General features: G+C 38.8%; 2 protein-coding genes across 3 annotated transcripts; both read right to left on the bottom strand.

The window, feature by feature from the left end:
• Positions 1–28,920: 28,920 nt before the first annotated feature.
• Positions 28,921–80,048, bottom strand: ampd1.L (adenosine monophosphate deaminase 1 L homeolog). Its single transcript, XM_018246352.2, has 15 exons — positions 79,941–80,048; positions 71,517–71,691; positions 69,093–69,249; positions 61,082–61,247; positions 57,624–57,843; positions 54,378–54,507; positions 52,053–52,247; positions 51,745–51,876; positions 50,521–50,684; positions 42,975–43,101; positions 36,202–36,365; positions 34,162–34,282; positions 32,748–32,921; positions 31,556–31,666; positions 28,921–29,292 (listed from the first exon to the last, which is right to left on the bottom strand). Exons 1-15 carry the CDS (start codon positions 79,954–79,956, stop codon positions 29,134–29,136), a joined length of 2,211 nt encoding a protein of 736 aa, XP_018101841.1. The 5' UTR covers positions 79,957–80,048; the 3' UTR covers positions 28,921–29,133.
• A 19,799-nt stretch (positions 80,049–99,847) lies between these two features.
• On the bottom strand, positions 99,848–123,046 carry nras.L (neuroblastoma RAS viral (v-ras) oncogene homolog L homeolog). Of its 2 annotated transcripts, XM_018244944.2 has the most exons (6): positions 122,892–123,046; positions 110,628–110,755; positions 106,551–106,729; positions 104,157–104,316; positions 102,828–102,951; positions 99,848–101,384 (listed from the first exon to the last, which is right to left on the bottom strand). In XM_018244944.2, exons 2-5 carry the CDS (start codon positions 110,736–110,738, stop codon positions 102,832–102,834), a joined length of 570 nt encoding a protein of 189 aa, XP_018100433.1. In that variant the 5' UTR covers positions 110,739–110,755; positions 122,892–123,046; the 3' UTR covers positions 99,848–101,384; positions 102,828–102,831.
• Between the last annotated feature and the right edge of the window lie 614 nt (positions 123,047–123,660).

Genomic DNA, 123,660 nt, shown 5'->3' with positions numbered 1-123,660 from the left:
GATGATTTATATCAGTTTTTATGTTAAATAATTGCTAAAAGCTGTGTATTGATATGACGTAGAATTAAGGGGTTGAAACCATGGACAGCAGATGGCTCTGTTTTTGAAAACAGGAAATATAAAGCAAGGCGTTATCTTATTTAGCTACATGCAAAGTAAGCAAAATAACTCTCCCCAAAAAATACCACTTAAAAAGTAGAACAAACAAAACCAATGATAGTTGTTGACAAAAAATTTCCTGTTGTATAATTTTTAAATAGTGAGCATTTTGGACTGACTTTTGACTCAGGATGCTTCATTGTCACTGAATAAGGTCCCTATCCCGAATAAGACCTAAAGTGATCATGGGACTAAATAATAATCTCAGATTATGAAGTACAATTTAAGTGCAGGCTGCTTTTATATGAATTAATTATTTTTATGCCTGCCTGATTAGTATATACTGGTGCCAAATGCAGCCCCTAACTTGATTGGCAGCTCTTCTTCCTAACACATGGCCAGCCAATGCACGGTAACAATAGCTACAGAAACTCTGGATAAAATGCTGATTCATCCCGCTGTTCCTGAAATATAAAGAAACATATTAAGGCATTTGCACCAGTTCCTTTCTAGGAAACCTAATGTGAGGCAAGGCCACACCTGCACTGGCAATCTGTGGGTTCTGGCAAATGCCAGAAGACAGTAGCGTCACTTGAGGGGGGGGGGGCCTGGTGCGTGACGCGCCGCCGGGCCCCGCCCCCTCTGTTCGGCCGCATTTGCCCGTATTTGTCAGTGGAGCGTGAGCTGCCGGGGGGCCCTGAGGGGGTGCGGGCCCTGGCCCGCTCGCACCCCCTGCTCCCCCGGTAGTTCCGCCACTGCCAGAAGCACTGCTGTAAAATGTCATAGACAGTCATTATTTATTGGGCTAGTGGGGGCTGTTTGGGCTTCTGTGTTTTTGAAATGCCATAAATCTCAGTCTGGACCTGGGCAAGACCAACCATTTTACAAATACAGTATTATCTCTCTCGCTCTCTCTCTATACGTATATATAATGTGAATTATCATAACCAAGAAAATCATTTACCAAATATTTCAGTTACCTGATGGACAAATGTCACTGAATTCTGTAAAGCCTCTTTTTACTGTTTGCTCATTCATTTCTGTAAGGCCTTCTGAACTAAACAGGCAGCTGTTTGCATGTTGTCAGATCTGTCTAAAAACCTAAAACAGGAAAACGCACATGGCAAACCAACATAAATATTTCAGTGGTCATTGTTTCCTGGCAGTCCTGTGCGTTATTATTGTCTCACCAACTATGCTAGAGTCATTCACTACAGATCTCTATGCTTTGTGAACTAAATCAGCTAATGAAAGTGTATTTTTATAATGTTGCACTATATTAAATATTTATTGCAATTCAAAAGTAGTTTTGAGTCGCTAAAGCGTAACTCCAAAGCTGTAAGCTGCAATGGGGTAAAGACTGATGTGAATGATGCAGTAAATGTCAGCACTATATAAAAAAAAAAGGATGGGAGGTGGCAGTTTTCTCATTTCCCCCATATCCTGGGGAAAAAATTGAAAAAAAGTCCACATATAGCAATAAAAATTCACATTCTGCAATGTAATATTCTTCATTAGTCATTGCATTGAGAATTTTAATTTCACACTAATTTCTAATTCAGAATCTTTCTTCCACTACCCTGCTTTGGGAATTTACTTTGGCTGTTGGCTACTGCACATGTGCAGTTCTGCTCAGCTCAGATTACTAAACACGCCCTCCAGTCTAGCACCCAATGAAAAGACAGCATTGCTGGTTCCCATAGAAACTCTGCTCTAGCTGTATGCTGCTATGTTTTCTTCTAACCTCCTCTCCTCAGCCCAGCTTAACCATCACAGTGCTCAATCCAAGCAGAATTTAGAAATAATTTATATATGCATTACAAATGATGCCGTTTTGGTGGGGGGGATTTACCCAATTTATATACATGGTAGGAGGATATAAGGTTTACGTGTCCTTTATGGAAGACAATGAGATTAGTCACCTGCGGTAAATCTTCTCTATCACGGGTAAATAATCTCCTGAAAATGCTTTCCCAACCAGCATAAATGTAAATTGCTGTAGGAAAAACCTTTGCGCCGCCTGTTTTTCAGGAAGTGACGCAAATTTTCATTGTGGGGTCTGCTTGCTCTATAGTTATGCACCAAGGTCTTTCTCCATCAAGGATTGGCTTAACTAAGGTATATAGTTGCCTTTATAATTTTAAAATGCAAATCAACACTTAATTCCGTCTGCCACTTAGCCGCCCAGATTTCCAGATTGTCCAGGTCCCACTTCAAGGATGCCCCTGGATGGAATTAATTGGGCTGCATAGTGTTTTTGTCATCTGCAAACACTGATACATTACTTACAATGCCCATGGCCAAGTCATTGATGAACAAATTGAACAAAAGAAGACCCAATACTGAATTCTGAGGCATCCCACCAAGAACCCTACTCCAAGTAGAAGGTACCATTGACATCCACCCTTTGTACACAATCCTATAGGTAGTTTAGCTAGATCAAATTTCCTTCATTTAAAAAACAGTGGAACTGTAGCAAAAGCTTTAGCAATATCCAAGTCAATCACATCTACTGTAAACCCTCCTTCCAAGCTTCCAAGCACATTTGTTTTAGACAATCTGTCTGAAGTCATGCTGTGTGAGTGTGCATGTTGCAGTAAAATAGTTTCAAAAGGCAAAGAGAATTGTACATTTAGTTTTATCCCAGTCCTATATGAGATATCTTGTGCCCACAATAAAAAAAATGGAATAAAACTCATCACTACAGTATGGAAACCACAACTGCATGAATTTCCCACTGAACTTTTGTTTACATGAGTAGCAGGTCCAGATTATGATTACATAGCTTACATACTTCATTCAGAGAAATTCCCTTTTGATCTCATATGAAGTTCCTGCATACATGCACATTGCAGTACAGTGGGTAAACACAGTAAAGTATACCTTTGAAAATATTTCTTAGTGTTTATATGTCAACATTCATTTCCTCAATGTCACGTTGTGGTGAACGAGGCCAGGTACACTGTTAACTGTGGGAATTCCATAATTTACTAATTATCCACCTTATCCACTAAAGTGGATAATTAGTAAATTATGGAATGCCCACATTTAATAGTGTACCTGGCCTCGTATTCACCACTTGTGTTCCTCACCACTTAGTTAACCTACTTTTTGGGGGGTGTTCTAATTACAATCGCAAGACACATTTTTCTTGAGTCCCTCTGAAATCAGTGAATAATCTACTGAAGCAGTAATACTGCTTCAGTAGATTAATTTGTTAAACCTCAATTTTTTTCTGTCAAGTTTTTATAGGGGAAAACTCAAATTTTTAAAGGAAAAAAACTTAGAGATTTATTATACCCCAAAGCTGCTCAAAATCAGAATCTGAAAATACTCCAGCTAAAACCTGTCAAGGTCATGTAGAAGTCAATGGCAGATGTCCCTAAACATGTTTCTTGACATCGTGATCTGCGCTGGTCACTGCGACAATTCGATAATTTGGAGTTTTCGGAGCGTCAATTTCAAAAAGATACTCTTTTTTTGTTGCAACATTTTTTCGCAATTACTTTTTCAGATCAGAAATGCCACAATCCCCAATTTGGCAATTTTGATCTAAACTTGTACCTACATTTGCATCCAGCAGTGTAACAATTGGGTGCTGAGCCCCACAAAAAAAATAATTGGAGGGGCCCAGGCAGATTTAAAGTGCTAGCAAACCTCCTGCATGTCCCCAGTGCTTCCAAACTCCTTGCAATGCAGCTTGGCGTTGCCCCTAAAATTCTGCTGTCCTAGGCTCGGTCCTTTATGGCCTTTCCATAAATCCGGGCCTGCCAATGATGCTGGCGATATGAGGAAAAAACAATGAATTGTTACTACGTTGCATTATTTACTGCCTTACTTTTGTAACTGACCATTTAAGTTGGCACAATTTTAATGATTGCCACATATTCACAGAGGTGTATAAGTAATTGAAGTTTTCTGCACAAAACTCCATGTGGAATAGAATACATACTGTTTTCCCTGGTGCTGGAACCCATAGAAACCAATAATTAAACAGGCTGATTTGTTGCAATGGGTTACTGCACCTGGGCAAACTTAATTTATTGCATAACCCGCCATTATGTGTTTCTGTTTTATGCTCTTCCTTATAGATTTTTGATTAAGCATTTGGAATGCCTGATGAGGGTGAATATGAAATCTGCAAACAATATTGTTTGATATCCATACATTGTGAAAGTCACAAGGAGCTCTTCATAAACACAATAGTCCCCTTTACCCTACACTAGCATATTGTAATAATTTCATGGCTCAGTCCATATAATCTTCCTTTCAGGTACTAATGTACTCAATTGAGGAGTTCTTAGTAATGACACATTCAACCTAAAACATAGATGGCCAACCTTTAGGCCAGTATTTGTTTCTATACATCCCCAAAGCCATAATCTACTAACATCCTTGGACTGGCAGCCTGGCATGTTATGTTGAAAGTGATAAAGCAAAAACAGCTGGCAGACGGGAGGCTAGATGAGATTGGTATTAAACCTGGAATCTTTGTTTTGGAAGGTGCTTTATAAAGAGGGAGAATGACCCTTTCCTTCTGTAACTCTATACCCAGATTTATGTCCAGATCCCCCTGCAAGAATGCCACCTCCTGAATGAATTTAATTGGCTCTTTATCTTCTAATAAAGATGTATCTTATTCATGCTACCGCTGTAACTGCTTTGCCCATCTACCTAACATGTATAATGCAGCTGGAGTGACATATTCTCCATGGGTAGATATGTGTCTTCAAGCTATACAGCTTTCTATGCACTTGTGATAATATGTATAACTATATATTTCCCCTGTGTTTTTTATACAGATATTGCCAATATCCATCAACACTTGAAAATAATCCACTAATTTACACAGCACTTTTATCCTCAGAAATAAATTGCGCAGGTGTGTTGGACCTTCTTGTGACCAAGAGACTTGTGTTGATCCTTCTATTCTGTGTGGAGTAGTCAGAATGGGGTAGAAAAGGTTTACTAAGGAGGGTTAACGTTGACCCCACATTCCACTATTTGGTGCCCAGTGGATTAAGGGTAATTAAAATAAAAACAAATGAGTAACTTTTTAGCTCAAGTGAGATCAAAACCTTAGTCCCCAATCCCCATCACACTGTCCCAAGATGGTAAAACTGACCTATAATAGGTTGTAAGTCATAAATTGCACCACAAGGAAAACTGCAACAGTTATTTTTGTGATTTACACACACATGCTTACAAAGTTCTCTAATTGGAAGTCTAAAGCCAACTAGATCTCATGATATTGGCAATACAGTAAAGCAACCGAAAATGTTTTTTAGCGTATACATATACCATTAATGACATCAAGCCTTAAGTATCCTATCACTGGTTCATTCAAAATGATCTTTCATGTGTCCTGTGAACAGCTGGCAGTACCAGACCTCTACTTCTGTTTTTTGTATTTATAAATCTGCTTGTCAGTTGGTATCTAGTCTGGCAGCAAAAATGGGCCCAGTACTGTACTCTAAACCTCTTTCTTGGCCAAAAGGGAAAAAAGTGTGGTTTCTATTTCGTTACTATAGTTTGTGACAGAAAGTGTGGTTAATGTAGAGTTTCTTAACCTTTTTTTTTTAAAGGGGAACTATCGTGAAAACATCTGCTAAGAAAGGAAAAGGAAATCTGCAATAAGATATACTGGATCATTCATCTGACACCCAACTGCTGCATGAAGACAGAATGAAGAGAAACAGATGCTGAGAAAGGAATAGTGAGGATAAACTTGATTATTTCAGAAACGGTACCGAATTTTTAATTGATTGTATTTCGAACGTGTCTTATTTCAGTGTGCTGAAGCTTTTATTGAATTTTTATTTTGCAATAGTTCCCCTTTAATAAGGCCCAGATTAAATCTGTGATTCCACATTGGGACCCAAGATTCAGTTTATCTGTTATGACCTATTTTCTTTGAATTATTTGTCTAATGCAGAAGTAAAATTAAGGGGGATTATGGGGTCCAATTTTAAACAGCATGGGGACCACAAATTTGAGTCCCAACCCATAGGTTACGAATCACTGGTTAAAACATACTTTAATGGCACTCGATAAAGGGCAGCCTGTGCTCAAAAAAGGTTGGGCATGTAATAAACACAGAAGAGCTTTGCATATTCCTGTGCCTGATTCCTACCTATTTATATTTCTTTATAAGTTGAACACTGTGAATGACGGTGTGGGAGCAGAAATATTCATGAGTGTGGGATGTTTGTTATTTCTACAGGCTATTCATATCTCATGGCTACAACCAAATATTATTCATGTATTCTCTTTGGGACAAAAAAAATCACTGGGGTATCAATAAAGACATTAGGGGCCTCATATTTTTCTTTCCCTTAAATGATTATTTACAGTACAGGTATAGGATCTGTTATCAAGATAACAGATGCGGGCGCTTTCAATAATGCAGTGCACCATTCCTTAAGGACAATAACACACAGGGAGATTTGTTGACCAACTTATAAATTCACTACCGTGTGCAACAAATCTCCCTAAAAATGCCTTGCCATTCACTTGTAATTTGTAATCACAGTAAATAGCTGTTATTGAACAGCAAGGCATTTATGGGGAGTTTTGTGACCTGTGATAGTGACTTTTATATATATATATGAGCCCCAGTATATATACAGAATGGGACCGTATAATGAATTACAGCTCAGCTTTACTATAACTCTAGCAAGAAAGTACATTATGTACCAGTAGTGTTTTATTTTTGTTTAAACCTCTGGCAACGTTGTTTTAAATTGGTCTGTATTTGACCATTTAATCATATGTTGGTTATGTTTTGCCAGAATAAGATGAGCCCTGCCCTTCTGAGGTATTCTAAACTCCTACAGCTTAGCTATTCTAAGTCGTATCCAGTGCTAGCTTATATGACTGTTTCCCTTGATAAACGATGGTATAGGGCCCACGTTATATCCTGCATCCCCTTGCAGTTTTGTATTTAAAAAGGCAAAGCCTCTGGGCTATTTATAATCAACCAACAGCAGAAAATTGGAAAGCTGTTCAGTTTTTTAAACCTTATACAGTAGTTAGAGGGGGATTGTGTTCTTTTTTACAGTCATAGCCAGTCCAGCAGCAAAGGCAATTTAACTGGGAGGAGGGGGGGGGTGTACCTGTCACAGAAAATGATATCCTCTATTGATTCCACATTAGGTTAAAAAAAAGGTTGTATTTCGCTGTGTATTAATTCTAGCATGTGATTTTACATTCCATTAGGTTAAAAAAAAAGGTTTCATTTTGCTGTGCATTAATTCTACTATGTGATTTCACATTATCTCTTGCCAATCAGAATCTATTACAAAGTCTAAAACAGCTACTACCAAAATGCCAAAGTGTATGCTATACTTCCTCAAACTTACTGTACCCCTTACAATGTAATGCAATCAATGTCAGGCAGGTAAAAATTATAGGGGCAAATTTATTAAAGGGTGAAGTGACTAACGCTGGCGAAAATTTGCCAGCGTGACGTACTTTCGGTACTTCGCTCCCTAACGCCAGGCGAATTTGTGCTCTGGTGAATGGACATAACTACATAAATTCACTAAGATGCGGATTTTATTGAACATTACCTCTTTCTCCAGACTTGCCTTCACCAGCTCAGACCAGGCGAAGTGCAATAGATTAGATAGGAGTTCCTAAAAAAATAGTTGAAGTCCCAAAAAACGCTGGCGTCTTTTCCTTTTTTTTGGGGTAACCGGCTTCCTCCCTACATTTCCTAACATATGGAACATAAATTATACACTGGGCTCATGTGTAGGCAAATATAACAACTTTTACTAAGGTTTCCTGGGCTTGTGTAATGTAATGTATTTGCTGCAACATATATGTCCATTGAACTTTAAAGGGATCCTGTCATTGGAAAACATGTTTTTTTTCAAAATGCTTCAGTTAATAGTGCTACTCCAGCAGAATTCTGCACTGCAATCCATTTCTCAAAAGAGCAAACATATTTTTTTATATTCAATTTTGAAATCTGACATGGGGCTAAACATTTTGTCAATTTCCCAACTGCCCCTGGTCATGTGACTTGTGCCTGCACAAGTGCCTGCTTTCTGGCAGGCTGCTGTTTTTCCTTCTCAATGTAACTGAATGTGTCTCAGTGAGACATGGGTTTTTACTATTGAGTGTTGTTCTTAGATCTACCAGGCAGCTGTTATCTTGTGTTAGGCAGCTGCTATCTGGTTACCTTCCCATTGTTCTTTTGTTTGGCTGCTGGGGGGGAAAAGGGAGGGAGATGATATCACTCCAACTTGCAGTACAGCAGTAAAGAGTGATTGAAGTTTATCAGAGCACAAGTCACATGACTTGGGGCAGCTGGGAAATTCACAATATGTCTAGCCCCATGTCAGATTTCAAAATTGAATATAAAAAAATCTATTTGCTCTTTGGAGAAATGTATTTCAGTGCAGAATTCTGCTGGAGCAGCACTATTAACGGATTCATTTTGAATTTTTTTTTTTACCCATGACAGTATCCCTTTAACTTCCTGCCGTATGCAAATGAGGCAACGCTAGCGCAACTTTGCTTCACTTGGCGCAGTAACGTTAGCGCAACTTCGCCAGCGTTTGGCACCCTGGACACAACTTTGGATGTTAGTGAATTAGCGTTGTCCTGGTGAATGTACGTCTGGCGAAGTGTTGCACTGTGATCGAAGCTGTAGCTGGCGAATTTTTGGAGGTTAGTGAATTTGCCCCATAGTGTAAAAAGTGGGGACACTGTGGGGACATGTGCCAAATTCCTTACCCAGCTTTATGATTATGCTGAATTTTAGGTGGCCATACATGGTGATTATGTAGAGATATGTGGAATATGTAAAAAAATAGGCTTCATGCTGATTAAATGGAAATTGTACCATGAAGGCAGGGGCTCCTTAATGGCAAACAAGCTGGGGGCTAGTTAATGGATATCCAAATGCAGCCCTCGTGATTAGAGCACTCCTGAATGCAGGCAGCACTGTATTTATTCCTGGGGAAAACTTAGATCTGGATCTAAGGAATCCAGGACAAGCCCAATCTCACAGCTACAGCATTTCCCATTAAAAGCACATTTTCTTTTGAAATGAATATGAAGCAGATGTTGGTGGGCATGGTGGTTTTGATGTCTGTAGTTCTCATTGAGAAGACCTTGTGATCTAAACATGGTGCATACCAAGAGCCTAAAACTGGACGGTAAGCAAGCAACATATTTATTAAAGCTTGGGAAGATCCCCCAGTAATTATACCTTTAATGTTGGATGAACCAACCTAGTACTAAACTCATGACACATAATGAGTTGGGCCTGTGAGGTGGATCATTGGACTGAACTGGAAATAACAATTAGTCATAGTTATAACAGTCATAACATACACTCTTCTTCCTGTCAGTCTGTTATGGCATAAATAAAGGTGTCCACCAATGTGAAATTATATTTTGTTGATTCCACAATAAAAGTCTTCCATTTCCGTTTCTCAATATATTTAATTTTGAAATGTTTTGTGACAATAATCACATTAACAAATACAGCAGTAAAAGAGGCTTGTAGAACAGATGATTATGTAACTGCATGTTTATATCTTATAGAATATTAAGTCTGTGTCACAAATGCTGTAAAATTTAATATAATTGGTATAATGGGTATATTAATGGGCCAGTAACACTAGAAGTAAATTGATTTTCACATATAATAATCTAACACCCATATGTAATAAAAGGCACTACGTTTGCCCAGGAGCAGTAACCCATAGCAACCAATAAGGTTTTTGCTTTTAAACAGGTGACCAGTAAGTGATGCCTGCTGATTGGTTGCTATGGGTTACTGCTCCTGGGCAAACTTAGTGACTTTTATTACATATGGGTGTTAGATTATTATATGTGAAAATCCATTTATTTCTAGTGTTACTGGTCCATTAAGGAAAGGTTAGAAGTGGCATCATATACCTATTAACTAAATCTTTAAATCTTTCTTTTCATTACATTGCCCATAAGAGGCCAATTTATCATGGGTAGAGGCATTCTCCTTAGCATGATAATGACCATTAAAGGATTTTTTTGCAGCAGACTGTGATTTTTTGGTGATTTATCAATTTTCTCACTGGCACTATCTTGCACCCTCTTATGCCGATGGGGTACACTAGCATTTCTTTTATGATATGAAGATTTATCATCAGAATTATTTGAGAATCAGTTGCATTACTAAATTAATTCAGTAGAAGCCCAAGGTAACCTTTTACAACTCTAAACATTTCCTGGTATTCAAAATTTCTCACTTGTCAGGTCAATGAGGACAACTGAGAAGACTTCTTAGATTTGGAAAAGTCTTCACATTAGTGTATACTTTAAGGAACCATTTAATTTTGCAGGACTTTTGAGGCTGCTCTCCCTTTCTTGTGGTAATTTATGTAACTCCAGTGACAAATATTTCCCTTCTGCAACTTTATGAGCTTGGCTTCTGTGCTTCAGAAGCTACAGTAAATGTATAAGTTTAAGCTAGAGTTCCACAAGTTTTGGATTTGGCCAAATACTGACTTTACTGCATAAAATTCAGCTACATGCTAAAACTAATCCAAAATCCAATTTGCATATTCAACTCTTAGTTAAATCATCACCAAAGCAGGTGATTATTTTTGAATTCCTGACTTGGAGGCAAGTTTTAATTGCATAAAAACCAGTTGTACTGTCAAACAGAGTCTCAATCTAGGTTGACAATCTGCATAGGGGCTATCAAATGGCCAATCATAGCATTTATTTGGCACCCCAAGAACATTTTACATGCTAGTGTTGCTCCCCAACTCCTTTTACTTCTGAATGTTGCTCGTGGGTTCAAAAGGTTGGGGATCCCTGATCTAGTTAAAGCCTGCCATAGTTCTGGAAAAAGTTGCCAGGAAGAAATACAGAGAATAGTAGAGTGTCTGTGGCATAGGAAAGATGTCCAAAAATAAGAAATTGATTGTATTAGTAGGAATGTTTTCAATATAAGCCAAAATCCCCTTTCCAAAGGTTGCAACACAGTTGTGCATGTGAATTCTTTGTTAGCAAGATGAGAAATATATCTTAATGAACACGGTATCTAAAACACTAAAAGTGGCCATCCATGCAGAGGTAAAATCCTACAATTATCTCTGTGTGTATGGGGCCCACTGATCCCAACCATTAATCCTTAGCAGAGCTTCCCTAATTACAGATGGGGGGCTGCCTTGGGGGCCAAGATGGCTGCTGGTACAGATGGGGGGCTGCCTTGGGGCCTACATAAAATATCAAGTTATATATAAAGTTTTATAATAGGTTTACCATTCAGGTGTTTTATTGTGATGCATTAACTGGTGATCTTGGGATGGATATTATTTCATTCAATAATGAGTTTTCTTATATTAAAAAACCGTAATGGTAAGGTGGGAAATGCTAATATTGGAGGGGGGGGGCTGATTGGAACCCTTGCCTAGGGTGCCAAACTACCTTGGCCTGGCACTGGGTTTACTAGAAAAGAGAGGGAACACATGGCAACATCCCTTTTTTTTTAACCTCTGTGGAACTACTCCCCTCCCCTATGGGAAAAAGGACCCAGCCTTGCTGGCTAATACATTCCCGGGGGTATAGGAAAACCTTACACTTCTACACTCAGCTTGATAAGCAGCTGTCTCTGTCTGGAGGGACAAAGTTGGCAGTTTTTATTGGCTTGTCTATGGCAATTTTAAAGAGGAAAGCCTTCATTTTATTTGTGCTAATGCAGAGTGCTGTCATGTATCTTGCAGTGAACAGTAGTCTCATGCAACACAAGTTCAGCTCTTTATTCACAAAGTTATAGTCATGTGAAACAAAAACTGTCCAGCAATGTTGTTCAGCATCTGAATTTACTGAAGAAGCTGAAAAATATTAAGATCCTTGCAAATAAGGATATGAATTTACATGCATGCATTCAGTATATACTTTTATATGCATTCTTATTAAATGCAAGTAAGTGTGTTTTTACGAGTTCAGCATGCAGTTCTTTTTTTATTGTCTGAATATATGAAATGCATAGGGGCCCTTTAAAGGGGTTGCTCACGTTTAGATTAACTTTTAGTAAAATGAAGAGATTGATATTATGAGACAGTTTGCATTTGGTTTTCATTTTTTATTATTTGCTGTTTTTGAGATATTTAGTTTTTTATTCAGCAGCTGTCCAGCAATATCAGCAGTCTGGTTGCTTGGCTCCAAATTACCATAGCAACCATGCATTGATTTGAATAATGGAATATGAATAGGAGAGGGCCTAAACAGAAAGATGAGTTATAAAAAGTAGCAAAAACAATACATTTGTAATCTTACAGAGCATTTGTTTTTTAGATGGATTCAGTGACCCCCATTTCTAAGCTTGATAGAGTCAGAAGAAGGCAAATAATTCAATAAATATTAAAAAAAGAATGAAGACCAATTGAAAAGTTTCTTAGAATTAGCCACTCTATAACATACTAAAAGTTAATTAAAAGGTGGACCACTCCTTTAACATGGGTATATCTTTCCTGTGTTTGATCTGCATCTGAGACTCATGTTTGGGTGCACCTAATTGCTTGCAATAATTGCTTGCATTTTATTCTGTTTTACCAAGTTGCTTCCAAGTTGCTTCCTTACAGTTATGTTTCATTATGCTTTTCAAAATGCAACATGCTGCATTTTATGCAATCAATGTAGAATTTATTAAATTAGAGAAAAGCATGTCAAACCTTAGACGTGCACATTTTATTGGTTAAAAAAACACATATATATGCATTTGGATGCATTCAAATTGCATTTCAATGATGCACATGAAATGTCCATAAAAATGCAGTCTGTTTCATTTGAGAAAACACTGTGGAAGGTGCTGAAATTCAGATCTGAGCTTGATGGCAGAATAAAATTGAATCAATAAGCACATGCACTAAGATGTTCTCAAATCTGCACATCAAACTGATGAATGCAGAACAACATTTCTTTTTTGATTATCCTGGAGTTTGAACCAGTTTTTACCACTGGTTTATAAGCATGATTACTACATTTGCATATTGTATAGAAGGCAGGCTTCCATTAGTGTTGGGATTTTCAGCTTCTTATGTTGATGATATCAAATTTCAGATCTTATTCCCATGGATGAAGAATCATAATTAAGAAAGTAGAGATTCTGGTTGCAATTTTTTTTACACTTTAATTGTAGGTTAGTAGAGTGGCGTGGCAAAAGGTGTGGGATCTTTGTGTTTGGGCGTTCTTAAAAAGGCATACTTATCTCTCCTTAAACCCCACGCCATAGCAATGACACATTAATTGTACCATTCCAACAAGACTTCTTTAAGAGCCAGAGAAACCTGTAGGTAAAGGTTTAGAGGTATGGAGCTTTGAGCACAGAAGCAAATTTGAATTAATAACTAATATTTTGACATCTTGGCAATGTTTAACTGATGTAAAATAATGTTCTGTATCAATAACAAATTGATAACAAGCTATTACTTATTACTTAACAAATTACTACTTTTTGTCCAGTTTTATCCTACATATATCATGGTGGCACAAATTCCACTATCTGCAAGGAGTTTGTATGTTCTCCCAGTGCTTGTATCAGATTCTCCGGGTAGTTTGGTTTACTTCTACTCTCCAAAAAAAATAAAAAAATAAGCTCAATAGATTGTTAGCTTTTTTGAGCTGGGCCTCCCCTCTGTGGTATTGTAACTGGGCATCAATCGTGATGAAATTGATATTCTTAAACTATTGTGGTTTGTAAATTATGGTTTGCTTCACCTTACTCTATATAAGTATAAAAATAATATAGAAATGGTTTCTGTTATCTGGAAACCCGTTTTCCAGAAAACTCAGAGTTACGAGATGGCCATCTCCCACAGAGCAAATAATTCTACTTGATTCCCCTTTTCTCTGTAATAATAAAACAGTACCTTGTACTTGATGCTTACTAAGCTGCATAAATCCATATTGGTGGTAGAATAATCCTATTGGGTTGATTTAATGTTGAAATTATTTTTAATAGACAAGGTGTGGTGATCCAAATTGCAGAAAAACCTCTTCTGGATAACAGATCCGAAGTACGTGTACATGTGAAAGAGGTTGTAAACTGCACTGGGGCACTGACTCATGTATAATCTATGTAAAGCACTGCATTTGGCCCTATATAAAAAAAACAATAGTAAAATCATATATGCTTAGTTAATAAGGGTATTTAGGCATAAGAAGTCTCATTTTACTGTACAGAGAGAAGAAGAGATTCACAATGCTCCACATGACATTTTTTTCATCAACAAAAAATATATGAATGTGCTGAGTTATAGTGTGGAATTTGAAGATTCATATTTTATTTACATTAAAGTACAATAATGAAAAAGTGAAAAGTATTTGGACTTTCTTCTACCATTGGTGCAGCCCCATTTTGCAGTGAGACGTTAACAATAAACATGTAACCTATTATGTTTTTGTTTCTGTGTTTACACTTAATTGATATGCCAAGACAAAGCTCTGTGGCTGCTACTTGTTGATTATAACTTTAGGACAAGGAAACACAGGGAAACACGTACTCGTGACTCATTTGGCTTCACACAGGTATGAGATTTTAGCAAAGTTCAATTAAAGGGAATACAAACCAAAAAAAATTAATTTGTCCAATTAAAGAAAACTTTATTTAAAGATATTTCCTAATTTTTTTAAAGGTTACATTATTTTAACCAAAGCAAAACAAATAAACATATCGGTTAAAACAGCTCTAGTGTCACTGGTTTTAAAATTTCTTATTTCATGGATTAAACATTTTCTATTGTATTTCAATAGTATTTCTCTCTCTCTTTCTGCACTACTGGTTCTCACTCTTGAAACAGTGTAGTTGAAGCTTTCCTGACTATTTTCCACAATGCCTTGCATACCAATATACAGACATTGCACAAAATAAGTTTAAAACCATCGAAAAGTTGTAACAAATGTGTTTTGAAAAGCTGCTTTTTCCTTCATTTGGTAAAATTTAATTTTAAAGGGATACTGTCATGGGAAAAAATGTTTTCAAAATGAATCAGTTAATAGTGCTGCTCCAGCAGAATTCTGCACTGAAATCCATTTCTCAAAAGAGCAAACAGATTTTTTTTATATTCAATTTTGAAATCTGACATGGGGCTAGACATATTGTCAATTTTCCAGCTGCCCCAATCATGTGACTTGTGCACTGATAAACTTCAATCACTCTTTACTGCTATACTGCAAGTTGGAGTGATATTACCCCCTCCGTTTTTCCCCCTCAGCAGCCAAACAAAAGAACAATGGGAAGGTAACCAGATAGCAGCTCCCTAACACAAGATAACAGCTGCCTAGTAGATCTAAGAACAACACTCAATAGTAAAAACCCATGTCCCACTGAGACACATTCAGTTACATTGAGAAGGAAAAACAGCAGCCTGCCAGAAAGCATTTCTCTCCTAAAGTGCAGGCACAAGTCACATGACCAGGGGCAGCTGGGAAATTGACAAAATGTCTAGCCCCATGTCAGATTTCAAAATTGAATATAAAAAAATCTGTTTGTGCTTTTGAGAAATGGATTTCAGTGCAGAATTCTGCTGGAGTAGCACTATTAACTGATGCGTTTTGAAAAAAACATGTTTTCCGATGACAGGATCCCTTTAAAGTTTATAGCCTCTATCTTAGTTGGTTCTGGGAAACATACAGATTGCATATCACCAGTGATCCCCAATAGTGAACACCAAAGGGTGGGGCTTACCCAGTATACTCAAGGGCTGCTGTAAGATATCATAGACAATCATTATTTAGTGGGCTGGTGGGGCTATTTGGGCATCTGTGCAGGGCCACGCCCCCTAATGCGTGCAGTCCTAGCGTCCGCACTGCCCCCCTACCTGGTAGCGTGCAAGTGCCGGAGCACTGGACATCTGCTGGGCGCCATACCGCCCCTCAGTTTTTGCCGCCCTAGGCCCGGGCCTGCATCTGTGTACTTGAAATGCCAGGGTCTATTTTAAATCCCAGTCAGGACCTGGAAAGTTCGGAATACAACGTTCGGGGGAAGGTATGTCTAATAGATTTGACTATGCCTTTTTGCGGCAGTGTATATGTGAACAGTGCCTAAAATAATCCAGTTTTTAATGTTTATAGGCATGAGATTAAAAGGTAGTTACCTACAGAAATTATTTTGAAGCAGCTGTGCCATTTATAAGTGTGCACATTGTTTTTTACACCAGACTAATCTGAAAAATTACAACATTGTTACTCCACCTCAGACCTGTTTTAATCAGCTGAAGTCAATGGAACATGTTCAGGTCACAAAGAACAGGGCTGGTGGATACAGGATCCACAGTACTCGCATAGAAGATTAAAATTATCAATTTTTTTGCTTTACAGTGTGCTGACACAACAATTGAAAAAACATAGGATGAAAAAGATGAGAGGCTGATGGAACAAAACATGGAAAGACTGAATAAATGGGGGGCAGAGATGAGGGGGCAGAATAAGGAATGAAAGGGGAGAAACGTGGAATAGAAGAAAAGCTAAATGGTGATGAGTGGAAAGAAGAAGAATGGCAGGAGTAAGAACTTCAAAAAAAAGGAAAGCAGAATGGACTTTTTTTCTGTAATTCTTGTGGCAGTGAACTGTCACTGTGTCATGAAATGTTTGGGGCCACAATGTGCCATAAAATGCTTGGAGGCCAGATTGCGCCTTGAAGTGCTGGGGGCCAATGGAACAAGGCAGAGAGATTAAAAGGCATGGTTACAGCAGCAGGTAGAGGCAGGCACTGAAGCCTCTGTGGCATGTCAACCAGCAATGCAGTCTAGAGGGCCCCATAGAAATTATCCAAATTTGATAATACCAGCCCTGTTACTGTACTGTTTTCTAGAATTACAATCAGCAGATTCCTTGCAATGAGCTGCAATAGTAATACCGGGTTGTATGGTACAAGACATCAAGCACAGAAGGAACGTTGCCTAGGGTAGTCTGTTTAGCAACCAATCTATACCATTATCCTTATGTCATTAACTGTGAAGGCCGGTAGGATAACTCAAAATTCCTCCTCTCTTAATCTCGTTCAAGGCAGCATCTGCAACACATGTTCCGAAACCCTGTGTGGGGCCTGTTAACCTGCGCAGCCGAACTGGACCTCTCAACCGAGCAGAGAAAACTCCTAAGGCGACAGAGAAAACAAATTTTGTTTACTTTGAATCACGTATTTAAAAAATTGGATTATAGACATGGGTTTGTATGTATGGATAATGAGTATGACAGCTATGAGCAACAATTATTCAATAGACACAAATGTAACAAGATAAGTATCCGTAGACTGGCAACCTCAAGTTGTCAAATATGGACAGTCTGTTGTGTAGAAAATCTTCTTAGGAAAAACAGAAAAACAAAGCAAGAAAAAAGGAAAAAAGAAACAGAGAAAAACAGGAAACCAGTAAAAATAAATATTAAAAAAATTAAAAAAACAATACATATAAAAAAAATGAAAAAGAAAAAATACTAATTAAAAAAGAAAAAAGAAAAAAACATAAACAATAAAAATAAAAAATAAAATATGAAATAGTGTCTTTGATGGTCTTCATGTGTAATGTGTCAAAGAAATGTCCAGAAATTGTTTGTCCTCCAGCGTGTACATACTGTATTTGTACTGAACATAGATAAACATCAAGAGTGCCAAAGTCATATTTGTCTAATTTTTCTTAGCCTTTTAAGAGAATCTCCGACCTATATTCAATGAAAAAAATGTTTAGAAAAAATATTTTTAGAAAAAAGGAGACATAGTGTAATAGTGTCCACTCACCCTGGCGGTCTAGTGGGGGGACGGCAGGGACTCACCGCCGCAGGCTCCGGTCTCTTAGGGCACGCGCGCGCATCTCTTCCTGGTTTGTAGCACATGCGCACTGACGTGATGACGTCAGCATGCAGTGGCGCGAAATTCAAATAGTATTTAAAGGGACTTCAGTGTGTAATTCAGTGCCCGTGATAGGAGTTTGTTCCTGGTGCTTCTGAGCGTTTGCTATTCTGTTTTTGAACCTGTTTTGATTCCTGTTGTGACCCCTGCCTGGCTTTTGACTATTCTGATTTCTGGATCCTCACCCCTGCCTGATTACCGACTACCTCTTTTGCTTAACCCTTCTGATTAACTTCCTGGTTTGACCCTTGCCTGCCTGACTACGTTTATTCTCTGCCTGCCCCGACCCGGCCTGATCTGACTACTCTGTCGCCTAACGTCTTGTACTACGACCTTCTGCCCAAAGACTCTAGCTAACAGTTGTGCCCCTCTGCCTATCCAGAACATCTAGCCTTGTACCTCTCGTTTAAGTCCTGGTGGCATCCAAGTAGCTGAGGGCTCCTCCCGAGGCCAACGGCGGTCACACTACAGGTGAAGCACGAGCTGAGACCAGGGTGCTTGCCATTTGTTCTGGTGTTAGGTGCTGACCGTGACACATAGGTAGGGTTTCATTCAGTCCTTTTGGAGACAGGGTTTGCAATTTGAATATCCACATAGACTCCCTTTGTAGTAACAATATGTCTCTATTACCCCTCCTCTGAGGTACTGGTATGTCGTCTATTAGCATATGGCGAAACTGCGGCAAAGTATGTTTGTGCTGTAACCAATGTTCAGGCACTGGTTGATCTGCTTTTCCACTGGACAGTGCCAACCTGATTGCACTTCTGTGATTGTTCATGCTTTCTCGGTAAGTTGTTGTGGTCTTCCCTATGTAGTGTAGTCCGCAGGGACACCATGCCATGTAAATGACATGGTCTGATGTACATGTTAATCTAAAATTAATGGAAATTTCTTACCAGTCCTGGGGTGTGAAAAATGCGTTCCCTGTAGCATCCCACTACAGTTCAAACATTTAAAGCAACCCTTTTTTAACATTGTTTCCAGCCACATCCGTCCTCTTAGGGTCCGCCAATACATCTTTAACTACTACCAATTCACTTAGATTGCACCCTCTCCGATAGGCTAAAAGTGGTCTGTTTTTCTCCAAAACAGGAAGCTGGGTGTCTGTATTCACAATTTCCCACCTGTCTGTTATAGCATTCTTGAGCTGTGTGCTAGTGGTAGTCCATTCTGACATGAAGATCAGGTCTGGTTGTGGTCCCTCCATCCTCCATGCTTGTAAAAGTTCAGTCTGTGTGTGTGCTTCTTAGCTCATGCTAGCTGTTCATCAGATTGGTGGAGTATCCCCTGCAACGGAAATGGTCAGCTAGATCACAGAGTTGGAGTTCAGCAGTATCAGGATTTGTGTTATTATTAATGGTCAATATAAGACCCCTTGGGACAGATGTGGAGGGTGGTTTGAGTTGGCATAAATCAAGCTGTTCCTATCCGTAGGTTTTTTATACAAAATAGTTCCCAAACCCCCGTTATCCTTATAAATAGTTAGATCCAGGTAAGAAATTTGCTGCTGATCAAAGGTCATTGTCAGTCTACTGTTTACTGTTTACAATGTTACTACCCCCTAGCCGTAGCAACAGTTCGTTCTTATATTTCTCCATTAAAAGATTGGCAAAAGAGCGGGCTACAATGGAGCCCATTGTTGTCCCTGATATTTGTAAATAGAAGGTATCTTGGAACATGAAGTACTTGTGCGTCAGAACCATGTCAAGTAAGGAAATCAGAAACTCAACAGGAGGGGGGCCCTGATGTAATTTAAAAAGTGCTGATTTACAAGCAGCTATGCCTTCTGTATGAGGGATAACTGTGTATAGACTAGAGACGTCCATACTGACCAAAATACAATTCATGGGAATTCTAACCTCTTTAAGCACAGTGAGTAAATGCTTGGTATCTTTAATGTATGACCCCAAAGGCTGTAAATAGTGGTCCAAGTATTTAGCCACTGGTTGAAACAGGGACCCTGTGGCTGAGATTATGGGACGACCAAGTGGGGCTGTCAGTGACTTATGTATTTTTGGTATGGTATACATAAAGGGAATTTTGGGAAATTCAGTCATAAGAAATTGTCCTGTATTGGCATCAGCGCAGCCATCCTGCGCTGATGCCAATATTGATTAAACCATGCAGTTCAAGTTTGTACCTATCGGTAGGATCCTGGGGCAATTTCATATAGGTACTGGCGTCTGCCAACTGAGTCAGTATCTCTGTTGTATAAAAATTTTTATCCAACAGAACTATGGCTCCCCCTTTGTCTGCGTGTCTGATTATAATGTCCTTATTAGCCTTCAAAGTTGCAATTGCTTCTTTTTCCAATCTCGTTAAATTGGAGTAGCCCTTTTTAGTGTTCTGATGTATTTTAAAGGAGTCTTTGGCTAGTAGTCGAGTGAAAGTAGAAATAGTCTGGGCCGTGTTGGGGGGGGGGTCAAACGTACTCTTTTTAGAAAAGGTCGGTTTATCCATTGTGTCTTTCCCTTTAAAATGATCTTTGAGTTTTAGTCTCTTGAATCTCTGTATATCTTTAAAAACTTCAAATGGTTCTGACACATTAGTAGGGACAAACTTAAGCCCATGTTTCAGTAACCTGGATTCCCCCATAGTAAGTGTGTGTTTAGATAAATTCACCACTATGTTTTCCTTCTGTCCCTTCATGGGGGTTTCCCTGTTTTGCTTTTTGCCTTCCCTGCGGGTTCTGCCTCCCCTTCTTTATTTGTATGTTGTTGAGTCCTGGGGGTAGTGACTAAAAAAACATGTGTCGAAGTGGACGATACGCCTGGGTCAGAGTCAGTGGAGTCTCCTGAGCTTTCAATTGTCAACAAAGAAGCTGGTTTATGCCTGCGAATAGCCCTCCTTCTTTTGTCCTCTGTAATCCCCAACAACTAAACTTTTTTTTGCCTATAGTCTTTTCTGACAAAACCAAGTTTCTTCTCTTTAAAGGAAATCAGATCTTGTTTATATTTGCTAATATTAGTCTCAATGTTTTTTAGCCAATCAACCGTCTTGTCTTGTGTCAGTTGTAGCAAATGATTTCTGATTCGGTGAGTTGTAAATCCTTGCAAACGTACTCAATCACCAGCAAAATCAAGTCAGAAGAGCATTTGTTTAAGATCTTACACCATTTGCTACAAAATTCAGCATTAGACCTGCCTAAAGTGGGAACATTTCTAACCCTGAAACCCCTGGGGATAAGTTCTTGTCTGTGGTAGCTAGATAGATAGGTATCGTGCAATAGTAAATCTACTTCTCTTTTCTTTAGATTCAAAAGCTGATGTTATGAGTCCCGAGGGGTCTTACCCTGCAGAGAGGCTGCTGGAAGGTCAGCAAAAAGCATCCTTTCCGCGTCCTCAGGGGTGAAAGTATGTTCCCCAGTAGTTTCAACTTCAGTATGTAGCAAGGAGTCTTCCATTATCCATAAACTAAAGCAAGTTACGCAACTTTATATGGTTCTTGAATGTTTAAAATAATGCTGTCCTTCTCAACAATAGAAACAAAAAAATGCAAAATCAAGAAATAGGTCTGGTGTAACCAGAAAAGGGCTGGTCCTACCTAAGACAAGCAAAGGACAGGGCGACTTGTTATACATACAAACTATAGGCCTGGTGCACTCAGAACACCTGTTTAATGCCTAGGTGCTGGTACAAACAATATCTTAATCAAATAACAAAAAAATAGTCCGCACTCATAGGTCTTTTAAGGTGAAAAAAAGATTTGGTGCCCTTTCCCTCACTATGTGTATAAATAGTTTGTTTAAAATGTTGTTTGCACTTCCTGAGGACGGCTCGCGTAGAGGAGCCGAAACGTTAAATAAACACAACCTTTTTTTCACCTTACAAGACCTATGAGTGCGGACTATTTTTTGTTATTTGATTAAAATATTGTTTGTACCAGCACCTAGGTATTAAACAGGTGTTCTGAGTGCACCAGGCCTATAGTTTGTATATATATATATATATATATATATATATATATATATATATATATATATATATATATATGTGTATATATATATATATATATATATATATATGTATATATATATATATACCTATGTAAATATACCAGTTATGGTGGAGCAATTCTTGTTCCACACACTTACAGTATATGCTACTATATGCAGAGATCTGGCTGATGCATATATCTTTATAGAAGGAAATGTTAAATAAGCATGTCCACCAATTTGGTACGTAAAACTGCAAATTTTCTGTAGTCATGGGCTCTCCTGCAACTGAACCTACCAATACAGAAATATAAGAAACCTGATTAATAGAGGTAATTAATGATGTCTCACTGGTTAGACAGGAAGAGAACTGTACCTAGGAAGGTATACTCCACCCTGTGACAGCCTGACTATCTGGCAGGAGAAGCAGTAACTGTAGGTACTGTACCAACAACAACAATCAAAATCAACTTGTCACAATCTGAGGATCACTAACGTGCGCAAATAGGGCAAAGACCAAGCTGCTAAGACTTTTGCCAAAAAGTCTGGATATATGGGGCAAAACATATATTAACCAACATTTTACTGTATATCACATACCAACTAGCCTTTTTCTACCTGTAGAAAATCCTCACCATTTAATGTGATTCCTTAAAGGGATTCTGTTGGGATTTTTATGATGTCGTTTTTATTTCTAAATTACACTGTTTATACTACAAATAATTCACTCTAGAATATAAAATGTCATTCCTGAACCAGCAAGTGTATTTTTTAGTTGTAATATTGGTGTGTAGGCAGCCATCTCAGGTCATTTTGCCTGGTCATATGCTTTCAGAAAGAAGCAGCACTTTAGGATGGAACTGCTTGCTGGCAGGTTATTGTTTCTCCTACTCAATGTGACTGAAGGTGTTGCAGTGGGACCTGGATTTTACTACTGAGTGCTGATCTACCAGGCAGCTGTTATCTTGAGTTAGCTGCTAACTGGTTACCTTCCCATTGTTCTGTTGTTAGGCTGCTGGGGGGGGGAGGGGGGTCCAACTTGCAGTACAGCAGTAAAGAGTGAGTGAAGTTTATCAGAGCACAAGTCACATAACTGGGGGCAGCTGGGAAACGGACCTCATGTCAGATTAAATCAAAATTAAATATAAAAAAATCTGTTTGCTCTTTTGAGAAACAGACTTCAGTGCAGAATTCTGCTGTAGCAGCACCAGTATCCCTTTAACTAGTAGTACCTCAATACCATCTTTGATGCAGCAAATAATGTGGGATAAATGCCAGGAATGGGGGGCCCAGTTCTCCTGATGTTCAAAAGCAAAAATCTTCTTTCCAGGTATTCTTAGCAGGTCAGTCCACCCGACAAGGCCTTTACCCTTCTTCTGGTAAATTTTAAGTCCACTAAGTAAAATTGTTTTGGACACGGGTGACTTATGAGGGAAGCATCTATGCTTTGATTTATTTATTTCCATTTCTTCATCAGTAGTGATGGGCGAATTTGTCCCGTTTCGCTTTGCCATGAATTTAGAGAATTTCTTGCGAAATTTGCGAAACTGGCAAAAAATTCACGGAACAGCGATTTCGATGCCGGCAACAATTCTCTTGCGTCAAAATGGGCACCGGCGTCAAAGTTGACGCCGGTGCCCATTTAAGTTAATGGGCGTCCGTTTATAATTTTTACTGCAAATTCGCCCCAAATTTGCACCTGGCGAATAAATTCGCCTATCACTATTCATCAGACTAATGAGTTAATGTCCCATATTAAAGAGCACCTTATGTTACTTATGCCATTTTTCTAAATCACAACATAGTTACAGTTAGAGCAGGACTGATTGTAAATTCTGGCACACATGATTCCATTCTTTCCCATGAAATTAAGTTTATGTTGTGTGTGCCAGATGCATCAGTAACATCTCCTTCATCTATGTCATTATCCTTTTGCTTACTTAGTCTCAATAGATAACTAATGAATGTGGTTTATACTGTGGCACAATCTGCAGTCCATGTGCAGATGCCTTGATGTAATGTAAATCTTTATTAAATATTCCTGTGCACCCTCCCATATGTTCAACAAATGCTTGAAATCTTTATAGCATTGGCAAAGTGTCAATTATTCATGGAGGCCTATAGGCATTTCCATATTTGTGCTAGTGGGAATTGTTTCTGTCACACGAGGCACCATTTTGTTTTGTTGCACTCCCACAGAATATAAGATGATCATGTAAATGCCAAACTGAAATGATTTTTAAGAATGTCTGTCACGCTGTCCCATATAAAACAGACATACAGGGTGTGGATGTGGGAAACATCATTGTTAGAATCGTGTTGGAACAGGTCTTTCATTCCCAGAATGAATAGAAAAAAATGGTGACCTCAAAAAAAATATAGAGAAATGATATATATGTGTAATAAATGGGGTGTGGCCATGAGAAAAGATGCACACACCTAACCTAAAATCCTGTGATAAATCCTTCCATCATTCTTAGGAATTATGAGCAAGTGCAGGCAAGTTGCTCATACAGTGTATATTTTTTTACCCACAGAAGTGAAACCAGACACTATTTATAACACTGCTGTACATAGATTGTTTCCACATAACATACACAAAAAAAGCAAAACAAGTCAGCGCAGCCCATTTTTCAAGTGTATTTAAAAACTCTGTCAAACGAGGATTTGGTGAATTGCCATAAGAATAACATTTGCATTTCATTCATTCATTTCAATACTGCTGCTGTGACATGTAGAGTGTGACTCCTGAACCTGAACACGTATAACCATATTAACATCACATGATGGTTATTCTAATTTCTCAAGCACAGGGTCCCTCAAAAAGAGAGAGTTTTTTTTGTTGCATAAAGGATTGCGCAAAAATGAAAATTTAATATAAGCTTCCTCATACTGAAATAAGAAACTTTCTAAATACAATCAATTTAAAAAGTATGTACTGTTTCTGAAATAATCAAGTTTATCTTCACTATCCCTCTCTCAGCATCTGTTTCTCTTCAGAATGCGTGGGACCTGGGGTTTTCTGGATAAGGGATCTTTCCATAATTTGGATCACCATACCATTCTGTCATGATTTTCTGGTGTAGTTTTTATTTCTAAATTACACTGTTTACACTGCAAATAATTCACTCTACCCTGTAAAATTAAATTCCTGAACCAGCAAGTGTATTTTTTAAATTTATAATATTGGTGTGTAGGCAGCCATCTCAGGTCATTTTGCCTGGTCATGTGCTTTCAGAAAGAGCCAGCACTATAGGGCGGCACTGCTTTCTGGCAGGCTGTTGTTTCTCCAACTCAATGTAACTGAATGTGTCTCTGTGGGACTTGGCTTTTTACTATTGAGTATTTTTCTTATATCTACCAGGAAGCTGTTATCTTGTGTTAGTGAGCTGCTATCTGGTTACCTTCCCATTGTTCTGTTGTTAGGCTGCTGGGGGGGAAAGGGAGGGGGTGATATCACTCCGACTTGCAATACAGCAGTAAAGAGTGACTGAAGTTTATCAGAGCGCAAGTCACATGACTGGGGAAACTAGGAAACTAACAATATGTCTATCCCTATGCCAGATTTCAAAATTAAATTAAATTTTAATTTTAAAAAATGTTTCCTCTTGTGAGAAACGGATTTCAGTGCAGAATTCTGCTGGAGCAGCACTATTAACTGATGCGTTTTGAAAAAAAACATGACAGGATTAATTATATCTTAGTTGGAATTAAGTTCAAAGTACCGTTTTATTTACACAGAAAAAAAGGAATCATTTTTAAAAATCTAAGTTATGAAATTAAAATGGAGTCTATAGTTAAGGGAGATGGCCTTCCTGTAGTTTGGAGCTTTTTGAATAATGGGTTTCCAGCTATGTGATTGGGGTATAATTTGGTTATTGGTTGCTAGTTGATATTATCAGTGTAAGATTAAGGGATAATAACCCTCATTATGTTTAATGAAACATCATGAGAACTGGAAAAGGAGTGGCTCAGCAGCAATGGGCAAGGATACAAGGAAGCTTCAATTGCCTGTATGACCTCCTCCTGACCTTGGATTTTGTGTATTATACATAGCATTACTACAAAATAATAATAAATAATAATAATATATATAGCTGGAAAATTGTACCTTAGGTTGTAGGTTCTACTTGGTCAGTGCTATATAAATTAACTATAATGAAAATAATTTATCCATAAGGCCGTTATACAGGAAGTACTGAATAATGAGACATCATTTTAATAAAATAATTCAAAATTTTAAAATATATTCCCTTTTTCTCTGTAATAATAAAACAGTACCTTGTACTTGATCCCAACGTAGTTTTCATTAATCCTTATTGGAGTAAAATCCAAAAAATCAAATAGAATTTTGATTTATTTAATAGTTAATTTTTTTTTAGAAAGCTGATCCAAATTACATAAAGACCCCTTATCCAGAAAACCCCAGGTCCTGAGCATTCTGGATAACAAATCTGATGGCAATAATGTTAAAGTAAGTAACCAAATGTTTGCTCTATTAATGGTACATAACAGGGATCAGCTGGAAATGATGGTAACTACAACAAGGAGCTTGCTCTACTCCTGGATGAACGAAATGCAAAAAATCTCACCTCTGCTCTCAAGAGGTGTTTGAGAGCATTGGAACAACCCTAGGTTTTAGAGAAACTATGTCCTTGTGTTGTGCTGTAAAGTCTGTTTTCTGTGTCTGAACTGTTTCTTAACCTGACAACTGAATTTGTATTTTTATCACCAAACCCCTTAATAATTTAATTTCTTATTGTAAGACCTTTCCTACATATTTGGCATTAGAGGACCCCAGGGTGGGAAAAGTTCTCTCTTGAATGAAGTTCTCAGGCAGCTGGGATCTCCATTGTTTTTTTTTAGAACAGAACACATTGTGCATGAAGTGTAAGTTGGTGTTGTTGCTTTTCTCTTTAACTAAATGTAGACAATGCAACTACAGGCTTGCCTACTCAAACAGAATGGTTATGTCAACATATTCAGTCAAGCTCTAAATTAAATATCATATGCTTCCAGCTCTTGGCTATGTACAAGATTGACTGGAAATTACATTAGTATAATGTATTAATATACACGGAAACATATGCATTTTAAAATATAAAGCTATTATGAATCACCACTGAGTTAAAAATCCCTTGACATGCAATCTTGTCCCATTTTATGGTTAAGGAAATGTGAGATCCTTATATCTTACAAGAGAGAATGCATTCATCTCTAGATATAGGGGGGGTTATTTACTAAACTCCGAATGCAAAAATCCCCAAAAAAATCTTGATTTTCTTTTAAAAATCTGACTTTTAAAATATCACAAATCTTTTGGAATTTATTAAAACCAGAAGATGGAAAAGTCCTAATCTGAAAATCCCGCATCTCAGACCTGTCGAGGTTGCATATAAGTCAATGGGAGAAATCCCAATGATTTTTTGATGTGCGCTGGGTTTTGTGCAATACCTCGAAATTTTCTGGCAAAAAGCATAAGAAATCTAAGTTTTCAGGTTAAAAATCAGAAAAAAACGTGTATATTGGATGAAAAATCTGAATAAAAACGCAAAAATCTTTTTTTCCGGCAAATTTTCGGGAAAATGTAATAATAAATAAGTGTAAAAAACCGAGCGGATTTGATCAGAATTTGTAGCAGAAAATACTGAGATAAATTCGGACTTTGATAAATAACTCCCATAATGTAATGTTCTTTCCTCCATGTTTAATAGATCAGTGCACTAAAAACTGAACCAGCTTATACATTTTTAAATGATAGCAAAACAATTATATTCAATTTGTGCAAATTCTTATCTCTTGCAGGTAACATCTCAAAGCCCAAGAGGAGCTAATACACAGACCTATTTTACTGTTTAAATAAAATAGGTAGTTTGGGTTGCTTCTTATTATAGTCTCTGCCACTCACTCTGTTTGGAGCGATATTAAGGTAGTCATTTACTACCTTCCAAAGGGTTAAAGTGGTTACAATGCAGACCATTAGTCAAATCTTTTTTCTCTTCAGTTACCAAAAACTGTGACCTCTATATATCCTTGATTTGTGCGTAAATCCACGCTCTGGTTGCTGTCTGTTGCTTGACCCTACATCCTACTGTAGTGCAACAGGTTCTATATATAGATATCAGCAGCAGTAAAAAGGAAAGAAAGAACAAAAAAATGTATTTAGCAATAACAGAAAACACAGGAAGCATCAGAAATGATCTTGTGAATTTATTGCTGGATGGTAAAAGGGGTGCAATGTTTCATACATTTTTTCTACATGTAATTCTTTCCATTTTTATATATTATACCCTTCAAACTAATTTTTCTTGTTAGGCCCTGGGTATTGGAGAACAAAGCAAACACTTCTGGTAGGCTATAATTTCATACATAATGCATTTGCTAGCCTGTGCTTTTAGGGCATTTGGGCATCCCATATATGAACAATATTAAAGGGATACTGTCATGGGAAAAAAACATTTTTCAAAATGAATCAGTTAATAGTGCTGCTCCAGCAGAATTCTGCACTGAAATCCATTTCTCAAAAGAGCAAACAGATTTATTTATATTCAATTTTGAAATCTGATATGAGGCTAGACATTTTGTCAATTTGCCAGCTGCCCCTGGTCATGTGACTTGTGCCTGCACTGTAGGAGAGAAATTCTTTCTGGCAGGCTGCTGTTTTTCCTTCTCAATGTAACTGAATGTATCTCAGTGGGACATGGGTTTTTACTATTAAGTGCTGTTCTTAGATCTACCAGGCAGCGGTTATCTTGTGTTAGGGAGCTGCTATCTGGTTAACTTCCAATTGATCTTTTGTTTGGCTGCTAGGGGGGGGGGGGAGGAGGGGATGATATCACTCCAACTTGCAATACAGCAGTAAAGAGTGATTGAAGTTTATTAGAGCACAAGTCACATGACTTTGGGCAGCTGGGAAATTGACAATATGTCTAGCCCCATGTCAAATTTCAAAATTGAATATAAAAAAATCTGTTTGCTCTTTTGAGAAATGGATTTCAGTGCAGAATTCTGCTGGAGCAGCACTATTAACTGATTCATTTTGAAAAAAATTTTTTTTCCCATGACAGTATCCCTTTAATATATTTTTTGCCATTTGTTTTAACCTACATGTTTGTTTTGTATTCTGCCTTAGTTCTGTATTGTGTGTTCATGACTACTACTACTATTTACATGATGCCTTTCAAAACTTTTGGCTGGAGAATTACACTGTTTATGGTTATCATCAGCAGTGTCTCTAAAGAGCCTTTCATTCTTCAGCTTTCATGGCTTGGACAATAAGGTTTAGCTCATAGCACCAGGTCTCGTATCTATACGCCATCCTTATCTGGGCCACGTTTGTCTTGCGGATGTCATTGCCTAGGGGTCCATCCTTGCGGTAGTCTTCACCCAGATAACGCACTTTTTCCTAGGGATTAAATTAGAAGAAATTGAAAATACAAATATATATTGGCATTGCAATAAATTTGAATTATTTATGAGCTTGTCTAACATCCCGGTTGCTTGGGCAAAGTTTATTTTGTTTATATTTTGTGTTCTTTATCATTAGCTGAGGGAAGCGGTTATCCCATGTTGCCACAGCATTTGAGCATTTAATAATAAGAGGGGGTTGCTAAGCAGTTTGATAGAGAGATAAGTGCATGGGAAAGGTAATTCAAAACACCTACTATGAACATTTCAGATATATCTACTGCGTTTCCAACACAGACCTTATTAAAATTCAGCATCATGTTTCCTTGATCATTTCCCTAAGTGATTTCTGTTTGTCTCTTCTATTCTATAGGTGCTGCAAGCCAGCCTCATGCTATCGTTACACACACATATGCAACACGTTTCTTGGTTTTATCCTGTATATGTGCTGGTAACACTGATGTTTCACACAGAATGCAAAGCATGCAGCAGCCACAATCACTATAGCACTTTCCTACCAGCCAAATAAAAATGTAGGACTAGGCTTTGAGAGGCTAATCCAGGAGGGATTAGTCCAGATGAATAGGTACAAAAGGGAGAGAAAATTAGAAGGAGCAAATTTAAAGGGATACTGACGACAGAAATATAAATGTGTACATCTGCTTATTAACCATGTACATTATTAAAGGAGAACGAAAGGCGAACTAAAAGTATTGCTGAATAGAAAGGCATCCTTGTATATAACTTACTGTGCTTAGTTATTTGTGTGTAATTGCTTGCACTCTGTAGCAAGTGCGTAGCCTAAGATAGGGAGTCTCTCAGGGGCAAATTTACTTACTTCCGAAGTTGCGCCAGAGTTGGCTTCGCCGCACTTCACCAGGCGTAGATTCGCCAGGGCTGCGCAAATTCACGAAGATCCGAAGTTGTGCACAAGTTACCGATCGTTTGCGAAGTTGCGCTATCGATGTTGCGATCAGCGGTTCGAAGTTACACTAGCGATGTTACAATCAGCGGTTCGAAGTTACGCTAGCGATGCCTAATTTGCTTACGGCGCCAAGTTAAAGTACAATGGACGGATATGTAGCAGCAAATACATTGAACTACACAAGCCTGGGAAACCTTCATAAAATAAAATAGAGTTGTTATTTTGCCCTATACATGTGCCCGCTGTAAAGTTTAGGTGCCATATGTTAGGAAATGTAGGGGGGGAAGGAGGGTACCCTCCAAAAAAATTCCGATCTTTTATCACCCTCTTAAAAAGTAAAAGACGCCAGCGTTTTTTGGGACAGAAAAAAATTAAACTTTTTTTGAAGCAAGTCCTCTACTCTATTGCACTTCACCTGGCGCAAGAGGTAACGTTCATGAAAATCTACAACTTGTGAATTAGCTTAGTTACGTCCCTTCACCAGAGCGCAATTTTGCCTGGCATAAGGGGGCGAAGTAGCGCTAGAGTAGGTCCACTTCGCTAGCGAATTTACGCCAGCCATAAATCGGCGAAGTGGCAAAATGACGTCACGAAAATTTTTGCTTGCGTAAGCCATTTCGAAACTTTAGTAAATTTGCCCCTCAGTCGAATGATGTCACCAAAATAAGTCTCTGTTACCTCATCACTGCCTTGGGCAGCCTTGAGTCTCAGTGCACATGAGTAAATAACGAATCAATCCTCCTCGCTACAATGAAGTGCTTATAGCTAGCTCAGGGCAAGGGGAGGGATCATTCGCACATGCGCACAGGTAAAATGTAGGCACGGGAAGTAGCGTTTACCTAACAAAAATGGCGGCGGCATTCAGAGACAAAGGTTGTAGTTTTGATCAACCGAAAAGGAATTATTTACTTAGATTGTGGGCTAAAAACCATAACAATGCTAGAACAATGTGTGAACTGTTTCAGTGGGAAGTGATTAGTTGTTACCTTTCGTTCTTCTTTAAGTAACATTAGAAATGTTGTGTTACTTTTTACCTTTGTGTTGGTGAAACCATATCCTGTTACTTATGTGATTATTTCCATTTAATTTCTGGCTAAACAAAAGCAGTCCTGCCTTTTTCATGACAACAAAGGTATCTCCAGTACTAGCATATACAGCCTCTAGTATGTTCCCACCACTCTGTACTACATTTACTCACTTTCTGCTGTACAGTGCTTTGCGCTCAAGGAGAGTAGCTACTTAAGATATTCCCTTTAAAGCACTGTGGAATATGTAGGTGCTATATAGAGCGTTCTAATTATAATAATAAAAGTGATAAGGTTTTTAAAAATAGTACCTGATGGGATAAACCACACTGTAAAACACTGTTTTTTGAAATTTCGCACATATCACAAGTGCTGAGCTTAAAGACCTGTGCCGCAATAGCATATTCTTCCATTAAAGGTTCCTGTAAAGATGAGATAAGAAAGACTTTAATTACTACTGTAGTGTTGTATATGATACACTTTTTAACAGTCATCCAGTTTTAACCCCCAGACTTGATTGTACCTTCCATGTTGGGTTTATGTTCTTTTTCAGGCTTATATACTGAATCTAACTCAGCCTGTGGATTCATTGAACTGCTGAGCCAATCGGACACATTATGCCAGTAATATTTACTTACATACAAGGGTGACCTACAGATTAAAAAGCAATGGTGAACCTTATGTATTCGGTTGCAATTGGGAGGAACAATGGAGAGCTTCTACTGTTATTACTTTATTTCGCCATGATGCTAGGGTTCATATTTAGACTAAAATGAGAGCCATAGAAACCTACACCAAAAAGATCAACTGCATTTTTGCATAAGTTATACTGCTTTTTATATATCTATCTATATGGTGAGATGGATCCTTCATAAGTAGGTGTGATGGCTGTTGTCAGAGTTTCTTTTATTATTTTTCTTGAAATATCCAATGCATGCTTGTTCTGTTCAGTATAGTGTATGGTATAGCTTTGCCCTCCATTTCTGTCTTCATGCAGTAGATTATAGAGGTATCTACAACCCCCATTTAGGCTCTTTTATGGCATCCCAACCCACAAGCCATCAACAAATTCCTTATAGTTCACCGTAATTTATAAGTAAATAAAAGCAGACTAAACACTCTTGTAAAGACTCATTTTTAATGCACAAAAACAAACATGGGAGGAAAATTGATTAAAAATCTAATTTATTTTCAATGTAAAAAAATACTGGAAACCATAACTTTCTAAAAAAAAAAAAGTGAAAAAATTGATCACACTAAAATCACATTACAATTTATTTTCAATGAGCCTGCTAAATCTTGAATTTTAAAATAGCTTAAGCATTTAAAATACACCTGCCACTGAAGTTTACTAGCTTTTAGCTGCTGAATTAATTTTTCATTTTTTGCTGCAAAAAAACTGTTCTCGAATTTTGATGAATAAACTATATGTCAAACATATGTACTTCCCAAAAGGTTTGATCTCAAATTGAATGATTATTAAACACATGCACTTATGTGTACCTTTGTATAATGAAACTGCATGGGATCATCGGTAGATAGTGACACCACCAGGCCTTTAGAATGGAAATCTAGCAATGGGTTCTTAGCATATTCCAAGAACAAGCTGTTGTTGCTCAGAGGTGACATAGCAATGGGGATTTTTGCCAAATAGTATAGATACTGCAACACTGGGCTCTAAAAAATAAGAAATAAAACAATTTATACAGTTTTAATGTGTAAGATACTGTATATGGATATTGTTACATTTTATTGGGCTGTATCACTGTACCAAACATATCATACATATCTATAGAGAGAGAGAGAGAGAGAGAGAGAGAGAGAGAGAGAGAGAGAGAGACTATTATAACAAGTTGAGAATACTAGCCCTGGTCCCTGGTTGCTTTTCACACACCTCTTGAGCTGAATTGTTTCACAAAACTCCACAAAATTGTGACAACAGAAGTGAGCATTTTAAAGGAACAGTTCAGTGTTAAAACTGGGTAAATAGATTGTATGTGCAAAATAAAAAATGTTTGTAATATAGTTTGTTAGCCAAAAATGTAATGCATAAAGACTGGAGTGACTGGGTGTCTAACAATAACCAGAGCACTACTTCCTGATTTTTAGTCAGCAATTTGAAGGGGAGCCACATGGGACATAACTGTTCAGTGAATTTGCAATTGATCCTTAGCATTCAACTCAAATTTTAAAGCAACAGTTATGATCCATGTTGCCCCCCTCAAGTCAGGTTACTGCCTGTTAACCAATCAGTGGAAACCAAGAGACATATATATATATATATATATATATATATATATATATATATATATATATATATATATATATATATATATATATATATATATATATATATATATATACACATATAATACACAAAAGCCATGAATATTTTGTAAATGATATCCTTATAAAGGGTGACTAGTGATGTCATCAGTTATAAACACTGAGTAGTGATGTGATTTTTGTCACATGACTCACTAAAACTTGTTCATTATAATAAATGAAGTACCCCTTATTGGAAAATATGAGGATGTTCCGTAATGTATAAAAGCTTTTATATGGTCATGGAACTACTCTGTGACTTATAATATCCTTGTATTTTTCAATAGGGGTACTTTATTCACTATATATATATATATATATATATATATATATATATATATATATATATATATATATATATATATATATATATATATATATATATATAAACTCTTGTTTTTTGGCAATTTTAACATATTGACCAGAAAATTCTCAAATTATACCTTTCGAGAGACAGACATATGATTTGATTCCAAAATTCTTCCTAAACATCAATACGCTAGGAGCCATTAGTAAGGCTGCATAAAGCTATCATTTTCTATCTTCTCAGCTAATTCATGATATTTTAAAGGATAGTTAAAGGAAGACTTACCTTTTTCAAGTTCAGCCCATGTGAAATGTTGTCTGCAGTCATAAAAGCTGCTAACAGGTGGGTTATGGCACCTGCCTCTCCACAGTGTGGACGGAAAAGAAATGTGTTCATTCCCCTTTCCCTATATTTATAACAATAAACCAGAACTATTATTTGCATTCATTTGTTGTATTCCAATTACTGTCATAATATAAACCTTTTTTGATTTGGCTATATATATTGTTGAATTTTTTTCACTCGGTACAGTTCTGTGGCAAAAATGTTCCAACTCCACCCTTTTCAGCAGGATTCAGTTTCAGTTGAAAAAGTTACACAAAGTCACCATGTCATATTTTCAACATATTTCTATATATATTCTTTTTTTAACCATGCCTTATTTTTCTTTTATGTACATTCAGTAAAAATCTAAATTGTGGTTTAGTTTTCATTCCTAGGATTCAGATTCAGCTGAATCCTTGCGCTTGGCCGAACCAAATCCAAAACCTTAAAATTTTGTGACTTTTCATCACAAAGGTAAGTAAAAAAAATTTAGCTGCACACTACGGGGCAGATTTATCAAGCGTCGAATTTCGAGGGTTAAAAAACCCTCGAATTCGACCCTCGAATTAAAATCCTTCAAATTTGAATATCGAATCCGAAGGATTTTAAGCGATCGATCGAATGATTTTTATTCGATCAAAAAGAGTGCCCAAAACTACAATGTCCCCATAGGCTAACATTCAATTTGGTATCTTTTATTTGGCGAAGTATTGAGTCGAAGGATTTTTTGAAGAGACAGTACTTTGATTATCGTATGGTCGAACGATTTTTACTTCGAATCGTTCAAATCATTTGATTCGATCGAATTCGATCGAATTTTACCAATTCAATGGTCGAAGTACCCAAAAAATTACTTCGAAATTCGAATATTTTTGGATTCAAACTATTTACTCGAGCTTAGTAAATCTGCCCCTACGTGTGCGGTTCATTTTTCCACTTTCCGTCCCTTATTTCCACATGTGAATTAGGATTTGGTTTGGTATTTGGCCAAATCTTTCATTAAGGATTCTGGGGTTTGGCCGGATCTAAAATAGTGGATTCAATGCAGTCCTATTAATTGATAGGTAAGATGAGAAAGCTGAACACAAGGAATGAAAACAAAACCACAATTTAGATTTTTACTGAATTCGATCGAATCAAATGATTTGAACGATTCGAAGTAAAAATCGTTCGACCATACGATAATCAAAGTACTGTCTCTTCAAAAAATCCTTCGACTCAATACTTCGCCAAATAAAAGATACCAAATTGAATGTTAGCCTATGGGGACATTGTAGTTTTGGGCACTCTTTTTGATCGAATAAAAATCATTCGATCGATCGCTTAAAATCCTTCGGATTCGATATTCAAATTTGAAGGATTTTAATTCGAGGGTCGAATTCGAGGGTTTTTTAACCCTCGAAATTCGACGCTTGATAAATCTGCCCCGTAGTGTGCAGCTAAATTTTTTTTACTTACCTTTGTGATGAAAAGTCACAAAATTTTAAGGTTTTGGATTTGGTTCGGCCAAGCGCAAGGATTCAGCTGAATCTGAATCCTAGGAATGAAAACTAAACCACAATTTAGATTTTTACTGAATGTACATAAAAGAAAAATAAGGCATGTTTAAAAAAAGAAAATATATAGAAATAAGTAGAAAATATGACATGGGGACTTTGTGTAACTTTTTTTGTAATAAAAATTGTGGGGTATTTTCCAGTTTTTTGATTGATATAACCTTTTCAGTTTTAACTGAATATTCTAAATATTTGAGATAGTGTGTTTGAAAGCTGAGAAAAACCTGATTTCTTGTTGCCTTGATAACATTACAGACAATGTTTCTGAGACTCAGATTTTTAGATAGACAAAAACTTTTTATCAATTATTAAAAGCAGACATTTTGAAATGAACTTACAAAGCCATGTGGCTTTGAATGGGGTTGTGGTTGTCTGTTATGCTGGTTGAGGAAGAAAAAAACTTCCAGCAAAAACATAGCTATTTCCTTATGCAAAGATAGCTCACCTTCTCAATTTGTTCAGCACCCTTATGTTTGCATACATGTAATAGATATAATATGTGTATGATGGGTTCTTCTCAATAGTCCATTCCTGAGGTGCTGGACTCTTAGAGGAAAACATGTGGCCACTGTGTTTGGATTCATCATCCACACTGTCAAATGCAGTGATCTGTAAATAATGCACAATGAAAATTAATTATACATGAAAAATGAAGCATGTACTGCTACGCCCATTATTATTTCATTTATAAATAAATCATTCCAAGTTCTGTTTAGCAATAAATTGCTGAACTCTGAGATCAATAGCACTTGATCTTTGGGCTAGAATCTAGAATGTTAAATAGATATCAAGCAATATTAAGTTAAGGCAAAATGCTCACCATAAGTTTCCCTAAAAGAAGGCAGCACCCTATGTGATGCCATTCATTAGGCACTGCCCTGGGCTCTGGTATGCACAGTATATAAAAGGAAGTATGTGAAAAGGATTTTAAGTGTAAGGAAAGCACACCATATGAAAACAATGACACTTGGGGACCTATTTATCAACATCATTCTCATTTTCGTAGTTTTTGAAACCACAACTAAACTCACAAACTGTAAAACTAGGAATGTCATTAGATTTATTATAAAATCCATATTAAGAATGGAAAATTTGAGTTTTTCGGACAATTCCTAGCGCAACAAAAATATGAAAACCTCTAAAAGTCTCAATTGATTTTGAGTGGCCCAAAAATATTAGCACAGCTCCCATTGACGTCTATAGGATCTCGACAACTTTTACCTGGCAAAGTCTTTTGTATTAGTGGTTCTCGTGTTTTTTACACTTCATAAATCTCAAATTTTTATAGTTTTTTAAAATTTTTAGAGATTTGTGGAAAAGATTGCTAGTAAATGACTGTAACGGGCCCGAAGGCGCAGTAATAGTGTAGACCAAAGAGGAGACCAAACCAAGTTCGAGGTACAAGAGGGTTTATCAAAAGAATCGTCAAGGTACAGGCAAATAGATCAGACCAGGCAGCAGACAACAGGAATCGTAATAACAGGCAAGAGTCGGTACACAAGAATCAAAAGCAGTATATCACACCCAGGAACAGACGAACAGGAACCTATAGTTGGGCAAGGACTGGAAGGGGAGAGAGGTTTAAGTAGTCTCTGAGTTTGGCGCCAAAGTTGACGCACTGGCGTCAGACGCTGACGCGCTTGCGTCAGACGCAGACGCCAGCGTCCCCACGCTGACGTCCTGACGCCGGCGCCCATTCTGACGCCGGCGTCCATTCCGTCGCCGGCGGCCAATCCGGGAGCAGGAAGACGATGACACCATGGAGCTGCGCCCATCAGGAACCATGCGGTGAGGCAGGGGGTCGCCATCTTGGACGCCATCTTTGGAAGGTGAGTTAGAATCCATTACAGTACCCCCCTCCTTAGGGGGGGCCTCAGGACCACCGAGACTAGGAGAAGAAGGGAAAAGTCTATGGAACTTACGGACCAAGGCAGGCGCATGGACGTCCGAGTTCCTCACCCAGGAGCACTCCTCCGGACCAAACCCTTTCCACTCAATGAGATACTGAAGAGTACCCCTGGAAAAACGGGAGTCCAAAATCCTCTTGACTTCAAATTCCTGGTGACCATCAACCAGGACAGGAGCTGGGGAAGAAGAAGAAGGACAAGACACAGCAGGCTTAAGTAACGAGACATGAAAGACATTTGGAATCCGCATCTCCGGAGGAAGTTGAAGGCGGACCGCCACAGGGTTGATGACTTCGACGACAGGATAAGGGCCGATGAACTTAGGACCAAGTTTGGGAGTGGGAATTTTCAGACGAATATTACGAGTAGAAAGAAAAACTTTGTCACCAGGAGAATATGGAGGGGCAGGAACTCTTCTCTTATCGGCAAACCTCTTCTGAGCCAGGGAACTCTTCTCCAAATTAGTGGCAGTGGCCTCCCAGATAGCCAACATGTGAGCAGCTTGGTCGTTGGCCGCAGGAACGTTGGTAAGAAGAAGATCTTGAGGAAAGGCCAACGGATTCCGACCATAAACACAGAAGAAGGGAGACTTTAGGGAAGAGGAATGCAGCGCATTATTGTGAGCGAACTCAGCCCAAGGAAGAAGATCCGACCAATTGTCCTGGCACAGAGACACATGACAGCGCAGAAACTGCTCCAAAGCCTGGTTGACCCGTTCAGCAGCACCATTGGATTGTGGGTGGTAAGCAGAGGAAAATTGGAGAGAAATATTAAGGGCCTTGCATAGCGACCTCCAGAACTTGGATATAAATTGAGAACCCCGATCAGAAACAATCTCAGCAGGAAAACCATGGAGGCGAAAAATATGTTTAATAAAAAGTTCAGAAAGTTCAGAGGCAGAAGGCAATTTCCGAAGTGGAGTAAAATGGGCCATCTTACTAAATCTGTCGATCACCACCCAGATCACAGTGTGGCCGGAGGATAAGGGCAGATCGACAATGAAATCCATTGCCACATGAGTCCAAGGGCGAGAAGGGATGGGCAACGGCAGGAGAAGACCCTTGGGAGAAGAATGACTAGCTTTAGAGACAGCACAGGTAGCACAGGAAGAAATAAAATCTTTCACGTCCTTTCTCATCGATGGCCACCACACCAAGCGTGATAGGAGTTCAGTGGTCTTCTCAATCCCCGGGTGACCAGCTTGTTTGGAATTGTGAGTTTGAGATAGGATGGCCTGGCGACACTCAGGTGGAACAAAAGCAACCCCCAAGGGAATGTTATCAGGAGCAGAGGCCTGGGCAGAAAGAAGTTCAGAAGCCAAGGAGGGAAACAAGGCAGCAACAATCTTGGAAGGAGGCACTATAGGTTCGGGATCTTCAGAATAAGAAATCTCGGGAACAAAACTCCTGGACAGCGCATCAGCCTTTCTATTTCTTGAGCCAGGACGAAAAGGTGATGATAAAATTAAAACGGGAGAAAAATAAAGACCATCTGGCTTGACGAGGATTTAAACGTTTCAGGGACTGGATAAATTCAAGGTTCTTGTGGTCTGTAAAGATGGTCACAGGAATAGAAGATCCCTCAAGTAGATGCCTCCACTCCTCCAGGGCCAATTTGACCGCGAGCAGTTCACGATTCCCAACGTCATAATTCTGCTCGGGAGAAGAGAATTTTTTGGAGAAGAATGCACACGGATGTAACTTCCCATCCGAAGAAGACCTTTGAGATAAAACGGCTCCAGCTCCCACATCAGAGGCGTCCACTTCAAGGAAAAAGGGCAGAAGAGGTTCGGGGTGTCTCAGAATTGGTGCAGAAGAAAAGGCCTCTTTCAATGTTTCAAAGGCTTCCACGGCTAGAGGGGGCCAGTGCTGAGGTTTGCCCCCTTTGCGGATAAGAGCAAGAATAGGAGAAATCTTGGAGGAAAAGCCTTTAATGAACTGCCTATAATAATTGGCAAAGCCAATAAACCTTTGAATAGCCTTGACGCTGGTGGGTAGAGGCCAATCAAGAATTGCAGTAACCTTGGCTGGATCCATCTTGAACCCCTGTTGTGAGATTATATACCCAAGGAAAGCGATGGAAGGCACCTCGAAAGAACACTTCTCCAACTTGGCGAAGAGATTATTCTTTCTAAGACGAAGAAGAACTTCCTTCACCTGACAACGGTGTTCCTGAAGATCTTTGGAGAAAATGAGGATATCATCCAGGTAAACTACTACACATTGCCCCAACAAATCTCTGAAAACGTCATTTACAAACTCCTGGAAGACCGCAGGGGCATTACATAGACCAAATGGCATTACAAGGTACTCATAATGCCCGTCACGAGTATTGAAAGCGGTCTTCCATTCATCGCCCTCTCGGATCCGAATGAGGTTGTAGGCGCCCCGAAGATCAAGTTTGGTGAAGAGATTAGCGCCTCTCAACTGATCGAAAAGTTCAGAGATTAAGGGGAGAGGGTAACGGTTTTTGATAGTGATTTTATTCAGCCCTCTATAGTCGATGCAGGGCCGCAGACTGCCATCCTTTTTTTCGACAAAGAAAAAACCTGCTCCAGCAGGAGACGAAGAGGGACGAATGAACCCTCTCTGAAGATTCTCCTGAATGTAGGTTTTCATGGCTGCTGTTTCAGAAGGAGACAGAGGATAGGTGCGGCCACGAGGAGGCATAGATCCAGGCAGGAGTTCAACTGGGCAGTCGTAGGGTCGATGGGGAGGAAGAGTCTCAGCGGAGCCCTTATTGAAGACATCCGAAAAGGATTGATATACAACTGGAAGAGAGGGCTTAGAAGACACAGAGGAAACTTTGACAATGGGCACAGCAGGTAAACAGTTCTGTTGGCAATGTGGACTCCAACGGGCAACTTGTGAAGAAGACCAATCAATGACTGGGTTATGGGTGCATAACCATGGAAGACCCAGAACAATAGGAGTAGAAGGGCAATCAATAAGAAGAAAGGACAGTCTCTCCAAATGTAGGGTGCCCACTTTGAGTGAAAGTTCCGAGGTGTTCTGTGAAATGATGGCAGAAGACAGAGGACGATCATCAATTGCCAGAGCTCGCAGAGGAATAGCCAGAGGAAGAAGAGGAACAGCATGTCGGCTGGCAAAAGTCTTGTCCATGAAATTCCCGGCAGCACCAGAATCTACGAAGGCTTGAACCGGGATCCTCCGGGAGCCAAACTGGATCTGTGCCGGAAGTAGGAAACGATGACCAGACGGTCGGGGAGAAGGACAAACTCCACCCAGGTAAGTCTCCCCAAACTTACCGAGGTATTGGCGTTTTCCAGGCTTTACAGGACACTCGAGGATGGAGTGAGCTTTGCCCCCGCAGTAGAGACATAATCCCGCCGCCTTTCTCCGGTACTTCTCCTGTTCGGAAAGACGGGCCCGTCCAATCTGCATCGATTCCTCAGCAGATGTAGGAGAGGAAGAAGCAGAAGCCGCAGGAGGTGGAGAGGGCGAGAAGTAAGCAGGATTGTTGAGCAGGGGTCTCTGGAAGCGGGGGGCCAGGATAGGCTGGAAACGAGGGTTCCTCTTAGAATGCTCACGGTCTAGCTCGACCTGGAACTCCCTCTGGCGAGTATTGACCTTCACGGCCAAGGCGACCAACTCTTCCCAACGGGGAGGAATTTTCCGGGATACGAGGTCGTTCTTTATTCTTATAGCCAGGCCGTTGTAGAAGGCAGCATGATAACCATCATTGTTCCACGACGTCTCCGCTACCAGGGTGCGAAACTCAATGGCATACTCCGGAACCGAGCGGGAGCCTTGCTGGAGCTGGAACAACCGAGCTGAAGAAGCTATGGCTCGTCCAGGAGCATCAAACACTGTCCGGAACTCATGGAGAAAGGTACAGGCATTATCGATCAGAGGATCCTTCTTTTCCCAAAAGGGTGATGCCCATTCTAGGGCCTTTCCCTGCAGACGAGAGATAACATAACCCACTTTGGCTCGCTCCGAGACAAACTGACCTGGCAGCAGGGCAAACTGGATCTCACATTGGATAATGAACCCTCTGCAAGCGTCAGGATCACCACTGTAGAGAGGAGGTGCGGGGATGCGAGGCTCGGAGACTTGGAGCGGGGTTGCAGGTACAGCGACTGGTGCCACGGGAGTCAAGGTAGACACTTTCTCCAGGACTGCGCCAATGGCCTGACCAAAGTGAGACTGGAGTACTTCATAAGAGTCAATTCGGGAGGCCAAAGCTCGAATGGTTTCACCAACATCATGCGAAGCATGAGTCTCCTCCAAAGGGTCCATGGCCCAACTATACTGTAACGGGCCCGAAGGCGCAGTAATAGTGTAGACCAAAGAGGAGACCAAACCAAGTTCGAGGTACAAGAGGGTTTATCAAAAGAATCGTCAAGGTACAGGCAAATAGATCAGACCAGGCAGCAGACAACAGGAATCGTAATAACAGGCAAGAGTCGGTACACAAGAATCAAAAGCAGTATATCACACCCAGGAACAGACGAACAGGAACCTATAGTTGGGCAAGGACTGGAAGGGGAGAGAGGTTTAAGTAGTCTCTGAGTTTGGCGCCAAAGTTGACGCACTGGCGTCAGACGCTGACGCGCTTGCGTCAGACGCAGACGCCAGCGTCCCCACGCTGACGTCCTGACGCCGGCGCCCATTCTGACGCCGGCGTCCATTCCGTCGCCGGCGGCCAATCCGGGAGCAGGAAGACGATGACACCATGGAGCTGCGCCCATCAGGAACCATGCGGTGAGGCAGGGGGTCGCCATCTTGGACGCCATCTTTGGAAGGTGAGTTAGAATCCATTACAATGACCCCCTTGATGTAGAGAACAGCGTGAGCAGGCACAGTAGCCCTGTCCTTAGTGCCTGGATAGAGCCCCAGTGTGGGGAACCCCTCCTGTTCCCTAACTTGTATATGTAAATGACACGCAAATTAGGGTGGAGGGATTCCGCCCTTCTGGATCCAGCGATGTCAATGTAGACAGAACTCAATTCATGGGGCAAACAGCACTCCAAAAGGGAGCACAGAGACCTGCAGCATTTTATAAAATGCCAGACGTAGCCTCCAAAAGTACAAAAAAGACCAATTGCAGCCCCTATTTATTTGCACAGTGCATCTTGCATTCTAAATGAAGTCTAAAGGTTATACTAAACAATTTTAATTCTGAATCAGCTTCTTATCAGCATTAAATTATTTTCTTAATTATCCTGTGATTTCTGCTGGATTATTGTAAGTTTATATCATCATATTCTCCAATAACAAATATTATTGTATGTGGTTAAGCCATTTCAGACGTGTTTTCTAACAGAGCTAAAAATACTGTTACTTACATGTCTCAGGAAGACACTCAGTTCTTTGTTAGCATTTGGGTTGACTGTGGCCTCGAACACAGGCATGAATATGTTTTCCAACATTTTTCCAAAATTGGGCACAAAATTTTTAGCTCTGAAAATATCACTGGAAGGAATAAAACAGTAGATTATACAGAGTAAATGCTTTCAATGGAATAGTTATAACATGAACAACCAAAATGTTAATCAGACATCCTCTTTTGGCAACACAACATATAACTGTAAAAGTTCATTTCCAAAGGTTTCCTCAGGACTTTATGTAACTTTATGTCACTGCCAAGGAAACACAGGTAGAAAAATACTGTTGTAACCAAAGCTGTATACATGTTGTCTACGAAGTGCTTAGTTTTCCAAATGAACAGATTTAGTATATGCCAAAGCAGTAACAAATCCAGGGCATAACTAGGCAGCAGATTGGCAAAAGAGGTTCAATATTGATATATCCAAGGTTAGGCACTTCACGAAAAATACTAGTTACTAGCTATACACTAAATAATAGTATAGTTGGGGCCTCCTCGTTTGAGAAAGATCTGTGGATTTTTGTGGATAACAAACTATGTATCTCTATGCATTGTCACTCCCTAACCACTAAAGCAAATAGAGTGTTGTCTTGAATTTAAAAATTAAAAAAAGGCATTGACTCAAGGGATGAAAAGATAATTTTGCCTTTTAATAGCTACATGGTAATGCCTCATCTGAAGTATACAGTGCAGTTTTGGCCTTCAGCCCAAATGAATGAATGATATGAATGAGCTGGAGAGGGTGCAGAGATGGGCAACTTAACTGGTTAAAGGGATGAAGTATTTAAACTATGAGGGTAGACTATCAAGGTTGGGGTTTGGTTACTCTTTACAAGTACACAAGAGGACACATATAGACAGATAGTGGGGAATCTTTTTTAGACTTGAAAAACTGAACTCCCACTTTAAGCAGTGGAAAGGGTTCTTTATGGTGGAGGTTGTGGAATGCTTTGCTGGCTGATTCTAGTAATGCCTTTAAGAGCAGTTTGAATGCCTTGGACAAACACATTATTCCAAGACTATCCTCTTAATCTTAAAAACTACATTTTAGTAAAGGAAAGTGTCAGGGGTTTAACTACAGAGGAAGCAGACCCTGAGGCTGCAGGAGGCCCGGGGTATAGGGGGACCTAATTAATGCGCAATTTCAACATATATTCAACAGCACCCATGATTGGGAAATCCGGGTCAGAGTGCGACTGCCTGTAAAAAGACTATATATATATATATATATATATATATATATATATATATATATATATATATATATATATATATATATATATATATATATATATATATAAGCACTGTGGGTCATTTGAAGGCATCGAACTTGACATTTTTTCACTCAAATTAACTAAAACTTTAAAGGAATTGTTCAGTGTAAAAATAAAAACTAAGCAAATAGATAGGCTGTGCAAGATAAAAAAAATGTTTCTAATCTAGTTACATTTAGTAGCAAAAATGTAATGTATAAAGGCTGGAGTGACTGGATGTGTAACATAATAACCAGAACACTACTTCCTGCTTTTCAGCTCTCTTGGTTTCCACTGATTGGTTACCAGGCAGTAACTAATCAGTAATTTGAGGGGGGGCACATGAGCCATAACTGTCGCTTTTGAATCTCAGCTACATGCTAAGGATCAATTGCAAACTCACTGAGCAGTTATTGTCCATGTGCCCCCCCCTTTAAGTCGCTGACTAACTCAGTGTTAGAGAGTTGAAACAGGAAGTTGTGTTCAGTTATGTTAGACATACAGTCACTCCAGCCTTTACTTTTTTTGGCTTACTAATTATATTAGAAACATTTTTTTACCCAGTTTTTATTTTTACACTGAACTGTTCCTTTAACAGTTAGGGACAACTTTAGGAAAAGCATATATGTGTACAGTGTCCAATATATGTATTGGACACTGTACACAGATCCCAGGCCCTATTTAATAGAGGTGGAGGATTATAGAATTTACAGCTCTACTCCTCTCGCACAATGATATTAAGCAGGCAGAAGCAAGGGCTATGCCCTGTGGGTATAGACATATTAATAGCTTACCCTATACAAGAGACAGTGGTTTTACAGTTACTGCACCCAAAATATATTGCTCAGACATCTATAGGTCTACATCAGCTAAATAATGTGTCAATGTTGTTTTTCTTAATAGGGCAGTTGCTCCTATGTTCATACTTGGGTGCTGGAAGAAAATGATGCCATAGTTAGGCAGATGCCATATGGCCTTTGATACACTCTACTCATGTTTCTAGCTTCATTGTTTATTTCAGTGCATATAACATAAGCACAATCTAATAAAAGACAGTGATATAATATCACTTTATTTAATGTTATGCTCAAAATAAAGATATGGAATATTTAGTAAACGAGGAGATCTTTCAGCATAGATGTCCTAATTATCCGAGCTGAGCTATTTTAGTTCAGTGTGATTCACATGAATACTGGTGCATTATATTAGCATAATATATTCATCTGACTTGACTGGATCGTCGTTAAATTAGATACTTCACCAAACTGGATGTGATTTGGCAACTCTTAATCGGGAGGAAGGGGCATTGTACACACCTACTCTAGGTATTTGTGCGACACCTCCTGCAGCCTCACCTGAAATAATAACCCTTCCCTAAACACACCCTGATTTCTTTTGTTCTTCATTCAGGTGCTGTATTTATCAATTCCGAGAGGGGATGAGACAGAATGAAAGTACCCTGCCATACAGCTTGTACTGCTCCTATACTTAAAGAACCAGTAATTCCAAAGAATAAAAAAGATTTGTATGCAATTAAATATGATGGGAAGTTGCTCTTCACTGTGTTTGCATCAGGGGTTCAAATATAGTTCAGAACTAGGAGTAGGCAGCAGAGACGTGTGTTCGAATTGCAGAAAATATGTAGCTCTTAAACGCGCAGTTTTATTGTTCAAATCAAATAAATTTTAGTAATGCCACGCAACTTCATTCTTCTGCTACTGTAGTCATGCTCTTGAAAACTGCTCTTTTTGTGTTGCACATGTATCTAAGCAACCTACTTAATAACAATGGTGTGCAGCTAGACAATCATTATTAGACCAATTCCTTGTCTTTACTCACTTCACCTCTGTCTGCCAATCGTATTATTCTTTTATGTATCACCAACATATTCTGCAGAGTTTACATCATTATACATTGTATATCATTCATATCAGTTCCTGCACAAGTGGAGCTTATAATATAAGATCCCTATCATATTCAGACACACAAGGGCTAGTTTTATGAGGAGCCAATTAACCTGCTTTTGTGTTTTTGAAGTATAAGAAGAAAGAGTACCCAGAGGAAACCCACAGGAAGGACATACAAACTCCTTGCAGATGGTGGTTTGGCTGGAATTGAACCAAGGAAACCTGATATGGGTGGGAGTGCAGATTGCCAGTGTCAAAGCGGTTTGGCAATTCAATTGAACTGGGCTCTAGGGCAATGGCACAAATAGCAGTTTCAGGTCGTCATAAAAAACAAAATGGCCGGATAAGCTCTGTGGAATAAATTGTTTTTAGCACTAAAGCAGTGAGATAAACAGGGATCAAATGCCATTTGTGGTTTTGGACTATTTGTCCTCCAGAAATATTAAATTACTAGGTTGCTGGATGAACTTAAAAATAAAAAAGAATGGTTCTCTGCAAATGCATCCACTGCTTTTGACCCACAAAGTCCTAGCGAGGTTCAATAAAGCTCTTGGTCAATTTATTTGGGGAGGTAAACCCTTGGATCCGTAGGAAGAAACTCCAACTGCTAAGGTGTCAAGGAGGGATACATTTCCCAGATCTACAGATATATAATTTGGCCTGCAACCTTATGTATGCAGCAGACTAAGTTAATAATTGTGAACGTTACACAGTGCCATTACTGTAATGACTCGCCCTGGTGGTCTAGTGGACGGCGGGGTCACCCACTGCGTCTCCAGCGGGGACGCCGGCCACATGCTGTCTTTCTCCTCTTGTGCCAGTATCTGTATGGTGTGGGCCGCACACTTCCGGGTTTTCCCGACGGCGTGATGACTGTCACGTTCGGCACCATAAATTCAGAACAAGTGCTAGGCTCCCTGGTCTCGGCTCTTGCTTCTACCTTAACAGCTGCCTTTCACCTCGGGAGGAGCCCTCAGCTAATTGGATGCCACCAGGTCTTACTAAGAGAGGAGCAAAGCTAAAGGATCTGGATGAGCAAAGGGGCACGATTGTTTCACCAAGGATATTGGATAAAAGACAACACAGCTTGGAAGACAGGCCAGACAATATAACGTGGATGGGCAGGCCGGGCCAGCACAAGCAGAGTAGAGAATAGACAGACAGGCTGGGTCAGTGCAGACAGAGTTCAAGGAATGGTCAGACAGGCTAGGATCAGGATTGGAGAGCGTAGAATAGTCAGCAGACAGGCAAGGTCAGGTTGGAGAGTTCAGAATAATCAGGCAGGCAAGGGTCCGGATACAGAGTTCAGAATAGTCAAATAACAGGAGATCAAGCAAGATTCAAGTAGAAATAAGCACCTAGGAAATACCAAATAGAACCTAACAATGGGCAATGCATTTTCATTCAAAGCCCCTTTAAATACTTTGAATTTCGCGCCATTGCGCGATGATGCCGGCGCATAAACCAGGAAACGAGCGGCCACGCGCGCCATAGAGATACCGGTACAGGAGGAGAAAGACAGCATGCGGCGGGCGTCCCAACTGGAGACATGGCAGGCGACCCCGCCGGCCACTAGACCACCAGGGTGAGTCATTACAATTACTAGACCAGACTCTGTCACCGAATATTTCCTTGGCTTGAAACAACTCCCATCTGGGGTAAAAAGGATAACCTGTTACTGTATAGAACAATAAGAGACTGGAGTGCAGCACACCACAGACTTCACCTTGCCTTTGTTTCATAAGCAAGTCACAATTTCTGAATGCTTACATTGGTAACCCATTACTTGTAGTGGCAGAACAGGGATTTACACAAATGAGACATTTTTCCACCAATTTTAATTCTCTTTCAGAGCTCAAAGTATGAAAACCCTCAATAGTCTGGGATTTTTTCTCATATCTACAAGTTAGGCATTATGCCTGCACAGTGATTCACGTTATTACATCACAGGAAACAGACCATCCAATTGATTGCTTATTTCAACCAGCTACTACACGCTCTTCCACTTAAAAATCCTAAATGCTCCACTGCTGGATAAGGCTTTTGAGAGAGGCATGGGGAAATGGCTACATAATATTCCATTTGAAGAAAACTCAAGAAAAACTATCTCTATCACTACTTAACTCTAGCCATTTCCATGTTATGTTTCTGAACATATTACACAGGGGTTACTTCTCCCCTGGACTGCCCAAAAAAGTAGGCTGGTCTGACCCCTGCTCAAAGTGCAGGGTCTTAAAAGCAGATATCTAATCCTATTTATGATCTTTGATTAAACAGTTCTGGGACACAGTCACATCCTATTGAAACCCACACCTCTCCGGGCAATTTTTGGAGATACAACAAAAGTTCCAAGGGGAGATAAGAAGTTAGCCAATTTCTGCGGTTAGTAGAAAAGCTATACTCTATTGTTGGATATCTGCCCCCATCACTTGAAATGATGCTTACTAAACTTGATTTTGCTTATCATACGGATAGATTGGTAGCTACTCTTAATAGAGAACATCTCACAACTTTTTTTGCCACAATTGCAAATGTATTCCGGTTCACTACTGAGTATATGTTGAAGGAGTTGGGAGAAACCCTTTAACAATATGAACTTTAATATGGGAGAATACCTATAAAAGGCTCTAATCATTTTTCTATTTGATACTAGCCTGGGTGGCAATGGGAGTGGCTCCGGGTAGGGGGGAAAGTGCAACGATGAATGTGTGCAGACCTACTCCAATTTAAATATGTAATGACTGCATGGCATGTTTCATTCTGTTTTGTGTGTATCTTTTTGGTGCTAATAAAAATGTTTACTTTAAAAAAAAATGGCTCTGACTAAACTAGTGTTGCAAGCCAGCTGACTAAAACTGATGAAAAGACCTAGAGGAGAATTGACTCTGAAAGAGACAGACAGATACAGCTTGCAACAACAATTACAATTACAAATAACCTTAAACCAACTGAAATTGTTTAATGAATGCATAATTGGAAAGTTGCATTTTTCTTTTAGCAAAAAAGGGAGTGGAGGAACCATTTAAAAGAAATAATTTTCTTTTATCTTAACACTTTCTCCACTAAGTCCCACAAACTTTGATGGGCCCTAGTGTGTAATAGGGCAATGAAGTCAAGTCAAGGGGGAAACTGTATAAGTCAATGGCTTAGCAGCTTTGGGCACAGCAGTGGAGTAACTATAGAGGAAGCAGAGCTCCTGGGCCCAGGGAACAAGGGGTAACCACAGCTTACGTTATAGCATTAAAATCCCCCCTACCTGATGCTTTTCTTTAAATTGTCATGCTTGCACCCACATGCGGCGGGTGAGGTGGCTTGAGGGTGGGAGCACCTATGCTTGCACTCTGAAGAATTGGGGAGTGAAGCCTGGCGCACTCTTGTTATGCCACTGGGCTGAAGTGCGCCACAACAGAAACATAAGTGATATAAAAGGTAAACCCTCAGTTGCAACTCCCATGCTATGAAGTTTTATTTCAATGTGGAGGAATTGCCATTTTCTTGTGCCCTAAACCTAAAGTATCCACACAAGACATAAAATCAAACAATGCCGCTAGGGAACCTTGGCATGATTGCCAGCCTAGACATGGTGGTAGAGGGTTCCGTCGATAGACACTACTGATTGCTCCAAATGCATCACTATTACGCCATTATAAATTCTGCATGCATTGAAATGCCATAAGGGACACCATTCCCACTCTGCAAATGCTAGCTACAACTTGTGGCTGATTCACAGAAATGTGCAAGGTAATAAGCAGATGTTTTTGTCAATCACATGCAACTGCTCTAACTCAGCACATGGCTGCAATGGCACTGAAATTCTGGAATAAAAATCTACGTTGTGGGGATCAAAATGTGGTGGTTTGCATCCAAAAATGTCACTTTTGTACTTGCTCTATTGACCAAACTATTTACTGACTTGTTGCTGTGGGTAGTTGCCGGTAAATCTGTAATTAAGGTAGCCACCTAGGGTTCCCTGTCCAGATTTCACCCAAACAGCCTGGCTTTTGGAAGGGCTGCTCGGGTAATCGATGATTGCCACACCATCAGTCCTGCCCCCATGTCATCCATCCTGCCCCCCACGTCATCTGTCCCGCCCTCCATGTCACCGCCCCACCCCAACTTCATCCATCCCACCCCGATGTCACCCGGCCTGTCTCCTGCCCAATTTCCACAAAGAAAAATACCCCCCGCATTTCCTTTTTTTTTGAGATACCTGTATTTAACCCCAAATCTGACAGTTTGGTTAACACTAGTTTGAATGTTGATTTGTTTCCATGTGTCAGACAAAAAGAGTTAAACAGTAACATTATTATTAACATAAGAAATCACATGGTGGTATAATACTTACTAAATTCGTGGGACTTGTATCATCCACTTCATGTTTGGACAGTAAACTTTATGTTTGTTAAACCAGTGGGCCAGATTAGTCCATTCCTCAGGGGACCTTCCATAGATGGAGAGACGTGGCTCGGCATACTGGTACTTAGCATCTTCCAAATCCGAACCTACTTCCTATAGTCGATAGAAAAAGCATTGCTTAAAGAAAACATTTGAGTCCTGCATAAAATATAGCACAGCTCCTTTATTTGCCCAATGCCCATAGCAACCAATCATCAGTTTGTTTATTCAGTCTACTACAAGTTACAAAATAAAAGCAAAGAGATGGTTGGTTGCAATGGGCAACTGCACTTGTGTTGTTTGGCGCCTATCTTTTTAAATCAGCCCTAATTTATATTTCTCCAGCTCAGTAATTTAGATACATGATAAGAACAGGCAGTCCACGTATTTGAGCAGTAGCTAATTCACCATAACGTGAACATAAGAACTTGTCTGTGTGGGTTTCTTTTCCTGCCACATTCCAAATTAATATACAGGAAGTTTAACTGGCTCCTGATAAAACTGGCTATAGTGTGTGTGAATGTGATAGGGACCTTAGATTGCAAGCTCCACTGCTGCTTGAGAATGATGTATAACCACTGTAAAGGGATGGCAAATTTTTGGCAGTATATAAATAAAGAATAATCATGATAATATGTGTATGTATTTGTGTCTTTTGATTAAAGTCACGGCGGATTTGCCATCTGAAGTCAAGATATATAAGATGAAGAAACTTCGGGTGACTTCTGAAATCGAAGCGCCGCAAGCGCATTGGCGCTGGTGTTTTGTCATTATAGCAGGCGGCAGGCAGGAGGAAAGCAGTTTGGGGAGATTGTCGCCCCGCAGAAGAGGCGATTCGTTGCCAGGCAAAATGAAAGTGAAAAAAGGCAAAATGAAAGTGAAAAAAATCCCTAAGATTGACTCAAAGGAAGCTGTTGTATCGTATACAGTATCTGAGTTAAAATGATATTAGGGGCCAAGTGAAAAAAAGTAATAATTCAAAACTGATTAGAATGTCCACCAACAGAGCGACCTATCAGCATATGCTTTACCAGTTTTCTTTTAAAACATGTAATAATGTATTTGTTTGAAATCCCCATTAATAACCATATATTTTCAGGTGGTATATACAATGATGTACCTTTAAATTTATATTTCAATACTAAAGGCAGAAAATCCAGAAAATGGCACATACCTTGATGATGGTAGCAAAGTATTCCCCTTCAATGAAATTCTCTGTTTTCATGTACAAGTCTCGCAGTTCACTGGCACCGACAGGGTTATATTTGTCATTGAACTTGTCAAAGCGCTGGAAGGTTTGTCTTCCCTACAGGAAAGGGTGAAACAAGAGTCAAAGCCTGGAACTGCTCCGCTGGTTCCTGTTATTGTTGCTTCATGGTAAAACTCAAACTATTCATAGCAAAGTAAAAGTGCCAGTAGAATATCTCTATGATCATATAAACAGTTTTAATTGATGATTAAATTACAATATTATGTACTTACAGCATGGACATCTAGAGAATCCACTGTCAGGTCATATGGGTGAAGGTTCAGGGAGGCGAACAGTTCTTTCAATGTCATCTTCTTGCCCTTAGAATCAAATACCACACGATCAGCGTCGATCCGATAGGACTTCTTTATAAAGCGTAGAAGATGCTTCTGGTTCATGCAGGCTGCAGCATGGATGTGCGTATCCACCTTATCACATACCAAAAATGGCATTATGTTTCACACTCAAAAGGAAATATTGAGCTATCCTAGTGATAATATTTGCTCCTTTAGTGGCTAAGGTTGAGGGTCCCCCTAAGGGTCCCCATTAATAACTAAAGTCACCTATGTAGGCCCCTGTCCAATCATCAGTAGTTCTCTTCCATTTCATATATGCCTAATGACAAAGCAGCATAGTGTGGGTTAAAGGAAAACTATACCCCCCAAACAATATAGGTCTCTATAAAAAGATATTGCATAAAACAGCTCATATGTAAAACCCTGATTCATGTAAATAAACCATTTTCATAATAATATACTTTTCTATTAGTATGTGCCATTGGGTAATCTTAAATAGAAAATTGCCATTTTAAAAAATAAGGGCCGCCCCCTGGAATCGTAGGATTCACTGTACTCACAAACAAACCAACAAACCATACATGTTAGGTCACATGAGCCAATTAACAGACAGAGTTGTGTCTTTTGCTTCAACACTTCTTCCTGTTACAGTTAAAGTTGAAGTATTTCTGGTCAGGTGATTTCTGAGGCAGCACACAGACCATCACAAAATGGTGGCTCAAGGCAAGAGATGTAAAAGGGCAAGATTTACTTAAATATATATTCCAGTTTGGTAAGATTCTTTATTATGCCACTTAATATGGTATGAACTATCTGTTGCTTAAGTGTTCATTTTGGGGGTATAGTTTTCCTTTAATATGATAACATTTAGCCAAGGAGGTCATAAGTAAGGCCATTATAAATGTATTGAAGAATCAGGTGAGAATGCTGTATAAAATAAACTATTATACAGGAAAGAGGAATCGAACATTCAGAAATGCTAGGCGGAAAACTGTAATATTTATTAAAAAAAAAAAAACATACAAAACTCGAATATTTAACAGTGTTCTTAGAGCCCCCTCTAGTGGCATGAGAATTGCAACTATTGTAAGAAATAGAAGACAGATCATGTCATTATACTGAATATTTCTGCTTTTTTAATAAATTGGCCATTTTTGTGCATATATAATCATATAGAGTTTAGAACCGCAATGGTTTAAGGGGGTTATTTACTTATTTTTGGGGCAAAAACTCAAATTGTTTGTAAAAAAAAAACTTGCACAGGTAAAACAGATGATTAGGAGCAATATGATGGCCAAATAGTTTTGGCTGCTGCGGGCACAAGTACATATTTGGGGGCAATATTGTGGATTTTTTGGCTGCTGCTGGCACAGGTACAGATTGAGGGCAATATGAGGGATTGGCTGCTGCTGACTCAGGTACATGGAGCAATATGGTGGCTGCTGGCACTGGTACACAGATGTATGGGGCAATATGATGGATTTTATTGGCTGCCGCTGGCATAGGTACAGATTGGGGGTAACAATATGATGGATGTTTTGGTTTATGCTGGCACAGATTGAGGGCAATCTGAGGGATTGACTGCCATTGGCACAGATACAAATGGGGGCATATGATAGGTGCTGGCACAGGTACAGGGGTCAATATGAATGGTAAGGAGGGAAATGGTAATGCAGGACCGGGTGGGGGCAATGACTGATGCCCTTGCCTAGGGTGCCAAAATACCTTGGCTCAGCGCTGTTTGCTGCCTGTGAGAACTACAGAAGAATAAATTACTATTTTTTCATATTTACCATATTTATTTAATTATAATAACATAAATGTTGGGTGCATGGTTAAATAAGTGATGCCTACGTTATAGAAAAGGATCAGCACTCCAATCCAACATGTAGTTGTGTTCATTGTGACACATAATAAATCACAAGTACACATTGAATTTGAGTGTTGGAGTTGTAGCAGGCCTTATTAAATGCGGGACCTAAGGAGGCCCTGAACCCAAAAAGTCTCAAGCCTGCGCTTCACAAGCCTTTCTCTTCTGCTGCCATTAAATTTCTTCTAGGACACAAAGTAAATCGATATTTACCATCGTTATATACAACAGGTGTAAGGTCTTAAGGGAAAGAGGTTACAGATTTAGTCAGGAGCATAACTTATATTGTGATGGGGAGATTGGAGCAGTCTCACAGAAATTATTAAGATATTTACAGATGTGATTGGTCAGGCCTCACTAGGGACCAATCAATAACTGGTAACTAACTTTACCTTTCTGCAATTATAAAAATCTCGATGTGGATTATTCTTTAACTCCTTTAGCTCCTCCATTTCATTCAGCATTTCGTGCACCTTATACTTGGATGATAAGAACTTTAAGCGACGGTGGCTGTAGGTCTTACTGAAAGAAAAGGGCAAAAAATAACTGCAGAAATTGTCTTGCAACAAAAATCACAGGCAACAGACTATTAGCGCCAAAATCTGCAGTAAAGAATACTCTAGGCATACCTCCCAACATTTTGGAAATAAAAAGAGGGACAAAAAGTTGGCACATGTACCGCGGCTAAATTTTTGTTGTGGCCATACCCCCTAATTACCATGTTCATTTTTAAAAAATTGGCAGGTTATGAAAGTTTGAACATATTTCTGTGTTTTTTTTAGTTATTACAGTTTTACTAATGAAGGTGAATTGCCCTTTAAGCTGTGAGTCTAACTTTTCCCAAGGGAACTGTTATCTTATATTGTTACAATTACTTATTTGTTATCTTGAAATTGTTACAAAAGTATCTTATCTGCAGCTGTGGCGGTTCTGGGCTCTCTGCCAAAAGCCAATAAAGTTAGAAACTCTGTTTCTTTTTCTGGCTGTTCAGTGCAGAGAAAAACTGGAATTTCCAGTACAAACGAGGGACTGTGGGTTGAGCTGTCAAAAGAGGGACTGTCCCTCTAAAAACGGGACAGTTGAGAGGTATGCTCTAGGTCAGTTATTCAGGGAAGGGATGTTCTACACAATTTATATTTTAGTCTATATTCTAGATTTAGACCACTGTCACACTGGGTGGTTTCTCCACTTGTCATTGCCTTTAATGGCAACTGCCACATGCATCTTCCTGACGAAACCTGCCTTGGATTTGTCCCACACCGCCACATATTTCTACAGATTGACCAAATTGGGATATCACGCACAGGATACCCCGTGGGAAAATCCGACTAAGAGATTAGGTGAGCTTCACTTGTACTCTTAATTGCAGTGGTTTCTCCACTTGTCATTGCCTTTAATGGCAACTGCCACATGCATCTTCCTGACGAAACCTGCCTGTACCAGAAATGACAGGCAGCTGCTATTAATATCAATAGCACACAGCATGAGTGGTTTCTGCTACTTCACCTGTGGGAATATGCTATAGACACTAGGGGCAGATTTATCAAGGGTCGAAGTGAAAATTCGAATTTTGAAATTTTAATTTTTGAGTTTTTTAAAGTGAAATTCGACTAGGGAATAATTAAAATTCGATTTGAGTTTTTAGAAAAATTCAAATTAGATTTTTTGATTAAATGTAGTGGCCCTTAAATGTACTGGCCCTTTAAGAATTCAAATTCGACTAAACCTGCCAAATTGCTGTTTTAGCCTATGGGGGACGTCCTGGGATCAATTTGGAGTTGTTTGCAGCCTTCCTGAAAATTTAGTTTTTTCTCTTTTCTGAGAAAAAGCTGGAATTGAATTAGATTCAAATTCGATTTGAATTCGATTTGAGTTTGCAGGTTGATCCCATTCACAGTTTGAAAAATTAAATTTTTTTAATAAATTGCAGTTGGTCGAATTTCGAGTTCATGGGAGTTTATGGGAATTTAAAAAACACTCCCACGTACTCTTAATACAACCCTTGATAAATCTGCCCTTTGGTGTGACATTACCTTAAAGGATATCTAGTATAAGTAATTCTAAAACAACTGGACTTGCTGAGTAATCATTGAAGATGTTTCACTGCTCATCCGAGCAGTTGAACTGAAGAAGCTGCTCGGATGAGTAGTGAAACGTCTTCAATGATTACTCAGCAAGTCCAGTTGTTTTAGAATTACTTATACTAGATATACCATGACCTGGATGAATGAAAATCTTCATAGTCATAAAGTGGCTGTTCATCTTTAAATTCACTTTTAGTATGATGTAGAGAGTTATATTCTGAGACAATTTGGAATTAGTTTTTATTTTTTATTATTTGTGGTTTTTGAGTTATTTCGTTTTTTTATTCAGCAGCTCTCCCGTTTGCAATTTCTGTGATCTGGTTGCTAGGGTCCAAATTATCCTAGTAACCATGTATTAATTTGAATGAGACTGGAATATGAATAGGAGAGGGCCTGAATAGAAAGATGAGTAATAAAATGTAGAAATAACAATACATGTGTAGCCTTACAGAACATTTGGTTTTTAGATGGGGCCAGTGACCCCCATTTGAAAGCTTGACAAAGTCAGAAGAAGGAAAATAATTCAAAAACTACAATACAGAAAAAATGAAGGCCAATGGAAAAGTTGCTTAGAATTAGCTATTATATAACATACTAAAAGTTTACCACCCCTTTAAGCATAATGCCAGTTTTATACTATCTTCACTGAAGGGATACACTGATCAAAAGTATCCTTGCAAATTTCTTCTGTTATACTTGTATTGGGTTCTTGAAATAGAGTAGCGGCAGCATCATATCCTCCAAGTTTTACAAGTCAGCAGGAAATGTCACTGTGAATACCCTAATGAATAATCCTTTTTTTATTGTGTAGTGCAAAACATGTTTTGGGTTCCAGTGATCCTTCATCAGTTTAGTACAGGCATGGGATCCGTTATCCAGAAACCAGTTATCCAGAAACCTCCAAACTAAAAAGGCTTTTCCCCATAGACTCCATTTTATCCCAATAATCCAAATTTTCTCTGTAATAATAAAACAGTACCTCGTACTTGATCCAAACTAAGATATACTTATTCCTTATTGGAGGCAAAACTAGCCTATTGGGTTTATATATTGTTTAAATGATTTTCTAGTAGACTTAAGGTATGAAGATCCATTTGGAAAACCCTAGGTCCCAAGCATTCTGGATAACAGGTCCCATAACTCAGATTACTTATAAAACCCCCAAAAACACCAAACGTTTGTTAGCTCCATCATGTGGCCACACGAATTGGGGTACATGCTTCAAAATCCCACTTATGGAGTGGTGCCCTCAAGGTAGGAGAATGCCACTTGTGTTTACCTGGGTTGAGCACTAAACAATATACAAATGGCCTGATGATTCAATTGGTTCTCCAGAGTGAAATTTGTTGCTGGGATACAATGTTCAGCAGGACCTTATTTAGTCCAAATACACTGCCTCGGTGTAGTAACCAACAGCAACAAATCACGTAGAAAAACAGAGGCAAATCTGTCATTGCTTGCTCTGGCTTACTACATTAAAGCAAATTTGTCCAGTGTTAATAAATGAGTCCCATTTGTGTTTTTATGAAATGGCATTAGATCACAGATACTTACACAGGCCCTTGTGCTATGAGGGCTATTAGAAAATTCATGTCATCCACAAAAGTGTTAATATTTGGGTAGTCTAGATCTTTAGGCTTGCCCTTGGCTAGCGCATCTTTGTCTGGATAGATGTAAATCACGCCATTTTTTATCTTCATCTGGTAACCCAGGTCAGCAGGCAGGTTATCGGTTCTAAAAGGGTCTTCTCCACTTTTGGGTGGGGCTGAGAAATCTTTAAAAGGGGATAAAAAATAAAGTCACTTTTTATCATATAATGGTTAAGGTTATTATTTTGTCTCATGATTCTTAATTTTAAGGGGGGTCAAGAGTATGTTTGGAGGCATTTATATAGAGTAATAACAAATAAAAGTCGTGTGACAAAGAGGAGAAAGTTATTATACTGGTCAACACTGTACACCTTTAATCCACAAAGTCCTATTGGGGATAGATTTCAATATACAAAAAATAAATAGAAGGTGGATTACGAAACCAGTATATAAAAATTATACCATTTATTACTTATATAATCTCTAAAACACTGGCCGGCCAGGAAACAGAATAAATAATATAAGAATAAATATACATAAAACCAATTATAAATTCAATCCAGGTGGGTGATCACTTTTCCTGTAAAGAAAATTCAAGTAACTGTTCCTTGGTTTTTGTGTATGCTTGTAATTTAAATAACACGGAAAAGGTTGTGAGTTGTAGTTCAGCAAGATGGAAAAGTTATTTCAATTTGGGTTATAACCGAGATTTTGAGCTCTCAGCAGCCTCAAGCCTGTTTCACAAATTCGCTTCTCTGCAGATGTCCTTTTCACGAGGATCCAAGATGGCACACCGTCTGTTATAGTGCGTGCGGAACGCAACTTCAGAATCTATTTCAGGATCTTGCGCTGCTTCACAGATTTCACAAACTAGCGGATCGCGAAGTGCTGGCAGATTTGCAAATTTTCACGATTTTCCCGTTGTTTGAATTAAAAGCATACAGGAATAAAAGTGCAGTCTAAGGAGTGATCCCACCTGGGTACTGCAACGTGTTTCGCCACACTAGGGCTTTCTCAAGCAGTTAAAGACCTTCTCTACATAATTATCACACATACATCATTACTTTCTATTGAAAAGCAGAAATGCTATCATACTTTATGGCTGAGATTTTAATTGTCTTCGTTACAGGGAATTATGTCATGAAGGTGTCATCTCCCATTTTGGGTGGGGCTAAGAAATCTTTAAACGGGGATAAAAAAAAGTCACTTTGCTATTTACATCATACAGTATATACAAGTATGGGATCCGTTATCTGGAAACCCTATATCCAGAAACCTCCAACTTAAGGAAAGGCCTGTCTCCCACAGACATAATTTTATCCAAATAATCCAATTTGTAAAAATCATTTCCTTTTTCTGTGTAATAATAAAACAGTACCTTGTACTTGATCCCAACTAAGATATAATTAATCCTTACTGGAGGCAAAATCGGCCTATTGGTTTTATTTAATGTTTACATGATTTTCTAGTAGACTTAAGGTATGAAGATCCGAATAACGGAAAGATCCGTTATCTTTAAAGCCCCAGCTCCCGAGTATTCTGGATAACAGGCCCCATACGTGTGTGTGTAAATAGATCATTTTGAATATGTACAAATGTTTCCTTTTTCTATTTACATGAAAACCCATTACCTGCACCACTTGTCAATTTAATGAGAGTGGGGGGTGTGGAAATAGTAAATATAACACTACAAAAGGAACAGTAACACCAAATAATTAAAGGGATACTGTCATGGGAAAAAAAGAAATTCAAAATGCATCAGTTAATAGTGCTGCTCCAGCGGAATTCTGCACTGAAATCCATTTCTCAAAAGAGCAAACTGATTTTTTTGTATTTAATTTCGAAATCTGACATGGGGCTAGACATATTGCCAGTTTCCCAGCTGCCCCCAGTCATGTGACTTGTGCTCTGATAAACTTCAGTTACTCTTTACTGCTGTACTCCAAATTGGGGTGATATCAAACCCTCCCTTCTCCCCCAGCAGCCTAACAAAAGAATAATGGGAAGATAACAAGATAGCAAGATAACCGCTGCCTGGTAGGTATAAGAACAACACTTAGTAAAATCCAGGTCCCACTGAGACACATTCAGTTACATTGAGTAGGAGAAACAACAGCCTGCCAGAAAGCAGTTCCATCCTAAAGTGCTGGCTCTTTCTGAAAGCACATGACCAGGCAAAATGACCTGAGATGGCTGCCTACACACCAATATTACAACTAAAAAAATACACTTGCTGGTTCAAGAATGAAATTGTATATTGTAGATTGAATTATTTGCAGTATAAACTGTGTAATTTAGAAATAAAAACATCATAAAAATCATGACAGTATCCCTTTAAAGTGTTTTAAAGGAATGCCAATATAAGGTATTGGTGCTCTGCACTAGTAAAACTGGTGTGTTTTTTTACAAACATAACTATAGTTTATATAAACAAGCTGCTGTGTAGCCATGGGGACAGCCATTCAAGCACAGGATACACAGTAGATAACAGATAAGCGCTGAAGAATCCGATTGTATACTATAGAGCAGGGATCCCCAACCTTTTGAACCCGTGAGCAACATTCAGAAATAAAAGGAGTTGCGGAGCAACGCTAGCATGAAAAATGTTTTTGGGGTGCCAAATAAGGGCTGTGATTGGCCATTTGGTAGCCCCTATGTGTTTTGTCAACCTACATTGAGGCTCTGGTTGGCAGTACATCTGTTTTTTATACAACCAAAACTTGCCTCAATGCCAGTAATTCAAAAATAAGCACCTTCTTTGAGGCCACTGGGAGCAACATCCAAGGGGTTGGAGAGCAACATGTTGCTCACGAGCTACTGGTTGGGGATCACTGCTATAGAGCTTATCCGTTATCTGCTGTGTAACCTGTGCCTTTTCTCCTTTTTCAGCTTCGAATGGCTGCCCCATGGCTACACAGCAGATGGTTTATATACACTATTGTAGTGTTTCTGAAGCAAACACACCAGTTGTGCTAGTGCAGCACAAAAGTGCATTACATTGTCATTCCTTTAAAACACTATATCTTTTGGTGTTACTGTTCCTTTAACATGTTTTCCTTTTTGTTAGAGAAGTCAATTGGAGATTTTGAGAGGTGTCTTTTACCCTAAAGACCTTGAGAGAGTTGTCTTTCCTTTCCTTTTATTTTTTTTATAATTCAGCTACACCCTTACAAGCCAGTTGGAATTTCCACAGATAATTCTGCGCAGGTAAAACACTTTCGTTTTCCAGACTCTTAGGTCAGCCTTAAACCAATGCAATGCCAATCCAGTCAATGGCCGGCAGAATTTCAGGCCAAATTGTACAAAGGAATTCCCCCAAAATATAAAAACACAGGAGTAAGCAAACTTCTTAGGCAATACTGCTATTGTAAAATCATTTTCATATTTTGTATTTATCCATAGCATCAACTTATTGATACTTACCTGGGTAAATCTCATCTGCCTCGTTCCATACACCACCTTCAATATGCCGCAGATGCTGGGCTATGGTTCTCGGAAATCGCTGAAATGATTCCTTCATATATTTCTCTCGAATACATAGAGCCCGATATATCCCCTTTCCAGCAAGTTCAAAGTCATCGATGCTCACCTGCAATGTAGTAATGTAATCATGGCTACTGCTTACACTAGTGTAAAATTCATGGACCACATCGGATATGAACAGTGAAAAATCTGGTACAATATTTAATCTAAGGCTCTAAAGAACCTTGAGTTGAGTCTATTTCTGAAAGGGTTTCAGCCAAATTGGATGTCATATTTTGATTAATTCCAAAAAAAGTACAATATAGACGTTGATGCTGAGCAATGAGTAAGTGAATAAGTGCTAAAAACATAGGGGTAGTGATGGGCGAATTTGGGGCGTTTCGCTGAAAAATGTGTGAATTTATCGCGAAATTTTTTTTTACGCCATCGCAAATTCGCAAATTACGCTGGCAAATTTATTCACCGGCAGTGAAGCGGGAATTTGCCGCGAATTCGCGCCTGGTGAATAAATTCGCCCATCACTACATAGGGGAATGAGTTGTCACAAACAATGTTTTTCACTTTTTCTCACCAGAGGTTTCTTCTTCTTCAGTTTTGTTGGCAGGTGAAAAATTATTATTTGATCATTTACGGTTAGTGGTGACAAATATACCAAATGAACGTCTAGTAGACTTTTTCTGTTTCACAAATACAAACAACTGCATTCTAATTGCCTTATTTTTATGACTGCAATATTCCTGAAGCTGCAACATGTCGTGCAAAACTTTTTCTTCATGACAAAAATGATCAAGTACAGGTATGGGATCCGTTATCTGGAAACCCATTATCCAGAAAGCTCAGAATTACGGGAAGGGCAGGTCTTCTCCCATAGACTCTATTTTATTCAAATAATTCAAATTTTTAGAAATGATTTGCTTTTTCTCTGTAATAATAATAAAGTACCTTGTACTTGATTCAAACTAAGATATAATGAATCCTTATTGGAAGCAAAACAATTCTACTGGGTTTATTTAAAGTTTAATGAATTTTTTATATACTTAAGGTATATCAGTTCAATTTACGGAAAGACCCTTAAACCCGGAAAACCCCTGTTCCTGAGCATTTTAGATAACAGGTTCCATACCTATATAAGTAGTGGTTAGAATAAAAAAGTACATTTATATTTCACAAATTTGCTATTTATCAAACTGTATACAAAATGTCACTGCTTTTTACATAATTTTTTTCCAGCAGAAATGATTTAACATGGCATGATAAATAGCCCCCCATAGATACTTGTGGTCTACAGTGAGCGTTTGTTATGTAACAGATAAGAAATGCAATGAAAAAGAATGTGAAGCATGTATACTGAAGTGTAGTATAAAAGGTCACAACATTCTTGTAGGAGATTAGAAGGGAGCAATGGCAATTCTCAGGTTCCAAGGGTAGGGCAGAATGTGAAGCAGTGGTTCCCAAACGGCTGCCTTACCCCTAACGAGGGTGACTATTCAACTGGTATAAGTGATGGGCGAATGTGTCCCGTTTCGCCTCGCCGAGGAATTAGCAAATTTACCACAAAACTGCGAAAAATTAGTGTAACACATTGAAGGCAATGGGCGTCAATGTGCGTCAATTTTGACGCCCATGACAACTTTTATATGCGCAGTTATTTTGTCCAAATGCATTAAAGTCAATTGGCGGCCGAATAATTTTTATGCGCGTCAATTTTTATGCACTCGCCTATTCGGATGCGCGCCCAAATTTTTTGTGACACAGCTGATTTTTCGCCACATTTTCACGAATTTATTTGCTGGCGCTAAAACGCGGAATTCAACGCCTGGCAAATTTATACGCCCATCACTAACCAGTATTTTTATATTGCCGTTGCTGTTATTAGTTAGCAAGGGTTATCCAAATATTGTTTCAATATGGGGATCTGACCTTGCAAAAGCTCTGTCTTTCTCTGTCCCAGCACAGTGCAGTGGAAATGTATCTAAGTTAAAATTTTGCAGCCACTAGAAACACTACAGAGCCTGCTATGACTTAGCCAATGCAGAATTTTGCTTATATTAAACACACAAGGGGTAATTTATTAACACTGAGCAAACGTGTATCTGGGCAGTAACCCGCGGCAACCAATCGGTGATTAATCAAGGCAAAACATACCTAGAACAGGAAAAATAATCACTTGTTTATTTCTAAGAATGCTCTAAAAAGGGGGAAATTAGGGACAACCGGATGGTGATCTTTACCTTTATTATGAAGAATACACAATGCAAATTTTCACATAAAAACGCACAGTTTTGCAAGTTAAAAAACTATGTCTATTTAAAGGGGAACTATCGCGAAAATTAAAATGAAATATAAGCTGCAGCATGCTAAAATAAGAAACTTTCTTAATACAATCAATAAAAAATTTATCACTGTCCCTCTCTCAGTATCTGTTTCTCTTTGTTCTGTCTTTATGCAGCAGTTGGTTGTCAGATATTCATTGCCTAGAGGATTTATTAGAGCTCACTCTATTAAAATCACCAGACATCATGTCTCTCTACATGCAGAATTTGTATAAAAGGCAGTTATTTTGTTAGATTTTCTTTTCACCCATCTGCTATAGATATTATTAGTACTTGTGTTAGTTTGTGTTTCTAACATCACTTACAATACTAACATCTACAGCAAACAGTTAAACATGATTATCAGTGCAGTGAGAGCTTTGTAATTGCAAGTGGAGGGCAGTCTTAGGGGGTTATTTACTAGGGATGCAGCGTATCCAGGATTCGGGTTGGGATTCAGCCAGGATTCAGCTTTTTTCCGCAGAATCCTTCTGCCCGGCCGAACCAAATCCGAATCCTAATTTGCATATGCAAATTAGGGGCGGGGAGGGAAATCACGTGACTTTTTGTCACAAAACAAGGAAGTAAAATATGTTTTCCCCTTCCCACCCCTAATTTTCATATGCAAATTAGGATTCGGATTCTATTCAGTATTCGGCCGAATCTTTCACGAAGGATTCAGGGGTTCGGCCGAATCCAAAATAGTGAATTCGGTGCATCCCTATTATTTACTAAACTCCGAATGCATAAAAACGCAAAAATGTGTGATATTGTTTTATAAAATCGGACTTTTAAAAAAATCCGTATTTTTTTGGAATTTATTAAACCCAGAGGATAGAAAAGTCCAAATTAGAAAATCCAGCATCTGGGAGCAATGGGAGAAGTCCCATTGATTTTTTTGATGTGCACTGGGTTTCGTGCAATACTCTGAAGTTTTCGGGTGAAAAATCAGAAAAACATCATAAAAATCTGATTTTTTTTTCCCCTCAAAGCAAATTTTCAGGAAAATGTAATAATAAATAAGCGTAAAAACACCGGAGTTGATTGGAGTTTGCAGCAGAAAATGTTGAGCTAAAATCGAACTTTGATAAATAGCCCCCGTAATGTATATTTGGTACAGGTATGGGATCCGTTATCCGCAAACCCGTTATCCAGAAAATTCCGAATTACGGAAAGGCCATCTCCCATAGGCTCCATTATAATCAAATGATCCAAATTTTTAAAACTGATTTCCTTTTTCTCTGTAATAATTAAACAGTAGCTTGTACTTGATGCAAACCAAGATATAATTAATCCTAATTGGAAGCAAAACCAGCCTATTGGGTTTATTTAATGTTTAAATGATTTTTGAGTAGTCTTAAGGTGTGAAGATCCAAATTACAGAAAGACCCATTATCCGGAAAGCCTCAGGTCCCTTGGATTCTGGATAATAGGTCCCATACCTGTAATAGTGAAAAGGTTCTGCAAAGTTTAGTAAAATGTATTAGTTCTTTGCAAACCAATAGTATTTATTTAATGGTTCTGTTAATTAGAATAATGACATACACTAGAAAAAAAAAAGTTTAATATATATAATACTTTATCAATTGCTTGGAATGTTCCCAATGAGACACGGTTAAAGGGCATGTAAAAGTCTAAAATAGAATAAGGCTAGAAATGCTGTATTTTGTATACTAAATATAAACATGAACTTACTGCACCACAAGCCTAATAAATTATGCTTTCAAAGTTGGCTACAGGAGGTCACCATCTTGTAACTTTGTTAAATATCTTTGTGCCCATGCTCAGTGTGGTCTGGGCTGCTTAGGGATCGTCATAAACAAAGCTGCTTGAGTTCTACATGGCTGGGAAGTAAGGTGGGGGCTCCCCCTGCTGTTCATAAGTATAATTGTTTCCCTGCTCAGCAGTTAGGGACCATCTGACAATTCCTATCCACAGCAGTAAATGAAGGAAGAATTTCACTGCATACAGCCAGGTTTCTTATAAAAACGGTACACAGTTTTTAATTAAAGTATATTGCAGATAGGTTTCTTTTACATTAAAAATAGTAAAAATGGGATTGTATTTTTTTGCCTTTACATGCCCTTTAAAGCACCAGGAAGGGTTTCCCTTATTGTTAATGAAAATAGCCAGGACTATAAGTATTTAGGAACTGAGTATTAGAATGTAGGCTAGGTTACAATCGGTTACCAGCACTACTTATAGACAGCAGGTTCCTAGAAGACAGAGTGAAAGAAGACATGCTTATAGAAGCATACATCCTTGCTGCCAGTCTGTTGATCCCTGCTGCTTTTTTTTGAAAAGTAGAAAGGTCACGCGTTCTATTTCAAGTGCGTCCACTGAAACTACGGGATCATTTTCAAAATGATATACAGCTCAACAGGTGATTACCATCTGTAGGCTCGCATCCATGTCTAAGATTAACGGTCATTTTTATTATGCTTTGCTATTTTATGAGACACCTTCTTAAATGACAAATTTTTAAAGGCTATGCAGAGACAAACACTAGAAAAATACAAATAAATTAGCATAAACACCTAATATAAACATCCGTTTTAAAGGGAGACAGCAGCCTTCCATTCCTCAAGGCTTTTCTTGGGGTTAAAAAGTTAAATATACCTACCAAGGCAGGTATAGCACTACAATGTGCACCCATTTATCAACTAGGGAATAGTCCAAATTCTATTGAATTTGAAAAAATTAGAAAATTAGAATATCGAAATTTATCATGTACTGTCTCTTTAAAAACTTCGACTTTGACCATTCGCCATCTAAAACCTGCTGAATTGCGTTTTTTGCCTATGGGGGACCTCCTAGAACCTATTTGGAGTCAATTGGTGGACTTTGAAAAATCAATGTTTTTTTAATGAAAATACTTCGAATCGAATTTGATCTTACTTCGATTCGAACGATCGCATACAGCCTATTCACCCGCAAAAAAAAATTTTTAATAAATTTCAGTTGGTCTTTTTTTAATCGAATTTCGAAGTTATGGGAGTTCAAAAAAACTCCCATTACTTCGAAATTCGACCCTTGATGAATCTGCCCCACAGTGGCAGATTTAAGAAAATTCAAACTGGTAAATTCGGACCCAGTGGTTAGAATTTATCACATTTTTATTATTGTCAAAAAGTGTTTAAGGAATTGACACATTTAGCTAAGCCGTTGAATGTTTCAGTTCATTAAAATATTTTTGACTGCATAGAGCACTCGATCACCATTCTCTTCTATGGGGTTTTAGAGCTCAGAGACAGCATTGGGCTCTAACATGCCTCTGAATTGTTTTTATCTTCTTCAAAACAAAACATTCTAGTAATGCATTCTCATTGATTATTTTAGTTTTTGTGCTGTGTTGATAGATCAGTGTAACACTACCCTCATTTTTGGTTTGAAAAGAATGTTATGTGAGTGGTATGAGGCACATGAATCACTTCAGTTACAGAAGATTTTCACTGTATCTATTGCATAGTGGAAGGGTTTTTTTTGTCTCCTTCTTGTCCTCCCAGTATCCTGGGACACTTAAGGGTCCATCAGAGAACCTGATATCAAAGACCATCTGCCAGGCCCTAAAATCCTTTCTTCTTATTGAGAAAAACCCTGGTATCCCCATGTCTGTGAAGTTAATTTCTAAAATTATTATTATTCAGTGGGGTAACAAGATAGTGCCACCCCCTCAAAAAATTTTCGGAGGGGCCTGGCTTGCATAACTGTCTGCAACACCTCCACCCCCTCCGCATGAGGGGCATTTTAATGCTATAGAGATATCATAGAAGGCTCTTTTTTTTGCCCAATGGATGCCAGTTCACTGAAGTCTCTAGGGCAACTATTATTCATAAAAATATCACGGCAGCATGGAAGCTTTAAAAAAGACATTCAAGACTAATTCTGTGTGGGCAGCTGTGCATGTTCAGTTTGTTGCATTATTGCTTAAAGGAAAAGAAAAGTTAAACTAGTAGCTAGAAATGTTGTACATGATGTTTGCGCTTCTTTAACAGCCCAAGGCAACCACAACCCATTAGCAATAAAGATCTTTGTCTCCAAAGATGCCCCAGTAGCTCCCCATCTTCTTTTCTGCTGATTCACTGCACATGCTCTGTGCTGCTGTCACTTACTGAGCTTAGGGACCGACTCACAATATAATGTATCTACAGAATAGAAATGTCACAATATAAGGCTGATTAGTAATTAATACAGATAATTACTACATGGCAGCACAGAAACCAGTGCAACTAGCATCAAAATTTAATAATCAGCCCTGTAGCATCTGCTTATATTACAGACCAACCTCATTTTCTGTTTGAAAATTAGTGACGACCCCTAAGTTTAGCTTCTCAACAGCTGCTCAGAGCCCACTGAACATGTGAATGTCACAGACACTTTCCAAGATGGTGACTCCTTGTGACAAGTTTGAAGTCCTGGATCATTGCTGCTATTAAGAAGCTGAAACTTTAGGTTGGTACAAAAAGTTCACTATATAAAACATGGCATTTTTAGCCGTATTCATTCTTAGGGTTCCGTTCTCCTTTAAGTCTTTCTAACTGCTGGGAATAAATGAAACGCAAGCTGAACCTTGGAAAAAGGTAGAAAAGTGTTAACATTCTGTGCTCCAGAAAGGGCTCCACAGGGCCCACCTGGGGAAAAGTCCTGGTACCCTGGCAGGTCAGTCCGACAGTGAGGGGCAGATTTATTATGTGGCTTTAACATGACATAAAAAACACACAACGTGATAAATCGGCATTTATTTCACACAGCTTTTTACACCTGTTTTTTTTGCCAAATTTCATTTTACGCAGCATAAAATAAATACATAAAAATGCCAGGGAGTCTTCCTTGCATTAACCTCACTAGTTGATCTTTTTGGTTACTCTCCAAGCCCTGCCCCTTGGAAGTTAAATTCCGATATTTTGCATTAATAACATCAAAACAGGCTTTCTGAAAGTTTGGCTTTATGAATCTGGATCCTAAGGGTAAGGTCACACTGTGAGATTTGGGGAGATTTAGTCGCCGGGTGAATAATCGCCTCTTCTTTGGGGCTTCCCCCTGTCCCACCAGTCTTGGGGACTGCTTCCCCTGTCTTCCGCCTGCTACAATGAAAAAATGCCTGCAGCATGGCACTCGATGCTCTTCGTTTTCCGAAGTCGCCCGAAGTTTCCTCGTGCCGCAGTCGTTTTTTTATTGTAGCAGGCGGAAGACAGGGGGAAGCCCCAAATCTCCAGGTGTGACATTACCCTAAGGCTGTGTCTGTGGCAGAAGAACTAATTGTTCTCCATGCATAGCTGGATACAAAGATATAAATGAGTATTTACATGTCTCATGAATTGTGGAGTAGAGGTTCAAATTTTACAATTCTGCTGTTACAAAAAGATAACTGTGTCACTTATGGCAAGTGTAAGTGAATGGTGGCTCAAGGCAATATATTCTGACTATATATAAAGTATATATACTGTGTGTGTGCATATATATATATATATATATATATATATATATATTAATTATTATATCAATTATTTGTTAGTTAAGTACTTATGCTGAAAGTATAGTTTTCCATTTTTACTTACAAAAGTATGTTTGAGCCTTGAAAAAATATTAAAAACAATGTAGAATAAAAGTAAACATTGGTTAAAGAATAACTATCTTACCCCTGATGCATAATCTCCAGTGATCTGCACTTTCTGAAAATCAGGCACAGTCAAGTAAAGTGGAAGAGATTGTTCTGCATTTGACTTGGAAACTGGATGCGACTCCATCGTGGGCACTTTGAGAGCAACTGACCTGAAGCGCTCAAGGCGTTTTTTCCTAAAAGAGAGCAAAATAACGACAATTGGATTTCACATAAACTATTTCGGAAAAGTTCCTCCCTTTTCACTACAACCGTGGGTTGCAATTCCTTGACTTAGGACAATGTTTAAGGCAGTGTTTGTTGTTTGCAAATCAGTGATTTAATCAAGCCAGTTCCCATTATTCTCTGTGGGAATTGCTGTACATAAGAATAATTGAATGAAAGCTTTAATGTCTGTTTAATAATAACTTATTTAATGAGAACCCTTTGAACCCAGGCATTTTCAAACTTTGGATACAGTCTATCAGTAAATTCTAATATCTTCCGTTGAGCAAATACAGGTATGGGACTTGTTATCCAGAATGCTCGGGACCTGGGGTTTTCTGGATAAGGGATATTTCCGTAATTTGGATCTCCATACATCAAGGGGCTCATTTACTAACAATCGAATTTCGATTCTTTCCAAAAATCTTTTAAAATGTGGTTTTCCCATTTTGTTTAAAAAGCTCCAAAAATTCAAGATTTATTAAGGGGCCCATTTACTTAGCTTGAGTGAAGGAATAGAGGAAAAATAGATTGAATTTCGAATGTTTTTTTTGGCTACTTCGACCATCGAATGGGCTACTTCGACCTTCGACTACAACCTTCGACTTCGAAATCGAACGATTCGAAGTGAAAGTCGTTCGACTATTCGACTATTCGATAGTCGAGGTACTGTCTCTTTAAAAAATTCTTCAACCCCCTAGTTCGCCACCTAAAACCTACCAAGGCCAATGTTAGCCTATGGGGAAGGTCCCCATAGGCTTCCTAACAATTTTCTGATCGAAGGATAATCCTTCGATCAATGGATTAAAATCCTTTGAATCGTTCGATTCAAAGGATTTAATCGTTCGATCAAACGATTATTCCTTCGATCGTTCGATCGTAGGAATAGCGGTAAATCCTTCGACTTCGATATTCGAAGTCAAAGGATTTTACTTTGACGGTTGAATATCAAGGGTTAATTAACCATCGATATTCGACCCTAGGTAAATGTGCCCCTAAGTATAAAAAAAACACAAAACTCTCTAATACAAAACTTCGCCGGGTAAAAAATTTTGAGGTCCTATAGAAGTTGAGTTGGGATCTGCGCTGATCCTACTGGACTGTTTTAAATCAATTCAGGCTTTTCGAGGTTTTTTTCACTAGGAATTATCTGAAAAACACATTTTTCGAGGTTTTCGAGTTATTCATATTTTTTAGCATTTCTTTCAGCGTAAATTTTTTGTTCATCCTTTTTTTTAAATTTTTCATGACATTCATAGTTTTAGGGGTCGATTCACTAAGGGTCGAATATCGAGGGTTAATTAACCCTCGATATTCGACTAGGAATTGAAATCCTTCGACTTCGAATATCGAAGTCGAAGGATTTAGCGCAGATAGTTCGATCGAACGATCAAAGGATTATTCCTTTGATCGAACGATTAAATCCTTCGAATCGAACGATTAAATCCTTTTTATCGAACGATTCGAAGGATTTAAATCCAACGATCGAAGGAATATCCTTCGATCAAAAAAGGTTAGCCAAGCCTATGGGGACCTTCCCCATAGGCTAACATTGACTTCGGTAGCTTTTAGATGGCGAACTAGGGGGTCAAAGTATTTTTTAAAGAGACTAGTCGAACGATTTTTACTTCGAATCCTTCGATTCGAAGTCGTAGTCGAAGGTCGAAGTAGCCCATTCGATGGTCGAAGTAGCCCAAAAAAACCTTCGAAATTCAAAGTTTTTTAACTTCGAATCCTTCACTCGAAGTTAGTGAATCGGCCCCTTAGAGTTTGTGAGTTTAGTGGTGGTTTAGAAAAATCCGACCTCTGATAAATAGGCCCCTAAGTCTACTAAAAATGATTTAGACATTAAAGAAACCCAATAGGATTGTTTTGCATTTAGCAAGGATTAATTATATATAGTTTAGATCAAGTACAAGGTACAGTTTTATTATTACAGTGACAAAGGAAATCATGTTTAAAAATTTGAATTATTTGGTTAAAATGGAGTTTATGGGAGATGGCCACTCTATCATTTGGAGTTTTCTGGATAACGGATTTCTGGATAACGGATCCCATACCTGTAGAGGAAAGGTGCTGATCCCAGAAAATATAAAAAAAATAAAAAATAAATAATATTAACGGAACAGTAACAGCAAAAAATAAAATAGTTATATATATGTTTTCTGGCCATACAAATACATAGAGTTTGTGTGTCACCCCTAAACAGCCCCTGACAAAATTACCTTTATTCCATTACCTTTTTTCCTGGGCCTCCTTTGTGTCCATTTTGATTAAATGTTCCGTCATTTCATGGTGTGAGATGGGCACGTGTTCCGTAACATCAAAAGGGGATAGTTCTGTCTTACTTTCCACATCGAGAACTTCTGAGGCAAACACTTTTTCCGCAAGAGAGCGGATCTCTTCATTGCTTTCTGGGGAAAACAAACATCAGTTTTAACAGAACCAAAATAAAGGCAGCTACAGCCATGATTAAAGTCAATCAAAATGGCTATCTCTTATTGCCTATATTTGCTATGGCACTTAATGTGCAGAAGACCCATACCTAGTAAGTTACAACCCCCTTGTTCTAACCAAGCTTCCAAATTCTTCTTCCTGGTATACAGGGTACTTTTAATATGTGGCCAACCAGATTACACAGTTTACTATGTAATAAAAATCAGCCTAAAGCTTAAATATTGTTTAAATGATATCATCATGTCGCTCTTTAGAAATGTGTATTAAAATAGATAGCAAAGTGTCATCTCTGAGGATTGAGTTTTGTTGTTACTTTTGCTTTCAACTTCTGTACAGCAATAATGATAAATTTCAAATATTTAATAAACAAATATATACACGTATATATTTTTTTAAAATATTTTTTTCTATTTATATGACTCTAACAAATTATTTGCTTTTTTAAAAAAACAAAAACAAAAAATACATATATATATACAGGTATGGGATGCATTATCTGGAAACCCGTTATCCAGAAAGCTCCAAATTTCAGAAGGCCGCCTCCCATGGGCCCCATTTTATCCAACTAATCCAAATTTTTTAAAAATTCTTTCTTTTTCTCTGTAATAATAAAACAGTACCTTGTATCCCAACTAAGATATAATGAATTCTTATTGGAAGTGAATCCCGCCTACTGGGTTTAGTTAATGTTTAAATGATTTTCTAGTAGACTTAAGTTGTGAAGATCCAAATTAAGGAAAGATCTGTTATCTGGAAAACCCCAGGTCCCAAGCATTCTGGATAACAAGTCCCATACCTGTATATGCATCTAGTCTAACAGAATCTGCTGAATGCCCAGGACGGACAGGAGTGCAAGGGCTTGGTACACAGAAAAATGCTAATCAAAATAACAGAGTTAACGGTAGTGATGCTCCTAGCTTCTCAGAACACAAGCCGGCAACTAGTATTAGGCATTAAAAATACAGTTAGTTGGGGAGCTTCCAGTTCTAAAAGTTATAGAACCCCTGGCATAATTGACATAAATGAAACGATAAATCAGTTAGAATCGGATGGCTTTGTAGTTTGTTGTCTGCCCACAGGGTAATTGCAGTTTGATAAATAGAGTGTCTATAAGGGTCAGGCCACACTGGGCGTTTTAAGGAGTTTTGGTCGCCTGGTGACTAATCGCCCCGTTTTTGCAGCGACCAATCTCCCCAAACGCCTTCCCTCACTCTGCGCTGCCTAAAATGAAAAAAAAACGCCAGCGATAATCACACGCGGCGATTCGTTTTCCGAAGTCGCCCTAAGTTTCCTCGTGAGGCAACTTCGGGCGACTTCAGAGAAGGAATTGTCGCGTGTGATTAGCGCCGGTGTTTTTTCATTTTAGCCAGCACTAAACATTAAATAAACCCGATAGGATTGTTTCCCCACCAATAAGGATTAATTATATCTTAGCTGGAAACAAGTACAAGCTGCTGTTTTGTTATTACAGAGCAAAATGAATTACAATTTTGAATTATAATGGAGCCTATGAGAGATAACCTTCCCATAATTTAGAGCTTTATGGATAATAGGCTTCCGCATAATGGATTCTATAACTGTAAAGGAAAAGAATGACCTGGGCTGCATTCTTCTATTACTTGAACTGCAACTTCCCATCAAAGTGCATTTATAATTCTGTTCTTACAAAATACAACTAACACTGTAAAAACAGGCTTATAAATATAACAACTTTTTTTTTGTACCAAACTGGCATGAAGCCAGCAGCAAGAGGATTTGTGAACATTGGGGCAAGTGATGATAGTTGGCATATAGGCAAAATACAAAGCCCCATTGTTTTTAGATGGAGTCAGTGACCCCATTTGAAAGCTGGAAAGAGTCAGAAGAGGAAGGCAAATAAATCAAAAACTATAAAAAGGCCAATTGAAAAGTAGCTTAGATTGTTCATTCTATAACATACGAAAAGTTAATTTAAAGGTGAACCACCCCTTTAAACCACATCATGGTGAGACTAAAACCAAGCTTCTTGTGGATCAGTAAAAAAAAAACTCTCCAGCCAAAGCAAACTTCAAATAATTTTAATAGGAAGCAAAATGTCAGGATGGGATTCTTGTTTCTTGGCTTGTTTCAACTTATTTTTTACTTTTTAAAGGGACTCCATCATATAAGCTTCATCTCGCTGAAATATGACACTTTCTAAATATAATCAATTAGACATTCTGTACTGTTCAAGAAATAATCAAGTTACTTCCCAGCTCTCTTCAGGCAGAGGTCAGGGTCAGATTTTGATTGACAGGTAGGTCCAAATTACTCTTTTGGGGGGGGAGGGCTGCGTTTCATAGTTTTAGAGCTAACTCAAATAACCAACTTCAGCGCAAAACAAAACCTAACAAAACAACTGCATGCAGAGAAACAGGAGCTCCATTAGAGAAGGGTATTTTAAAAGAGTAACCGCTAATACATCTAGGCAAAGGCTACAACCCCCCAAAGAATGCATTGGACCTAACTGTCAATCAAATACTGACTCCACCTACTGCATGAAGAGAAAAGAAAGAGAGACAGTGAAGTGTGGGAGTGTGGGACAGTGAAGAATAACTTGATTTTTTCATAAACAGTACAGAATGTTTAATTGATTATATTTAGAAAGTTTATTTTAGTGTAAATTTTTATTTACAATATAGAACCCATTTAAAGGCAATGGAAATTCTAGGACAATGGTACACGGGGAGATTTAAGGTGTTCTGATTTCTGGGGTTTTCGTGTGCAAAATCGAAAATTGTCCCCATTGGGTCCTATCAAATATGACTGAACGTACTACCCATTGAATGGTCAGAAAATTAACTAGTACTTCTCACAACTATTTCAACGAAACATTGAATTAGAACACTAGACAGCACCACTGTGGAGATGCCTTCCCGGCCTACCCAAGACCACAGTAAATTGACCTATATGTTGAAGAATAAACTGGAAAAATACAATTTGAATTACGGTCCTTGGGTGGGCAGATGCAAAAGGAACCAAACACATGGTCTTTCTTGATTAAATACTTTCTTTTGGCTGCTTATTATTATGTAGGACACATTAAAGGCACAATGGTGATATAATTGATGGTATAATTGTAGCCCAGTTTTGTACAGTGCACAAGAATGTGGCTGAATACACGATTACAAAAATTCACTGTTATGCCCTGTTACTTTTGTACATAAGTATTAAAAGAAAAAAGTACCATAAGAAGATTTTAAAGAGTCTTTGGCCTGAGATTATTACAATTTAGCAATATCTAAGATTAGAATGTGCATTGATTTCTAGGGACATGTCTGGCTATAAGCATATAAATTAGTTATATCAATGCATGTTGGTAAGAATGTTGGTGAGATTTGGATAAGAGAGATTGGATAACATTTTGAGAATACCAATCATTTTCCAACTGGTGTACCGTCTCTTTCTACTAAAATTGTGGTTGGTCTTTGCAGCTCTGAATAATAAAAGAAAGATTGGTGTTGACGTCATTTTAGAAAATGATTTATGAAGGACTTTTCACAGTGTTAAACATTATTATTAATTATAATTTTACTGTAAAGAAGAGAGCCCATTGTAGAGAGAAGAAAGATATACCACTGCAGAGCTTAGGGGGGGTGTTTATCAAAGGTTGAGTTTGTGAGGTTTTTTCCTACCTCGAATAAACTCAAAACTGCAATGTTTGCTTATTTATGAAAAACCCCCAATGTAAAAAACTTGAAGACGTAATTGATCCAGTTATCATCGGAAAAAAACTCGAATAGCTCAAATTGATCGAGTTTTCGAGCACAAACCACCAAAAATCATGAAGGCTAAAAACATCTTCACATGGTTCAAGGGACCTCTGCCACCCAATTCTACATGACCTCGACAGATTTTAGCTGGAGGATTTTCAGATTCAAGCTTTTTGCAGCTTCGGGGCATAATAAATGTCAAAAAAAAATTCACATTTTTTGGGAAAAACACAACTCGAATTATAAAGGAGAAGGAAAGCTACTGAAGCAGTTTAATGCCAATAGATTAGCCCCAAATAGTGCAATCTAGAATGCTATATTTATTCTGCAGAATGCTTTATCATATCTAAGTAAACAGCTCTAGAAGCTCTCTGTTTGTTTAGGATAGCAGCTGCCATATTAGCTTGGCTTGACATCACTTCCTGTCTGAGTCTCTTCCTGCTCACTCATAGCTTTGGGCTCAGATTACAGCAGGGAGGGGAGGAGGGAGAGGGGAAAAAGGAGAGGGCAAGGGAGAGAGGAGCAAACTGAGCATGCTCAAGCCCTAGCCCTGGAGGTTTAAGCTGAAGGCATAAAGTCTGATACAGAAGTCTGATATTTTGACAGAAGACTCAGAGCAGAATTACTTTGAGGGTTTATTGGTGTATTGATATAGAGTCTGATAAAGCTTACTTAGGGGGCGATTCACTAACTTCGAGTGAAGGATTCGAAGTTAAAAAACTTTGAATTTCGAAGTTTTTTTTGGGCTACTTCGGCCATCGAATGGGCTACTTCGACCACGACTTCGAATCAAACTATTCGAAGTAAAAATCGTTCGACTATTCGACCATTCGATAGTCGAAGTACTGTCTCTTTAAAAAAAACTTTGACCCCCTAGTTCGCCATCTAAAAGCTACCGAAGTCAATGTTAGCCTATGGGGAAGGTCCTCATAGGCTTGGCTAACTTTTTTTGATCGAAGGATATTCCTTCGATCGTTGGATTTAAATCCTTCGAATCGTTCGATTTGAAGGATTTTATCGTTCGATCGAAGGAATTATCCTTCAATCATTCGATCGCACTATCTGCGCTAAATCCTTCGACTTCGATATTCGAAGTCGAAGGATTGTAGTTCCTAGTCGAATATCGAGGGTTAATTAACCCTCGATATTCGACCCCTTAGTGTCTTGCACAGCTTGAACAGAAGTGCAAATATGAAGCTGACATACCTTGCAAGACCCAAGATACACTGAGGCAAGGTTAGTTTTAATAGTATATTCCAACTTGGTCAACCAAAGCCTGGGATAAACCATGGTGCTATTTAATACCTTATTATCCTTGTCAGTCATTCTTTCCTCAAGTATGTTTACAGCTCATTTCCTTAATGAAAGCTAATGTCAGGCCTAGATGTACCAGTGTGAAAATCCATTTCATTAAATGTATGGTTAACTTTTTGTCTGTTATAGAATGGCTATTTCTAAAGAACTTTTCAATTGACCATCATTGTTTATTTATTTTTTTAATTTTTGAATTATGACACCTTTTGCCTTCTTCACTGACCCCATCTAAAATGCTTTGTAAGGCTACAAAATGTATTGTTATTACTACTTTTTTAAAAAAAATATGTTTCTATTCACTCCCTTTCCTGTACATATTCTTATTCAAATCCATGCATGGTTGCTAGCAATCACATTATTGAAATTACAAACTGGAGAGCTGCTGAATATAAAGCTAAATAAATCAAAAACCACAAATGAAGACCAATCGTAAATTGTCTCAGAATATCCCTTTGATTTACCCTGTACCATTGGAATCAGTGTAGCCAGATTATAAGCATCAAGCAACAGATGCTAAATTGGAGAAACAATCAAGTTTGACACCACAAAACATCAAAATAGGCATAACAAAAGAATGAGATGTCATAAAAAAAAAAGGAGCCGTGCTTTATGGAAACCAAAGTCAATGAAATACAAAATAGATGAATGAATAGAATATGGCAGAATGGGAGGTAGTAGTTTATTATAACCTTTAATTGTCCCATACAAAGTCATTAAATTAATACAATCTTTCAGGAAATTAAAGGTTTATAACACATTGAGGGGCGAAGTGGGCTTTTTTAGCGAAACTTATCCAAAATGACAACTCGCAAGGACATCTCCAATTTACTAAAAGGCAAAGCGAACAATTCGCTAGAGAAAAATCTCAGCGGTAGAGAAGTTTTGCACGGTTTCACCAGGCGAATGATCATTACTCCACTAATATATTTAAGTAAGAACTTTCCAATCCGTTACTCTTTTGGCCAGAGTCTGTTTTGCCAGGTTCTACCTGGTGAATTGAGAAGTTAAACTACATCCTCAACATTATTATTTAAGTGAAATCATATTCTGTATGCCAAAAAAGTCATAAAAAAGGCAAAACGCTAGCGTTTTTTCATATTTTATGTTCAAAATTTGTAAATGTTAAAAATGCTGTTTACACTTTTTTTTAACCATTTGAAGCTCATGACACATTTGTTTAAGGGTGGAATCTAAGCAGTGTCGTACTGGCCCACAGGGATACCAGGAAAACTCCCAGTGGGCCCAGGTGTCCTCATGCTTCTAAACATTTGACCTATTTCATGGCAATTCCCTATTTCTATGAGAACAAAGAGGCTAAATAGGTGGAATAATAGATTATAGCATGTAAAAAAAAGAGACTAGGAGAATAGAGGTTGAGTGAGGAGAGGAACAAAATAGGGTGGGCTCCTGGTCTTAAAACTTTTGGTGGGCCCCTGGTGTCCCAGTATGACCTGTATGTCCCCCGGCCATATACTATCGCGAAAATGAAAATTTTATATAAGCTTCGGCATACTGAAATAAGAAACTTTCTAAATACAATCAATTAAAAATTCTGTACTGTTTCTGATATAATCACGTTTATCTTCACTATCCCTCTCTCAGCATCTGTTTCTCTTCATTCTCTCTTCATGCAGCAGTTGGGTCTCAGATATTCATTGACAGTTAGATCCAATAAATCTTATAGGGGGGGCTCCTTTTGCCTAGAAGATATATTAGCGCTCACTCTACTCTACATGCAGAATTTGTGCAAAAGGAAGCCCCCCTTATAGAGAAAACTTGCTTAGAATTTCTGGCACTGATGAAGTTTCGCTGGCGAAAGTACGCCAGCGTTCATTTGCAGAGAAACTTCTCATTTTGATAAATAAGTGTAGCTGTGAAATAACCACGAAGTTGGTAAAGTTTCCTAAAGCTTAATTTGCCATTTAGTAACTTTTCCCCATTGTCTACAACAGGGATAGCCATTTCATATCGCTCATTTCACAATACATGCTAAAATGAGATATAATGATTAATAATAGAGCTAGACCATTCTCCTTGCTGTGCAACCTATGGACTACCCAGGGTAACCCTCATCCCAATATTAAAATTATTCTCTGATTTATTCTAAGCAAGCCATTAGAGTAATGGCAAATAATGTGTTATTTCCACCAAATATGACCTGAATCGGCTTATGCCTCTTAGCAGTTCACACTTAATCACCCTGTGTCAAATATCAGAGTGTCCATTTGCCATGTCCATTTGAAATGTCCATTAGATGTTTCCTATTAACTGCAATAGCAAGTATTATGAGTAGCTGTTAGCATCAGCTGTGACAAGGAAATAGTTTGGGTCTATCACACAATAAATAAACCCAAAGAACAGAATACAAATCCCTGGCATCTTTTAAATGTAATGGGGACCATTTGCTAGCAGTTTGCACTAGTGCGGTTAGTAACAAGTGAAATATTATTTTGATCAATCAGTTAATAATAATAATAATAATAAATAGCCACAGTATTTGTATTATGGGATATCATACCTCCCAACATTTTGGAAATAAAAAGAGGGACAATTTTTGACCACGCCCATTTCTGGCCACACCCCCTAATTACCATGTTCATTTTGCAAAATTTGGCAGGTTATTGAAGTTTGAACATATTTCTGTGTGTTTTTTTTAGTTATTACAGTTTTACTACGTGAATTGCCCTATAAGCTGAGTCTAATTTCTCCCAAGGGACCTGTTATCAAAATTGTTACAAAGTATCATATCTGAACCTCGCGGCTGTTCTGGGCTCTCTGCCAAAAGCCAATTAAGTTAGAAACTTATTTTTCAGTGCAGAGAAAATCGGGACTTTCCAGTACAAACCAGTGACTGTGGGTTGAGCTGTCAAAAGCAGGACTGTCCTTCTGAAAACAGGACAGTTGGGAGGTATGGGATATAAATGATACCTGAAGTAAAGAAATAATTTTAAACAAAAACATACAAGCAAACTACAGAAAAAGATTAAAATCGGTGTAACAGAGACACCCCCTCTCTCTATAGATCCTGTTGCTATTTTTAAGTAGCAAACAGCCAAATGCTGAAACCAGAATAAGTAAATAGTGTAATCTCTCTAAAATATACTTAATATGAGGCCAGAGCTGGTAGGATTGGGTAGGATGAAGGTGGCATGGATACTTACTAAGTACATCCCCCATAGCGATAGAGAGTATCTTCCCAGCTGAGCAGACAAGCAAAGGGACGGAGCAGTTAACTGCAACTGAGCAGATCTCTGATGTTACTGGTATCTCCAGTGTCTTTAATGGTAATGTGACACTGAAACTTTAAAGGGTAGCAGTCTATTTCCAGCATACACTAAAAGAACTTGCCAGAGCAGCAGATGCAGCCGGTCTCTCTCCCTGCCAATGAAATCTACACAACATTGTGGCGCGAAACCCAGACCACCCTGACCTTTTTTTTCCTGCAAACTAAGGACGATACCGATATGGATTGAGGGAGATTGAGCAGCTGCAGATAGTGATACTTCCATGATTACATACATCCTCAGCATATAGGACACAAAACATAGAAGCAAACTGCTCCTCACAAAAGGGGCTTAAAATGTTTGCACAAAAGATCATTTTTGCATCGTCAGCATAAGGTACTACTGCTGCTACTGTCTGGCACTTAACACCACCAGTCAAAATGCACCTGTGTATCTGTCACTTTTTAATATAAACTGTCCACTCTGATGCACAAGGAGCAGTGACAGCTGTCACCACAATGTGTGTTTTCAACAAGGCTCTTTTCTTTCAGTAGTATTAAGGTGACTATACATGTAAAGATCTGCTAGTTTGGCAATCTCTCCCCCTGATAAGCCCACCTTGAGGAGGCTGATATCAGACTGATCCGATTGTGAATGTTCGGATCATAGCATTGAGCATACAGGCGGTCGGACCAAGGACCACATCAACAAACCAATAGATCCAACGGAATTTTTAACCCAGCCCAATTGACATTTGGCCAACTTTAGGCCAGATATTGATTGGGCAAGCTCATGGACGGGCCCCATACAATGCCCAATATGCTGCAGACAATCTGGCGGCGGTTTATATCTGCTCATGTTTGGGGCCCTTTAGGTGCCTTGACTGGTAAAGAGGGGCATTTTGACAGCTGTTGTTGTCTGCAGGAGTGCAGTAGCATTCAATACCCCATATGCAATTACACTAAAATAAATTGAATGGAACAGTGGCGTAACTATAAAGGTCGCAGTGGGAACAGGGGGCCCAGGGGGCCCAGACTGTGGGATCTGCATCCTCTATAGCTAATAAGAAACCCCCTCCTACCTAGCCGATCTCTTACCGGCGAGGAAGGGGACGCAAGTCGGGGTGGGGTTTGGGCGAAGTTCAGCAGGATGTGGACAGGGTGGGAAGTGGGCAGGAGGATGGGGATGGGAGTGCGCGGTGCCCCTCGGAAAGTTTTTTTGAAGGGGAACCCGGGCCCACTCTAGTTACACCACTGGGAACAGTTTCAAGAAATGGCATCACTGAAAGAACATAACTAAATATTATATATATATATATATATATATATATATATATATATATATATATATATTTATATATATATATATATATATATATATATATATATATATATATATATAGTCAGTTTGTTAAACCGGCACTCACCATCGATCAATCACGTCCCTGGTGCTTCTTCAAAAAAATAGCATATGAATATGTAGTTAAGAGCACTCACGGGTATTGTGAAAAAAGCTTTTATTGGAGTGTTACAATCTACCCCACATCAACGCGTTTCGGTTCTCTCTGAACCGTCGTCAGGATGCACACAGAAGTCATCACGTGATCCATAAATACAAACATCAACCAATCAGTGCACAGTGTTGATTAATTATTCATGCTGGTGAGTGTGTTCTGCATTAGCGTGTCAGCATCAATTACAAAATTCACTATTAAAAAGTCAAAATACGTGTATATAAAAGAGATTGATCATATTGAAAAAACATTAAAAACATTAAAAGTGGTGAATCGTCAAATCTTTTAGAAACATGTAGAAACTATACAGATAAACAATTGCCAAAACGGGGTTCTCAAGGGTGTCCATATTTTTTTTTTTTTTTAAATAATAAGTTAGTTGGCCAGATGTAGCAGAATTTAGCAGAATTTGGTGGTGCGTTTTTACTGGATTGATAACAACACCTCTCAAACCTTGTAGGATTCTACCAAAGTAATAGCCTATACATATCCATGTGTATATTCATGGTACAGTAATTACCAAATATCAAAATGCTAGGGCTATTTATTCCTAGTTGTTACCCCAGCAAGTCACGACCATTGTATCAAACAGCACCAATCAACTATGCTTATGCTGCCTATATGTATCCTAAATATTCAACTGTCTATAGAACGTATTAGACCACTGTTTTGATTGATGTCTATGTTATTAACATTATTTTTTGTTCGACTCCTTGAGACCCTGTTTAAAATGCAATGTAAAGATCAAAATTTCAAAAAACAATATATCGATAAATCACCAATCACAGTGCACATTTATCATGTAGAACATTCCCCTACCTATAACCCAAAAATAAGTCTAAAACAATTCGTGCTGTCACCATTCTCAGAGGAAGTACAGTACCAATTGAAGTTAAAAAATATGAAATTTTTTTTGAAAAAGTCTAAAAAATCTGGAAAAAGGAAGGACGGACAAATGTTACTTTTATACAAAACAGGCCAGTGAATACATCTCATTAAGGCCCCTAGGAGCCACAGTGTCCAAAGTCCGGATCCACTTGGACTCCCTCTGAAGCAACAATCTCCCCCTGTCGCCTCCACGTTTAAGTGGAGGAATATGATCAATTAATATACATCGAATGGAGGGGAGTGAATGCCCAAAATTTACACAGTGTCTTGCAAGTGGGGTGTCTGCTTTACCAGAGGTAAGAGCAGTGCGTATGGTAGATCTGTGATTGTTCATACGGATCCGAAAAGTTGTAGTACATTTCCCTATATAATACAAACCACAGGGGCAGATAATGCAGTACACCACATACTCAGATAGGCAGGTTAGTCTATGTCGTATTTCATATCTCTTACCACTATGTGGATGAGAAAAGTGAGATCCAGTTAGAAGAAAACCGCATGTGATATATCCACTGCACCTGTAACAGCCCATCTTATTGAATTTCAGCCATGACTGTGGCGGGGTAGTTGCCCGCATCATCTGTAAATCTGTGACCATCAGTATATCACGCAGAGCCCGACCTTTACGATAAGCACACCTCGGTGGTTTCGCTTGAGTAAACGGTAAATTGTTATCCAATTGTAATATGGGCCAATTCTTTCTGATAGCTGTACTAACGTGTTTGCTTGCAGGCGAAAAATTTGAAACAAAAGTCAAGGAGTCCTCCCCCGTTTTGGCAATTGTTTATCTGTATAGTTTCTACATGTTTCTAAAAGATTTGACGATTCACCACTTTTAATGTTTTTAATGTTTTTTCAATATGATCAATCTCTTTTATATACACGTATTTTGACTTTTTAATAGTGAATTTTGTAATTGATGCTGACACGCTAATGCAGAACACACTCACCAGCATGAATAATTAATCAACACTGTGCACTGATTGGTTGATGTTTGTATTTATGGATCACGTGATGACTTCTGTGTGCATCCTGACGACGGTTCAGAGAGAACCGAAACGCGTTGATGTGGGGTAGATTGTAACACTCCAATAAAAGCTTTTTTCACAATACCCGTGAGTGCTCTTAACTACATATTCATATATATATATATATATATATATATATATATATATATATATATATATATATATATATATATATATATATATATATATAAAACAAACAAGGGAAAGTTGTGCTCACCACTAATTTTTAAAACCATTAGACGGGGGTGCAACGACGCTGTGACCACAAAATACATATAGACAAATACAAGAGTCCTCTGCACTCAACCCATTATCGATATATTTAAGACAGAGACATTTTGTGCATACTGCTACTAAAAAATGTCTTACCCTTTAAACAAAACAGGGATTTTTTGTCCATATATTGCAATATATTTAAGATGGCCAACTACGTCAAAGTCATCCCAGTCATCACAGTCATCCCATCGCTGCACCCCCGCCTAATGGTTTTAAAAACTAGTGGTGAGCACAACTTTCCCTTGTTTGTTAGAGTTATACAGGAGCAGTGACCAGCTCCATGTTGTAGCTCCCACCCTTCCCAGCTATAGTCAGGTGATCCCACTGGTGTCTAATAAAAGGGCAGCCAAGTTAAGGAGTTTTACTTTGAAAGCAGCTAGTAAGTTGCAGGTAAAACCTAGTCCCTTTGTAAAATGTATAATGAAGCAATAGAATTCTTAATGAATCAGATGAAAATTGAGCATAGGACTGGCCAGATATGGGATGACTTTGACGTAGTTGGCCAGCTTAAATATATTGCAATATATGGACAAACAATCCCTGTTTTGTTTAAAGGGTAAGGCATTTTTCAGTAGCAGTATGCACAAAATGTCTCTGTCTTAAATATATTGATGATGGGTTGAGTGCTGAGGACTCTTGTATTTGTCTATATATATATATTTATATATATTGTATGCAGAAAGAGTAGCATACCCTCAAAAATAAACCAAATGCCTGGTTGACAGTAATACATAGTTGATTTACAAAGTACAGCACTCTGCATGTCTTTTCAATAGCACCAAAGTGTGTTTATTGGTTAAAAAAACTATTTTTTTTTTAACCAATAAACACACTTTGGTGCTGTTGAAAAGACATGCAGAGTGCTGTACTTTGTAAATTAATTATATATATTTATAAATATTCAGCTACATTCATTGCTCCTGAACCTGCAATTTCTGTTTGTGCTGAAAAGCCCCATAGAAATTCAGTATTTACGTCTGCATGTAACAACAACAGTACAAGGAAAGAGTAATGTAAGAACTGGTCAGACACAGATCAACTGCTGCAATGCAGGGTGCTTTGATTAATACATACACTACATGTAAAACTTTTTGGATGTGAAATTAACATTAACAGATGAGGGTGTTTTGACTGAACTTTTCTGGAAACCTACGGACCGGAATAGCCTACTGCATTCTTCCAGTTTTCACAGCCCTAGGTGTATATCTGCTATCCCTAAGGGACAGTACCTAAGGGCCCGTAGAATTGCATCTGATGATGCCAAATATTGGGAGGCAGCCGATTCACTTTCTAAAAGATTTAAAGAGAAAGGGTATAAGCCTGTTTTTTTAAAAAAAAAACTGGCCAGGAATGTAAGTCTTATACCAAGGGAAGAATTACTGTCCCAGAAATATGATCAAAAGAAAAGCACAAGAATGACCGTTGTCACTAAATATACCAATGTAAGTGGCCATATAGAAAAAATAATGAAAAGATTCTGGCCAATCCTACAGCAAGATAAATTGTTAAAACATCATTGCATTGATCCACCACTTTTTAGCTATAGTAGGGGACAAACGCTAGGTGATAAATTATGTCCATCAGAACTGGGCAGTGAAAGAAATGAGCACATTCCCCTGTATGGGATGCATATGATGCTCCTCTGTAATTAAAGGAGATGTAGTATACCACCCAACAAATGGCACTAAACTTAAACTGAAATCTTATGCAACCTGTGAGACAGCAGGAGTAGTTTACTTATTAAAGTGCCCATGTGGGTTGGTGTACATTGGCCAGGGCCGGACTGGGAGGAAAAAGCAGCCCTGGCAAATGTATCAAAGCAGCCCATGTATTCACGCGCATGCAAAGCATGATATTTCCAACCTCAACATTAACTAGAACTAGTGTTTATCAATAGATATTTTAAGTGTCCATTACCATGTAATCCCCAGCAATATTATACACCAGGGATCCCCAACCTTTTTCCCCCGTAAGCAACATTCAGAAGAGAAAGAAGTTCGGGAGCAACACAAGCATGAGAAATGTTCTTAGGATGCCAGTTAAGTGCTGTAATTGGCCATTTGATAGCCTTTTGTGGATTGTCAACCGACATTGAGACTCTGTTTGGCAGTATACCTGGTTTTTATACAACCAAAACTTGCCCCCAAGCCTGGAATCCAAAAATAAGCATCTGCTTTGGGGCAACTGGGAGCAACATCCAAGGGGTTGGTGAGCAACATTTTGCTCACGAGCTACTGGTTGGGGATCCCTGTTATACACCCTATGTGCTAGAACTATCACAACTATTGTATCAGATGGATTAGTGGCTCTATACTTATACTAGTATATTTTAAATTTTCCTTTGTGTGTCCCCAGCTAGACATTCACCCTGGCAGATAAGAAGACTTTAAGAGACTAGGAAGAGACTTGAAAAGACTAGGCTGCCTCATGCAACAGCTCATTTACATTTCTAAACTGAGTAGCTCATTTACATTTCTAAACTGAGTGGCTCATTTACATATTAAATACAGACCTAATTTGCATTTTTAGGTGAGCAGCCTATTTACATTTTAAAGCAATCGGCCCATCTGGTATTTGCCCGAACACAGATTGACAGTCCGGGCCTGACGTTGGCCAAACCTCACGCCCAGTCAAGGAACATATAAAAGAACATAAGGCAGACATCCGTAATTTTAAACAAGGGACTCAAACTGACACATCTGTCTCACAACATTTCAATACATTAAAACACAATCAAGCACAATTAAAGTGGCAAGTGCTGGAGGAAGTCCGAAGGCCACATAGAGATGGGAACATGACAAGACTACTGTTACAACAGGAAGCAAAGTGGATTAAACAATTTAACAACTTGAATCCGGAGGCCTAAATAAGTTGGAGTGTAAGGTGCTTCCTTAAATGGTTTACACAATTATCTTCATTCTGTAACCTAGGCTTATAAATTATGTTTTTTTTTTATGGACTTTGGACTACACCTTGATATAAGAAATAACACGAATGAATTTTGGATTGGGAACTAGTGCAAGGAAAGAGTTGTGATAAATGATACACAGCTGATAAGTTACATGCCGCCACAGATTTAATAGAGGACAGTGGGCAGTTTAGTTCAGTATTAGGAAATACAGTCATGGAACACTCCACTTGCAGTTTTTTCATTTAACATTGAAGCCCATAATATCTTTGATTTCTTCACGCTGTTTGGGCCATATTCTGAGACCACTGTTCACTTCGTTTGTCTACTTGATTTGGCTTAAAAGCATTATCCCCCACTGAAACCATATTAACACAGCTATGGGATCTATCATCTGGAATGCATTGGTTTTCTGGATAAGGGGTCACTGCACACCATGGAATACATCTGAAATCTGCTAAAATCATTTAAAGGGGTGGTTCACCTTTATGTTAACTTTTAGTTTGTCATAGAATTCTAAGCAACTTTTCAATTGGCCTTCATTATTTTTTATAGTTTTTTTTTAATTATATGCTTTCTTCTTCTGACTTTTTCTGTTTAAAAAACAAATGCTTTGTAAGGCTACAAATGTATTTTTATTGCTACTTTTTATTACTCTTCTTTCTATTTCAAGCCCTTTCCTACTCATAATCAAATCAATGCATAATTGCTAGGTTAATTTGCACCCTAGCAACCAGATTGCTGAAATGACAAACTGCAGAGCTGCTGAATAAAAAGCTAAATGTCTCAAAAACCACATATAATAAAAAATGAAAACCAAATGCAAAATGTTTCAGAATATCACTCTCTACATCATACTAAGGGGGTTATTTACTAAACTCTGAATGCAAAAATTCAGAGAAATGTGTGATTTTTTTTGTTACATAAAATCGGAAATTATTAAACACCGAGGATGGAAAAGTCTGAATTAGAAAATCCGGCATCTCAGGCCTGTCGAGGTTGCATATAAGTCATTGGGAGAAGTCCTAATGATTTTTTGATGCGCGCTGGGTTTCGTTTAATACCCGAAGTTTTCGGGCAATAAAGCATAAGAAATCAAAGTTTTCGGGTGAAAAATCCGAAAAAATCGTGAAAATCAGATTTTTTTTTCCCGCAAAGCAATTTTTCAGAAAAATGTAATAATAAATAAGCATAAAAACGAGTGGATTTGATCAGAGTTTGTAGCAGAAAATGTTGAGATAAAATTGGACTTTGATAAATAAGCCATTAAAAGTTAACTCAAAGGTGATAACTGGAATTTGGAATAGAAGTGCTAAGCCTGGTCCTGGGAGCCCTAAAGAGCTCGCCCCTTGCATCAAGGCACAGCTATATAGGGATTAGTAATAGAAGTTTTTACACTGTGCTTGTTCTACTTGAGGCAGCACGGAATATTTGTGAGTCCAAATTCCCACTGAAAGTGATCAGGGCGCTCTCTATAACTCAGTTGTTTTGCAATTTAAGATGCACATTAGGGGCAGATTTATTAAGGGTCGAGTTGTATTTTCTGTGAAAATTCGAGTTTTCGGGTTGATTTCTTTTGGTCAAAAAAATTTTCGGGTTAAAAAAAAAACTCAGATTATATCTAGATTTATTATACCCCAACCCTGGAAATAGCTAGAATCCAAAAATACACCATCTAACACCTGTTGAGGTCACGTAGGAGTCAGTTGAAGAGGTCCCTTGAACCATTAGCCTTCATGATGTTTTAGTTTTTTTCGGTGGGTTTTACTCAAAAAATCAATCAATTGGAGTGATTAGAGTTTTTTTTCTGGTTGTTAACCCCTGAACTCGCTGATTCGAGTTTTTTCCATTCCATTGAGTTTTTTCTTAAATTGTTGTGTTCATTTGAGGTTTAAAAAAGCTAACATAGCTCTAAAATTCGACCTTTGACAAATAATCGGCAAGTCTGAGATGCTGGATTTTCGGATTCAAATTTTCCCATCCTTGGTGTTAAATAAATCTCGAAAAGGTTTTTTTCCACTAAGGGCTCTTAAGGTGGCCATAGACGCAAAGATCCGCTCATTTGGCGACATCGCCAAACGAGCAGATCTTTCCCCGATGTGCCATTAACGAGCATGGCTATATCGGGGGTAATCTGAACGTTCGGCCGTACGGCCATACGATCCGATTACAATGTGCAATGGGCTCCGGCGAGATTGGTCGGGTCAAAATCAAACCTGTCCGATCGACCAAATGACCGATCTTCGCCAGACGAAAGACATCGGCACTCATCACGCACTCATCACTCCCCTACGTTTCGGTTTCATGCGTTCAGCTGCAGGGGAGCACAGGAGTAGACGCACTGAATTCTTTTTAATGGGGCTGTACTCACTCAGACGCATGTAGGCGACGAACGCATTTTTCCTGCATTCGATGCTTACACGCGTCTGTGTGAGTACAGCCCCATAGAAAATAATTCAGTGCGTCTACTCCTGCGCTCCACTGCGGCTGAACGCATGAAACTGGAATGCAGGGGAGCGCAGCTAAAAACGCTTGTCTGTCAGAGCCCTAAAAGAACGTTTTTGGCATCGGACTTTCAGAACATTCAGCTCATAGATCTCTGTGTGAGGTGTTAACAAAGTCATATACATGGGGCCATGCAATGGACAGCCAGATAAGGTGCATGATAATGTGGATCAAAGTGGCTGAATATAAATTAGGGCTAAATGAATGGAGTATAAAATAAAAGGAATTCCATATGTGCAGTATCCCAACAACTGTTTGTGTTTGTCAACTTGGTGCAGGTAGTTCTTAATCCACATAATTAGTTATGAATCCAAGGCCCAGGTTCAGTCTTTTCTCTAGAGAGTTGAAAGTGTTCATTAATTTGTACAGGTATTCTCATACTTTTCTTTCATTTTCTCTTTCAAAATTCCCCTTAAGAATCAAGATTCTTAAATCCTTTATGGAGTGATGAGGACCATTAAAATGATTTCCTATTGGTGTGTCCAGTTTTTATATTCGTTACAGTGAATCGGTGGTGTGTAATTCTCTTTCTCAGTGTCTCCTATATACAGTCCCCGTGTTATGCATTTAGTGCATTGTATTAAGTACAACACATTGGAAGAAGAACAGTTGTACTGGACATGGATTCTGTACTCCTCTAATGTGTCCGGCCAATTGAAAAGTTGCTTAGAACTGGCAATTCTATAACATTCTAAACGTTAACGTTCAAAAGTTGTGTCTTTGTTAAAGGTGTTGTTCACCTTTGAGTTACTTTTAGTATGATGTAGTGGCTGATATTCCGAGACAATTTACAACTGGTTTTATTTTTTTGAGTTAACTTTTAATATGTTATAGAATGGCCAGTTCTAAGCAACTTCTCAATTGGTCTTCATTATTTATTTATTTTTGTAGTTTTTTTTTAATTATTTGCTTTTTCTTCTGACTCTTTCCATTTTTCAAAAGGGGGTCACTGACCCCATCTAAAAACAAATGCTCTGTAAGGCTACACATTTATTGTTATTGCTACTTTTCATTACGCATCTCTCTATTCGGCCCCCTCTCCTATTCATATTCCAGTGTTTTATTCAAATTGGTGCATGGTTGCTAGGGTCATTTGCACCCTAGCAATCATATTGCTGAAACTGCAAACTGGAGAGCTGCTGAATAAAAAGCTAAATAAATCAAAAATCACAAATAATCAAAAATGAAAACCAGTTGTAAATTGTCTCAGAATATCACTCTCTACATCATACTAAAAGTTAACTCAAAGGCGAACAACCACTTTAACCCAAATCCCTCTAGTGGCAGACTGTGTTTGTTGTAAACAGATATCCCTGCGTTACATATTGAGCAGAGTAAAGGGGAGGCAAACCATGTCTGTTTTGTTCACATACTAAATGCTTGCCTCAGCACTTTAGCAAATTCTATTTTTATCTTAGTTTGTGAGTTATGTTGGTACCAGGCCATTGTCCTCTCTAGTGCTGACAGTTCACTTACAGTAATGGCATCAAAGTGAAACAGTAAAATTGTATTTGCAGGGTTTATTGTCAGCCAGCGGAGGTGGGGGTTGGGGGTGCAGAAAGATTTTTGTTCAGAAGCTCTGCACTAGAAAGGATTTGGCCCCTACAGTACTGAGCCTATAAGCAATGCCAGGCAGCACAAGCACACACAGTTCAGCCTGGAGAATCCTTTGAAACAGATTCCTGTATTGATTATAGCTTTGTGTATAGGGCAGAGACACACTCTGCTATTTCGGGAGATTAATCGCCCGGCGACAAGTCGATTCTTCTTCGGCTGATGAATCACGCCAAATTGCCTTCCTGACGGCTAGAATGCGCTCCAAAGTCGCCCAATGTTACCTCGTGAGGCGACTTTCGAAAATGAAGCATTCCGAGTAGCATCCCGCCAGCGATTTAGTTTCTAGCAGGCAGGAATGCTTTTCGTGGAGATTAGTTGCCTGAAGAAGAACCTATTAGTTGCTGGGCGACTAATCTACTGAAGTAGCAGGGTGTGTATCTGCCCTAACACATGTACCGTTAAATGCAGAGACACACGCTATTTTGGAAGATTAGTTGCCCAGCGACAAATCGATTCTTCTTCGGGCGTCTAATTTCCCCAAACTGCCTTCCCGCCTGTGGGATAGCACTTGGAACGCTTTATTTTCTGAAGGCGCCCGAAGTTGCCCCACAAGGAAACTTCAGACGACTTCGGAAAGCCAAAGAGATTCAAGTGGCATCGCGCAGGCAATTTACATTCTAGGTGGTGGGAAGGCAGTTCGGGGAGATTAGTCGCCCAAAGAAGAATCGATTTGTCGCTGGGCAACTAATCTCCTGAAATACCAGCGTGTGTCTCTGCCCGTAAGCATAATGACAGATAAATGCCATTATTGGAACTGATGAAAACACACTTAGGCACATTTAAAAAAAACAAAACCATATAAATGCAATTGTAAATACATAAAAAATACAGTGTAAAGAGCCCTGTAAAGAGGTGAATGTACAAGCAGTACCACTTTTACGGTTTATTAAAGGGGACCCATCACCCAAAAATATTATTCATAATCCTATTTTATCACATCAGTCAAGCAAAATTAACTTTAATTACACTATATAAATTATTTGAATCTTGTTTCCTTCAGTCTGAGAATTTATAATTACAGCAAGCAGACAGGAGCCATTTTGTGGACACTGTTATTAAGACAAGTCTTGTATCATCTCAGAATCTTGTTTGTGCACCAGAATGGGGGACCTGATGTCCATCCCCATGCCCTGGCTACACAATTAAACGGTGAAGATAACAGGGGAATGTGGGGAGAGCAGTGACATCTAGTAAGTGCTGAATGGAAAGTGAAAGTAATTTTCTGCCCCGCCTCTATGCTCTATGTCAATATTTGATTGACAGCTGAGGTGTTTAAATGAGCTTACAACAGCTATGAATGCTTTAATAAAAAATAGAAATTGGATTTCAAGTTTAATTTGAAAAGGACTTTTATTATACAGATTTTTGTGTCTGGGTGACAGGTTCACTTTAAATTGACTTTTATTATAAAAAAAATTTGCAATTGGTCTTAAATTTTTATGGTTTTTCAATGATTTAGCTTCTTATTCAGCTGCGCTCTAGTGTAGACCATCAGCAGCTAACTTGTTGCTAGGGACCAATTTAACCTAGCAACTGGCCACTGGATTAAATGAGAGACTGGAAAATGATTAGGAGAGGGCCTGGATATAGAGATAAATAATAAAAAGCTTCAATATCATTGTGGCCTCAAGGAGCAATAGTTTTTTTCAGTGGTTCCATCTGAATCTAGAAATAGAAGAGAAAGGCAAATAGTTTAAAAAAACTATGAAATCAATCAAAACAATGGAAAGTTGCTAAAAATTGAGCATTCTATAACATAGTAAATGTTAACTGAAAGGTTAACTACCCCTTTATAAGACCTGTGTCCATGCATTGATTGTACTGAGATTTACAGTGCTCACAGCAACAGATAGTAACTTAACAGAAAGGAATACTGTATATAGATGTAGTCATTACAAAAAAAATCACACATATAGGGGCCTATTTATCAGGTAAAAAGTGGAGAGAAATATTACCAGCAATGTTGCCCATGACAATCAGCAATTAGATTTCAACAGTTAGAAAACATTGATTGCTATGAGCATTATCACCAGTAATCTTTCTATCACTTTTTACTAGGGATGAACCAAATCCACTATTTTGTATTCGGCCGAACCCCCGAATCCTTTGCGAAAGATTCGACTGAATACCGAATCCTAATTTGCATATGCAAATTAGGGGTGAGAAGGGGAAAACTGTTTTTACTTCCTTGTTTTGTCACAAAAAGTCACACGATTTCCCTCCCGCCCCTAATTTGCATATGCAAATTAGGATTTGGATCGGCCGGGAAGAAGGATTCAGCCGAATCCGAATCCTGCTGAAAAAGGCTGAATCCCGAACTGAATCCTGGATTTGGTGCATCCCTACTTTTTACACAGCATGATAAACAGACCCTATAGTGTTTTTTCCACCGGGGACCAATCAGTTCAGCAATCAGTTCCTATATACCATTTTGACACAGAAATCATCCCATGAGCTGTCTGACAGGCTGATGCCATTCCTTTTAGTGCTACTGACCATGGGCCGATAAGGAGCCGGCTTCCATGTTTCTCATTAACCTTTGTACACAAAGAAACCCACGAATTTATAAAAGCTTCAGCAACAGTACTTTTCTGCTAGACTCAAGCCTGCATTCAAGCACAACAAAAGATAAAGGGCTCATTGGGGTATATTTATCAAAGAGTGAAGTTAGAGATCTCCACAGTCCACTCGTGTGAAATTCCCCCACTCTCCATTCATTTCTATGGGATTTTTAAGAGTTCACCCTTTCATTATCCAGTGGCGGAACTACCAGGGGAGCAGGGGGAGCAATTGGGCCAGGGCCCGCACCCCCTCAGGGCCCCCCGGCAGCTCGCGCACTGCTGATTTCCGGCCGCATCGGCCGATTTTCGATGCAGATAATCTGGTACGGAGGGGGGTGGGGGCCCGGTGGCACGTCCTGTACCACTTTTTTTTTAAATTAAAAAACAGGTGCTGACCAGACCCTAACTATAGAACAGTTTTTCCATTGTTGGGGCTCCTCAGTTGAGTCCAGAGTTTCTGATGAACATATAGAAACAATAAGAGGGAAAAGTGAAATTAAGAAGCAATGTATTTTTCCAATATTCCTACTGTTCTCTGTTTGTAAATTGGAACTGTTTTGTTGAGAAATTCTTGCTGTACAATATTATGAGACACACTAACATCCATGTGTCACCACAGTGTATGCATGACTTGCAAATGAAGTTCTCCTTTTATTGTTTTTCATGTTATTATTAACATGTATTTTTATAGCGCCAACATATTGCGTTAGTGACCATTTAAGAACACAGAGCAAAAGAGTTGGATGTCATCTAACTTGGCCACCCATTTTGGATGAACAAATTGATCCCCATTCTGCATCTGTCCCATTCTTATTATAATAGGAGGGAGGTATGAGGTCACACCAGCTGCTGATGAGATCACAGAAAGGTCTGTTGTTTCCACCTCCTAGTAGGGCTGTACTACACCAATGGAAAGGCAGAACATGACCAACCATATCTTTGTACGTATAACCACCTGAAAAATTCAGACACACAAAACGAAAATTATTCATATATGCATTTTCTCATCATGTTTACCAAGGGGCAAAAACTGGGCTGGGCAATCCCAAATGCTTCACAAAAGTGTGATCTTTTTTCATAAATATCCAAAAAAAATACTGCTGCTGTCTGTGCCAACTCATCCCAATGTGCCCATATTTACCAATTACTTCTAATATTGCTCAGTGCAGATCAGCAGCAGCAGAACTGGGTATGAAAACACATTGAAAGCAATGATTCCCAATGCAAATCATATTCAAGTATTAACGATTCAGACACTTGTGTTTTTGCCTGAAATATTTTATTGACCTGTAAAATGTACACATATACATATATTGATAAATCATCCCTATAGTCATCATGAAATAGCTCCACAATCATCTCTTTTATACTGGGCTTTGGTCTCCCACATACTGCAATCTTAGATTTGCTACCACAGTATCAAGTATTTTACAGTACGTGAAACAGGTCATGTAACAGGAAACTCCAGCTTCCTGTCCTGCTGTTCAACTTCTCATGATAGAATGCTGGTCTGTCCTTTCTGGAGTAAACTGTCCCCATTCTTATTTTAATGCTTTAAATTACTAATCAGCCTTATATTGTGACATTTCTATTCTATGTGTACTGTATATTGTGAGTGGGTCCCTAAGCTCAGTAAGTGACAGCAGCACAGAGCATGTGCAGTGAATCAGCAGAAAATAAGATGAGGAGCTACTGCTTAACTACTAAGGCTGAGGACACATGGGCAGATTCGGGGAGATTAGTTGCCCCAGCGACAAATCTCATCTTCTTTGGGGCGACAATCTCCCCAAACTGCCTTCCCCTACCTTCCCGCCGCCTATAATGAAAAATTGCCATCATGATGGCACTCACGGCGGTTCGTTTTCCAAAGTCGCCCAAAGTTTCCTAGTGAGGCAACTTCAGAAAATGAAGCGCAGCGAGTGCCATCCCGCTGGCTATTTTTCATTATAGTCGCAGGAAGGCAGTTGTCGCCCCGAAGAAGAGGCAATTTGTCGCTGGGGCGAATAATCTCCCTGAATCTGCCCGTGCGTCCTTACCCTAAAGGTCTGTGGTTGCCTTAGGCTGGTACCAAAGCCCAAAACATAATGTACAACATTTCTGGCTACTTCTTTAGTTCTCCTTTAAAACACAAACAGCCTAATATTAAAAATGCATTTGGAGGATTCTGGGAGCTGTAGCTCAGAGACAACTGCACAGATTAAGGCTTTTTTTTTTTGCACTTAAACAAAAGCTGAAAAAAAGCTCAGACCAATATGGTGAGATTTGAAAGAAAAGCCTATTTATTCTTGGAGATACTGCCGGAAGGTCAGGGGTTATTACTGGTCTGTGCATGGATGAAACTATTAATGAAAGCTGATCAGTATCCTTGAGAGGAAAGGCATGTCATTATCGGTAGATCTCTGGCTGCATCTTTGAGCATTCTTTGGCCTGAAATCCCCCTTGTAAGAACTGACAGTTTTGTAGTGTGACCATGGGGCAGCAGAAGTGGATTGGCATTTTCTCTGCCTATACAGGATGGAAAAACCCCAATCATGCCATAAAACTTAGGCAAATGTTTTAACCACATTAAGAGATTCTTATAATACAGGCATGGGATCTGTTATCTGGAAACCCGTTATCCAGAAAGGGCATCTCCCTCAGAATTACAAATTTTAAAAATGATTTCCTTTTTCTCTGTAATAATAAAACAGTAGCTTGTGCGTGATCCCAAATGAAATATCATTAATTCTTATTGGAAGCAAAACCAGCCTATTGGGTTTATTTAATGTTTACATGATTTTCTAATAGACTTATGGTATGAAGATCCAAATTACAGAAAGAATCTTTATTCAGAAAACCCCAGGTCCAGAGCATTCTGGATAACAGGTCCCGTACCTTTATTCATATATACTGTTTATTTGTGTTTAAGTTAGTGAAACAATACTAGAGATATTATATGTGATCAAATACCAAAAATGAAAAAAAAAAAAAAAAGAGCTTGTTTGGGTGATTCCTGAAAACCCAAAAAACATCATTTAAAAAAAGAATACGAACATGGAATTTTTTTGGAAGATTTATTTTTATAAAAAGGACTAAATATTCTTTATCTGAGCCCTGAGAATGTCTCCTATTCAGAGGTTAAAACATATTGGATTTTTATGCATTCCTCTTATGTCATTTGCATAACAATAAAATAGTGTAGCTAAATGAATAAATGTCATATCACAGAAGTTTTAAGGAATTGTGTCCCTTAAACACTTGCCACAACGAAAACTCGATCTTGCTTTGATTTAAAAACATCTATGTTGGAAACACCATGAAAATGAAGAAGGGATGTCAATTTTAAAGGGGAACTCCGGCTTCCAAACCAAAATTTGATGAGGCCCACATAACAGAAACCCCTAATATACCCATCACAGTTACCTGTTTCTTCAAAAAGTATGAATAAATGCCATTTTCTATGCTGAAATCCAGCTGGTTAACAGTTCTTCTCTTTCTGCATCATTTGAAATCCTGGCAGGGAAGGAGAGACTAAATACTGATGTTACAAGAAGTAACAACTTCTCCACAGCTTACAGACAGCATGCAGGAACTACATAACCCACAATGCATTGCACTGTGATGCTCCTTTCCTTATGCAGACAGATGGCTGTTGATACAAAGTAACAGTAGTCAGCCAGCTCAGCAAAGTAGTCAGACAGATCAATAGGAGCAGGAGGCTAGGTTTAATGTCAGAATCCATTAAAAGTCTGCATATTTTTTAAATTATGTATTTTGCAAAGTTGCTTGAAATTATGTTTACTTTTGAAAAAGCTTAAGTTATGTTTTTGTGGAGTTCCCCTTTAATGATGGGCGAATCTGTTCGGTTTCACCAAAAATTTACAAAACGCTCGAAAATTCACAAAATGCGTTTAAGTCAAAGGAGGTTTTTTCATGAGACTTTTTTTTTTACAACACCCTGGAGTCTATAGGTCGTTATTTCAAGGTGAAAAGTTTTTCTCATCACTAATGAATAAGGTTTTACCCCTCATTTGCTTAGCCAAGATTACTGGATTCTAAGCACATGGCAGGAGAAGTTAATAGGACTAGGTTATAGCTGCAGATCCAGTGAAAATACCAAGATACTTCTAAAATAAAAGATACATAAAGTCTTTATTCTAGCACTTCCATTTATACTACAATATTATAAAACCAGTTTTTGTAAACAGCAAATTTTTTTTAGCAGTAGATGATTAATTCCATGTAATACTAGTAGTGATAAGACGATATAAAAAAAGTAACTTGTATTCAGATACCTTTGTGACAAACATCAAGCAGATTGGTGTGTTCTCATTCACAGACATTTTATTTCATAGAATGCTTTCGTTTTGGGGCGACTAAATCTTGTATTAACGACGAATAGATCACATCGGTCCAGGACTGCACATTAACAATTCCACAAGATCACCCTTCTGATTATTATACAGATCAATTCAAGCAATTCCTTGAGAAATGGGTGTTCTTTAGTTAAACCCAAACTCCCTTTTCCCTACAGTTTATCACAATGAGGTTACATATTTCATGGCAGTGTAATGCTCGAGAGTTGACACCAACGCAATGACATCGCTTCACATAGATCCCATATTATGGGGCAGATTTATTAAGGGTCAAAATAAAATTTTCTAATTTTCAAATGTTTTTTATGGTCAAAACTCTCACATTGTGAATTATTCAAACTCAATTCGAGTTTTAATTCAAATTCGAATTTTGAGATTTATCACACTCTGGCCCTTTAAAGACTCAAATTTGACTATTCACCACCTAAAACTTGCTGAGTTCATGTATAAGTCAATGGGAGAGGTCCAGGGATCAATTTGGACATAATAGAAGCCTTCCTAACATTCAAGTTTTTTTCGGAGAAAAAGCTTGTATCGAGTGAAGTCTGATTCGATGCAAACTCGATTTGAGTTTTCACGTCGGTAAATTTTAAGCGAGTTTTGGATACTCAATTTTTTTAATATACAACTCCCCACTTGAATTTTCGAGTACATTTGAATTTAAAAACTCACATGAATTTGACCTTTAATAAATGTGCCGCTAAATGTTTATGGGTGCCAACCTTCTTTAGTCCATAAAAGCAAGAGTCACTCAGTTGTGCTGTCTCTGCTATGTAACAGACGGCTCTCCAGCAGAAAATAACTGGCCAGATGCATTCAATTGATCTGCAAAAAAAGACCCCAATCTGGCTTTTCCTCATTTCCCCAAATGCCTTTGTGAAAACTGGCGTAAAGAGAAAGGTAACTGTGCAACATCTTCAGTGCTATACAACAGAAGAGCAAATGATTTGACAATGCATGTTAAGGCATGGAAAATAGATATTTAAAAAGGTGGTTCACCTTTAAGTTAATATTTGGTATGTTATAGAATGGCCAATTCTAAGCAACTTTTCAATTGGTCTTTATTATTTATTTTTATACATTTTATAATTATTTGCCTTTTACTTCTCTTTCCAGTCTTCAAATGGGCTTTGCTGACCCTCATCTAAAAAACAAATGCTCTGTAAGGCTACAAATGTATTGTTATTTTTATTTCTTATCTTTCTAGTGAGGTCCTCTCCTTTTCCTGTTCCCGTCTCTTATTCAAATTAATGCACAGTTGCCAGGGTGATTCAAACCCTAGCTACCAGATTGCTTAAAATGCAAATTGAAGAGCTGCTGATTAAAAAGCTCAAAAACAAATAATAAGAATGAGAACCAATTTCAAACTGACTCAGAATACCAATCTCTACATCATACTAAAAGTTAACTCAAAGGTGCACAACCCCTTTAATAAATGCTTTTAAATTGCATAACTTCAAATGTCAGTATGGTTACCTGAGCTTCGTCACTCATAAAACATAAACAAGCCTCTCAGTCTTTAATGTTATAAAACAGTATTCACACGTGGAAACATTTAATTAAAGGGACAGTGTACAACTATGCACCTCTTTGCTCAACAGGAGAACAATAAGAGTCTGGCCACACGGGGAGATTAGTCGCCAGTTGACAAACCTCCTCTTCTTCACGGCGACTAAAATGAAAATCGCATGGGTGCAGGCTCTCTGAGCGCTTCGTTTTCTGAAGTCGCCCCTTAATTGCTTCACGAGGAAACTTCGGGCGACTTCGGAAAACTAAGCGCTCCACGAGCCTGCCCCCAGACGATTTTCATTTTAGCCAGAAGGCAGATCAGGGAGATTAGTCGCCGCAAAAAAGAGGAGATTTGCGCCGGGCAACTAATCTCCCTGAATCTGCCCTTGTGGCTAGATCCTTAGAAGGACTTGTGTTGAAAATGGATCTGCCTAGTGATATTTTGCTATTTTAAAGCACTGACTTAAAATGGTTTTGTTTTCACTGAACCTCACTCCCCCCATTTAAAAAGGTAACTTGTTTAGTTGGAGATAAAGATCACTGCATAAACAAGCCCCTTTCTTCCATAAGAAGCAGCCTTTGTTAGGTTTTGAGATAAGGAGTGGCTTATAGGGTTTATCAGAGGACTCTGAATTGGTTTTTACCAACTTCTCTTACTGAAAAAGTGACTTGGCAGACTCGTTAGAAAATTACCATGTTTAACTTTGTTTAGTGGAAAAAAAAAATTACAAAAACCAATACAGGATGTTTCTTAATTAAATCAATAGGGGGATGCATCATGTTCAAAAAGAAAGTACACTGCCCCTTTATGAGCAAGCTGATTTCTGGACAATCCTGCACTATTGATCACTGAATATGTGTTGAAAAGAAAAATGTAAAAATGTTCCTTGGTATCAATATAAGTAAAAAAAACAAACAAAAAACCTTTACCAGACTATTTTTGAAAAAACAAAATGAATAATTAATACAGCTTAAAATAGTAATTTTAGAAAGCAAGTACTGAATACATAGAAATAGTTCTCCATTTAATAGTCTAAAATGGAAGTTGACAGCCTTCATCCCTGGACTGGAATGCCCCTTTCAACAGCGATTGCGTGGGACATGGAATTGCATCAAGAAGCAGAAAATTATTTTAAGGTGCTATCACATTAGCAGAGACACCAACCCCTCTACCCCGGGCCATGTCCCCGATCGTGCTACCTGCTACTGAGGATTTGGGCTGTTTTCTAGGCTTTTCAGCGGCAGGGACAAATCGGGATGACTCCTGAAAAAATCTGTTGACGTTTGCATTATTTTTAGATTTAAATAAGCAATACAGGATCTTTTCAGTAGAAAACACATGCCTATGCAGAAACTACCATTTCACTGTGTATGTTTCACATGAAGTTGGCTTTGTTTACTTACATATTATAGCCAAGATGATACACTGTTAAGGCAAAAGGTAATTTATATAAAAAAAAATCTTATCTAATCTTTGGTCCTTGACATCTGTCCTTAATCCCTAAATTAGTTCCTACATCCGTTTGTTACATCCAGAGTGAAAATACACAGTAACCCAAATGTCCAGAGTTACAAAGAAAGAGCCGAAAACCATTGCCAGAATGGTTGGCTCCCCTCCTCTGTACTGAATAAGCACATATTTCTTTGTTAGATTTTTGCGTGAAACCCTGTCATATTTGTAATTGCAGGAACCGTGGTTTCCTTGAGTAATATTTATTCCAAATGAAAAAAAAAGGCAACAGCACATTTGATTTTCATTTACAGTGTTGTCTTTTAAGTCAAAGATTGCCCTTCATATTGGCCTGAGAGAAGTTATTGAACACGGTTTGAATGTTTTGCCTCCTAACCTTGGTAAATGAAAAATAGAGGTGCTCAACAATTTGTTAAAACCATGAGATGAGGGCATAACAGCAAGACATTGGGCATAGCCAGGTAATGCTCTGTCTCACCGATTGATGTTACCTGGGTTACCACAAACAGTTCCAGTTGGCTGTGTCTTGTCCAAAAAAAAAAAACAAAAACAAAAAAAAAAACATAATCAGCATCTAGTTTGCCGTCTAGTTTGGCAAGTTCTTCCACAGGTTTAAGTACATGTTCAGTGATCCGACCATGAGTTAAGGAGGTAAGTGGTATTGAAAAGTGTTGTTTGGATTGATAGCAGTCGTATCTTGTGCGAATGGCTTTTGGAAAGAGTGGGACTCTTCCATAGGAAAACAAAGGTCTGTGGAAACAAAGCTAGTCAGTCCTATTTCAGAATTCAAAAGGTAATTACTTAAACAATTTACTACTAAGAGAGTCAAAAGCCTAACCTTGGATAGACAAATAAGGGTCCAATTTAGTTTGAATGGCTAATGTGCTGTTCTGTTTAGCAATCAATTAGCGCAATGTGCCAACGACAATGACTGAATAAAATACACTCATGTAGATAATATCATGTAAAAGGCTTTCCCAAGTTCATAAATCATTTTCTAAAGGTGGCCATACACAGAGAGTTCCGCTCGTTTGGCGATGTCGCCAAACGAGCGGATCTCTCTCCGATATGCCCACCTTGAGGTGGGCAATATCGGGCTGATCCGATCGTGGGCCCTAGGGCCCAACGATCGGATCCTAACGAATGGGAACGGGCGGTCGGATCGCGGGACCGCATGAACGAAAAGATGCGGCCGCGATCCAACGGGATTTCTTGTCCCATTCGTTCGAGATCTGACAGACTTTCGGCCGATCTCGATCGGGGAAGCCCGTCGGGGGGCCCCATACACGGGCCAATAAGCTGCTGACTCGGTCTGTCGGCAGCTTTTATTGGCCCGTGTATGGCTACCTTAAGCCTCTCTGATTTTATCGCACAATTGTTCCACAGAGAAGATGGATATTTATTGTTCAGTGAGTGGGCTCAGTATATCCCTACTAAGTTAAGATATTGGGTTAAGGTCATCACATTTAAAATTCATTACCCATGCCCAAGTGAATTACCTCTAGGCAGTGATACTTTTCAAAATGTCAATGCACTAAAGGTCATGCTGACCTTTTTTCCATGACAGGTCTGCTTTTGTAAGTTAAGGTGGCCATACATGGGCAGATAAATCTGCCGATATCGGTCGTTTAGACCAATTTGACAGTTAATCTACCTGTCTGTATGGAGGCTTCCGACGGGTCTTTCCGATCAATATCTGGACACGATATTGATCGGGAAGGTTTGATTTTTCTCCCGACACGTCTGAGCTCATTGCGCTCGTCGTAATCCAAACGTTTGGCCAGAGGGCCGAACGTTCAGATTACCCCCGATATAGCCCTGCCGTTAGTGGCATATCGGGGAAAAGATCCGCTCGTTTGGAGATGTCAAACGAGCGGATCTTATAGTGTACGGCCACCTTAAGGAGGAACTTGAAGTTCCAAAACCTGACTGTTTTGCAAATCTGACAAGAGTTTTAATGCTAACACACTACTGTTGAACAAATATGGCAGCCCCCCTCAAAAAGTAACAGGGGAGATCAGATAGGTAATTAAATGCACTTTTATGGCAAAATGATAAAATAGCATGCAGACCATGTTGTGATAAATATAAATAAAAATATTCATTTTGAATTTCAGTATCTCTTTAACAATCATCAGCAGATTGGACTTATCAATATGTCTTCTACTCAAGTGCACATTAAAAAGCGCCCACCTGATTACATAAGCTTGCAGGGAATTCGGATACATCCTTGATTGTTATCTTCACTGCTGTCCAATTTCTTCATTCTATACTGATGAATTTCTCTAACCAAGGTGTAAAATGCATCTTCTACCCCCTGGAAACAGAATGTGGAAACACATGAATTCTCTGTAATATTTGCATATTGTTTCTGACAAAACAGTAGTTATATCAAAATACAATGAAACCATGAAGCCGTCAAAAATTAAAAAGGGTCTCTTGATCATGCTGTGTAAAAAGTGAGGTGAAACATTACCAGTGATGTTGCTCAGAACAACCAATCATATCTTTGCTCTTGTTTTTTAACTGTTGAAATCTAACTGCTGATTGGTTGCTTGCCACAAATCCGGGCCTGGTAATAAGGACGGAAACACATTGATTCCTTCTTGAAAGTAGTTATAGAAAGAACTATATACAGGTAAGGGATCCACTATCTGGAAAGCTGTTATCCAGAAAGCTCAGAATTACAGAAAGGCATTCTCCCATAGACTCCACATTATCCAAATAATTTTTTCTGCTGACCTACAGTTCACAAAGCATGACTAATGTCCTTATGTACCATCTCCCTTAAAGGAGAAGGAAACCCTGTAGAAAAAAACCCCGTACCCCCCACTCCACGTAGAGCCCCCTCCCTCCTTCCCCCAGGCTAACTGCCCACCCGGGGAAATGCCCCATTCTTTATACTTACCCGTCATCGCTGATTCTGTCAGCGGACTTCACGGCATCCATCTTCCAGGTCCTCATAAGCTGACTGGGAGATCGTCAATCTGCGTCAATTTCGGCGCATGCTCAGTTGTTGAAAACAGAAAAATTGCTCCAACTGCCTATGCGCCGACATACCGATCTCCCAGTCAGCTTACTGAAGACCAGAAGATGGATGCCGCGAAGTCCGCTGCCAGAATCTGCAACGAGGGGTTAGTATAAATTATGGGGCATTTCGCCGGGTGGAGGAGGGAGGGGGGGTCTACGTGGGGTGGAGGGTACAGGTTTTTTTCTACAGGGTTTCCTTCTGCTTTAAGAGTGGTGGCACACAGGAAGATTAGTCAATCGATAAATCTTCGCTACTGCAGGCAACTAATTTTCCAGAAATGCCTTCTCGCCAGCAAGAATGTGAATCGCTGGCGGGATGGCATACATATCGATTCGGTTTTCTGAAGTCGCTTCATGAGGAACTAATCTCCCCGTGTGCCACCACCCTTTAGACTTTTTATAGCTAGCAACTAGCAGCAGCTACTGTTTTTCTTGTGCAACATAAACCAGTCCATTTCCTTGCAATGTTTGTAACATAGGAAGTTTCCATGCCTGTCTTGTCTTTGCCGAGGTCTCGATGAAAGGAATTCCATAGCTTCTGGCAAGCTCTTGGGCTTGCTTGGTATCCACGGTTCTGCTTGGCAAATCGCATTTATTTCCAACAAGCACCATGGGGACATCATCTGAGTCTTTCACTCGTTTTATCTGTTCCCTGTAATAAAAAATGACCATTAAGTTGATATGTATGCATACATATTAACATATGCAACATCCCTATGCACCAGCTAACGATGCCATTAAAGATCACAATCCACAAAGTAAAATGCCACCACTCTTTTCCTTTCTATGAAATGTTTAAAGGCATGAAAACATTATTATGGCCCTCTGCCCAAAGGGCTTCCAGTATGATATAATTTAATTATAACTCATCCAACCACCATTTTGTATATTAAATTATAATTCAAAATCATGGAAATAAGTTTAGAATCAACCAACTTTTATTTTCAAGAAAACATACTGTATATCTACCTACTTCAAAACAACCAAAAGATATAACACACACACCCTATTATCTTCTCATATTAGTTTTAAGATAATCAGCTGTCTGTGCCATAATCAAATGCCGTAACTGGGTATTACTGTTGCTGTGGTACTTGCACAATAAATCTAAAACCTCCAAAGTGGGCCTCATTTACTTACATAGGTGTATAAACTGCACTAGAATAGTCACAGCAACCATTGAGATCATTCCATTAATATACTGCTATAGTCTGATGAAATCTAAATGCTGACTGATTCCCACTGGATAATAAAATGGTGCAGTTTTGAGGCTATATTAGAAAATCATCCATACCTATTAAAGCACAAAACGTATGTACATTTATTTAATGTAAATACTCCCAAAAAGGCATAAATAAGTTATTTCATTGTAATTCCTCCATAAAGCCTTTAAAAAAGCCATTTCTTCTGTTCAGCGCTTCCAAGGTCACCAAACTGAGGAGACGAGGTCTAGAACGAGGTCTAAGTGGACCTCCAAAGGATTTCAATGGCCCTCGGTTTGCTTGAGGAATCCACAGACTACATTGTATGACATCATTTTAATGTTATCTGCCCTCAAGCATGCTGTAAGAGATATAATTGACCCATAACACGTAAAATGATGGACGGCACTACTCAAGAACCATGCAGCAACTTGGCATGAAAATTCTGGTGGCCATGCCATTAAAAATTACCCCTTTTCAAAGCAAAATAATGTCAGAAGGATTGTATGGTCCTTTTTAAAAAAATCCTCTGTTAATACAAATAATAAGATTCTAGAATTAAAATGTCTATTAAAATTAGTGTCAGACGAGCTGCTTTCAATGTCGTCTGGCCCATCTTTATTATGCACTAACGAGGTATCTGCCTGTCCGTTCAGAACAGAAGGCAATATAACGACATGTAGTGACATGACACTAGTCTACGAGAAAAGAGCTAAAGCAAAGAATTTACTTAGACTGGTTCTGGAAATGGATTTATTCGAATATGTAAATGTGTTGTAAACAAGGGAAATCTTAAATCTTATTGGAGTTCTGCATGTATAAAAGACACAGTAAGACAATTTATAAGTGTGTACTTTTTCCAATCTGCAAAATGCAATTGTATTTGCTTTTAAAGGAGAGATAACCCCTAAAAATGAATATGGTTAAAAATGCCATATTTTATATACTTAATTTATTGCACAAGCCTAAAATTTCAGCTTCTCAATAGCAGCAATTAACTTGTCACAGGGGGTCACCATCTTGGAAAGTGTCTGCGACACTCACATGCTCAGTGAGCTCTGATCAGCTGTTGAGAAGCTAAGCTTAGGGGTCGTTGCAAATTATCAAGCAGAAAATGAGGTTTTCCTGTAATATGAGCTGATGCTACAAGGCTGATTATTGAATTCTGATGCTAGTTGCACTGGTTTCTGTTCTGCCATGTAATAATTAACTGTATTAAGTACTAATCAGCCTTATATGTGACATTTCTATTTTGTGTACTGCATATATATATATATATATATATATATATATATATATATATATATATATATATATATATATATATATATATATATATATATATATATATATATATATATATATATATATATATATATATATATATATATTATATTGTGAGTGGGTCCCTAAACTCAGTAAGTGACAGCAGCACAGAGCATGTGCAGTGAATCAGCAGAAAAGAAAATGGGGAGCTACTGGGGAATCTTTGGAGACACAGATCTTCCCTGCTAAAGGGCTTTGGGTGCCTTTGCCTGGTACAAAAGCCAAAAACATAATGAACAGCATTTCTACCTACTTCTTTAGTTAAGCTTTAGTTCTCCTTTAACACAAAAATACTACGGTTACGTTTGTAAACTGTCAAGCACGAGTGTAAGGGCAGAAATTCACAAGTTGGATTTACCTGTAGGCATTAATATCAGCAAAAGACTTGCTGTTATTAATAGCAAATACACACAGAAATCCTTCCCCGGTCCTCATATACTGGTCACGCATAGCACTGTATTCCTCTTGACCAGCCGTGTCTAAAATATCCAACAGGCAAGTCTCTCCATCAATCACTACCTGTTTTCTATAGGAATCCTACAGACAGAGAACAAACAAGCTTTAGAAAACAAACATCATACCAGTTACTTGCTGGAACACCACACAATGTACTGGAACTTATATACGTGGCTTCTTCTACAGGGCAGTTGTTCCTTTACTCAATATCATGGCTGTATTTGCTAACACAGCTTTAAAATAGTTGCCATTTTGTACATACGCCAGAGTCAATAATTGCGGTTGTATTCCTTCAAACTTGTTACGGAATGCCCAGTTCTAAACAACTTTTCAATTGCTAATTTTTTTTTTTAATTCCTTGTTTTGTGACAAAAAGTTACGCGATTTCCCTCCCGGTCGCTAATTTGCATATGCAAATTAGGATTTGGATTCGGTTCGGCCGGACAGAAGGATTGGGCAGTTTCCGAATCCTGCTGAAAAAGGCAGAATCCTGGATTCGGTGCATCCCTACTTAAAACAAATGCTCTCACATTTATTGTTATTGCTACTTGTTTATTACTAATTTTTCTATTCAGGCCTCTCCTATTCATATTCCAGTCTCATTCAAATCAATGCATGGTTGCTAGGGTAATTTGGGCCCTAGCAACCAGATAGCTGAAATTGCAAACTGGAGAGCTGCTGAATAAAAAGCTAAATAACTCAAAAACCACAAATAATAAAAAATGAAAACCAATTGCAAATTATCTCAGAATATCACTCTCTGCTTCACACTAAAAGTTAATGCAAAGGTGAACAACCCCTTTAACGTGGCAACAGCAAATTTTCTTTACTACATCTTTACTGTGCACGAGTGATCATGCATTTCTCATGGTCCTATAAAAACTCGGATACTCATGAAGAACGAGAAACTTAAAGACAAGCAAAAGTTTTGTGCCCAGTTCAAGTAACTACTACCAGCGAGCACTCGTACTAAAGTGATGTTTATGATCCATTCTGTCAGTCTTTGAGCTGTAACATAAGTTTACACCAATACAGCTGTTGCTTTACAGGAAATGTTGTGAACTGTAGGTCAGCAAAAGACTGTCAAGTATATACTGTATGCGGTCTTCAGTTCACCTTCCTTCCAAAGCCAATTGTTGTACGTTTATCTCATTTAAAGGGCTGAACTCATCAGAAAATGGGGGGAGACTGGCCCTCCACAACTTCCTGTGGAAACAGCAGAGAGGGAGGGGCTGAGTTGTTATTCGCTTCGATATAATCCGATCCTGGCCAGAGAACAAGCTAAAAGAATTAATAGCATTATTTGCCCCCCCTCCCATATTTCCCACTATTGGATAAAACCAACAATCCATTCTGTTAGAGAGCAAACAGCTATAGCTGAACTGCATATTGCAGCATCTCCTTACAGATGAAATGGACACTGGGAGCAGCAGGTTAAATCACTGGTTTTTGGAAGCATAAAATAATTCCTCTATTGCATTTGTGTGCAGTCAAAGACCTACCGGGTGCTGTAAAAAAAACCTCTTTGCTCCCTTTCCATATAACTATTTTTGAAACTTTTGACATCTTGTGTATTGATCCCTGGTTCCTGACCAAATGGAAAGTACATGGGTCAGCCATCAACACATGGTAATGCTCTATGGATGATGGCACGTGGAATTTTTTGGACTTTGTCGCTTGTGGGAGACACACAGAGCTACTAGTAGCAGCTATTTGTCACGTCTACAAAACAGACAATAGCGATGGGTGGTGGCAACTTCAGGCGACTTCGGAAATCCAAAGTGATCCCGCCGGCGATTTGTATTCTTTCCGACAGGAAGGCGTTCGGGGAGATTAGTCGTCCCCTGTAGAGATTTGCCCCTGGGCGACTAATCTCCCCGTCTGTCACCACCCTTAGGGTGGTGGCACACTGGGAGATTTAGACGCCTGCAATAAATCTTCGATACTGCGGGCGACTAATCTTCCTATAATGCCTTCCTAACAGCAAGAATGCAAATCGCCAGCGGGATCGCACAAGTGGCACTTCAGTTTTCCGAACTGCCAACATATCCCAATCCATTCAGGGAGGGTAGCAGCAATTTATTCATGTCTCACAGCTCTAAAATGGATTATAATGACTCTAGTGTTGCCTTTAGATCATTGCTTTAATGAAATGTGCAAACGTGTGAAATAGTGATTGTCCTATCACAGTCAGTAATCCGCTGTACCACCTTTAAAATACAATTACTGCATCTAGGAGCTCCCTGTAGCTATTGGTCAGGATCTCACATTCCTATAGAGGAAAGGTGGCCAAATCAACACCAACATGATCAGGATCGTGGAAATAATCCATTACAAATCTAACACCATTTTACACCAAATTTTGCTGCGCCTCTCCACCCACTGTGCTTAACACTAGGAGCTTTATCACAGTTTGGGGAGGGGCTGGATCACTAGTGCAGATAATGCAATTGCCTCCTTTGATAACTTGCCTGCTGCTGCAGTCTGAGGTTTGTTTCTCAACTCTTCTCATGGCAGCAATGCCCCTGAGCACACTGATATGCAGCATACCCTTATCCGCAGACCACCTTTCTTGATGTGGCCTGATGCCCGAGCAAAGGGAAGGTCATGAAACTGAAATTGGTTCTGTCACAGCTACATTTTAAAAGAAGCAGATTTTAGACATGAAGGGCCATGATCTGTTTATGGTGTTAATAATTCCATTTTGAATTTCTTATATGAGTGAACAATGGTTGAGCAAATGGTGATAAGCACCATCTTGAGAACAAAATCTTTGTTTGATTAGAAGCCTCTGTACTGGTGTGCTTTGGAAACAAAAGAAGTGCCTTGACAATGCTAAATAAGGCTTTTTCCTTGATGGGATGGAAAAGAATGGGTGATGAAGCAAATCTGTTGGCTGGTAGTTGGAATAGAAAATCTTGTAGTCTGCCAATACTCTGCGCTCTACTTAAGGTCCTGAACTGAAATATGCCCAACATTATGCATATAAAATGTATCAAATACTTGTATGTAGCCAAAAGTTTTTGTCTATCAAAAGGCCAAAATGACCAGTGTTCAGTGAGCTTGATAAAAGGCCGAAAGGGGCCTGAAATGTTGCTGACCAGGTTTTGCCATGTAAACTTCAATAAAGGCATATTTAACCTATTTTGGTGCTGTATAAAGAAACTGCTCTAGTGGAGGATGGACCACTGACAGTACGTGCACCAAAATTCAATAAAGCTGGGACATTGGAGCCGACTCAAAAGTCATTTACAACTGAAATATGCCCAATAGCTGAAATCTCGCTCCACTTTGCTTAAACAGGTGGAACCGTAGTGTTGCTAAATTCTAAGTCAAGCATGCAGATGGACAAGGCGTCCTGGAATTTTTCCCTTATGAATGCCAGGACTCCTTCCTGAATGACTTCTGATGGGATATTCATCTGTCTGAGGTAGACTCTCTCTTCATGTTTATGATGAAGGGCCTTTAGGGGTTTTGTAGGATATCCCTTACTGTGTTATGATTTATACATGATCCTGGGTGAAAAAGTGGGCCACCCAAATATACATATGTTTGCATTAAGTTATAATGTAATTGTAACTATGTTCAGCTGATAGCAATGGAAAAATATTCCATACCACTGTGCTCCCTGAGGTGAAATATAGCTGGGCTCAACCATGTTTAGGCTTTACTTCCTAAAACTGTTGCTTCTGTAACTTTAAACATAGAAAGATGACTATAACAGCATTGGAAAGCAATGTCCTCTAAAGAGGACAATCTGAAAAATTGGGACAGGGGGTGGAGACACACCTCAAAGAAGGAGAGAAAAGACAAAGCTCTTCTTCAGTCTTTTTTGACTCCAGAAAAGTGTAATCTAACCCCAGTTATCCTGCTCTGGTGGCCCAGTGGGGCTTTAGCAAGGAAATAAACAGATGTATGCATACATATATATCATGAAGACATTCTTCAGTTTTCTAATCAAAATGCAACACTTTTTTACCTCGATAGTAGGATCATACTCATCTACAAAATGGTTCTGTATAAGCTGGATTGTTAAGGCACTTTTCCCAACACCTCCTGCTCCCACCACCACCAGTTTATATTCTGTCATTTCTTCAGAGTCGCGCCCTAAATTGAAAAAGACAATGGTTAACTGCAAGTAGTTTCTTCTATTAATAATATTTTCTGTGGCAAAATGAATCCTGGCACATTACCGCAATCTTGAAATAGACCTTCTCATCAAAATGTATCATTGTATTTGTGCTTGAAAACTTTGTGTATTGGTGTATTTGCCTCCAATCCAAAGCATTATAACCTGATTATTTTTCCATGTTTCATTGAGAAGTGGGGCTGAAATATTAGCCCCCAAGAAATCAATATGGACATCCCAAGCAACAAGCTTTTATAAAGATATAAGCAGCAGCATTCACAATGGTGTCATGGAAGACATTTGCTTATGTAACACTCTCTTTAGGTAGCAGTTGACTCCCAGGGCTTCTATTCAAATTCTTCCCCATAAAAAAAGCAAAAAAGAAAACAGGCTTAGCAGGACATTACTGGTTACAGGCATTAAAAGTACATGTATGTGAACTTGTATCCAGAATGCTTGGGACCTGGGGTTTTCTGGATATGGGGTCTTTCCAAGATTTGGAACACCAGAACTTAAAGTGATACTGACACGTTCCTATAAAAATAGGAACGTGTCAGTATCAGTGAAAAGAAGCTGCATGAGAAATAAAAGCAGCTAAAAGCCCCCCCAGCCCGGTGAACCTTGGTAAAGGCGACCCTCCGTCACCATTAAATCATCTTGCCGAGTCACGCTGGGCTGGGGGCGGCACGATCCCTCCATAGGCTGGAGTCCTGTTTTCATTCGTAGTTAGCCAATGGAGGGATCGCGATGCCGCTGGGGGTGGCTTTTAGCTGCTTCTATATCTCGTACATCTTCTTTTCACTGACACATTCCTATTTCTATAGGAACGTGTCAGTATCACTTTAAGTCTGCTAAAAATGATTTAAACAGTAGGTAAACCCAATAGAATTGTTTTGGCTCCAATAAGGATTAACTATATCTTGGTTGGGATCAAGTACAAGGTACTGTTTTATTACCACAGAGAATGGGGAATTCATTTTAAAATTGTGAATTATTTGATTAAAATGGAGTCTATGGGAAATAACCTTCCTGTAATTCTGAGCTTTCTGGATAACGGGTTTCCATATAACCGATTCCATACCTGTTTTTCCATAAAGGCATCAGGTATTTATAAGTATTAAATATTGCTAATTTTAGCTGAAACATTTCGCACCTAATGAGACAGCGGGGCTCATTTATAAACACTGGCCAAATATGCACATGGGCAGTAACCCATATCATCCAATCAATGAAAAGCTTTTTTTCAGTCAGCTGCAGGTTGAACAGTGAAAGCAAACATCTGATTGGTTGGCATGGGTTACTGCCCACAGTGTGGTGAAGTGAGATGGATTTGTAATCTTGTGCTATAGTGAAGGGGGCAAATACAATCATGTGCAGTATGTCAGTACAGCAAAGCAACTACACTAAGCTGCACTTATGGACCATAAAGCATCACACCAGGAGCTTGGTGACAGCAAGAATTTGTTTTCTGAGCCCAGATTTCTACACCTCAGGTCCACACATGTCCTTCTGCAACTCTCCATGTTGTTTTCCTAGAAGCCAGCAAGACGTTTACAAAGATAGACACTTACAATGACCACAGACCACAAAAGAAAAGCTTTCCCAACAAAAATCCAAAGCTGCACAGAAGCCAGGGAACAATATTCAATTGATCATTCTTTTGTACAGTTGCCATAACTGAGGGGACACACCCTTCAGACATTTCCTCCTTGAGACTCACATTCCATTTACACAGAACTGCAGGCATCACATCTGCACACAAGCACTTTTAACATGATACACCCGCTCAGTTAAAAAACGAGGTTGTGAGTTATGTTTATTTGTTACATGTACATGGAACATTGCACTGACCGGTCATGCAACGCTTATGTTTTACATTATATAACCCCTCCTATGGCCTTGCAGAGAAACATCTTAAAGGAGAAGGAAAGGCAAATTATAAATACGCCTCTAATCAAAGGCTTGTGGAAAAGGAACTTACGTAGCCTTTTAAAAGTTTTCTCCCTAGTTTGATGTGGAAGGAGTAGCGCTCATAGGCAGACTGCAGCGGTGGACTCGGGTGACGTCACGCTGCACACAGTCTTCTTGTATCCTACTGCCAGAGGCAGCCTTGATGCTCATTGGGTGCAGGTCTGGACTGAGAATTAAAATAGGCCCTGGCATTTCAGGTAAATAGAGGCCCACTCAGCCCACACAGAGGCCCAAACAACCCCCACCAACCCACTAAATACTGACTTTCTATGGGACCTTATAGCAGCCCCTCTGGCATTTGCCAGACCCCACGGATTGCCAGGCCTGATTGGGTGTAATATACATCTACTGCGCAAGTCCTTCGTGCTGCCACTACTGATCTGCTGGCGCCGATTCCTAACGAGTGCTACGTCTGTAGTGATGCGCTCCTGGGGTCAAGTTGTTTTTTTTTTTTACGCACATGCGCAATACAGAGAAGGAAATTACTGGGAGATAAGTATTTACTTTTGCCTTTCCTTCTCCTTTAAAAGTAGGGATGCACCAAATCCAGGCAGAATCCTTCTGCCTGGCCTAACCAAATCCAAATCCTAATTTGCATATGCAAATTAGGGGCGGGGAGAGAAATCGCCTGACTTTTTGTCACAAAACAAGTAAGTAAAAATGATTTCCCCTTCCAACCCATAATTTGCATATGCAAATTAGGATTCGGTTCGGTATTCAGCTGAATCTTTCGTGAAGGATTCGGGGTTCGGCCAAATCCAAAATAGTGGTTTCAGTGCATACCTACTTAAAGAGGAACTAAACGATCTTCCATTGAAATGTACCCTCAATGGACAGTCTGCCCTGCCCCGACACAACCCAACTGCCCCTTGGAATCTGCTCTCAAACCCAGAGCTGCACACAGGGGTGATAGATAATAAGGGAAATAATTAGCTTCCTATGCACATGCTCCTGGCCGCTCATTACCGTAGTGGATCATGGAAGCAAAACAGGTCCGGTCTGAGAAATAAAATAGGCCCTGGCATTTCAGGTACACAGAGGCCCAATCAGCCCACATAGAGGCCCAAACAGCCCCCACCAGCCCACTAAATACTGACTTTCTATGGGACCTTATGGGACCGCATTTTCCAGAACCCACAGATTGCCAGTCTGGGCCTGAAGCAAAACATGGCAACCGCCCACCCCGATACACAGCTCTGCAGTCCAGGCACAAGTACAGATGGATAATTTAATTTGGGGTAGTGGGGTCGATTCAGTTTCAGAATGGTGACACATTCCTGATAAATGTGGAATGTGTCACTATCACTGTAAAGCTTCTTTAAACTGCTGCAGCTCCTCCCAACCAGGTTATCAGTAACAGCACATGCTAAGCCTCAGAGCCATTTCTTGTAAAACTTTTGTCACATTTTTTGTGGCAAAAATATGTTTCACTAATGATACACTTAAACTTGTTTATCATAATAAATAATCTTCCATGTTGTAAAAGGAGGGTATTATACGTCACCTTGGTGTTCCGTGGCCTTTTTAAAAGCACTTGGCTTTGTACTTTTATACGGTCATGGAATCCTTGGTAACTTATAATATACTTGCATTTTACAACAGGGGGTACTTTGTTTACTATGTATCATATCAGGTTTAAATATATAACAAATTATATCCTTAAAGGGGACACTTTTTTCAATTCAGTTTTAGATTGTTCCCCAGAAATAAAGACTTTTTTTAATTACTTTCCATTATTTATTTTTTACTGTTTTTCCAAAATCTAAGTTTAAAGCTGAATGTTAGTGTCTCTGGTGTTTCAGTCTGGCAGATCAGTAATTCAGGCGCAGACTTTAAACTATTACAATTTTGCAACATTTAGTTGATACATTTCTCAGCAGCATCTCTGGAGTATTAGCAACTATTGTATCAATTCTAACAGCTGCCTGTAATGAAACTCAGAGATTCTGCTCAGCAGGGACAAAGATAAGAAATGTATCAACTAAATGTATCCATTTAGAACAGTTTACAGGGTCAGCGACCCCCCCTCCCAGAGCTGCTTCAGAAGGTGAAAAAAAAGACACTTAATAATATTAGAAAAACGGTCACACATAGAAAATAGAAAGTTATTGGAAAAAGTCATTATATCTGGTGATCTATCTGAACACAACTAGTTGTTTGAAGGTGAACCACCCCTTCAAAGGGCATGTAAAGGCAAAAAAATAAAATCCCATTTTTACTATTTTTAATGAAAAAGAAACCTATCTCCAATATACTTCAATTAAAAAATGTGTACTGTTTTTTTTTTATAAGAAACCTGACTATGCAGTGCAATTCTCCCTTCATTTACTGCTGTGGATAGGAATTGTCAGATGGTCCCTAACTGCTGAGCAGGGAAACAATCATACTTATGAACAGCAGGGGGAGTCCCTGCCTTACTTCCCAGCAGCTTTGTTTATGACGATCCCTAAGCAGCCCAGACCACACTGAGCATGTGCACAGTCTTAGTCTTGCAAAGATGTTTAACAAAGTTACAAGATGGTGACCCCCTATAGCCAATTTTGAAAGCATAAATTATTTGTTTGATTAGGCTTGTGGTGCAGTAAGTTAATGTTTATATTTAGTATACAAAACACAACATTTCTAGCCTTATTCTATTTTAGACTTTACATTCCCTTTAAGTGTCACTTTATGATGTCAGAATGCATCTCTTTGATGACAATGTCTCCTTGCAGAAGTCCTGCCTATGCCTAACCGACATCAATATGATCAACATACTGGCGCCTCTGAAACTATTTTGGTGGACACTGCATGAAGTGTTTACACCTTTCGTTTGTCAATCAACAAGCAAGGAACATGCCAAATGAGGGTCTGCACTAATGTCATGCACAAGACCTCTGACTGATTTGAGAACAACTGTGGCACGGGCAGTCCCCCAGATGCCTGAAATCATTACCCCTACCCACACTTATTTGCTCAGCACATTCCTAAATCAGAATATTCAAGGTAATAAAAAAAAATAATGTACACAAGACAGTGTAATATTAAATGTATCCTTATTCTTGCTGCTGTAGTGCTGTAGATCTACTGTATATGGCTAACATGAAGTACCCTGCATGTCAACCTGCACCTCCACCCCACACTCCACACAAGGACAAGGAAACTTTAAACTAGAATTTAGACAAACAGCTTCATGCCAAATACTAGATTTATCCTGCTCTCTTTCCTTGGTATGGATCCAGGGTAAATTCACTTATTGCACGAGGATTGTGGCCACCATATTGCTTCTGCTGTTATACTCCAGGAAAGCATGGATGCTTTGCATAATCATGCTTAGTTACATCAGCTGACCCTGACAATTAGATTTTGAATCAACATTAGTTTGTGTCATTGTAACTTTGAGATGCTCTGTATACGATGCACATGCACCATGCAAGGCTCAATCTTCTTACTAAGATTTAACCAAGACACATGGTAAGGGGTTTGTTGCCCTTAATAGGGTTAATGCACTGAACCCTATAATTTGGCACGTTCATTCTTTATTTTCTAACTACTATTAAACACCAGAATTTGACAAATATATTTACTGCTTGAAAATTCCTGATGAAGATGGGGAAAATCACTGATAGTGTGTCATTCTCCAGGCAAGAGACTTGGCTATCTGTGTCAACATTTATCAGGCACAACAGAGCAATCAACACAATTAATTTCAAAGGTGTAATTAAAACTAAGTTGATATGTAATAATTTTATTAAGCCTTTAAAATTCTCAAACAATATAAAAACCTGACCCCAATCAATCAATACAAATTCATAAAAATAATCACTTATAGCGAAAACGAATTGATAGTTAAAAAATAGACAATTCTCCCTTAAATATAGTTCCCTCTACACAAACCTCCTGCTCTACAATCTGGAATTTAGCCAACCAAAGTCTTAATGTGTGAGTTATAGTTCTCCGAACGTCTATCTCCAGAGGTCTTCCACAATTAAAAATCTGGGGAATAAGATGAAAGGTGTTCCTCCTCCAGCAGAGTCTCAGATACTAATGTATACAGGGGACATATGCAGTTAATTGAGGTGAAAGGGCATGTATTGGGGGTCTGGGAATTTAAAATTATAGCAACCAGGAAGGAGCCATGTTGTGGACACTGTTATTAAGACAAGCCTTGTATCATCTCAGAGTCTTGTTTGTGCACCAGAATGGGGGACCTGATGTCCATCCCCATGTACTGGCTACACAATTAAATGGTTAAGAGAGCTGGGGGAATGTGGGGAGAGCGGTGACATGTAGGAAGTGCTGAATGGAAAGTGAAAGTAATTGCCTGCCCTGCCTCGATGCCTAGGCATAGAGGCGGGGTAGGCAAAATTTGATTGACAGCTGATATTTTTAAATGAGTTTACAACAGCTATGAATGCTTTAATAAAAAAAAGAAATTGGATTTCATGTTTAATTTAAAAAGGACTTTTATTATACCGATTTTCATGTCTGGGTGACGGGTCCACTTTAAACTGCTTGAAAAAGCCCTAGAGGGGCTAAACACATCACAGAACAGAGGTTGTGTCTCATTTCAATAACCTAAATATAATTAAGCTGGCCAACTACGTCAATATCGCTGTCTTAAATATATTGATAATGGGTTGAGTGCAGAGGACTCTTGTATGTGTCTATATGTATTTTGTGGTCACAGCCTCATTGCACCCCCGCCTAATGTTTTTAAAAAATAGTGGTGAGCACAACTTTCCCTTGTTTGTTATAGTTATACAAGAGCAGTGACCAGCTCTATGTTGTAGCTCCCACCCTTCCCAGCTATAGTCAGGTGATCCCACTGGTGTCTAATAAAAGGGCAGCCAAGTATGGAGGTTTACTTTGAAAGCAGCTAGTAAGTTGCAGGTAAAACCTAGTCCCTTTGTAAAATGTATAATGAAGCAATAGAATTCTTAATGAATCAGATGAAAATTAAGCGTAGGACTGGCCAGATATGGGATGACTTTGACGTAGTTGGCCAGCTTAAATATATTGCAATATATGGACAAACAATCCCTGTTTTGTTTAAAGGGTAAGGCATTTTTTAGTAGCAGTATGCACAAAATATCGCTGTCTTAAATATATTGATAATGGGTTGAGTGCAGAGGACTCTTGTATGTGTCTATATGTATTTTGTGGTCACAGCCTCATTGCACCCCCGCCTAATGTTTTTAAAAAATAGTGGTGAGCACAACTTTCCCTTGTTTGTTATAGTTATACAAGAGCAGTGACCAGCTCTATGTTGTAGCTCCCACCCTTCCCAGCTATAGTCAGGTGATCCCACTGGTGTCTAATAAAAGGGCAGCCAAGTATGGAGGTTTACTTTGAAAGCAGCTAGTAAGTTGCAGGTAAAACCTAGTCCCTTTGTAAAATGTATAATGAAGCAATAGAATTCTTAATGAATCAGATGAAAATTAAGCGTAGGACTGGCCAGATATGGGATGACTTTGACGTAGTTGGCCAGCTTAAATATATTGCAATATATGGACAAACAATCCCTGTTTTGTTTAAAGGGTAAGGCATTTTTTAGTAGCAGTATGCACAAAATATCGCTGTCTTAAATATATTGATAATGGGTTGAGTGCAGAGGACTCTTGTATGTGTCTATATGTATTTTGTGGTCACAGCCTCATTGCACCCCCGCCTAATGTTTTTAAAAAATAGTGGTGAGCACAACTTTCCCTTGTTTGTTATAGTTATACAAGAGCAGTGACCAGCTCTATGTTGTAGCTCCCACCCTTCCCAGCTATAGTCAGGTGATCCCACTGGTGTCTAATAAAAGGGCAGCCAAGTATGGAGGTTTACTTTGAAAGCAGCTAGTAAGTTGCAGGTAAAACCTAGTCCCTTTGTAAAATGTATAATGAAGCAATAGAATTCTTAATGAATCAGATGAAAATTAAGCGTAGGACTGGCCAGATATGGGATGACTTTGACGTAGTTGGCCAGCTTAAATATATTGCAATATATGGACAAACAATCCCTGTTTTGTTTAAAGGGTAAGGCATTTTTTAGTAGCAGTATGCACAAAATATCGCTGTCTTAAATATATTGATAATGGGTTGAGTGCAGAGGACTCTTGTATGTGTCTATATGTATTTTGTGGTCACAGCCTCATTGCACCCCCGCCTAATGTTTTTAAAAAATAGTGGTGAGCACAACTTTCCCTTGTTTGTTATAGTTATACAAGAGCAGTGACCAGCTCTATGTTGTAGCTCCCACCCTTCCCAGCTATAGTCAGGTGATCCCACTGGTGTCTAATAAAAGGGCAGCCAAGTATGGAGGTTTACTTTGAAAGCAGCTAGTAAGTTGCAGGTAAAACCTAGTCCCTTTGTAAAATGTATAATGAAGCAATAGAATTCTTAATGAATCAGATGAAAATTAAGCGTAGGACTGGCCAGATATGGGATGACTTTGACGTAGTTGGCCAGCTTAAATATATTGCAATATATGGACAAACAATCCCTGTTTTGTTTAAAGGGTAAGGCATTTTTTAGTAGCAGTATGCACAAAATATCGCTGTCTTAAATATATTGATAATGGGTTGAGTGCAGAGGACTCTTGTATGTGTCTATATGTATTTTGTGGTCACAGCCTCATTGCACCCCCGCCTAATGTTTTTAAAAAATAGTGGTGAGCACAACTTTCCCTTGTTTGTTATAGTTATACAAGAGCAGTGACCAGCTCTATGTTGTAGCTCCCACCCTTCCCAGCTATAGTCAGGTGATCCCACTGGTGTCTAATAAAAGGGCAGCCAAGTATGGAGGTTTACTTTGAAAGCAGCTAGTAAGTTGCAGGTAAAACCTAGTCCCTTTGTAAAATGTATAATGAAGCAATAGAATTCTTAATGAATCAGATGAAAATTAAGCGTAGGACTGGCCAGATATGGGATGACTTTGACGTAGTTGGCCAGCTTAAATATATTGCAATATATGGACAAACAATCCCTGTTTTGTTTAAAGGGTAAGGCATTTTTTAGTAGCAGTATGCACAAAATATCGCTGTCTTAAATATATTGATAATGGGTTGAGTGCAGAGGACTCTTGTATGTGTCTATATGTATTTTGTGGTCACAGCCTCATTGCACCCCCGCCTAATGTTTTTAAAAAATAGTGGTGAGCACAACTTTCCCTTGTTTGTTATAGTTATACAAGAGCAGTGACCAGCTCTATGTTGTAGCTCCCACCCTTCCCAGCTATAGTCAGGTGATCCCACTGGTGTCTAATAAAAGGGCAGCCAAGTATGGAGGTTTACTTTGAAAGCAGCTAGTAAGTTGCAGGTAAAACCTAGTCCCTTTGTAAAATGTATAATGAAGCAATAGAATTCTTAATGAATCAGATGAAAATTAAGCGTAGGACTGGCCAGATATGGGATGACTTTGACGTAGTTGGCCAGCTTAAATATATTGCAATATATGGACAAACAATCCCTGTTTTGTTTAAAGGGTAAGGCATTTTTTAGTAGCAGTATGCACAAAATATCGCTGTCTTAAATATATTGATAATGGGTTGAGTGCAGAGGACTCTTGTATGTGTCTATATGTATTTTGTGGTCACAGCCTCATTGCACCCCCGCCTAATGTTTTTAAAAAATAGTGGTGAGCACAACTTTCCCTTGTTTGTTATAACCTAAATATAATTATAAGTGATCAAAACTCCTAAATATACAATCCTAAATATATAATCCGGCAATGGATGTGACTTAGTGTGATAAGTTCCGGAGTTTTGCGCAGTGTCGGACTGGGACACCAGGGGCCCACCGTAAAACCTTAGACCAGGGGCCCACTCTCTACTATTATTATTCTTCTCCTCACTCAACCTCTATTCTCCTAGTATTTATTCTTTACATACTATAAACTATTATTCCATCTATTTAGCCTCTTTGTTCTCAAAGAAATAGGTAATAGCCATGAAATATGCCAAATATTTAGCAGCAAAAGGGCCCCCTGACACCTGGGCCCACCGGGAGTTTTCCTGGTATCCCAGTGGGCCAGTCCGACTCTGGTTTTGCGTTCCACAGTGGAATACATGCGCTGAATAGCAGCCAGTGCCATCTTGGATTGGCAGTTTGAATCGGAGCAGTTACAGAGAGCACAACTACCTCTGCGCTAATCGTACCTACACAAAGGGAAGGTGCATTATTGGGCTACAACGTAAACCGGAGTGCAGGATCTGGTGAGAGTGGTCCATTACTTTGGGGCACGTGTGCTCAAAAGAGAGTGGTGGGGGACGGTCCAATACATACCCCTTTGTCTCTCAATTAACTGCATATGTCCCCTGTGTACATTAGTATCTGAGACTCTGCTGGAGGAGGAACACCTTTCATTTTATTCCACAAATTTTTAATTGTGGAAGACCTCTGGAGATAGATGTTTGGATAAATATAACTCACACATTAAGACTTTGGTTGGCTACATTTTGGATTGTAGAGCAGGAGGTTAGTGTAGCAAGAACTATGTTTAAGGGAAAATTGTCTATTTTTTCAATTAGTTTTCGCTATAAGTGATTATTTTTAAGAATTTGTATTGATTGATTGGTGTCCTGGCTGGCCAGGTTTTTATGTTGTTTGAACATTTTTAAGGGTTAATAAAATTATTACAAATCAACTTGTTTTTTTTTTTTTTAATTACACCTTTTACATTAATTATTCTATTTATTGGTATCCTCAAAAGGACCTTGTGGATTAAAGGTGTATTAAAGACCGGTGGGAGAGAGAATATCTTCTCTTTAATGTCGCATTACTTAATATGTCTCTCTCAACCAACACAAATCCCACTTATATGTGTAGGGGGATCAGTGATGTTTGCCCATCTGTGTTTGGGTAAACATCGGGGGGGGAGGGGTGTATTGCAGCAGATGGAGCTCCAAGAGACATAAAGGTGCAACTTGTGGGTCATGGAGGGTGGGGTTTCCTTTTCATTGTGCAGGACTATTCACCCAGTGGTCTAGGAGACCAGTTGGTTAATAATTGGAGACCCTGCAAACTTAGCAGCACAGGGCCCTGTGATTCTTGGAGACAGTCATGGTTAACAATACAGTCACATCCCTGGTCAAATTATTTCTCATGGTGCATATCTGAGCACTGGATTATAATAAAATAATAAGACCTGTGGTGTTCACTCAGAAGTACCCTGAGGTGGTGCAGTAAAAGGAGCACTGGTCCGGGGTATAGGTAAGTAATTATAATCGCATGGGGGGACAACATTTTGGCAACCCCAGTGATTTGACCTTTCTTTCTTCTTTAAACGAGGTTTCCTTCCAAAAACAACTTTTTTCTAAGCAACTTTCTAATATCAATTAACCAAACGTTTTCATGGGTACGGATCGGTTATCCGGCAAGCCGTTATGTTGAAAGCTCTGAATTACGGAAAGGACATCTCCAATCGACTCCATTTTATCCTTATCAGAAGTGAAACCAGCCTATTGGGTTTATTTAACGTTTACAAGATTTTCTAGTAGACTTAAGGTATGGAGATCCAAATGAAGGAAAGATCTGTTATCTGGAATACCCCAGGTTTGGCTAACAGGTCCCATGCCTGTATTTGTAAATATAATTAGGATTGAAAGCAGTGTTTTGGGTCAGAATACAGTAGCAGGAATGCAGATCATGTAAACAATGTGGCAAAAGCAGCTGATTAACGAGCCTGGAATATATTCAACTTCTGCTACATTGTGGGGAAAGGGACAAACAAATACAAATGTCAATCACATTTACAACGAACTATAAAACCCCTTGGGAATGTTCCATTGTTGCTTAGGAATTTAGCAGGCCTTCATAGTCTGAGATGTTGCAACTTGTTAATTGGCTCTATTGGTTTATTGGCCAGTGAGAGGCTCAGTTTAATTAGACACAAAATATATTTTAAGTTAAATCAGCAAAAGAAGCAACATGGCAGCTCCCATTGATTATAGTAACTAGCACACAGGGTAAACAGCACCTCCATTGGACATAAAGTGAAAGCCATTTGGGAATGAAGAGGGCACGTTTGTAAAAGAGAAATGTCAGAGCAGCGTGAGTGTAACGTGATACATATGACAGTTGCAGTGCTGACCGGCTAAATCCTAGAAAACCCAGGCCCGTGACTTTCTAAATGCCACCCGCAAGGTATAATAATTGATTAACAGCATCGTCTTCACTCACCCGCCTCACAAAGTTGCTGAAAACCCCTTCCAGGTCCATGCACCAGCCACTCTTCTCATAAAGTCCCAGAATTATCCCCTCCCTACTAGGGCGCACCCTCCTTTCCCTCTACAAACTTCCGCATCCACATCAAACATCGCGAGAACTTCCTGCCAGCATTCCGCGTTCCACCTCTCTGTAAACTGGCAGCGGAGATTAGACTTGTAGGGGCGGGTATCGGTGTAAATGCGCGTTAACAATAAAAGTATTGAGAATCTGTGTCCTGTTTTATCCATCGAATTGTTAATGCAACTAAACACACACACAGATGAGCTCCTCTTGATCCCAGAGAGGCTTAAATATTTGATTTCCTGTCAAAAGCTTCAGGCCATTCTGAGAAGCTTCTATGAGCCGGATTGTGCTCAGTGACAGGCAGATCCCATTCCTGTCAGGGACAGAACACGTGGTGGTTGAGGGCTCAAATGCAGTTCTCCCCACAAGTGGGAGAAGAGGTTTTCCAGTCAAATTGGGCTACTAATTTAAAGGGGACCTGTCACCCAGACACAAAAAGCTGTATAATAAAAGTCCTTTTCAAATTAAACATGAAATCCAGTTTCTATTTTTTATTAAAGCATTCATAGTTGTTGTAAACTCATTTAAACACCTCAGCTGTCAATTAAATATTACCTGCGCCTCCTCTTTGTCTTAGGCATAGAGGAGGGGCAGACAATTACTTTCATTCTCAATTCAGCGTTTCCTACATGTCACTGCTCTCCCCACATTCCCCCGT

This window comes from Xenopus laevis, chromosome 2L (assembly GCF_017654675.1).
Source record: "Xenopus laevis strain J_2021 chromosome 2L, Xenopus_laevis_v10.1, whole genome shotgun sequence".
NCBI lineage: Eukaryota > Metazoa > Chordata > Amphibia > Anura > Pipidae > Xenopus > Xenopus laevis.
Note: the sequence above shows the minus strand (reverse complement) of the source record. Positions and strands in the feature narration are given on the sequence as shown.

Bases quoted from the DNA above. Each gene is read 5' to 3' on its own strand.
- nras.L (XM_018244944.2), bottom strand. From the start codon at position 110,738: ATGACAGAATATAAACTGGTGGTGGTGGGAGCAGGAGGTGTTGGGAAA. The intron at 106,730-110,627 runs GTAAAAAAGTGT...CTCTGTCTGTAG, and splicing joins AGTATGATCCTACTATCGAG to GATTCCTATAGAAAACAGGT. The intron at 102,952-104,156 runs GCATGGAAACTT...TTCTGTTTCCAG, and splicing joins CCTCGGCAAAGACAAGACAG to GGGGTAGAAGATGCATTTTA.
- ampd1.L (XM_018246352.2), bottom strand. The intron at 50,685-51,744 runs GTATGTGCCATT...TATCGACTATAG, and splicing joins ACTTTGCTACCATCATCAAG to GAAGTAGGTTCGGATTTGGA. The intron at 36,366-42,974 runs GTAAGTAACAGT...CATTATTTACAG, and splicing joins TGAGTGTCTTCCTGAGACAT to ATCACTGCATTTGACAGTGT.